General features: G+C 37.3%; 1 long non-coding RNA gene and 2 pseudogenes across 4 annotated transcripts in view; all 3 read left to right on the top strand.

The window, feature by feature from the left end:
- The window catches only part of LOC140966981 (uncharacterized), a 55,506-nt gene extending 46,610 nt beyond the window's left edge, over nucleotides 1-8,896 (top strand). The window contains exons 2-4 of one of the 4 annotated variants that reach the window (XR_012173481.1): nucleotides 6,567-6,823; nucleotides 6,958-7,283; nucleotides 8,018-8,896. This is a non-coding gene — a long non-coding RNA (uncharacterized lncRNA). Of the gene's footprint in view, nucleotides 1-6,405; nucleotides 6,824-6,957; nucleotides 7,284-8,017 lie in introns of those variants that run through there. The other 3 variants (XR_012173478.1, XR_012173480.1, XR_012173479.1) reach the window with 3 other exon arrangements.
- A 51,035-nt stretch (nucleotides 8,897-59,931) lies between these two features.
- Nucleotides 59,932-64,953, top strand: LOC140956619 (uncharacterized; annotated as a pseudogene).
- Nucleotides 64,954-77,920: 12,967 nt separating this feature from the next.
- Nucleotides 77,921-128,690, top strand: LOC140956609 (uncharacterized; annotated as a pseudogene).
- The last annotated feature ends 15,489 nt before the right edge of the window (nucleotides 128,691-144,179 follow it).

The raw sequence follows: 144,179 nt of genomic DNA, 5'->3' as shown, positions 1-144,179 counted from the left end.
CGTTCATTTCAGAGGTTTTTGCGAACTTCCTCAAGGTCAAGACCATTGGGCTAGATATAGCCTATTCGGTAGTATTGCCTTCTGGAGAGGAGATAACAGCTACTAATGTGATCCGAGGCATAGACCTCAAACTTCATGGCAATCTTGTTTATGCGGATCTGATTGTACTGCCGATGCCAGAGTTTGACATCATTCTGGGTATGGACTGGAATTAAGGAACAGAGTTTTGATCGACTTTCAGCGGAGATCTGTTCTAGTCCGACCGCCTGGGATGGAGCAGTTCTTATTCGAACCACACAGGTACTTTCCTTTACCGCGTATTATACCTTGTGTCCAGGCTAGGAAGCTCATGCGTAGAGGGTGTCGGGCATTCTTAGCGACTTTTGTATCCGTTCCCGAGGCACCTAGTCAGTCGGTCTCCGATGTCCCAATTGTTAGTGATTTTCTAGACGTTTTTCCTGATGACGTCTCTAGTATGCCACCCGAGCGAGAGGTGCAGTTTTCTATTGAGCTTATGCCAGGTACGGTACTGATATCAAAAGCACCGTACCGATTAGCACCGAAAAAGATGGTAGAACTGAAGAAGCAGATCCAAGAACTTCTTGACAAGGAGTTCATTCGCCCGAGTTTTTCGCCATGGGGCGCGCCAGTCTTGTTTGTGAAGAAGAAGGATGGTTCGATGAGGCTCTGTATTGATTACCGGGAGTTGAACAGGGTTACAGTGAAGAACAAGTACCCACTTCTGCGGATGGAAGATTTATTTGATCAGTTACATGGAGCTTCAGTATTCTCAAAGATCGATCAGCGTTCCGGTTATCACCAGTTGAGGGTGAAAGAAGCCGATGTTCTCAAGACTGCTTTCAGGACTCGTTACGACCACTTCGAGTTCCTTGTGATGCCGTTCGGTTTGACGAATGCGCCAGCGATCTTCATGGATCTCATGAATCGTGTATTTCAGCCGTATCTTGACTACTTCGTGATAGTATTCAAAGACGACATTCTCGTCTACTCAAAGAATCACGAGGAGCACAGCAGACATCTGACTGCAGTTCTGCAGACCCTATAAAAGCATAAGTTATTCGCGAAGTTCAGTAAATGCGAATTCTGGTTAGAGAAGGTGGCGTTCTTAGGTTACATCGTTTCTAGCAGCGGTATTGAGGTAGACCCAGCGAAAGTTGCAGCAGTCAGAGATTAGGTAGTGCCGCTGAATGCATCTGAGATCCGTAGTTTTCTTGGGCTAGAAGGATATTATCGGAAGTTTATTCATGGATTATCCTCTATCGCAGTTCCACTCACGTCGTTGACAAAGAAGAATGTTAAATTTGTGTGGAGCGATGAGTGTCAGAAGAGCTTCGATACTTTGAAGAAAGCTCTTATTTCAGCGCCAATGTTGGCCATGCCGTCAGGGCCCGGCGAGTTTGTTTTGTATACCGATGCTTCGAAGCTCGGTTTAGGCGCAGTGTTGATGCAGCATGGGAAGGTGATAGCGTATGTTTCTCGACAGTTGAAAATCCATGAGAAGAACTACCCTACCCACGATCTAGAGTTGGCAGCCGTGGTATTTGCCTTGATGATTTGGAGGCATTATTTGTACGGGGAGAAGTGCCAGATCTTTACCGACCATAAGAGCCTCAAGTACTTCTTTACGCAGAAAGAGCTGAATATGCGTCAATGGCGTTGGTTGGAGCTAGTGAAGGACTATAACTGTGACATTAACTACCACTCGGGCAAAGCTAATGTAGTTGCGGATGCATTGAGCAGGAAAGTCTCAGTGTTGGCTCATTTGACGATTTCGAGACCTCTTCAGTTTGAGATGCAGGGGTTTGATCTCGAGACATATCCTCAAGATAGAGTTCTCCGTCTATCTACTTTGATGATTCGGTCTTCTCTTCTAGACTGTATTCACATTGGTCAGTCAACAGATGAGCAGTTGGCAAAGTGGAAGTAGAGAGATGAGGCCAAGGGCAGTATCTTGTATACAGTTAGCGACGGTATTGTGAGATATCGAGACAGAATGCGGGTTCCTAGAATTGATTTTATTCGAGCAGATATTTTAGTAGAGGCCCACATGTCGCCGTACTCTATTCACCCTGGGAGTGCGAAGATGTACAGAGATCTGCAGTTATTGTATTGGTGGCCCGTAATGAAGAAGGATATCAGACGTTTTGGCCTCTTCCTATTCCCGAGTTGAAGTGGGAGAATGTTACCATGGACTTCATAGTCGGTTTGCCGTAGTCAGCCAGAGGATCAAATGCTATCTTGGTGATTGTTGATCGTCTTATCAAATCAGCGCACTTCTTGCCTATTAAGACGACTTTCACCATGATTCAGTATGCAGAGTTGTATATCCGGGAGATAGTCCGACTTCATGTTATTCCTGTTTCTATCGTGTCTGACCGAGATCCTAGATTCACTTCCTGATTTTGGAAGAGTTTGCATTCGACTATGGGTACGAAGTTGTTTAGCACAGCTTTCCACCCTCAGACAGAAGGGCAGTCAGAGAGAGTTATCCAGATTTTGGAGGATCTTCTCCGCGCTTGTGTTATTGATTTCTCAGGTAGTTGGGAGTCTAAGTTGCCGTTGGTATAGTTCACCTATAACAACAGTTTCCAGTCGTCTATAGGTATGGCTCCATATGAAGCACTGTACGATCGTAAGTGAAGATCGCCTATTCATTGGGATGAAGTAGGGGAGATATCAAAATTGGGTCTGGAGATCATTCAGCAAACCGCCGATGTAGTAGTCAAGATCCGTGATAGGATGATGATCGCTCAGAGTCGACAGAAGAGTTATGCGGATCAGAGGAGGAGAGATCTAGAGTTTGCCGTCGGCGACCATGTTTTCGTGAAAGTAGCACCTATGAAAGGTGTCATGCAGTTCGGGAAGAAAGGAAACTTAGTCCGAGATTTATCGGTCCATTTGAGATTCTCGACAGGGTTGGGATGCTAGCTTATCGTGTTGCTCTTCCGCCGAATCTGGCTGGAGTACACAATGTGTTCCCCGTCTCTATGCTGAGGAAGTATATGGCGAATCCTTCGCATGTCTTGAACTTTGAGTCGTTGCAGATCACTCCGAACCAGTCTTATGATGAAGGACCAGTGCAGATCTTAGGCAGACAGGAGAAGAAGCTTCGGAACAAACTGGTGAAGCTAGTGAAGGTCAAATGGCTTAATCATTCGGAGGAGGAAGCTACGTGGGAATCTGAACCAGAAATGAGGAGTCGGTACCATGAGTTATTCGGTGAGTTTTAATTTCGACGACGAAATTTCTTTTTGGGGAGAGAGTTGTAGAACCCGTTAAATCAGACTACGTATAAGCCATGCATAATTACTATTATTTAAATTAAAATGATTTTTATGCATGAGGATTTAAATTAATTCTTTTAAAATTTGTTGAGTTATTATTATTTATCATACGCAGTATTTTTGTTTTTATCTTTTCAGTTAAGTAAGTGAGGCCGGACTGGAGTTGGAGTATTAGATAAAATTTAATGATAAGAAAACATTCCTATAATTTATTCAAGATAGAGGATAATTTATTTTAATGTAAAAAAATGTTTAGGAATTAAATTAATTAATTAGAGATAAGTAGTAAATAAATTTTTTTATGCCTAATAATTTAATTAAAAGCCTAAATTAAAATAGGTGACCAATTGAGATAAGTTAATCTAGGCTTATTTTATTTAAGAAATTGTAACTTAACATGTTAGTAAATTTAATTTAAAAATTAGCCATGCATGCAAGATAATTACTATCCTAAATTAATTATTTAATTCACTAAAATACTTAATGGATAGATAAAACTTTAAAGATTAAAATACAAAATTAAGCAATATTTTACCCCATTTTAATCATAGAAATCGGCCACCCCTTGAAAGATTTGATATAAGTTTGTCAACTCTCCATTTTTTTGATATCTTTCCCTATCCCTTCATGGTAGAATAATTCCTTCATTTTAAATCCTCACTAATTAATAATTAAGCAATATCCTTACCATTATTTGACAAGAAGAAATTGGCCACCCTATCCCATTAAATCATCCCTCAATCCCACCATATCATATCATTTCCTATCTAACAAACAACTCAAGGATAGAAAGATTTGTGTGCCATTCAAATCTCCCTTTTATTTTGCAACTTCCTCATTCATTTCCTACCCTTCCCTCTCCACCATTCCACCGAAATTTCAGAGTTCATCAGCAAGAAAAATCATGACTTGCAAGAGGAAAAATAAGAGAGAAAAACAAGTATGAAAAGAAGACTTCGTCTCCGCCGCGCCGTGTTCGTCGTAGTGAATTGTTTTATTCAAAACAAATTTCCAGGCATGTTTGAGTTCTCGGTTGGCTTTTAGCCTATGGCCTTGGACTGGACAGTACCTTATTGGGTTAGGAAGGTTATGTTTTTGGTCGTTCATGACTTGGTTAAGTTTAGAGGTCGTACGAGAATTTACGGAGCAATGTGCCAAAGTGACTCTCGAAAGTGCTTTTTACTATTTTTGGCCTCCATTCACAATTTTCGTGTATTGCATCCCTATGGTTATGTTTTCCAGTATTTTAGGAGTATTTTAATCATGGTTAAATGATGTTTTGATATTGATTCGGGTTGGTAAGAAGCCATGGTTGAATACTAAGTTTGTTGGGCGTAGTAGTTTCTTTTTTGGCTCGATTTTGAAGGGTTGGTCAAGTTAAGTTATTTGCATGTCCCTCATGTTAGAATTGGGTTGAATACTAAGTTTGTTGGGCGTAGTAGTTTCTTTAATTATATTACTTGCATAAAATATAAAACGTTTATTTTTGAGATATATGTGACATGTCTTGTGGCCACCTCACGCCTATGGGATTCAGCTTATGGGATTATTACTTCACCCGGTGACTTACGACCAGTTCATGTTCATGTATGGGTACGGATATCCAGTCCAAGGGCTGTGATGATCTCTACCGCCCGGTATACTGTGGTTTAGTCTGATCAGGCGCTCATGTTATGTTATGGGAGTTATGGGCCACTTGCGTAGAACATTATCTCTACAGAAAAAATTATGATATGCTATGTTATGACAGAGCTCTATCGAGCAAATATTTTACGTACAATTTTCAGTTATGCATGTATTTATAATTACTCATGACACGATTTTTACGTTACGCTTTACTATATGATATTTTTACGTTGCATGCGATTTTTTGATATATGTACTTGTTATTCACGATATATGTATGCTGAGTCTTTAGACTTACTAGACTTGATTGTTGTAGGTACTGATGAGGTCGGGACCGAGGGCGGGGACCAGTGAGTCATCTTGGGTCGGCAGTAGTAGGAACCCGAGGACCTCATGCTTCAGTTTATTTACCTTTTTATGCTCAAACTCATTTTTATCATTTCGAATTATTTTTAAGTTGTTGTTTTGAAACACAAGAATTACTTCCGCTGTTATTTTGAACATTAAATCTTTTTATCAGTTTATTTTAAGAATGAGGCATGTTATTTATTTTTAATAAGAAAAATTTAAAAAAAAAAATCCGCAAATTTACAAATACGAAATACGGGCCTCGACACAGCAACAACACCCGTATGATCAAAAAAATTGAACTCTGAAAAATAAATCTAAATCTTAAGCAATACTTTTTATTCACCTATCTCTTTTGGAACTTCAGTAGGATGTTTTGAAGCCAACCTCTTCAATGCTAATGCAATCAATGAAAACCAGTATAATTCTCTATAAAACCTTTGAGTATTTTACGTTTTCTAATATAGCCAGACCAATATTTAAGCATATAATCTGTGTCATTTTATGTCCATTTATTTTTATTTTTTTGTTTACTTGAAGGCTTTAAATGTTGTTGAGGGGTTTTGCAAACAAGTTTAATAACATTATTATTATTATTATTATTATTATTATTATTATTATTATTATTATTATTATTATTATTATTATTATATCATGGTTTTATAAATTTAAATTAAATAGATGTTTTTAGTAATTTTGATGACATATACTTGGTAACTGCGGCTGCTTCTGCTTGAATGTCCTAATTTCAAGGACAATCTTGGTTGTATTGTTCATTGTTTTTTTTGAAACTAAAGAGCAATTGAACTTAGGAAACTTCAATTTAATTGTCGACTGTCTTACATATTGATGCTTTTCTTGATGATTATTTTTACTTCCTTCAGCATTTTGATGCAATTGATGGCAGCAATATTGTGCAATTTATGTATCTTGATCATATTTATTATTGTTTTAGCTTCGCGAAATTTGCTTCACTATTTCAAATCTTATATCTTGAAAATGTTTCACATAAGACTTTCTTTCCTTTGAATTTGTTGTTGAAGATCTTTCACACAAGACTTTCTTTCCTCTGAATTTTTTTCTTTGGCTCCACGAATTTCGATTCACTTTTTCAAATAATGTAAGTTTCCTTCCTCTTATTCTCACCGGTTTTTTTTTGTTTTCATTTACTATGTAACGATGGTTTATACATGTTTTTGGTGTTTCTGTTATTTTATTTCTTCACTCATTAAAACTTGAACATGTCTACACCAATATCTAAGAGTTGCCTTCTAAATATTGTCAAAGGTTTAAATACTATTTAGCTCCAATGTCTTCTCCTTCTACACGGTCTATTGCTCATACCAATCGCAATGACAATGAAAGGCGTCAATTAAACACAGCGCAACGACGAGCACAAAGACAATTAATGACACAAGATCAACGACAAACAAATCTTGCCCGACGTCGGTCAAACTACCAAAGACGTATAAATATAAGTGCACATGCTACATATTATGATGAATCCAACTTCCAAAATTCAGATGTTACTACACATTTGATTGGTACATTATATAAGATATGAATTGTTTCCTTTTTATCGATCATTATATTCATTTTTTGTACATTTATATTATTATTTATGAAATTTAATTAATTATTCTACTACACGCATATAATGCTCTTTCCCATTTTTCAGTTCCCAACAACAACAATTTGGCTACGACTACCACAACACATACAATAATGGGAACTTCTTCAAATCAAGATGTTATATTTCATTTGCATTGTTTAAAGTTTAACGATTTTGAACATTCCTTTTATATGATATGCAAGCCGATGTTTGAAACTAAATCCACATATAATAATTAAATAATTGATATTCAAATTCAAATTCAGGTATCACCACAACTGCAGTTGAACAAACATGTCGTATACAGACATTACCTTATCAAACAATGACATCAAATTTTGAGCAAGGGAGTACTAGCACATGCCCACGTCAAAATTTTTTAAATCATCAAGGTAATCTACAATATTCAAATACACCACTGATATAACATGTATCATTTTTGTTCTTCACTTTGCATTATCTCATCTATAAATAATATAAGACACCCAAAATCAACATATATATAACTATATGAACTATCATTTTTAAAAACAACATAATTGCTAACTCTAACATATATATATTTTTAAATATATTGTTAACATAATCGTCAAGTGACATTTATAAACATGGAAAATATAATTTGAACACATGGTACATTTTTTTAATTTTTTATTTTAAGAATTTCATACAAAATTTTTATATTTAAATTAATTATTGTCATTTTTCAAAAATTCTAATAAATATGAAAAATATAATTTTATAATATAATATATATTTTTACTGTATAATATGAAATATATTAATTTCTCATTAGCGTTTATATGCATTTCATAATTTCAATTAAGACTATCCACTGAGGCACACGCGTTGTGTGTGTCATAAATATATGAGGCTAACATAATAAATAAAAATTATATTAAAACATCATGACACCAAAACATTTTTCGTAAATATATTTTAAACTTTTTTCAATAAACAGTATATCGCAAAATATTTACAAAATATAAATATTTTTTAAAAACAAGGTTTACAAATAGGTTAGAATAATCAATTTCAACTATATACTCTATTGGTTCAATCTTCCAGCAACAAAATTTATTTTTTATATTTGTTAGTTTCTATAATAAATTGAAAATTATTGCAGGAAATAATTTCAATGCAAACAATGTCATTAGTAACATATGACGATATCCACGTCCACGTCGATATCGTAACCTAGCAAGAAATTTCGATGAAAGTGAGATAAATTATCAGGGAAATTTTCTGACCCAAGAATTTGTCTCCATTGCCACGCTCTATTGTTTCATGGTGAAACGTCACAATTCTGTTGTAGAAATATAATGGAAGTACAAATTTGGATCATATCCCTTCTCCTATTGAATTGCAAGAGTTGTATGTTGCGGATAATGAGGAAGGTAAGCATTTTCGGCAGTTCATAAGGGCATACAATCATTTTTTCTCTTTTACATCGATGGGAGTCAACTTAGATGAGTCTTTAGCAACCGGTACGCATGGAATTTACACATTTCGAGCCCATGGATCAATATACCACTCTATTGGAATTCTTCTACCAAATGAGAATTGTAGGCCAAGGTACATTCAGATGTGGATTGTAGAAACTGAACATGATATAGACAATAGAATTCATGAAAATCCAGAACTAAGGCGAGAATTGCTGCTTAAGATACAAAACATTCTTGATCAACACAATCCATTTTTGCACGTGTTTCGATAGATTGGCAAATGTCAAGACATACCTAACTGTAGGCTCATCATCAGGCAACTAAAACCTAATGAACATCAATATAGTTTACCAACAACATCTCAAGTTGCATCCGTCATTGTTGACAACGAATGTCAAGAAACTTTTATCAGTCGAGATATTACTATACAAGGAATCGGTGGAAATCTTATCAGCATTCAAGATATAGTTGGCTATTATGATCCTTTGCAATATCAACTCCTTCTAACATATGGAACATATGGTTGGGACATAAATAACCGAAATATCAATGGTACCCGGTTAACACGGATGATGAAGGCAAGAATCCAACCAATAGTGTCCATACATAGCCAACACCGCTAGCTTTTAAGATTGTTTGAATTACAATAATTAAATTAACCTAAGCATGGATTTACAAATTTATTATTTCCTTTGTTCTATCTATTTAATTTGTTTATTTCTATTTCAACTAAAACAAAACATATTTTGTGTATTCCGTAAATAATTTAATTCTACTACTATTGCTAGAATTATTATTCTTCATTTTTGTGAAGTCATTTATCTACAATATATTTGTTTTTTTGACAAATAAAAAGAGTTTGCCAATTTCTACTTTAATTGCAATTCATTTAGCAAAAGTTTTGCATTATTTTACATTTTGTTATTTCATATCAATTTGTTTATAGAACGCTTTAATAGATTGTCTTATTTATTTTGTATGTTTATGTTGTACTTGGGTATGAATCTATAAAAATTAATATTTTCTTATTACGCTAGAATAGAGAGGGTTTAACTTATGAATAAAATGCCTAAATAAAAATACATCTTTAATTGTTTTTTTATCAATTTATTAGCTGAGATGATATTATGGCTTCTAAAAAATATTATTTTTTATAAACAAAACCTATATCATTTAGGGTAACAAATTAAATTTGACAGATTTATTTAAGATTTGGAATTCACTGTGTAACGACCCGAAAATCAGACTACGTATAAGCCATGCATAATTATTACTATTTATATTTAAAAATGATTTATATATATATATATATATATGAAGGGTCTAATTCATTTTGATATTTGACAAGTCATAACTATTTATTTTAAATGCAAAAGTTTAGTTTTATCTTTTCAGGATAAATACGCGAGGCCGAACCGGAGTTTGGAGATTTAATATAAGATTAATAATAAGAAAATGTTCCTAAATTTAATTTAAGTCAAGGAATAATTTAATTTAAAGGAAAAAAATGTTTTAGGATTTATTAAAATTAGTTGGAACCAAGTTATTAAATAAATTCTTTTAGGTTCAATATTTAATTAAAGCTAAAATTAAAATGTGTAAACAATTGAGGAGGAATAAATTTAGGCTTAATATATTTAAGAAATTAAACATAACATTTAAATACTTAGATTTGAGGTCATACATGCCATGCAAAATTCTAAGGAGGATTCTAAACTAAATTAATTTGTTAATGCATTAAAATATATATAATGGAAGTTTAAAAAAAAAAAACTTAAACAATTAAAATGCAAAGTTAAACCATAAAATACCATTCAAAATTAGTTGGAAATTCGGTCAAAGCCTTAAACCATTTCAAATGTGATTGGTAAACCCCATTCAAGTCACTCCTAAATGGCTTCTATAGTGTATTCATTTTCCACCTTTAAGTCACCAATTATGATTAATTCAAATATCATATTACACCCCATTTCTTCTCAACTCATTTCCCTATTAGATCAACGTGTAAAGCATGAAAAATAAGAAACAAAATTAACGGCAGCAAGGGAATCAAAAAGCAATTCAAATCATTCAACTCCTTCACTTGTAACTCCCATTTTAATGTATGTTATGACACCTTTAACACCACTTATGACATTCATCTTCCTTACCTACATATCCTACCTTCATATGCTCGAAATTATCAGAAGAAAACAGCTGATAAAAACCGTGAAAAACAGCAACAGAAACAAAGAAGAGACCCAACTCCGTTCCGCCGCTCGTATTCGTCGTATTGATTTGTTTTTGGCAAAACAAATTCCAGGCATGTATATCTTGTTTCTTTTCTCTTCAATCAAGTCCTATAGATATTTTTAAGCCATTTTATATGCATAATTCAAACAATATCACGAAAATGACAGCAAATGTCCAAGCAAAAATCTGTACAAAAAGTTCTCGGCTTCTTTGTTTTCAATGTCACGGTTTGGGTGTGTTTTGTTGCTTTCAGGGAGTTTCTCGGTTCCAGGCACACATGGCTGCTTCTAGGCATAGTTTATAATGTGTTAGGGTGTTTTTGGGTCAGTTGTTTCAGTCCATACACTCAAGAACGAAGCAATGACAGCAAACTTTACATAAGCTGCAGAAATGAGTCACAATTTTCTGTCCTTGAGTTGTCTGAGGGTTGTTCGAATCTTGGCTGTCCTAGGGACTATAGCCATGGTTAGAAACCTTCTCTATCATGTCTGAGACGTGACCAAATCATCTTTTCGAAGCCTGGTTCATGGATCCATCAGATTTTTAAAACAGCAACACAAGCATCACTTGATCTCTTTTAGTTTCTGATTTGTGTGAGTATGGTTTCGGTTTTTGGGTGTTGTATGGATTGTGGTTGGCTAGTAGCTCATAACCATGGTTCATACCACACTTCATCATGTCAAGATGGAGCCAAGGTTAATTATATAGCCACTGGAACGAAGATTGACAGCAAAGCAATTCAATATACACACCACTGCACAGAATATGCATTCTAGGCTAGCATGTTGCATTGTCCTATGTGTTGGCTCGGTTTGTGTCTGGCTTTTAGCCCTTAGCCATGGTCCAAGCCATACCTTAGGATGTTAGTAAGAGTCCTTGGGCGGTGGTTCAAGCCCATGGTCATTTATTTCAGGATTTTCACTACAAACACACAAGCTGCTATTTCTGGTTTTTTGACAACTACTTGAGCTTCGGTTTTGGAGGTGGTTTGAGTTATTGGTTGGCTTTTAGCCTATGGCCTTGGACCGGACACTACCTTAATGAGTTATAAAAGTCGTGTTTTTGGCCGTTTGTGATTTGGTCGAGTTTAGAGGTCGTACGATAATTTACGGTGAAAGGTGCCAGAATAACTCTCGAAAGAGTGTTTTATGGTTTTGAGTTCCATTCACCTATTTTCATGTTTTACAGTCCTTGTGCATATTTTTCAGTATGTTTGGGGTATTTTTAATCATGGTTAAACGTCGGTTTAATGTTGGTTCGAGTTGGTACATGCCATGATTAAAAATCAAATTGTTGGTCCGAATCGTCTCGTTTTTGGTTTAATTGTCAAGTTTTGGGCAAGTTAAGATTTATTGCATGTGTCACATATTAGTAGTAAGTCGCAGCAAGCCTGGGAACGTTCCAACTCATCTGGTAAAAATAAGTTTATAACTATATTACGTGCATAAAAATATAAAATGTTTATTTTTGAGATATATGCGATATGTCTTGTGGCCACCTTACGCTTATGGGTTTGGAAGTCGGTAGGCGCAACCGAGGACCTCTCCACCCGGTGACTTACGACCGGTTTATGATTATGTATGGGTACGGACATCCAGTCCAAGGGCTGTGATTGATCTCTACCGCCCAGTATACTGTGGTTTAGTCTGATCAGGCGCTTACGTTATGTTATGGGTCACTTGCTTAGAAACATTATCTCTACTAGAAAATTATGATATGACATGACAGAGCTCTATTGAGCAAAGCTTTTACGTATGATTTTCAGATATGCACGTAGTTATAATTATTCATGATACGATTTCCACCATGCGCTTTACGATACTATATTTTTACGTTGCATGCGATTTTATGATATATTTACTTGTTATTCACGATATATACATGTTGAGTCTTTAGACTCACTAGACTTGATTGTTGTAGGTACTGATGAGGTCGAGACGGAGGGCGTAGACCAGTGAGCGATCTTGTGGTAGCAGTAGTAAACCCGAGGACTTTTAATTTATGCACCTTTTATTATTCAAACTCAGTTTTAATACATTGGATTATTTTTAAATTGTTGTTTGAAAATAATATTTGCTTCCGCTGTTATTTTAAAGTTAAAATTATTTACATGTTTATTTTATAAATTGGGCAAGTTATTTATTTATTTAGAAAATTTTTAATAATTCCGCAAAATTATGAATACGAAATACGGGCTTTTACAGTTGGTATCAGAGCCTATGATCTTGTAAAGGGTTGTACTACTACTGCTCTCGAGAAGCTCATGAAGTCACGTCTTCGGTCTGTAAGTTTTACACTTACGCATTTTATTTAAAGCATGAATTATTTTAACAGCATGTTTTCATGAAATGTTTTTACGTTCAGATTTTAATTGTTCAGTGTTTATTTTTTAAAAAATAAATAAATTGTGGAATTATGCATGTTGGGTACGTTTGGAATTGGACATGTCTAAGAATTCGAATATTGGGCTTTAGGAGAGGTTGAAAATGATTTGACTATATTAATTTTTAGGTCAGTAGTGTTGATGTCCTCCTTATGGATTATAAGTTAATCTTGAAAATTATGAATGCTTTTGAGACTTGTAGAATTTCTAAGAAATTATTAATGGTTCTTGGTTGCTAGTCGAGTAAATTTTTGAGGATTTCATATAAGTAATAGCGATTCGAAGACTACGACAATCTTTAGGATTATAAATGTACAATTTGAGGATTTTAAGTATCTATGGAAATGTAAGATTAATTATGAGAATTTATTTAGGATACATGCTCTACCTAGTTAGATTTAAGGATGGAATTGCATGAATTGAGAATTTTAGGGACCTAATTGTAATAACTAATAATTTGAGCACCTAAGTGCAAAAAAAAAAAATTCTAAGGGACTATTTTCGAATTTACCAAATTTTGGGATTAAATTTCGAGTTCGAGAATCTAAAAGTTTAATGTGGTAAAGATGGAAAATTTTATGGGGACAATGATGCAAATTTCGAAGAGTTGTCGGGCCAAAATGTAAATTGGGAGGTCTATAAGGGTCAGGTTGCAATTTTCAAAATTTTAAGGATTAAATGCGAACTTTTGAGGAACACTTGGGATTTTAAGTATTTATAGAAATGTAAGACGTGTTATGGGAATTAATTTTTGGTATAATAAACTTAAGGCTATTGAACCTTATGATACGGGAAATCTATAAAATGAAATTGGGAATACTGAGGACTCATGGGTAATTGTGGAATTTTCGAGATTTAGGGAAAAATTGGATGATATTCGAGGAAAGTAAGAATTAATTTTAAAATCTTAGGAAATTTGAGAACTTATCTAGTAGTAAGTGAGAATTGAACGGTTTAAATGGTAGGAATTTTCGGTTATTTAGGCTCGAAGGAAATATAGAATATTTAGATATTGGGATTATAATGTTATAATGAATGGTAACCAAGGACATTGTAGGATGAATCAATCTTAGGCATGAAAATTTAAGCGTTAGTGAAATCATGTTGTGGCAAATTAAGGATTTAAAGTGATGCCGATTTAAGGTAAATTTGATCGGTTAGTTAAGTTATAAGGATAAACATTGAGTTAGTAAATTTTGGGAACATAAGTTTGATGTGTCACAAGTTTTAGTCATGATCTTAACATTTAAGATTATACTTTGTGAGAATTTAAAATTTTTAGGAGAGTTGGGTATGATGATGGTTAGTATAATTGGTAGACGCACGTAAGAGGTAAGGTAGACACTTTGTCTTGAGAGATTTTGGAAGTCATTAACAAACTTGGGACTAAACGGATATGCGTATTGGAATTATTTTATTCAAAGCTATTTGGATTAGGTTAGTTTGAATTTAAAATTTATGGGATATTTGTTCATACGGAAATTTTGAGTGAAATAAAAACAAAAGGGAATTAGTGGTGTTCAATATAAGTTATCAATTGATGAATATTAAGATTTTTATCAAGTAAGGAATCTAAAAGCGTGATATGGGGATTCTAGAACTCTATGGGTTATAAGTGAAATTGATTTATTAGAGTTAGTCTAATGCTACCATGGGTTAACTTATTAAGTTTTATACGCTAGTATTAATTAAGCATTAAGGATACGTAAGGGTGCGACGTTCGCTTCAATAAGAAAAGTCCCAGGGTCTTAGGTCTCAACTTTATTCTAATTGAAAAGGAAATAGTCTAAGCATGTAATTTGTGCTTGAATAATTTTATTATTTAGGTGGAAGATCGGTATCGTATATTTTGGGTTTTATGGATTAACGTTATTTGAGGTTTAAGATTTGCAACAATTTTATATTTGGGGTATACTCGTAAATAGTTAAGTTATATAAGTTTGGGCTGTAAGATAAAGATTCGATTCAAGGATCTTAGACTAATTTTGTTATGGAGCTGAGATAAGATTTAACTTTTAAGTGTATCACCGAGGATAGAAGTTGATCAGTAACCTTTGGTGCTAAGAGTCTTTAAGTTGAACTGCGTAAATGCTAATGTAATAGGTCGTTGAACATTATGGGTATAGTATAAGGAAGGTAAGACATGATAAGTTTGAACCACCAATTCTAATATTGGGAACGACGAGAAAAGTCAGAATTCGAGGTCATAGTAAAGTAAAGCTAAGTTACCATAAGCCGTTTTAAGTTGCGATTCGCAAATGAGATTTTTGGTAGGCAATCTAATTAGGATTGAAAAAACGTAAGGACAGCCTATGACATAATTTTTATCAGAGTAGCGCAGCGGTAGCGTGGATTGTTGGGATAATAGAATTAAGAATCTAAACTTTTGGTTTATCGAGGATTAGCGAATTTCGGGGACGAAATTCAATTTAAGGGGGGAAGATTGTAACGACCCGAAAATCAGACTACGTATAAGCCATGCATAATTATTACTATTTAAATTTAAAAATGATTTATATATATATATATATATATAAAGGGTCTAATTCATTTTGATATTTGACAAGTCATAACTATTTATTTTAAATGCAAAAGTTTAGTTTTATCTTTTCAGTTAAATACGCGAGGACGGACCGGAGTTTGGAAATTAGAAATAAGATTAATAATAAGAAAAATATTCCTAAATTTAATCTAAGTCAAGGAATAATTTAATTTAAAGAAAAAGAATGTTTTAGGATTTATTAAATTAATTGGAGTCAAGTTAGTAAATAAATCCTATTAGGTTCAATATTTAATTAAAGCTTAAATTAAAATATGTAAACAAGTGTGGATAAATTAATCTAGGTATAATATAGTCAAGAAATTAAACATAGCATTTAAATACTTAAATTTTAAACCATGCAATGCCATGCAAGATTTCATTCTAATTTAATTTGTTAATTCACTAAAACATAAAATGGTATTTAAAACACTAAGAATTTAAAATACAAGACTTAATCAACATTATACCATGCAATATTAGTAGAAATTTAATCAACTCCTTAAGCAAATTCAAATGCTTAGTAAATCTCATTCAAGCCACCCTTAAATAGCTTTTAAGGTGAATGCAATTCCTCACCTTTAACCCATTAGTTATTAGTGAATTCAAATACAATAATACACCTTGATTCTTCCTTAACCAATCATGCTAGCAAATAAACGAAATCATGCAGAAAAAGGGAGGAAAAGAATCGGCCAGCAAGGAGGAATGAAAAACCATTCAAAGTCCCTTCCACTCCTTCACTTGTAACTCTCATTTTAAGGCATATAATGTCACCTTTAACACCTATTAAATCATTCACCTTCCTCACCTACATTCCCCACAACCTCACCTTCGAAATTACAGAAGAGAACATCAGCAAAATAATCGTGAACAGCAGCTGAAACAAGAAGAGGAACCCAACTCCGTGCCGTCACGTAGTATTCGTTGTATTGGTTTGTTTTCTTCAAAACAAATTCCAGGCATGTATATATTGTTTCTTTGCTCTTCAATCAAGTCCTATAAATATTTTTAAACATTATATGTTCAGGATTCATGAGGTAAAATCGAAATTTGACAGCAACAATTTCAAAAAAATCTGCACAGGTCTCGGCCATGTGTTCATGTTTCACGTTTGTAATGTTTTGTTGATTTCAGGGGTTGCTTCGATTCCAGGCTCTCAAGGCTGCTTCTAGGAATGTTTTAGAGTGTGTTAGGGTGTTATTGGTTCATTGGTTTACATCCATACACGCACAAACAAAGAAATGACAGCAACTTTATAATTAAGTGCAGAAATGAGGCATGATTTCTTTCATGGGATGGTTAAGGATGGTGTTCGAATCTTGGCTGTCCTAGAGACTGTAGCCATGGTTAGAACTCTTCCTTATCATGTCTAAGACGTGACCAAATTGTTCTTTCACGGTTTAATTCACAGATCCATTAAAAACATCACAGCAACTACACAAGTGCACTTCGGTTCCTTCATTTTCTGTGTGTGTACACTTTCGGTTTTTGGGTGGGGTTTGGATTGTGGTTGGCTTTTAGCCCTTAGCCATGGTCCAAGCCATGCCTTAGGATGTTGGTAAGAGTCCTTGGGTGGTGGTTCAAACCCATAGTCATAAAATTCATGAATTTCACTACAAAAGACACAAACTGTTACTACTGAAATTCGACAGCAGCTATGGTTTCGGTTTTTGGGGTGGTTTGAGTTATTGGTTGGCTTTTAGCCTATGGCCTTGGACTGGACACTACCTTAATGAGTTAGGAAAGTCATGTTTTTGGCCGTTCGTGATTTGGTCGAGTTTAGAGGTCGTACGAGAATTTACGGTGAAAGGTGCCAAAATGACTCTCGAAAGAGTGTTTTATGTTTTTGGATTCCTTTCACCCATTTTCGTGTTTTACAGTTATAATGCATATTTTTCTATATGTTTGGAGTATTTTTAATCATGGTTAAACGTCGGCTTAATGTTGATTCGGTTTGGTACGAAACCATGTTTAAAAATCAAGTTGTTGGTCCGAATTGTCTTGTTTTGGCTCTAGTGTTAAGTTTTGGTCAAGATAATATTATTTGCATGTGTCACATATTAGAACTAAGTCGCAGCGAGCCTGGAAGCGATCCAACTCATCCGGTAAAAATAAGGTTATAATTATATTACGTGCATAAAAATATAAAATGTTTATTTTTGAGATATATGCTATATGTCTTGTGGCCACCTTATGCTTATGGGTTTGGAAGTCGGTAGGCGCAACCGAGGACCTCTCCACCCGGTGACTTACGACCGGTTTATGATTATGTATGGGTACGGACATCCAGTCCAAGGGCTGTGATTGATCTCTACCGCCCAGTATACTGTGGTTTAGTCTGATCAGGCACTTACGTTATGTTATGGGCCACTTGCTTAGAAACATTATCTCTACCAGAAAATTATGATATGACATGACAGAGCTCTATTGAGCAAAGCTTTTACGTATGATTTTCAGATATGCACGTAGTTATAATTATTCATGATACGATTTTCACCATGCGCTTTACGATACTATATTTTTACGTTGCATGCGATTTTATGATATATTTACTTGTTATTCACGATATATACATGTTGAGTCTTTAGACTCACTAGACTTGATTGTTGTAGGTACTGATGAGGTCGAGACGGAGGGCGTAGACCAGTGAGCGATCTTGTGGTAGCAGTAGTAAACCCGAGGACTTTTAATTTATGCACCTTTTATTATTCAAACTCAGTTTTAATACATTGGATTATTTTTAAATTGTTGTTTGAAAATAATATTTGCTTCCGCTGTTATTTTAAAGTTAAAATTATTTACATGTTTATTTTATAAATTGGGCAAGTTATTTATTTATTTAGAAAATTTTTAATAATTCCGCAAAATTATAAATACAAAATACGGGTCTTTTCACACTGCCTTTCACGATTCAAGTACAAAATATTTTGGTGTGATGATGACTAAGTGTCATGAATGTTTAATATATCAGCTCCATATATTCATGACACACGCAGCAGGTGTGCCTCGGTGGCTAGTAAGATAGTGTGGGGGTGTGATGAAACTTAAAATTAATAATTTATTATATGTTTAAACATGTATTTTAAAATTTTAAGTTTCATTAAAATTATAAAATTATGTTATTTTAGTATTGTTTATTTATATTTAAATGTCTTACAATGTTTTATTTTCAGATTTTCTATGTGTTGGTAAAATAATGATAACGCAAGCTAGAAAATTCAAATGGAGGTGATTCAAACATGTTTTGAATCCTTGAGAAATTATCTACAACTTTTCAGAAGACATGATTGCCTAAAACGTTCATTAAGATGATTAAATTGTGCAAATATCAAAAGGAGTACAAATTTACTTTTACCATGACGGCATATAGTAAAAAAAATCATAACTATTTTAATATTTAACCAAATGAGGTGAACCAAGTGGCCAAATTCATCTACAGACAATTCCCCACATGTTTACTGTTTTGAGCAGAGTTAAATTCGGTGATTAAAGTCATGGAATACAGCATTGAAAGAAGGGACATGAAATTAAAGTTGAAGGAGACAAAAACTACTATTACAACTACATGGCATTAATAAAATTTTTGACCCTTTCTCTCATTTGACCTATAAATAGAGGTCTTGTTCTAGCTTGAGAATCATTCTATCCCATTGTAAAATATAGTGTGAGTGTGTATAAAAGTTCTAAGTTCCAATATATTTTTCATTTTCCCAACTATAAGTGATAATTTTAGTGTTGATCAAAAGTAAGCTCATGGAAAGCTAAATCTATTATGTCAAGGTGAAGAGAATGCATTCTTGGTTAAGTAAGATTGTTTATATTTTGTATATTCTTTCTTTATTTCTTTTCATTTAGCTAACTTCTTTTTATTGTAGGTATAAAAATGAATTATTTGTTGTTATCAATTTACATCAAATGCTTGATACCATTGAAGTGGTTATCTTTATTTGTTGTTTAATTTTGATACAATTAATATTTCATCAATTATTATTATTGTTATATTATATATATATATATATATATTTATATAATTATATCATAATATTTCATTTAGACGATAGCGTGGCTCTGCCGGTTGTTCTAAATGAAATATTATGATTTAATACTAACATCTTACAATCTAACATTTACTTTACCGTAACTAACTTATTAAATCCTATATTTTATTTAGGCAATAGCGTGGCTCTGTCGATTGTTCTAAATGAAATATAAGGATTTAATTTAACATTTACTTTATGCAATTATATATTTATATAGTTATAAATATAATCAAAGGTACCATATATAAAATATCGGTTAATTCGTTATTTTTTATAGTGGGAACTATATTATATTATGTGTGTGTTTAAATATTTAATTTTCTTGGAACCATGATTTATGGTGGTTTCCTTTGTTTTACTTTTAGTTAAACAATATTACATAAACCAAGAATAAATCATCGAGCCTTGACAAAATTTATAATTTGTAAACTTCATTATTGCATTTGGTAATCTATAAATTAATAAATTTAAACTTAAAATAACCTCTCTGTGGATCGATCTCGTACTTACAAAATATATTACTTGTAGACAACCTACACTTGGGTGAAATATAATTCAAGTAGTAGCACTTTGCTGGACTGAAGTTGCACATAACCCGAGGACCGACGCTAGTTTTCCGCACTAGTTTATGATTTATGATTTTAAGTTATGTTAAAGATATTTTTACTACTATTTATTTATGAGAGGTTTTTGAGAGGATATAGTATGGGCTATACTTTTCAAATAATGTTTTGAGGTTGATAAAACGTTTGACGATTTTATGCTTTAAACTATTGTCCATTGGATTTTTAAATGGTTGTTGGTGGTTTTATTTTTAAATGGTACAAAGTAGTTTAAAGTATTTATATATATGTATATTTTGAGTTATGGAGATTAAGGAGAAAAAAAAATTTAGCACGTTTTAAGCAAAACGAATAAGCAGACGTTTCTAAACCAGTCCAAGTCAGTGTTTGCAAGTTCACTGACACATATGCGCTCTCCCACCACAATCTGGCGTCTCCTGTCAACAGAAAAGTGGCACACTTGACCCTGTCTGCCTCCTGCAGCTCCATGAAAGCAAAAATTACCTCGATGGACTTAATCCATCCCTCAGCTATCATCGGGTTAGTAGTCCTCGAGAACTCCTTTGGGTCCATCCTCCTGAACCTCTCATATACCGCTTCTGCTCTGGGCCTCGCTCCTGTATCTATGGCAACATGGTTCTCCGCAAACTGTGTGAAGAACTGATTCATCCCAACAAGAAACTGAGCCTGCATATCTAAGGGTGGACGAGGAGGAGTGGCCCTCTCCCCATCCCGAGTTTCTCTATTCTCATCCCTTGCTCCACGGGCAACCATATTTCTAAGAGGCATACTGTTCCAATATTTACCCAACACGTAAACCCAACATACATGAACATAATATCTATATCATAAGATACACATAATTCGAGCTTAAAACATGTACATGCTGAAATCATGACTTGATGCTTATTACATGAAAGAATTTAAAACTTTAAAACTTACAGACTTGAGGTGCGACTTCGTGAGCTTCTCGCAACCGGCAGTAGGCATAACCCTTTACAAGAACACTGCTTTGATACCAACTGTCACGTACCGTACTTTTTAAACATGCTTAAAATTTGCGGAAAAATAAAAATTCTATTAAATAAATAATAATATTTCAAATTGCGATAAAAATAAACTGCTCGTCTAAAATATTTGAAATAAAAACGATTACAAACAAAGTTTGCCAAAAAGGTACTCGTTTAAACATCGTGAAATAGTTTCATAAAATCATAGTAACTAAATTAACATGCTTGAAAATTCTTGAAAACATAGGCGGTCCTCGGGTTTAGCCTTCGCGCAGTCAGAGCCGACTCACTGGTCCCCACCTCTCGCATCCTAAAACTCGTCCTCACCTGCATCAATCAAGTTTAGTGAGTCTAAAGACTCAACATGTATAAACTGAGAATAACAAATAATACGTAATAAAACCACAAACATTTTAAAGTAGAACGTACATACTTAAACTTGAACAAAATTACATAAACATAGATGTGCCATCATATCGTAAAACTTTTCATAACATTTTCATAAACGTACTTGCATCATACATACGTGAACATACATAATCATCATCATTTTGCGTAGAGATATGTTTCAAAGCAAGTGACCCGCAACATAATACGCCTGATCAAACTAAACCACGGTACTGGGCTGGCAGGGATGTCCACTACCACATACATGAGATCCCCGATCATGCTTTACCAGGTGGATTGATCCCTGGTCATGCTTTACCTCTTTCCAATCCTGATCTAAACCCGGTAATACTTTACCGGGGTGGAGAGGTCCTCGGCCATGGGGTGGAGAGGTCATCGGCCACGTTCACCGGCTTCCAAACCCGTTCATATTTTGTCACAAGACAATTAGCATACCTCAAAAACATAAAATATTTTCTTTTGCACGTCGAACACACTTATATAATGTTGAGGGCTTGTTTGGATACCGCTAGGACGACTACTGCACAAGATAATTTTTTTTTTAAAATTCCAGAATGCCCGGCGCTCAGGTGGTAAGATCTTACCGATCGAGCGCGCCCGTCCAGAAGGCCTTGCGCTCGAGCGGTTAAATCTTATCTGTAACGTACCGTACTTTTTCTACTTAAAATTTGCGGAAAAATTTTTTTTTTTTAAATAAGAAGTAAACCTTCAGTCAAAAGCTATTCATCCAAAATATTTGTTATACAAAGATCACAAATAAAGTTTGCTAAAAGCGTTTGTTTAAAATCTCATAACCAGAACATAAATCAGAGTATTTTGATAATTGCATAAAACTTCAAAACATGACGGGCCTCGGGTTTAGCCTTCAACTCAGTCCAAGCCAGCTCCTTGGTCCCCACCTCCAGCCTCCTCAACATACTCATCACCTGCATCGATCAAGTCTAGTGAGTCTAAAGACTCAACACGTATAAACTGGAAAGTAACGAATAATACGTAATAAAACCACATGCAACTTTAAAATAGGGAGTACATACATGAAACTGGAACTTGCATAACTAAAACCTGAACATACGTACATATATACATAGACGTGCCATCAACATAAAACTTTTCTTAAAACATGCTTGTATACTTGAACATACTTGAACGTACATAACTTCGTCATTTTGCGTTGAGGCATGTTTCAAAGCAAGTGACCCATACATAATACATGCCTGATCAGACAAACCACAGTACTGGGCTGACAGGGACGTATCCACTGCCACAAACATGAGATCCTCGTTCATGCTTTAACGGGTGGATTGGTCCACGTTCATGCTTTAACGCTTTCCAATCCTGATCTAAACCCGTTCATGCTTTAATGGGGTGGAGAGGTCCTCGGCCACGTTCACCGACTTCCAAACCCATTCATAATTTGGTCACAAGACATTTAGCATACCTCAAAAACTTGAAATGTTTTCTTTTTGCACGTCAACATACTTACTTGGGGTTGAGGGATTCGTTGGATCTCGTTTGGGGCCGCTGCTGCAACATACTAACGTTAGTTCAAACACTTAACTTCATAACTTAGACGTAAGAATTCGTGCTCACCACCGAAATGCATAAATAGCTTATGTCTTTCTAGTTCGCTTGGGAATTGACCTCTTTTAATCGACGTACTAACCCATGACATAGAATCCCAAAATAAAACGATATAGTGTTCTAAAAAATGAGAGTACACGGACCCGTGCACCCCTCCGAGTCAGGGTCCGTGTAGGTACTGTAAAAGACTGCTCGAAAAGAAGTGAGGGCACGGACCCCGTGCCTGAGTCTGTGTAGACTCTGGAAAATGACACTACGGAAGGAACAAAGGCACGGACCCCGTGCCCTGGCCCGTGTGTGGGTCCGTGTAGGCTCTCAAAAATGGCACCAGGAAGAAAACGAAGGGACGGACCCCGTGCCAGGGTCCATGTCCGGGTCCGTGTACCTGCGTAATTTGTAACCCACGAAAAATCCACTACTTGCGATGCTTATCATTCTAGACTCGATTGTACGGACCATGAACCGACACCTCGAGACCCATCCTAGGATGCTACTACTTTGGTACCACTCGTACAACCACCCCGAATCAACGACATCCAACCTACGACACGATACAACTCACAAACACGGAAATTGACACCAAATCATTTTCTACGACTTCCAATGAATTTAAGTGCCTATTGACACAAACCGGTAATCCAAATACCAACCAACATCATACTAAGCATACCTATACGCAGCCACGATCACCTGTCGATCCCCAACGAAGCCTGCAACAATAAAACTTCAAGAACGCATCAATATCATAATTTTCGGAAAAATGCAGTTTGAGCAGTCCCACAAAAAACGCCATAACTCACTCAATTTTTATCCAAAATTTTTGAATTTTATATCAAATCGAAGGTATCAAAAAGTTCTAAGATTTTTGTGTTGAAAGTGTTCTCAAAATCACGACAAAAAATTCTCAGTATTTAAAAAGACAGCAAAAACGTGATTTTAGATCCAAAAACGGTTTCAAAAGTGATCTAAACTTAATTGCTCAAACTTCTACACAACATTCCCGTGATCTTCATACAAAATACATTGCAACGCATACTATGACATGATCGACGCAGAACAAAACAGAATATACGTGCCTTTTGTTATTTAAAAATATCGTAGCGACGATACCGAAGCGGAGATGGCGCGAGAATTGATCCGGGACGACGTGGCGCTAAAATCTTTGAAGAAAACACACGAAAATTGCTGGGAATTTAATGGGGAAGTGGGGCGGCTGCTTCTAGGAGTAGGAACCCTAGTTTTTGCTCTTCAAAATAATAAAACTGAATTGAAAATATGTGTGTGTGTGTTTGTGTCGTGTGAGTGTGTGTGTGTGAGTTGTGTAGGTAATTAGGGGTAAATTAGTGCTTAATTGACTAATTAAGTGTTAATTAAAATACTAATTGAAATATTAACCCCTATAATTTACTACACATCCCAAATTAAAATTTAAAACACAACATGGATAAATTTTAAAGGTTTTAAATTCCTAAATCACCAAATAAATAATTAGGCTTTAAAATGCTGAAATTAAATAATCGCCTGAAACATGAAACTCGAAAAACATTTTAAGGTGCATCACATAACATAATGCAATTTAAATAAATAATGCATCATTAAAAATAACTTTTAAATTTAAATAATGATTTAACCATTAAATAGATGCATGGAATTTACGTGTACTGATTTTGGGCACTACATTATCGCTCGAGCACCGCCCATTAAGTGGTTCCCAACCAAGCCTGCACATTAAAATCTTAACAAAAACACATTTTTACACAGTTTGAGCAGTCACACAAAAATGATCATAACTCACTCGTTTCTTTTCCAAAAATTACGAATTTATTGTCAAATCGAAGGAATCAAAATTAATACGTTTTATGTGTTGAAAGTTTTTCCAGGAAGACGACCGAAAATTCACAGTAATCAAATGACATCAAACTCGATTTTTAAGAATTAAAAATCGTTTCAAAATCGATCCAACCATTTTGCTTAAACTTTGCATAACATACATGGATTTTTCATACAATAACATCAAAACATATATTGCGACGAGATCGATGCAAAAACGAAAGAATATACATGCCTTTAATATTTAAAACTCATGATACGGCGAATACCGAAACGAGGCGGTGCGAGAAGCGATCCGGGCGACTTGAGGCACGATTTTTTTTCCTCGAAAAACCAACGAAAATCTCCAGCAATTGCAAGGGGAAGGGTGGCTGGTGAAAGAACTCTCAAGAACCCTAGCTACTCTCCAAAAAAACTGAACGTGTGCTGTGTGTGCGTGGGTGTAGTGTAATTAGGTGAAAATAATTTTCCTAATTAATTAATTAACGGCTAAAGAATTTTTTAGTTAAATAATTAGGGATAAAATAATACTAATCTAATTATTTAACCCCAAACAAATGTTTAATAAAAATCATTTTCAAGACTTAAAATTCTCCACTACTAAACTTAGAAATTTTGAAAAGCTTAAAACCTTCAAATCACCTAATAAATTAAATTAGGCTTTAAAATGCTTAAAATTTAAAAAATAATTTAAAATAAAAATTTTCTTGAATTGAAATAAAATACCGCATTTTCATAAAATCGCCTAACTCGTCGTCGGTCTCTTTTCCTGATCCTGCATCGAATATTCGCCTGAAACGTACAACTCACGTAACATTTTAACGTGCATCAATTAAACATATAATAATCTAAAATAATGCTAATCTAAATCATGCATGGTAAAAAAATCATTTTAAAATTAAATAAATAATTTAAAATTTTAAATAAATGCATGAGTTTTACGTGTACTGGTTTTGAGCTCTACACAAACGTAGCAGCACGCCTTCGGATCGGTCTAGCGAAGCCTGCGATCAAGAAACTAAAGAAAACGTGGAAGTTCATACGTATTTTGAATCGAAACGATATCGGGAACGTTCTAAAATTCATATAATCAAACCAAAGGATTTTCATGCATAATTTATATAAAAATATAGTATATAACATTATCGATGCGTCAAAGAAGGGTATAGACGTGTTTTAAACACACGAATTATCGAATACCGTCACGGGGAAGATGGAGGCCAATTGAAGAACATTTTGCTGCGCTTTCTTGCTTCAAAGGTGACGAAAATCTTCAGGGAAAATAGGGTGAAGGTCACTGATGGTGGCTGCAAGGAGAGGATGTCAAGAAATCCCAAATCCTAAGCTAGAACTTACGTTTTTGTGTGTGTGCGGCTAGTGTGTGTTTGATTGTGTGTGAGGCGTGAGTTGCAGGTAGTAATTAGAGTTAACTCCTCTTATATAATACTTAAAAACATTAACTGGGTATTTTAGATTAATTCACAACGTTTAGTAAAATTTTAAATGCCATGATAAATAATTAAATCCCACAATTTTGAAAAATGACAATTAAAAATGCTTAAAATCCTAAATTCAACTAATAAATTAAATACTACCCAAACTAATTAATTAACACATAAAATGATTATAAAAATATTATATCTCAAGTGAAATGATTTAAATAAATCTCATAAAAATTTGCTAATTAAAACACTTAACATTCTTTTATTTAACTTGATAAATTAAATTTCGCTTTTAAGCGCTAAAATTCATAAATCCTTTAAAATAAATAAATATTGGCTTAAAATAAAAATATAACATTAAATTTTAGCACCTCAATGTCTCTGGTCTCCTTTCTCTGTCCGACATCGAATATTCGCCTGAAAAACTAAAACTCGAGAAAAGATTTTAAATTATATAAAAATAAACATATAGCCATTTAAAATAATTTAAACACATAGCATGCATCACCTATATCATTATTTAAATAAATTAACAATTATGCATGAGGTTTACGTGTACTTGTTTGTGGGCATTATACCATGTTTCATTGGCAAGGCATGGAGATGTCCATTCATATAGATGGGTGACCGTATTATGATGTACTGAACAACCCTCCTTCATACTGTCCAAGTGGTTCTCAATTATCGAGTGGAATGGTCCGCGGTTATGGTTGTACACCATTAGACATTTGACCCGAGACAATATAGGGGCTCTGCGTACTAGCATAAACTTTGAACCTTTTACTGACTCCATTGACGGTCATCAGGTAGCGACATTGGGTACAATTTTGAAATACGTAGGAGTAGATGCGATGTAGTCGGGGATTCACCGTTCGCCTACGGGTGAAGATATCTTATGTGGCTCATGAGTTTTGATGGATAGTGCGCTTGAAAATTTAGGGGTGCTTTCAACACAATAAATCAATGAGCTGCAATATCTTGTGTTCTAAGAATGTATACATCGATGAATTAGATCAAGTTTGGTATTAAACAAAGAGGAAAACACTTGAAATAATTCTTGGTTAAGAAAAATTGATATGTTTTATATACTGTGCAACTGAAGAACTGAAATTACGGGAAAATCAGTTAGAGATTATATCAGTTCAGTTATGGACAGAACTGAACTGATATCAGCTGAACTGATCAAATCAGTTAAGAACAAAACAAGCAGCTAAACAGTTAAAAGACACAGGATATGTTTATGGATATTCGGAGACTTCAACTGCTCCTACGTCACCTCTTCTACCTCCACGAGTAGGATAAACTAGAAGACTTAGATTTATACAACTGATTGTACAAATCCTACACAGCTTAGGACGTACCCACTGCCTAACTGAACTCCTAGTCTAGACTGTAGGGAGCACCTTCCAGCCAACACTTGTTTAACGTCTGTGTGTCAAAGACTATATACAAAAGTTTATTGTCTTTGTGCAAGACTGTATTTGAGTGGTGGTGTGTGTGCATGTGTGTGAGAACTGAACAATGAATACACCAGAAAGGTGTTCTCACACACTGAGGGAAAATAAGCTTCTAGTCTAATCTGATATAACTTGAAGTGTTCCCTCTGGGCAAATTGCTTGTAGTAAGCAGATATACAATATGCGTGCCCTTCTTCTTATTGTGTTCTCTCTTTCAGTCACACTTGTAGTAAGCAGATATACAATTATTATATCCGTTGCATTTTGAATTTGTTCCTTGGAATCCATTTCGAAACTTTTGGCTTTAAGCTTCTGATGCAACGTTAATGATTGTACTGTGATAGTACAATTGCTTTTGTACCTTTGTGCACAGCTGTAATCCATTAAGTAAGCTTGTACTAATCTGCAACTGATTGCTCCTAACTGATGTTTTGAATTGGTTCTTCAAACTGATAAGCAACTGGTCTTTGAACAGAGCTAGTGAAATCAGTTAACTCGTCAGCTGAACTGATTTTATTGATTCAGTTTACCTGGTCAGCTGGGCTTTTCATCAGTTGAACTCTTCATCAGCTAGCCCGGCTTCTGAAGATCTTCTGCTGAATTACCTATCAGCTGGAAATTCAGTTGAGCTGGTTGCGATGCATCAATTGAACTGGTTCAGTTCGTTTGATCAGTTGGTTCTTTCAGTTAGCATCTCCGATAGCTTCAGTTTTGGCTCGTAAACTGATCATTTCAGATTGAGCTATCTGCGCACCAAGGTAGGTTATTAGAAACAAAATAACAAGTTTTGTTAACATCAAAATTAAGCAAAGATTGCGAACTTGAAAAGTTCCAACAATCTCCCCCATTTTGATGCTCAAAAAACTTGAACAGTTAAAACGACTAAAAAAACTTAAAATAAATAAAAGAAATTTCAGTTTGAGTGATAACATATTTAAAATCAGTTTTAAAAAGAAAAGCTCCTTATCAAAAACTTAATTTAAAAAGGAGTTAAAAAACATTTTTTAAAACAAGGGAAAAGAAAACTCCCCCTCAAGAACTGAATTAAAAACTCCCTTTTAATAATATAAATAGTCACGCGATTTAAAAAAATTTTCAGCAGCAATTATCATTCAAGCAGTTAAGGTTACAAAAAAAAATTGGTGATAGGATCGATTAACGTAACAAGAGTGTTTAGAAGGGGGGTTGAATAAACACCCACAATTAAAACTGATCTTTTCGAGTTTTGAGTTCAGTTTGGTGAGAAACTGAATCTCGGAATCTTGTTGGTCAATGACAATCAGTTAAACTGAAGTAGTTGCGGAAATTAACTGACTGAAAGATAGAATACAAAACTGAAATAAAATACACAAGGATTGTTTCTGGATGTTCGGAGATTTCAATTACTCCTACGTCACCCCTTCAGCTATTCTTCTGTCATATTTATAAGCTTCCTTTCCAATGGTAACTTGAGATATGTTTGAATTTTTGTTTCCGTTGATTGCCACTTCATCATTCCTTGGGCATTGTTTGCTCCATTTATTGTAATGCGGCGTCTTAATTGCTTTAGCCGAAATGCGTTGTTCTAAGCTGTATTGATTGAAGTGCAGTGTTTCATATTCAGTTGCAATCTGCTATGTCTCTTTGTTTGTTGAATGTTCTTTCCCGAGACGTGTTTAATTGAAGGAAGCATACGGCTGAATATATCAACTGATCGGTTTCCAACTGATCAGTTTAGATCTGTTGATTTCAGTTGTTAAGTCCAGTTTGCTGAATATAGTTGCGCGTATCAGTTGGTTGATCAGTTTGTCAAACTCTAGAATTTATAATTTGGTTCATATTATTCCAAACGCCGGAATTTCGTTTCCAACAACAACTGATCAGTTTTCATTATTAGATCTGCTGATTCCATTTGTTAAGTCCAGTTTGCTGAATATTGTTGGGCGTATCAGTTGGTTGATCAGTTTGTCAAAATCCAGAATTTCATATTTTGTCAAACGCCGGAATTTCGTCTCCAACAATTTCCCCCTTTATGGTGTTTGACAAAACTAAGTGAATAATAACTGATCATCTGAAAACATTGTAGATAAAATAAGAGGTTGATCTTGATCAGCTGAATAATAATCTACACAAATACAAGATAGATAGACTTGTAGAGATTTTTCTTCAACGAGAAGATTTCTTCTGTTGTTCTAGAATTTCTTTGATCTCTTCCCCTTTTTTGTCAAACAGCTCCATCTTCAAGGATAATCTTCGAACATCTGTTGATAGAAAATTGACAGAGTTGGATATGTTTTCAACAGCAGAGGTTAGAGCGATTTGAAGTACATCTATCTTTCTTGATACAAGTGTCTCGACAGCATCAACTCTCTTGCTTATAGAGTCTTGAGTCACTGAGAGACTCTTAACCAATCCTCTGTTCTTCTGTATATCATCCACTGTTCGAGAGAGAGATGTTAAAGCATCTTGAATTGTCTTCAGTTTCTGATAGTTGAATTTTTCAGAGAGTTCCAGTTTCAGAGAATGCTCTAATTGAGTATGCTGGATCTTGTATACATGATTGATCATTTCATTCATTTTCTGCTGAATTTCCTTAATATCTTCCAGAACTTTATCAAAATCTGTAGAAAAATGAGGTGGATACTGACAAGATGTTCCTGGTTTCGTTGAGACTTGATCAAAGACCACCATGGTCTTATCAGATATCATCGTTTCAGAAACAGTCTGTGCTGGAACATTTGTTTCAGTTACTGCCACTTGGACTGTAGGAGGTGAAGATTGATGATGATCAGCAGAGATACTTTCCTGCTGAATAGGAGAGACTGCAGGATTTTCAGTTGATTGATCAGGAGCTGATGCATCTTCTTGAAAATCAGTTGTGACTTGAGCTGGCTCACCAGTTGGAAGTTTTTCAGCAATCTGTTGATTTGGTGATGGGCTAGCCACCACTGCTTGATCTTCTATTTCAGCAACAACAGACTGAACTGGTACTTCTGTTGAGATAGGAACCTCTTGAGCGATTTGATCAGTTGAGTGATCAACTTCTTCAGAGATGGGTTCACTCATAAGAGATTCTTTCGCCACTGCTTGAATAATTTCATCAATGTTGGCAAAAGTCAGCTCAGCTTCAGAGTACATCTGATGTTCTACAGCAGATGATGGTGGCACATCCTGAACAGGTTTTTCAGCAACTGGTTGTGGAGATAGCTCTTTATGCTGGGAGGAGAGTGTATCTTCGTTTGCTTTTGAACGGGAGGATTTTTCAGGGAGAACCAATTCCTGATCCTGTTCCCAAAATCTGATTTCCATTTGTAGCCCACTAAGATCTGTGTCCAGTTGGGTGAACACAGCTCTATCATAATAGGAAGTTGGACCTACGGGATTGTAGTTGGATTTCAGCTCTTCAACCATTTTAGTCAGCTTTTTGACTCGAATCTGATCAAAGAAATATTTTTGCCTCTTCAATGCTTGAGCAATCATAGCAGCTTTGACTATTTTCAGCACAATCTCTTCAAGTTTAATAAACTTTTTCAGTTGGGATTTGCGCTTCAGCTCTTTGGCAAAAATCTCAGTTCTGAACTTCTTCCAACTATCAAAAGATTTCAGTTTCACTGTGCCAAATGCATTGACCTGTTCCCAAACCAGGTCAATGTGAGTTTGGATGGCATTAGATGGCCTTGGCTCTTCAACCAGCTTGCCTTTTCCTTTTTCAGTTGTGAGAATGTGAGGAATATTCAAACCAGAATGAGTGGTGTCCACTGGTTCTCTCAATATAACGCCTTTAGATCTGGCTCGAGGCAAAATGGTAGGGCGATTTACATGAATCAAGGGAGCTCTTATTTTAGCGGGTGCCTCTTCTTCAGCAACTGAATCATCAGGTGGAACAACCTGCAAAGATATAGCCTGAATAGGCTGTTGAGCAGCTGATTGAGTCAAGCTCTCAGTTGGAATGAATTTCACCGCTGTTATTGGTTTAGTTCTTTGCGTCCTCGATCTCTTGACAAGCTTAGGAGAAGGAGTTTTCTCCGAATCTGATTCTCTGATAATCAGTTTTCGTTTTGCAGTCTTCAGTTGGGCCAAAGTTTTGGCCTTCTTGAATGGTGTTGGAGCAGGTGGTTGCGTCCCAACCTCCTCTTTGGTTTTTGGTGGCAAGATATTCTTGGCAGTGAAGACCTTGAACTTTGAGAATTTTCCAGCATTGTCAGCTACCATTCCCTTTAGTTTCAGAAGATAACTGATTAGAATGGCAAAGCCTCTTGATTGTTTGGTAGATTGAAGCATATTCCTTAGAATATTGAAGATAATGTGCCTCCAGTTAGCTTTCTTTTCTCCCATGATGATGGTCATCACTTGGAATTTCTTAAGAGTAAGGGCAGCATAAGAGCCTGCTTTAGCCATTATGCCCTTCGCCACAATGTCGGCTAATAACTGAACCTCATGCTTCAGTTCCTTCTTAGGATCGGAAACTTTAATTTTTCGCCCATCAGCAGACAGCAAGCATTGCATTTCTTCAATGTCAGTTGTTTTCCCTTCAGAGACTCTGACGTACCCATCAGTTGGCAACGAGAAAATTTCTCCGAAGGTCTTTTCAGATAGGATCAACAGCTGACTATTGACAGTTACAGAGATACTTCCATCAGTAGTGACAAACCCCTTCATATAGAATTCATTTACTTCGTTGGGGTAGATCTCTTGCGAAGATTGTCCCAAAAACATCCTGAGACTAGCAGATTCAATCTTTAGAAAAACGTTCTTAACATCAGCTTCTTGAACTGATAAAACTGAGTCAAAATCAATGGCCATAGCGTTCAACATGTGAGCTGGGATTTGATTCGCCATTTCGAAAAGTAAACTGATCTGAAATTTGTAAAAGATAATCTTTTGAATTAGTATGCTCTTAGGAACTGATTGTATGCGTAAGAAAGAAAACTGAATTGAGGCGGGCATAGTACATTTGTTCGTGATTGTTCAAATTCGGGACACATGTCAGCCCAAAAAAAATTTGAATAAAAATATGTGTACGTGTGCTGTAAGCGTGTGTGCAAAAAGTAAGCGGTTTAAAATAGGCCACGTTATGAAACTGCAGTCACGTTAGTTGATTTGGAATATAATAAGTTTTTTTTTTAAAATTTGTTAACTTATACGAGAAGATTTGTAAAATATCCAGCTGAACAATCAGTTGGGAGACTGAATCATTTCAATTGAGAATGCACAAACAATTGTCCTCTCAGTTAACATTTTCAAAAACTGATATTCCCCCTTAATCTGTGCTCATGCTCTAATCTATCGATCGGGCTCCTCACCCGAGCAGCCCTCCATTGCCTTTTTAGCTCTTTAGTTGGGAGTCTAGCTCTAGTCCTCCAGTTATGCCCTTTTCCCCTCACGCTTTTGGGCTTACGGGTCAAGGGCTAAGATTATGGACTAAAGCCAGCCCCCCTAGGGAAAGCTGCAACATTGTTCTAATTAGCTCAGCAGCTCCTTGTCTTACGGATTACTTGTTAACTAGCTCCATTATAGCAAACAAGCCAGATATGCTCAGTAGGGCTCCTCACCCGAGGATCCCTACCTCGTTTGCTACGACCTAGTTACCGTAGGAAGAGTTAGCTTCTGTTTGTTATGTTAGAATGTGGTTGCCGAATTAAGGCTCCATTTCAGGTACCCAGGAGGTGAATCAGAAGCGAAGGAGGCAGCCCTCGTCCCATAGGGGGGGCTTCAATCCCGTACATACTCATAAGTAGCTAACATGCTATCTTATAGCTCTATAAGTGTCCTTACAAGTAGAATGATAGATCCTTAAGAGGGCCCTATTGAGATACCATTAATAAAGGATTAACTCATAGCTACTATTAAATGATAGAGCTCTTAACTCAATAGGAAGACACTGTACTCTTCACTTCGTTCATCGTCAGTGTCGTAGCTCCCTTCAGAGTCTATATTCATTGATATTATCGTATATGACAGTCGAGATCACCTTGAGTTAATAGATTAGTGACTATTGACTTAAGGCTACGAGACGGCGGCTGTTGACATAGCCATATATCATGAGGGTTATTACCGTTAGGACTGGCCTGGGGAGCTAAGAGCTACCTGTTTATGGTTCCCTGTCGTCTTCCTTAGTACCAAATGAAGGGAAGATATGCTATACTCTGAAGCGACGATGGCTCCATACTGGGTACAACCAATACCTGAATGGGCCTTAACCCTAGCTTTGAGCTAAAGAGAAAAGGGAAGCTACTGTTATATTGGCCATCTTAATAGGAACGGCCCGATTATGGTGTGCTTTTGCGTATTTAACGCACGACCTTGGCTTGATTTTCCTTGCAATATTTGAAAACTTTCTTCCTTGCTATCCTTGTGTGTGTGTCGTGTATTGTGTTGAGAGAATTTGTGAGATTGTAGGGTGTGGGGCGTGTGAATCCATAGGTTATGAGGTGGGTTTTTAGTTTTAAATAGTTAATTAAACACTAACAAAGGTTTAGGCCCATTAGGAAATTAATTAGGTCCAAAAGTGTTTAATTAAAATACTAAAAATTATTTTGTTTAGAAAAGTTTGTGAATTTATTAGCCGGGTTGCCAAAACATTCGTATTTTTGTTGAAAAACCAACACATATAAAAATTACGTCACGACGCATAAAATAACCTCAAAACCCTTTATTTTAAAAAATAAGAAAAAGCATTACCCTTAATTTAAATAATTAAAAACAATTGCTTAATAAAAACATTTTCTACTTTTCAGCCCTCGGTCTCCGTTCCTCGATCGCAACTCGAATAACCTTTAAAAATACATTTTAATGAAACCATGTTGAAAAATATATTTTAAACATGTCAATATGCACAACATAATTAATTAATGCAATTAAACCAATTAATTAAAATACAAAGAAATTTAATAACTCAAATGCATGTGGTTCGCGTAGACCTTAAAATTTTCGGGGCGTTACATCAGTCACATTGACTGAAATGCAGAGTTTGCAAAAATCATTTACTGACAGAACTTGCTTAGGCTTCAATAGCATTGAAGAAACCTCTGTAAGTGATACAATGCCCAAGTTGAATGAGCACAAAGGAAAGTACATTACCTTTGTGAAATCAATGGTGGCACATGAAATCTTTGAACCAAGTAAACCTATTGTTCAACAAATTGAAAATATGAAAAAAGCTAAACTGTTTGGAATTGGTTATAGCCCGAAAAGTTCAACGGATTCAAAAAGCTGGTCACCTAAAAGGTTCAGATACAAGAATCAAAACTTTAAGGATGGCTATTACAATTATTAAAACTATAAGCCAGTTCAACAGAGATATCGGGTAAACAAGAAGTTGAAGAAGGTTAACAATCATATTGTTTCATCAAAGCATCACACACCTAACACACACAAGCCAGGAAAAATAATTTGGAACACAACGACTGGTAAGTCAGTTAGACTGATCTAAGTCTGGGTTCTTAAAGGAATAATCAGTTTATGACCAAATAAATTTGGGGTCCAAGATTATATATTGTGTGTGATTGCAAGTGACAGAAGAAATGAGTTAATTATGATCGTTTTTTTGAGACTTCTCAAACTGCATTTTTCTGAAAGTGTGTTCTTGACTTGTTCTTGAGTTTCTTGTGTTGCAGGCTTCGTTGGAGATCGCCGAGTGTTACTTGCTGTGTTTAAGAATGTCCAATGGGGAGATCATGTAAATTTTGGGGTGTTGTCTCAAGTTGGTGAGGTTGTGCATGCATTAGAAGTCATAGGGATCTCTTGTGCAGAATTTTGGGTGGATTCGCGCAGAACCAGCGCCGTAGCGTTGCCAGTACGTGCCATACTGCAGCGCCGCAGCACTGCTGGCACGCACCAGGCAGCGCTGCAGGGCAGAGCCTAGGCGCCAGCCTGGCGCTGCAGCGCCTAGGCGGTGCTTTAGACAGATTTTAGGCTTCGAATTTAAGTGTTCTTGCTTCCTTTGGGTAGTATTAATTTGTTACGTCCTAGTATACTAAAAGTTAATTTAGATGTTATGAAGTTTGATGGGGGAACGTTGAACTATGTTTTACGCAAGGTCCGTGCCTTCCATTTTTTAGGGAAATTCACACTTCTTGACAAGTTTTGTTTCGAGTCGGGGGTTAACATGTTGTTTAGCACGGTCAAGTCCCGAGCATTTCCAGCAGGTAATAAGTTAGTAAGTCAGTGGGTGATGCATTCGATAAGCATGATTAAGTTGTGGAAGTTATGGTTCATGGTAGTGCGTTAGCATGTGTAGCAAGGACTCGAGCGAGATCCAACGAATCCCTCAATGCCAAGTAAGTATGTTCGACGTGCAAAAGAAAATATTTTTAAGTTTTGAGGTATGCTAAATGTCATGTGACCAAATTATGAATGGGTTTGGAAGTCGGTGAACGTGACCGAGGACCTCTCCACCCCGGTAAAGCATGACCGGGTTTAGATCGGGATTGGAAAGCAGTAAAACATGACCAGGGAACAATGCACCCGTTAAAGCATGAACGGGGATCTCATGTATGTGGTAGTGGACTTTCCCTGCCAGCCAGTACTGTGGTTTAATCTGATCAGGAACTTTTACGTATGGGTCACTTGCTTTGAAACGTATCTCTACACAAAATTATGTTATGTATGCTCAAGTATGTATGATGCAAACATGTTTATGAAAGGTTTTACGATGATAGCACGTCTATGTTATGTATGTATGTCCAAGCTTATGTATGCAATGTTCAAGTTTCAAGTATGTACGCTCTATTTTAAAGATGCATGTGGTTTTATTACGTAGTACTTGTTATTTTCAGTTTATACATGTTGATTTTTTAGACTCACTAGACTTGATCGAGGCAGGTGAGGAAGATGTTTAGGAGACGAGGGGTGGGGACCAGTTAGCCGACTTGGACTGCGCAGGAGGCTTAACCCGAGGGCTGCCCTTGTTTTAAGATTTTTATGCATGTTTCAAATACTCTGGATTTTTAAGCGGATTGTTTACGATGGTTATCGATTACTTTAGCAAACTTTATTTATCATCTTTTGTCGTAAATATTTTGGAGGAACAATATATTTTTATCGAAATTTGAAGGATGATTACTAATTTAAGAAAATTTTTATTTTTCCGCAAATTTTAAAATAATTAAAAGTACGGTACATTACAGGGGGAGTGCGGCTAGCCTGGGGACGAGCCAGGGTGGTCCATCAGGGTCCTAGGGTCAGGTGGCCTCGGATGTGACTCGGTTGGAAGAGTCCTTTTGCCACTAGGAGTCCTTGGGCGAGAAATCTTCTTGTGCGCAGGTTTGGGGCTCGGTTCCAGGAGAGTCTAAGCGAGCCAGTGCTAGGTCCTATAGGCTGGGCTTGGTCAATAGAGTTTTTAGATGGGTTGGCTCGGGTTTAGCTCTAGGTGGCTCGGGCGTGGCTCGAGTAAATCGTGAGATGGCTCGTGTTGTCATGTAAGGGTGAAAAACGAGATTTAGAAGAATAAAATTGGGACCATGGGTTCACGTGTGTGGTTCATGGCTCACAAGGGTAGAATAGGTAATAAAAATGTTATTTTTAAAATTAGGGATCAAAATAATGAGTTTTGAATTTATCCGGGATTTAATTACGTCTCGAACCGTTAATTAATTAATTAATCGAAAAGCCTCGAATTATGCCGAATAAATTATTGGAAAATTATATTAAAGTCTAAATAATTATTGGGAATAAACTCATGTCATTAAAAGTGAGAAAAAGATAACATCGAGAATTTTTACGTCTAGGGGCAAAACGATAATTTTATACTTAAGAAAATACGTAAAAGCTTGGCAGTGTCCGAAGGATCATAACGCATGTTAATGATATTTTATGATTTAAAATAATGATTTTGATGAAAATGTGATATTTTATGAATTATGGTAAAAGCTGTGCAATTTATACTGTTTAAAATGCTATTTTTGGAAAGTTATGATATTGTATGCTTTTAAAAGAAATGAAAAATGTTTTGAGGGATGTGAATTAACTGTGACAAATGATATATGATTTTGTGGGGATGTCGTGAGGGAAAAATTCCCAAGAGGGAGCTCATTTACGGGAGAAGGCCCTAGAGGGAGACCATTTATGAGAAAAGGCCCCAGAGGGAGCCCGTCTATGGGAGAAGGCCCCCGCGGGAGCCTCGACGATCGTATTTCCATGGTGGAGCCTAGTGCCCACCCAATGGACCATGTGGAGCTAAGACTGTAGTCGACCGAAAGATAAAAGCTAGTCACTTTCAAGGATCAAACTTCACCCAAATGATAAAAGACTAAAAACTTTACGATTAAAATGATTTATGCTGAAAATGATTTTAAATTGTTTATTTATTCTCAAAAGCTATTTTAAAATAAAAGTAAGATTTTTAAATGCTTGTGATTATATATATATATTATTTGTTATTCAAGTTTAGAACGTGCTAAGTCATTAGACTCACTAGATTTGTGTGATGCAAGATTTTGATGATATATGGGAGGCGCTGGCGATTGATTGGATCGAGTGCATCAGTATACTCCCGAGAGACCTTTATGTTTCCGCACTAGCTTGACAGATAAAAGATTTATGTTAATAATTTTATTAGAGATATTTTATGCTTTATTTTATTGTTACTCGATCTTTTAAAGGTCGATCTAGGAATTTTGATTAGTTGATGATTTAAAGATATTTTTATATGCTCGAGATTTCAAAATGTTAAATTATTATTATTTATGAAAATGTTAAGTTTAATTTAGTATTTTCGAGTTTATTAGGTTAAAAAAAAGTCGAGGTCGTTTTAGGAGTCCTATTAAAACCAAGGAATATGATCCTTCCTGCCATCCACACCCAAATAAATATAGTTTTTCGAAAAAAACTACTAGTGGAAGAAGACTTCTTAGGGATAAGAGACATGGGAGCCATGTGAGATGTTTATCATAAACAGACTGGTCGTTCCGTCTTAATAGTTATTTGAACAAGTCAAAGTTCTGTCTTGGTCCGAGTGGGGATAGCATTTCTCTTTCGCATGTACATGAAGTTTTGAAAAATTCAAACATCTCAGAGTTGGATAGAGAGATAAGAATTTCTCAAATTGTGGGGACCCGGACGCTAATTCATTTCCTTAATCGTTATTAATATCCAATACAAAATTAAGTAATGTGGGACATAAATTTATTTTTTATTTTTTAAATGCAATGCAGAAACGTAATGTAATTGATCTAATATACAAATAAATATACAAGTACAAATCTAATACAACAACGTGAATTCAAACTAACTAAGGTTCAACTACTACATGTCAAGAGCTGAAACCTATTCACATCCAAGTCCGGAATCACCACGCTAATCTCAATCTCTCATCTTTTTCTCGACCCTGATCCTGTCCCACCTGTTGTCATGCACACATACAAACAAGACAACAGCCGGATAACTCCGGTGAGAATTAAATTCCCAGTATAAACCAAGTATACATGCAGTCATATAAACAATATAAAAGCATGCATCATATATACATCCATGTATCTCAATCAAAACATGAATCAATACTCTAAACAAGTACCAAAATCAGGAACATAATTCAATATCAAATAAGGAATCACACTCTGTGACTCTCAGACTCAAACTCGACTCATTTCTAATCTAGGGATCCCGATCTGAACAAGAACGCAACAATCTCCCACCTACTTTCCCGATCGTGGTGGCGGTACGTTCTTATTTACTGACTTTGGTCCTCTCTATATCGATTATCTACAATAGAAGTCGCTCTTCTTCTAAGCACATCGATATGACCAAACGTCCGGTGTCTTGGCTGTTCTGTCAAAGACTAGGTATATCTACCTAAACTCTAACTCTGACAATGTGCAATGGGCCATTAACAACTCTGTCCTAATCTGGCCCTTCTGTCAGTGACTCTCACTCAATAGCTATCTACTACTCTATGCTTTTCTATAAATCAATACACAAAGCATATTCATTCAAACGATATAAATGTATGAAAAGCGATAACATACAAGTATGTGATTTAGGGAAACTCAAGTCCAATCTGACTTAAGTCGATCTCCCGATTCACATTGATTTATACCTTTATCTTCTCGATCTGACGAAGACGAAGTCTCGAATTCAACTTTGTCCATACCCAAATCTGGAAATGACAATATCGAATAGATACAATATCAGTATATAACTCAGTTCAAAACATGTTCTGATCAATACTCAAATCAAGATATAATCTGATCAATATCGACGATACAACGATACAGTCTCAATCAATACTGAATCTGATCAATATCGATCTACTGATGTTTCGACGGCATAATAATACAATCTCAATGACCCTGTCAATCTCAACATCACAGATATAATACCAGAACTCATAATCGATATCGGTATAACTCATAATCTCAACGATAACAGACAATAGTCTCAAATCTGTACAATCTCGATCATATCAGTTCTGAAAATCATAATAATTACATACACCGTCCGTTCTTCGATCTGACTTCAATTATACGATGTCTACTATATCAGAAACACCATATATGACTCATATTCGATTCTGAAAATATCATAATTTCAAATCGTATCTAAACGTAACAAAACTTACGTCCAGTTGTAGCCTGCGTTGATAGGAACACGGTACTGAAGTCGGATTCAAAATCTAACGGGCGTATCTTTCACAAACTTCAAATTTCTAAACTAAAAGGCGTATGGATTTTGCGGAGCTTTTCTCGTCATTTCTTTTCCTTTCTGAAGCACTTGGAGACATGTGTATATATATATCTCGTTGCATGGTTAATGATACGTGTCTTATTCTTCACAATTTCCAAGCGGCGCTCGGGCGGTTAACAATTACCGCTCGGGGGCCGAACACTCTGTCCGGTTACTCGGCTTGGGATGCACTGGCGCTCGGGCGGTCACAAACTACCGCTCGGGCGCCGCACCTTCTGCCCGAAACACAATCCTATTGAACACTGGCGCTCGGGTGGTTATTTTCTACCGCTCGGGCGCCACTCTTTCTGTCCAAAATTTACACACTTCATATGTTTTGCCCAAATCTGATCTCGGAGTAATCCGTTTATAATCTTATCAAATCATAATCAATAATCTCCGCTTAATCATGATATAAAATCTCGGGCATTACATTTCTCCCCCCCTTAAGATACGATTTCGTCCCCGAAATCATAAGTAATCAACTTAGATATCAAAATGAAATGTATAGTATAGGTTAATCAGAAAACTCATCTCAATGAACAATTCTGAAATCTCAGTCCCATATCAGATTCTGTCTTTCAGATAGATTCTTTAATGTCTTGTCAACTTTACTGTCTTTTCAACAGCAAAATACCTTTCATTCTGAATTATCTTTCTTTGACGGATCTCTGATTCCAAACTGGAATAATAAGTCAAGAAGATAATACCACTCAAAATCACTCTGACAGAATCAATCTCACAATACTGGTTATACAACATCCGTATATACCAATCAACAGCTCTTTACAAATCTGTTAATTTCTGTCAAGGTTATATTCAATCCCCGGCTTCACATACCAACAGTCATCCTTCGACGTTGGCATATTTAGTCTATCTATTCTGAGCTGTCTTCATTTCCTTCTGAATCAGCTGCATTTTCTTTGTCATATCTCTGATCTTATTAGATCTAATCTCAGGTATCTCCGAGATATTATCCCTAAATAAAGGAAATCTGTAATTCTCACTGTACAGTACCTCGACTGAAGCTATTTCAATACTCCTTTGATAGCTATCGTAGTACAATCATTCACAAAGTGACAATACATCATATCAACTAGTGCTAACATCCATCACTACAGCTCTACAGATATCGTCCAGTACCTGGATAGTTCGCTCCGACTATCCATCGATATATAGACGATAGGTAAAAGAGGTTATTGAATATTCTGCCAAAAGTACAAAATCCACCGAAAATCATGGTATAATATAATCAACTTTGGCATTCAGTGTATTCTCTTCTCTTTTCTGACATAATTCCCAGTCGTCTAGTCATGTCTGTACGTATTCCTGTACAACAGAACGTATGCAAATTCGAGCAATCTGTCAATCACAATCACATTATAGCACAATTTGGGAAACAATTTCAGTAGTTTTGTCACAAAGTTCATGGACATGTACTCCCATTTCTATTTCAGAAATCAATAATCTATATAACCAATCTCCTGGTTTCTATCTTTCTGTCTTCATCTGTCGGCAAGCTAGATATTTCAGTCCCAACTCTGCCATATCTAATCTCATCTGTTTCTATCAAAACATTTTCTGCTATAAGGATGTACACTGAATCAATTATTGCGCATTTCTGACAATGTCTGTCATTTCAAAGTCGACATATTTGGCACAAATAATCAGTTATTAACATACAATACAGTATTACTTACCTGAATTCTGATCGACACTCTATTCTGACTATCGATATCGACTTCTGCTGTATAAATCTGAAATATTCGGCACAAGGAGACTATTCTATCACATACCTGTTACTCTGATCGATGCTCTGATTCGGTTTGAACTGTATATAATTTCAACAATATACAACAATCCGTATCAACACGGATTTAGAATAACAGCAATATCGGATCATACTCAAAATATAAAACGCAATTTCTGACAATACTGTCACTGTCAATTCTGACTAACCGATCACATTTTCAACGTTGTTTAAATCAACTGCTATATCATCTTCGAATGTAATGTCCCCCAAACAATATATCTGTCTCTCATACTGTTTTAGAACAATAAAAATTCTCAAGCAATTTCAAAACAACAATCATATACAATAATCTGCTAAACTCGGGCAAATATGAATTTCTGATATCGGTGTTGTTCTCAGCCACTGATCATGGTCTTAACAGTGCCAATATCAATCAGTATACCAGATTCGGATATCACATACTCGGAATACAATCTGTCTCAATCCAGATTCATATCTGAACAGCTTCTGTATATCATATCTCAGTTCATACAAAAAATTCAATTCAGTCATATGCTGCGAATCTATCAAAAAATCATAGATAAACGGCATAAAATCATCAAAATACCTCGGAACACAGAATTCATCAACCCATAAACAGAACTGAAGTATCTAAAAAGATAAGAACTCAATCAGATATAACTCTCAACCAGTACTCTTCTACTAATATTTCAATTCTTTCAATCCCATCAGTGTCATTCTGTATAGAGTTCTAAAATAAGAATAGTCCTGATATCGAATCAAGGCTGAAATCATTCTTCTTGATAGAAGGCAAATCTCTAATCTCATCTGGGAAGACTATAGCAGCTCTCCTGCTACTGGCAAATCAGTCCATGATACGCTCAGTTTCAGTAATCAACTGAATACATAAGGAATCTCTCCATTCCTTTCGATAATAATCGAATCATAGATAATACGGATGTCAAAGGAATTCAAAATCGAGAATCCTTACCGTATATTATTCATTCTTCGGCCATTTCAAGTCCGAATCTTACCAATTTATGGTAAGAATCTACAATAGTTCTGTACTTGGTTAACATATCAATAACAATAATGCGGTCAGAATCAGACAACACAAGTACAACACAGTCTAACTCAATTTCACTCTCATCTTAATGAAGTATACAAGAGGTCACAGAATCTCACTGATCTCAAATCCTCTCCCCAAAAGGAAAGAGATCAATACTACAGTAAATACAGACCCAACAGATAAAGCATGTCTCAATGCAGTTCATACAGAATCATGTATAAGATGTATTAATATCTAAATACATACGCAAAATAATCACAGAAGAACAGTTACCTGTCACTATATCATCAAGTGCCTCCTGGGTCTGTTCCTCGGTCACTACAACCAGACGATTTTGCTCCCTGAAATCTTCAGGAACCTCTCTGTGGACAAACTCTAGCAAAGTGTCCAGACTCTCTGCAAATATGGCAACTACCAAGTACTCCTTGGCATTGCTCTGTGAGATGTCTCCCTCCACAGGTTCTGCAATAAACTTCAGTATAACTCGGGCTAGAACCACTGGAGCTAGATGAACCACCCGGTCCGTCCGCTCCCTAACTTCTTAAACTGTTTCTTTCGAGTTTTCAGCAGCTCATGCTTCCCACTCGTACTGCCACTATCAAATCCAAGAGGGGATTGCTGTATCTGAGGTCGGCTCACATCCAACCTTCCTAGTCGTCCAATCAAACTTGCCTCGGCTCTTTTTGCTTTCTGCAAAACATCAGCGAAATGATGGGGTCGTTCTACCTTCATCAAGGCAACTATCTCAGAATTCAATCCATGGATGAATTGATCCGCAACAGCTTCCTCATTCACAGCTATAAGAGGAGCAAAACGCAATAAGGTAGAGAATTGAGCAACATATTCTTCAATATTCAGTTGGCCCTGCTTCAAATTCTCAAACTCTGCTCTCTTATCCTCTTGGTACGAAACTCAGAAAAATATTAGATAAAATTCAGCTCTAAAGACTTTCCACGTAATTACTGTACCACGCTGTTCTAATACTCTTTTGGTTGCGATCCACCAACTTCTTGCAATTTCTTGTAATTGATTGGGCACTAGTTTAATTCTCCGTTCATCTGGGTAGTCAAGTGAATCAAACAATATTTCTATATCATCTAGCCAATTCTCACAATCCTCAGATGTCTCAGTACCCTTTAAAATCGGCGGTTGAACTGACTGAAACTGTTTCAACTGTAGTTCCATCGGAGTTTCTGACTCATCTATCTGATCAACCGAAGTACTATCCCTGACTGGGATTCTTCGAGGAGGTATATCTGATTCCCACAAAAGTTAGTAACCAAATATAACAAACCTGTTTCAGTCCTTCTCTGATCATCTTACTGCTGATCGAGAATCGGTTCTGATTCATACTCAATAATACACGTTATAAAATCAATTCAGATAAATCAAGTAACATGTATTAAAAGGCAGTAAATCATAGTATCATGCTAGCATATCCAATGTAATTCAACATTATAAGAAATCACATTCTAGCAATCAAAAGCAGAAAAGAAAACTCAATCTACCCCGCTCATTCTCTTCTATCTCGGTCTAAGGAACCTACAGTTCTAGAACCTACTGCTCTAGAACCTAATGCTCTGATACCACCTGTTGTGGGGAACCAGACGCTAATTCATTTCCTTAATCGTTATTAATATCCAATACACAATTAAGTAATGTGGGACATAAATTTTATTTTTTTTTAAATTCAATGCGGAAACGTAATGTAATTGATCTAATATACAAATCAATATAAAAATACAAATCTAATATAACAACGTGAATTCAAACTAACTAAGGTTCAACTACTACATGTCAAGAGCTGAAACCTATTCACATCCAAGTCCGGAATCACCACGCTAATCTCAATCTCTCATCTTTTTCTCGACCCCGATCCTGTCCTACCTGTTGTCATGCACACATACAAACAAGACAACAGCCGGATAACTCCGGTGAGAATTAAATTCCCAGTATAAACCAAGTATACATGCAGTCATATAAACAATATAAAAGCATGCATCAGATATACATCCATGTATCTCAATCAAAACATGAATCAATACTCTAAACAAGTACCAAAATCAGGAACATAATTCAATATCAAATAAGGAATCACACTCTGTGACTCTCAGACTCAAACTCGACTCATTTCTAATCTAGGGATCCCGATCTGAACAAGAACGCAACAATCTCCCACCTACTTTCCCGATCGTGGTGGCGGTACGTTCTTATTTACTGACTTTGGTCCTCTCTATATCGATTATCTACAATAGAAGTCGCTCTTCTTCTAAGCACATCGATATGACCAAACGTCCGGTGTCTTGGCTGTTCTGCCAAAGACTAGGTATATCTACCTAAACTCTAACTCTGACAATGTGCAATGGGCCATTAACAACTCTGTCCTAATCTGGCCCTTCTGTCAGTGACTCTCACTCAATAGCTATCTACTACTCTATGCTTTTCTATAAATCAATACACAAAGCATATTCATTCAAACGATATAAATGTATGAAAAGCGATAACATACAAGTATGTGATTTAGGGAAACTCAAGTCCAATCTGACTTAAGTCGATCTCCCGATTCACATTGATTTATACCTTTATCTTCTCGATCTGACGAAGACGAAGTCTCGCACTCCAATCTGTCCATACCCAATCTGGCAATGACAATATCAATATGCACAATATCAATGTATAACTCAACTTACGACCTGTTCTGATCAATACTCAAATCACAATATAATCTGTCAATGTCAACAATATAACGATACAATCTCAATCAATACCGAATCTGATCAATATCAATTTACGGATGTTTCGACGGCATAACAATACAGTCTCGATAACCCCGTCAATCTCAACATCACAGATATACTACCAGAACTCATAATCAATATCGGTATAATTCATACTCTCAACAATAATAGATCATACTCTCAATTCTGTACAATCTCTATCATAACAGTTCTGAAAATCATAACAATTACAGACACAGTCCGTTCTTTGATCTGACTTCAATTATACGATGTCTACTGTATCAGAAACACCATATATGATTCTTATTCAATTCTGACAATATCATAATTTCAAATCATATCCAAACGTAACAAAACTTACGTCCAGTTGTAGCCTACGTCGATAGGAACATGATATTGAAGTCGGATTCAAAATCTAACGGACGGATCGAAATCTAAAGGCGTAAGGATTTCACAACTTTCTCCCGGAGCTTTCTCGTTCTTTCTCCGTCTGAGTTCTGAGGAATCAATGAAAGTTTTTATATATATACATCCAATTGCATGAATACGATACGTGTCCCATTCTTCTTTCTTTCTAGTCGGCGCTCGGGAGGTTAAAAACTACCGCTCGAGCGTGGAACTTTCTGTCCGAGCCTTCCGTTGTCATCCACTGGCGCTCGGGCGGTAATATTCTACCGCTCGGGCGCCAGACATTCTGCCCAAGCACAATCTTTGCAACCACTGGCACTCGGGCGATCAAACACTACCGCTCGGGCACCAGACTTTCTGTCCAATTCTCAAACTTGTGTTGCACTGGCGCTCGGGCGGTCACAACCTACCGCTCGGGCGCCGCACCTTCTGCCCGAAACATAATCCTATTGAACACTGGCGCTCGGGCGGTTATTTTCTACCGCTCGGGCGCCACTCTTTCTGTCCAAAATTTACACACTTCATATGTTTTGCCCAAATATGATCTCGGAGTAATCCGTTTATAATCTTATCAAATCATAATCAATAATCTCCGCTTAATCATGATCTAAAATCTCGGGCATTACATTTCTCCCCCCCTAAGATACGATTTCGTCCCCGAAATCACAGGTAATCAACTTAGATATCAAAATGAAATGTATAGTATAGGTTAATCAGAAAACTCATCTCAATGAACAATTCTGAAATCTCAATCTCATATCAGATTCTGTCTTTCAGATAGATTCTTTAATGTCTTGTCAACTTTACTGTCTTTTCAACAGCAGAATACCTTTCATTCTGAATTATCTTTCTTTGACAGATCTCTGATTCCAAACTGGAATAATAAGTCAAGAAGATAATACCACTCAAAATCACTCTGACAGAATCAATCTCACAATACTGGTTATACAACATCCGTATATACCAATCAACAGCTCCTAACAAATCTGTTAATTCCTGTCAAGGTTATATTCAATCCCCGGCTTCACATACCAACAGTCATCCTTCGACGTTGGCATATTTAGTCTATCTATTCTGAGCTGTCTTCATTTCCTTCTGAATCAGCTGCATTTTCTTTGTCATATCTCTGATCTTATTAGATCTAATCTCAGGTATCTCCGAGATATTATCCCTAAATAAAAGAAATCTGTAATTCTCACTGTACAATACCTCGACTGAAGCTATTTCAATACTCCTTTGATAGCTATCGTAGTACAATCATTCACAAAGTGACAATACATCGTATCAACTAGTGCTAACATCCAGCACTACAGCTCTACAGATATCGTCCAGTATCTGGATAGTTCGCTCCGACTATCCATCGATATATAGACGATAGGTAAAAGAGGTTATTGAATATTCTGCCAAAAGTACAAAATCCACCGAAAATCATGGTATAATATAATCAACTTTGGCATTCAGTGTATTCTCTTCTCTTTTCTGACATAATTCCCAGTCGTCTAGTCATGTCTGTACGTATTCCTGTACAACAGAACGTATGCAAATTCGAGCAATCTGTCAATCACAATCACATTATAGCACAATTTGGGAAACGATTTCAGTAGTTTTGTCACAAAGTTCATGGACATGTACTCCCATTTCTATTTCAGAAATCAATAATCTATATAACCAATCTCCTGGTTTCTATCTTTCTGTCTTCATCTGTCGGCAAGCTAGATATTTCAGTCCCAACTCTGCCATATCTAATCTCATCTGTTTCTATCAAAACATTTTCTGCTATAAGGATGTACACTGAATCAATTATTGCGCATTTCTGACAATGTCTGTCATTTCAAAGTCGACATATTTGGCACAAATAATCAGTTATTAACATACAATACAGTATTACTTACCTGAATTCTGATCGACACTCTATTCTGACTATCGATATCGACTTCTGCTGTATAAATCTGAAATATTCGGCACAAGGAGACTATTCTATCACATACCTGTTACTCTGATCGATGCTCTGATTCGGTTTGAACTGTATATAATTTCAACAATATACAACAATCCGTATCAACACGGATTTAGAATAACAGCAATATCGGATCATACTCAAAATATCAAACGCAATTTCTGACAATACTGTCACTGTCAATTCTGACTAACCGATCACATTTTCAACGTTGTTTAAATCAACTGCTATATCATCTTCGAATGTAATGTCCCCCAAACAATATATCTGTCTCTCATACTGTTTTAGAACAATAAAAATTCTCAAGCAATTTCAAAACAACAATCATATACAATAATCTGCTAAACTCGGGCAAATATGAATTTCTGATATCGGTGTTGTTCTCAGCCACTGATCATGGTCTTAACAGTGCCAATATCAATCAGTATACCAGATTCGGATATCACATACTCGGAATACAATCTGTCTCAATCCAGATTCATATCTGAACAGCTTCTGTATATCATATCTCAGTTCATACAAAACATTCAATTCAGTCATATGCTGCGAATCTATCAAAAAATCATAGATAAACGGCATAAAATCATCAAAATACCTCGGAACACAGAATTCATCAACCCATAAACAGAACTGAAGTATCTCCAAGATAAGAACTCAATCAGATATAACTCTCAACCAGTACTCTTCTACTAATATTTCAATTCTTTCAATCCCATCAGTGTCATTCTGTATAGAGTTCTAAAATAAGAGTAGTACCTGATATCGAATCAAGGCTGAAATCATTCTTCATGATAGAAGGCAAATCTCTAATCTCATCTGGGAAGACTATAGCAGCTCTTCTGCTACTGGCAAATCAGTCCATGATACGCTGAGTTTCAGTAATCAACTGAATACATAAGGAATCTCTCCATTCCTTTCGATAATAATCGAATCATAGATAATACGGATGTCAAAGGAATTCAAAATCGAGAATCCTTACCGTATATTATTCATTCTTCGGCCATTTCAGGTCCGAATCTTACCAATTTATGGTAAGAATCTACAATAGTTCTGTACTTGGTTAACATATCAATAGCAATAATGCGGTCAGAATCAGACAACACAAGTACAACACAGTCTAACTCAATTTCACTCTCATCTTACTGCAGTATACAAGAGGTCACAGAATCTCACTGATCTCAAATCCTCTCCCCAAAAGGAAAGAGATCAATACTACAGTAAATACAGACCCAACAGATAAAGCATGTCTCAATGCAGTTCATACAGAATCATGTATAAGATGTATTAATATCTAAATACATACGCAAAATAATCACAGAAGAACAGTTACCTGTCACTATATCATCAAGTGCCTCCTGGGTCTGTTCCTCGGTCACTACAACCAGACGATTTATCTCCCTGAAATCTTCAGGAACCTCTCTGTAGACAAACTCTAGCAAAGTGTCCAGACTGTCTGCAAATATGGCAACTACCAAGTACTCCTTGGCATTGCTCTGTGGGATGTCTCCCTCCACAGGTTCTGCAATAAACTTCAGTATAACTCGGGCTAGAACCACTGGAGCTAGATTAACCACCCGGTCCGCTCCCTAACTTCTTAAACTGTTTCTTTCGAGTTTTCAGCGACTCATGCTTCCCACTCGTACTGCCACTATCAAATCCAAGAGGGGATTGCTGTATCTGAGGTCGGCTCACATCCAACCTTCCTAGTCGTCGAATCAAACTTGCCTCGGCTCTTTTTGCTTTCTGTAAAACATCAGCGAAATGATGGGGTCGTTCTACCTTCATCAAGGCAACTATCTCAGAATTCAATCCATGGATGAACTGATCCGCAACAGCTTCCTCATTCACAGCTGTAAGAGGAGCAAAACGCAATAAGGTAGAGAATTGAGCAACATATTCTTCAATATTCAGTTGGCCCTGCTTCAAATTCTCAAACTTTGCTCTCTTATCCTCTTGGTACGAAACTGAGAAAAATCTTAGATAAAATTCAGCTCTAAAGACTTTCCACGTAATTACTGTACCACGCTGTTCTAATACTCTTTTGGTTGCGATCCACCAACTTCTTGCAATTTCTTGTAATTGATTGGGCACTAGTTTAATTCTCCGTTCATCTGGGTAGTCAAGTGAATCAAACAGTATTTCTATATCATCTAGCCAATTCTCACAATCCTCAGATGTCTCAGTACCCTTTAAAATCGGCGGTTGAACTGACTGAAACTGTTTCAACTGTAGTTCCATCGGAGTTTCTGACTCATCTATCTGATCAACCGAAGTACTATCCCTGACTGGGATTCTTCGAGGAGGTATATCTGATTCCCACAAAAGTTAGTAACCAAATATAACAAACCTGTTTCAGTCCTTCTCTGATCATCTTACTGCTGATCGAGAATCGGTTTTGATTCATACTCAATAATACACGTTATAAAATCAATTCAGATAAATCAAGTAACATGTATTAAAAGGCAGTAAATCATAGTATCATGCTAGCATATCCAATGTAATTCAACATTATAAGAAATCACATTCTAGCAATCAAAAGCAGAAAAGAAAACTCAATCTACCCCGCTCATTCTCTTCTATCTCGGTCTAAGGAACCTACAGTTCTAGAACCTACTGCTCTAGAACCTAATGCTCTGATACCACCTGTTGTGGGGATCCGGACGCTAATTCATTTCCTTAATCTTTATTAATATCCAATACACAATTAAGTAATGTGGGACATAATTTTTTTTTTTTAAATGCAATGCGGAAACGTAATGTAATTGATCTAATATACAAATCAATATAAAAATACAAATCTAATACAACAACGTGAATTCAAACTAACTAAGGTTCAACTACTACATGTCAAGAGTTGAAACCTATTCACATCCAAGTCCGGAATCACCACGCTAATCTCAATCTCTCATCTTTTTCTCGACCCCGATCCTGTCCCACCTGTTGTCATGCACACATACAAACAAGACAACAGCCGGATAACTCCGGTGAGAATTAAATTCCCAGTATAAACCAAGTATACATGCAGTCATATAAACAATATAAAAGCATGCATCAGATATACATCCATGTATCTCAATCAAAACATGAATCAATACTCTAAACAAGTACCAAAATCAGGAACATAATTCAATATCAAATAAGGAATCACACTCTGTGACTCTCAGACTCAAACTCGACTCATTTCTAATCTAGGTATCCCGATCTGAACAAGAACGCAACAATCTCCCACCTACTTTCCCGATCGTGGTGGCGGTACGTTCTTATTTACTGACTTTGGTCCTCTCTATATCGATTATCTACAATAGAAGTCGCTCTTCTTCTAAGCACATCGATATGACCAAACGTCCGGTGTCTTGGCTGTTCTGCCAAAGACTAGGTATATCTACCTAAACTCTAACTCTGACAATGTGCAATGGGCCATTAACAACTCTGTCCTAATCTGGCCCTTCTGTCAGTGACTCTCACTCAATAGCTATCTACTACTCTATGCTTTTCTATAAATCAATACACAAAGCATATTCATTCAAACGATATAAATGTATGAAAAGCGATAACATACAAGTATGTGATTTAGGGAAACTCAAGTCCAATCTTACTTAAGTCGATCTCCCGATTCACATTGATATATACCTTTATCTTCTCGATCTGACGAAGACGAAGTCTCGAATTAAACTTTGTCCATACCCAAATCTGGAAATGACAATATCGAATAGATACAATATCAGTATATAACTCCGTTCAAAACCTGTTCTGATCAATACTCAAATCAAGATATAATCTGATAAATATCGACGATACAACGATACAGTCTCAATCAATACTGAATCTGATCAATATCGATCTACTGATGTTTCGACGGCATAATAATACAATCTCAATGACTCTGTCAATCTCAACATCACAGATATAATACCAGAACTCATAATCGATATCGGTATAACTCATAATCTCAACGATAACAGACAATAGTCTCAAATCTGTACAATCTCGATCATATCAGTTCTGAAAATCATAATAATTACATACACCGTCCGTTCTTCGATCTGACTTCAATTATACGATGTCTACTATATCAGAAACACCATATATGACTCATATTCGATTCTGAAAATATCATAATTTCAAATCGTATCTAAACGTTACAAAACTTACGTCCAGTTGTATCCTGCGTTGATAGGAACACGGTACTGAAGTCGGATTCAAAATCTAACGGGCGTATCTTTCACAAACTTCAAATTTCTAAACTAAAAGGCGTATGGATTTTGTGGAGCTTTTCTCGTTCTTTCTTTTCCTTTCTGAAGCACTTGGAGACATGTGTAGATATATATCTTGTTGCATGGTTAATGATACGTGTCTTATTCTTCACAATTTCCAAGCGGCGCTCGGGCGGTTAACAATTACCGCTCGGGCGCCGAACACTCTGTCCGGTTACTCGGCTTGGGATGCACTGGCGCTCGGGCGGTCACAAACTATCGCTCGGGCGCCGCACCTTCTGCCCGAAACATAATCCTATTGAACACTGGCGCTCGGGCGGTTATTTTCTACCACTCGGGCGCCACTCTTTCTGTCCAAAATTTACACACTTCATATGTTTTGCCCAAATCTGATCTCGGAGTAATCCGTTTATAATCTTATCAAATCATAATCAATAATCTCCGCTTAATCATGATATAAAATCTCGGGCATTACACAAATGACCCACACTACTTTGTATACGTCAAGAGTCTATAGATATAAAGGGACTGGGAAAGTTTGAACCCAATTCCTATAGTGATGAATATGAGTGGGACTTAAATTACTGGGGAGTTATATATTTGTTTATTGATAAGAACATTTTCTACTTCTTGAAGCTTGATATCTCTCATGGATAAACCATATAGCTAAGAGAAACCACGAACCAGAATAGAAGAGCTTGCCTCACCCATGAGTAAATATTTCATAGTAGCCACATTAGATTGTAGATCTTTATTGGTATATCTAGATAATAGGAAGGAGCATAAAATGAAGCATTCTGGAGCTACAAAGATAGTTATTAAATCATTAGCACCGCATAAAAACATTCTTCCTAGAGTAGCTATTAATATGAATAAGACAAACTTTGTTATAGGCATTTCTTTACATCCAATGTATATTACGGATAGAGGAAAACATAGAGTTGAATATAGTAAAATAAGAAATTGAAAGATTTCGTTGAAATTATTCATTTGGAAATTTCCCGAAAAGCTAATCATAGGTTCTTCTCTCCATCGAAACAATAGGAGTGTTATATTCATTACAAAACTTGTTGAAGAAATAAAATATAACCAAGGTATATATTTTTTTCAGAGGTTGAATCGATCATCAGAAGAAGAATTAGGCAAAAAATTAGGATACATTCTGGGAAAATCAAACTTCCATCGAAGAGAATCAAATGAAATGCTTTCATAAAAATTCTCATAGAATCGAGAATGAAGTTTTCATTCTGAATATTTCAAATCATGAATTTCCAATTTCAAAAAAAAATCCCAATTGTATCAAACTTTCCATTTTTGGAATTGAATAGGATCAATGTCAAACCTTATTTCATGGTATTTACATGAGATTTCTCTAAAAGAAAGACCCCGAGAGGGCTTAGTTGATCCATGATTTATGTTTCATCTTTGGTTTCCTTTTCGTTTGTTTCGAGAAATCTTTCAATCAATTTTGATTCTTTTTTTCTCTTGAATTTTTTCCGATCAAGATGTATAGATCATGTTCATGGATTAACAAAAATGTGCAAAAGTTCTATTTGTGTCTGCCTTTTTATGAGTCTCTTCTTTTTTGCGTATGACATCGCCACTCCCTTTGCAGCATCCACTACTTCGAAACTTAATTTGTGATGAACAATATATCGAACGATAAAGTAGAGTAAACATTCATAAAAAAACCAGTGAACTAAATGGTGAAGAAAACACCATAGAGCAAAGATTAAAGTAAACCAAACCAAGGCCTGTACGAAGTACGGTGTCCATAAAACAGATTCGTCACCTCCTATATGTGCTTCGAGGATCATCTTGGACGGCTGTTTCCTAGGATACAACGGAACAACCAGCAGTGACTTAGCACGAGGCACTACTACGGTGAAATAAACGTACCTTTACTTTATCACCGAAATTTAACGGAGGCCAAATGGAAAGCTAACAATATGAAATGCAAGAGAACGCTTGAAAGAGATAAGATTTTTTTGTATTTGAAATGAGGAAATGAACACACTATTTATAAGCCCCAAAATGCACACCAAGGGTCATGCAAGATTAATTAACTCAATTAATCTTTTCATTAACTCAAGAATATGAAGAGTCAAAAGTCTTCAATTAACTCAAGAATGTGGAAAGTCAAAAGAGACTTCCACAATAATGAGTCACAACTAACTCAAGAATGCGGAGAGCAAAAATACAATCCCACATTCATGAGACATACGTTTTATTCAAACTCAAAATTTGATTCAAATTTCCAACAATCCCCCACATTAATGAAAATTGATACAAATCTTGGTGAGAAAGTTCTACAGTTGAATTCTGCATAGGATAGGTAGGCGTTACCCTTTGAACCTTCTTTTATGAAATATATTTGCTATACTAGCTGACCAGTAGATATGATGTCCTTGAACTGTTTTACCGTTTATGTAAATTAAGATATACTTCACACAAGAGTCTTCTTGATACTATTCAGTTCTCATGATCGTGTTCGTTTTGGCCATGAACACACGCCTGGTTCTGCGAGAGGGTCTAGAATTAAGCCTAATAATTCCTTCAAAACGGCCCCACTTCTCTCTCACATAGGTAATTCTATATTCTTCTCATCAGAATCATTAAAAACCATAAGCTTATCCTCAATATGAACTGTTTCATAATAAGAATGGACTAGGGATAACCCCCACAGTGATATACCAAATCAGTGCGATTAGGTTGTCCCATTGAACCTAGTTTTTGGGATCTCCAGTCAGTGTAGGTTGGATTTTCCTTCGCACCAATTTATTCTATAGGCTTGAGCCTCATTCTCCTTGACAATTTCGCAACTAACTCTCTACATTATCCTTTGACTTTACATGGTCAACGGAGATAACTCCAATTGAGAGTAGTTGTCTAATGGTATTGTGTCTACGACGTATATGCCTAGTGTAGCGCCCAAAATCAGTATACGTAAATTTCATGCATTTATTTAATGGTTAAATCATTATTTAAATTTAAAAATTATTTTTAATGATGCATTATTTATTTAAATTGCATTATGTTATGTGATGCACCTTAAAATGTTTTTCGAGTTTCATGTTTCAGGCTATTATACGGGGCGGAACCGAGGAAAAGATCGATGACGATTTTTGGCAATTTAAAATGCGGTACTTTATTTTAAGTTGAGAATGGGGCGTTTTAAATAATTTATTTAATTTCAGCATTTTAAAGCCTAATTATTTATTTGATGATTTAGGAATTTAAAACCTTTAAAATTTATCCATGTTGTGTTTTAAATTTTAATTTGGGATGTGTAGTAAATTATAGGTGTTAATATTTCAATTAGTATTTTAATTAACACTTAATTAGTCAATTAAGCACTAATTTACCCCTAATTACCTACACAACTCACACACACACACACACACACTCTCACACGACACAAACACACACACACATATTTTCAATTCAGTTTTATTATTTTGAAGAGCAAAAACTAGGGTTCCTACTCCTAGAAGCAGCCGCCCCACTTCCCCATTAAATTCCCAGCAATTTTGGTGTGTTTTCTTCAAAGATTTTAGCGCCACATCGTCCCGGATCAATCCTCGCGCCATCTCCGCTTCGGTATCGTCACTACGGTATTTTTAAATATAAAGAGGCACGTATATTATGTTTCTTTCTGCGTCGATCAAGTCATAGTATGTGTTGCAATGTAATTTGTATGAAGATCATGGGAATGTTGTGTAGAAGTTTGACCAATTAAGTCTAGATCACTTTTGAAACCGTTTTTGGATCTAAAATCACGTTTTTGATGTCTTTTTAAATACTACGAATTTTAGGTCGTGATTTTGAGAAAACTTTCAACACAAAAATCGTAGAACTTTTTGATACCTTTGATTTGATATACAATTCAAAAATTTTGTATAAAAATTGAGTGAGTTATTGCGTTTTTTGTGGGAATGCTCAAACTGCGTTTTTCCGAAAATTATGATATTGATGCGTTCTTCAAGTTTTATTGTTGCAGGCTTCTTTGGGGTTCGACTTGTTATCGTGGCTGCGTATAGGTATGCTTCGTATGATGTTGGGTTGGTATTTGGATTACCGGTTTGTGTCAATAGGCACTTAAATTCATTGGAAGTCGTAGAAAACGATTTGGTGTCAATTTCCGTGTTTGTGAGTTGTATCGTGTCGTAGGTTGGATGTCGTTGATTCGGGGTGGTTGTAAGAGTGGTACCAAAGTAGTAGCATCCTATGATGGGTCTCGAGGTGTCGGTTCATGGTCCGTACAATCGAGTCTAGAATGATAAGCATCGCAAGTATTGGATTTTTCGTGGGTTACAAATTATGCAGGCACACGGACCCGGACACGGACCATGGCACGAGGTCCGTGCCTTCGTTTTCTTCTTGGCACCATTTTTGCGAGCCTACATGGACCCCACACGGGCCAGGTCACGGGTTCCGTGCCTTTGTTCCTTCCGTAGTGTCATTTTCCTGAGTCTGCACAGACCCTTACACGGACCCAGGCATGGGGTCCGTGTCCTCAGTTCTTTTCGAGCAATCTTTTACAGTACCTACACGGACCCTGACCCGGAGGGGTGCACGGGGTCCGTGTACTCTCATTTTGAGAACACTATATCGTTTGTTTTGGGATTCTATTTCATGGGTTAGTACGTCGATTAAAAGAGGTCAATTCCCGAGCGAACTAGAACGACATAAGCTATTTATGCATTTCACTGGTGAGCACGAATTCTTACGTCTAAGTTATGAAGTTAAGTGTTCGAACTCACGTTAGTATGTTGCAGCAGCGGCTCCAAACGAGATCCAACGAATCCCTCAATGCCAAGTAAGTATGTTGACGTGCAAAAAGAAAACATTTCAAGTTTTTGAGGTATGCTAAATGTCTTGTGACCAAACTATGAATGGGTTTGGAAGTCGGTGAACGTGGCCGAGGATCTCTCCACCCCGTTAAAGCATGAACGTGTTTAGATCAGGATTGGAAAGCGTTAAAGCATGAACGGGGACCAATCCACCCGTTAAAGCATGAACGGGGATCTCATGTACGTGGCAGTGGATACGTCCCTGTCAGCCCAGTACTGTGGTTTGTCTGATCAGACATTTATTATGTATGGGTCACTTGCTTTGAAACATGCCTCTACGCAAAATGACGAAGTTATGTACGTTCAAGTATGTTCAAGTATGCAAGCATGTTTTAAGAAAAGCTTTATGGTGATGGCACGTCTATGTATGTATGTACGTATGTTCAGGTTTTAGTTATGCAAGTTCCAGTTTCATGTATGTATTCCCTATTTTAAAGTTGCATGTGGTTTTATTACGTATTATTCGTTACTTTCTAGTTTATACGCGTTGAGTCTTTAGACTAACTAGACTTGATCGATGCAGGTGATGAGTATGTTGAGGAGGCTGGAGGTGGGGACCAAGGAGCTGGCTTGTACTGAGTTGAAGGCTAAACCCGAGGACCGCCATGTTTTGAAGTTTTATGCAATGATCAAAATAATTTGATTTATGTTCTGGTTATGAGATTTTAAACAAACAATTTTAGCTAATTTTATTTGTGATCTTTGTATTACAAATATTTTGGATGAATAGCTTTTGACTGAAGGTTTACTTCTTATTTAAGAAATTTTTTTTAAATTTTTTTCCGCAAATTTTAAGTAGAAAAAGTACGGGACGTGATAGTAGTAGTTTTTACGTGTTTTGTGGCATTAGTTTGTGTGTGTTTGCATTGTGCATGCGTACTTTTTGTTTACATTTTGTGCATTGTAGAGTAAACATTTTCATTTGATCATGTCTCACCTGGGCGTATCGAATTGGCAGGTAAACTGGCTGGAAATCGGAAATCGGAGCAAAGTGTGCCAACAAGAAGTTTCGGGACAGAAGAGACGGCGCTCGGGCGGTGAAATTCTACCGCCCGAGGGCGAGAAGCGACTCAAAGGAGAAAAACTACAGAATATGTGGCGCTCGAGCGGTAATTCTCTACCGCCCGGGCGCCGAAAGATGAACTCCGCACTTGTTTTACAGAATGTGTGGCGCTCGAGCGGTGATTCTCTACCGCCCGAGCGCCACTTAATTTTGGCAAGATTTGGCAGCCGATTTTTTTCCTTATTTTGGGATGGTGGCTGATATGGCAAGGAGGGGGTCGAGATTTGAGGATTATTCAGACATTGTTGAAGATTCAAGACAAGCTTTGGAGAGGATTGAGCGCTTGGATTGAAGATTCGACACTTTCCGGGCACCGTTCTTTGCGTTTTTCGTCGATTCTAGTATTTCTAACTTAGTTTTTATTTTCTAAACTTTGTTTTGTTGATTTCAATCATGATTTCTAGTAGCTAACTTTCATATTTGTTGGGATTTGAGGGGATCCTACCCCAAAACGTTGAATTAATTGAATTCAGTTTCGATTTCTGGTTTATTCTTGATTATACTATTGTTTTCTTCGTGTTGTTAGAACATAGCTAATTTTAACAACGTTTTCATATTGCGAGTGAGTTCGAGAGAATAACTTGTGATAGGAACGAGTAGTATAATCCGTGGATCTACAATTTACATAGATATATGAAATTGGATACGCGTCGATAGTCATAGTCCGAAGGGTCGAAAACTAGGGGATTTCATAGATCGAAATGCAATTCACTCTTGATAAATAATTAAAGATATTTAATTACTTCATTGAGTCGAATTAGTTTGGCATAGCTCGAGAGAGTGTGTTCAATTGAATAGGAAATCCTGTCGGAAGCGTAAACCAATATCGAACGAATTAACTAATTAATGAGGGGTAGGTGAACCGATATTCCCAACAAATCCGTCTTGTCATTGAATCTTAATCAACCATTTTAGATATTATCTTCGTTTAGCATTTATTGAATCTTTTTATTTGCATTTCTTGTTTAAGAACAGTAGTGTAAAACAATCAAATCAATTTCCGTTGCTAAATGTTCAATAACTGAAAATAATAATTGTTAAATACAGTCTTCAGTGGAACGATACTCGTACTCACGTACATTATACTATTACTTGACATCGTGCACTTGCGATTAAATTTGAGCACACAAAACCATATTTTTATTAAGGATTTCACATGCAAGTTTTGCTCGATCAAGTTTTTGGCGCCGTTGCCGGGGACTGTTAATCTACAATTTTATTTTTAGCTATTTTCTTGAGCAGTTTTTTTTTTTATTATTTTTATTTTTTCTTTTTGAACTAACGCTCCGTATTCTGTTCCAGATCTCTTGTCCAGTGCATGCCAAGGTCTCTCGAATCTGAACTAGAGATATTCGATCCCGAGATTGAAAGAACATTACACAGACGAAACAACAGCAGAGACTTAGAGACATAATGAACAGGAACGAATGTGAGGAGGAGCATCACGAAGATCTAAGAATCGAAGAGCCAAGGCGCATACCCATGCTTGAGTATGCGCAACCGTTGCTTGACGGGGCACGTCCAAGCATAGTGCACCCAACTGTCAGGGCAAACCAATTTGAGATCAAGCCAGCAATAATTCAAATGATCCAGAACACTGTCCAATTTGGGGAGAATACGCTGGATGACCCGAACACTCACATCACCGATTTCTTAGAAATTTGCGATACTTTTAAATTTAATGGAATTTCAGATGATGCTGTTAGACTACGCTTATTTCCATTTTCTTTGCATGATAAAGCTAAATCTTGGTTGAATTGTTTACCTGCAGGTTCAATCACAACTTGGGATGATATGGCCAAGGCATTCCTCTTAAAGTACTTTCCTCCATCAAAAACCATGAAGCTGCGAGCGGACATAACCACCTTCTCTCAATTTGAGCAGGAGTCACTCTACGAGGCGTGGGAGCGCTACAAAGACTTATTGCGAAGATGCCCAAATCATGAGTTGCCTCTTGGGTTAGTGGTCCAAACTTTTTACTATGGTTTAATTTCATCTAACCGGACCATGATAGATGATGCGGCCTGCGGAAATCTGTTGAGGAAAACGGCCGAAGAGGGGTATGAGTTATTGGAGGAGATGGCTGCTAGCAACTATCACCCTCAATCCGAAAGGAACACTCAGCGAAGGACTGCAGGAATACACCAGGTAACTGACTTTTCAGCTGTCACTGCACAATTAGAAGCACTCAACAGGAAAATAGACAGCATGAACACAAATGGGACAGCGATGCGCCTGCAAGAGATATTTTGTGAAAAATGCGGAGGGGAACACTATGTTAAAGACTGTCAAGACAGTGGTCCTTTCTATGTAAATGAGGAGGCACCAGTGAATCAAGTGGGGATTCAAAACCGTCCGAGGAATGATCCTTATTCAAACACATATAATCCTGGATGGAGACAACACCCCAACTTCTCATGGGGTGGCCAAGGCAGTCAAACGCGACCACAAGGAGGACAGCAGTATAGTAAGCAACCGATGTATCGAAATGAAACTCGAGATGAAAAATCAAACTTGGAGCAAATGATGTCGAAGTTCATTTCATCCACTGAAACTAGACTCCAAAACCAAGATGCATCGATAAAAGGACTCGAGAATCAAATTGGGCAGTTAGCCAAAATGATAGCAAGCAGAGAGCCGGGCACCTTGCCTAGTAACACGGAGACTAATCCAAAAGAGCAAGTGAAGGCCATTGAGTTGAAGAGTGGAAAGATTCTAGAGTCAAGGGAAAAAGAAAAAAGTCAAACGAAGGATGAGCAGACTGCAACATCTAAAGGTAAGTCTTCTAACTCTACACCAGCACCCACTGCACAGTCTAAGATTGTTATCCCTCCACCCTTCCCTGCAGCATTGAAAAAAGCAAAACTAGATGCACAATTCGGTAAGTTTCTAGAGGTATTTAAAAAGTTGCATATCAATATTCCTTTTGCCGATGCTTTAATGCAAATGCCTAGTTATGCTAAATTTTTGAAAGACATCTTAGCGAACAAGAGAAAATTGGAGGATCACATGACGGTAAGTCTAACTGAAAACTGCTCTGCTTTGGTGCAAAACAAGATCCCACCGAAACTCAAAGATCCAGGGAGTTTTTCTATTCCTTGCATGATTGGTGATGTCGTTTTTCATAAAGCGTTATGTGATCTTGGTGCAAGTATCAACCTCATGCCTTTTTCTGTGTTCAGGAAACTTGGATTGGGAGAACCTAAGTCGACAAGGATGTCGTTACAACTGGCTGACAGATCCGTCAAGTATCCAAGAGGAGTGATTGAGGATGTGTTAGTTAAGGTGGACAAATTTATCTTTCCTGCAGATTTTGTGGTGCTCGACATGGAGGAGGATATGGAGATGCCTCTAATTTTGGGGAGACCGTTCCTTGGAACTGGAAAGGCTCTAATTGATGTACAGGAAGGGAAGTTAAGATTGAGAGTGGGGGAAGAGGAGATTACTTTTGACGTTTTTAATACACTTAAGCACACATTGCATGCTGATAGTTGTTATAGAATTGATGCTATTGATTCTCTTATGTCTAACTATGTGCAGGACGCTATTAGGGACCCCTTGGAGGCCATTCTCACTACTGAAATGGGCGAAGATGAATTAGATGAAGGAAAAGCTGAAATAGTGGCATACTTTAATGCAAACCATCCATGGAGAAAACCAATGAACATGCGACTAGAGGATTTAGGAGAGCGAAGGGATTTGACACCGCCAAAGTCAAGCATCGAGGACCCACCAACACTTGAGCTAAAACCACTACCTCCACACCTCAAGTATGTATACCTAGGTGCAAATTACACTTTACCTGTCATTATTTCGCTGCTTTGACAGATGTTATGGAGGACAAACTGGTGGAAGTTTTGCAAGCGCACAAGAGTGCATTTGCGTGGAAGGTGACAGATATCAAAGGTATCAATCCATCAGTTTGCATGCACAAGATTTTGATGGAAGACAAATACTCACCTCTTGTGCAACCTCAGAGAAGATTGAATCCAAATATGCAAGAGGTAGTAAAGGCTGAAACGATTAAGCTTCTCGATGCAGGTATTATCTATCCTATATCTGATAGTGCATGGGTAAGCCCTGTTCAGTGTGTGCCGAAAAAAGGTGGGATTACTATAATCACAAATGAAAATAATGAATTAATACCCACTAGGACTGTTACGGGATGGCGTGTGTGCATTGATTATAGGAAATTAAATGATGCCACCCGTAAAGACCACTTTCCCCTTCCCTTTATTGATCAAATGCTTGAGAGGTTAGCGGGACACGAGTTTTATTGTGTCTTGGATGGGTATTCTGGCTATAATCAAATCACTATTGCACCTGAGGACCAAGAGAAAACCACGTTCACTTTGTCCTTATGGGACTTTTGCTTTTCGCCGTATGCCTTTTGGTCTTTGTAATGCACCGGCTACATTTCAGCGGTGTATGACTGCTATATTCCATGATATGATTGAAACTTTTCTTGAAATATTTATGGATGACTTTTCTATCTTTGGTGCAACGTTTGATGAGTGTTTGTAGAATTTGAGATCTGTGTTGAAGAGATGCGAGGAGACGAACCTGGTACTTAATTGAGAGAAGTGTCATTTCATGGTACAAGAGGGAATTTTCCTAGGGCACAAGATTTCGGAGAACGGAATAGCGGTGTACAAGGCAAAAGTCGAAGTTATCAAGAACCTACCGCCTCCGACATCCATAAAGGGAGTTAGAAGTTTTCTGGGCCACGCCGGTTTTTAGCGGCGTTTTATCAAAGATTTTTCAAAAATTGCCAAACCTCTATCTTCCTTACTTATGAAAGATGTGCCATTTGATTTTAATTCCGACTGTTTACAGGCATACGAGGATTTGAAGGAGCGCTTGGTGACGGCTCCTGTCTTGGTGGCTCCAGATTGGAATCTATCATTCGAGGTAATGTGCGATGCCAGTGATACTAAAGTGGGAGCTGTGCTTGGCCAGCGGCAAAACAAGGTATTTCATACAATCTACTACGCAAGTAAGACCTTAGATGAGGCTCAATTGAATTATGCAACAACTGAAAAGGAATTACTTGCAGTAGTATTTGCTCTCGACAAATTTCACTCATATCTTATTCTGTCCAAAGTCATTGTTTACACCGATCACTCTGCACTTAAATATTTACTTGCTAAAAAATATGCAAAGCCACGCCTTCTTCGATGGATTTTGTTGCTACAAGAATTTGATTTAAAAATAAAAGATAAGAAGGGTGTTGAGAACGTTGTGGCGGATCATCTGTCTAGGATGGAGTTGGTTAGTAATGACAGTGTAGATCATGCTATAAATGATTGGTTTCCAGATGAGCAACTATTTGAGGTGAGACACTGTCCTTGGTATGCGAATTTTGCTAACTTTCTTGTCACAGGCACTCCACCACCTAATTTATCATTTCACCAACGAAAGAAATTCTTCTCTGACGTGAAATATTACTTTTGGGAGGAACCGTTTTTGTTTAAAATTTGTGCAGATTCTATGATAAGAAGATGTGTTGCAGAGGAGGAGTTTGGGCAAATCCTCCATCATTGTCATGACCGTGAGGTAGGTGGTCACTTCGGACCAACCAGGACGGCATCTAAGGTACTCGAATGTGGCTTTTATTGGCCAACTCTATTTAAGGATGCTCGTTCTTATGTGCTAGCTTGTGATAGATGCCAACGGACAGGTAACATCTCTAACCGTCATGAAATGCCATTGAATAATATCATTGAGTGTGAGGTATTCGATGTGTGGGGGATAGACTTCATGGGACCGTTTCCCAGTTCATTCACGAAAAAATATATTTTGGTGGCGGTTGACTATGTGTCTAAATGGGTAGAGGCAGAAGCATATGCCACTAATGATGCTCAGGTGGTTTTGAAATTTTTGAAGAAAAATATTTTTAACAGATTTGGAACACCGAGAGCAATCATTAGTGATGGTGGCACTCATTTTTGCAACAAACTATTTGAAAAACTCTTGAACAAATACGGTGTCACACACAAGATCTCTACCCCTTATCATCCCCAGACAAGTGGTCAAGTTGAGGTGTCTAATCGAGAAATCAAGCGAATTTTGGAAAAAGTGGTGGGAGTCAGTAGGAAAGATTGGTCGGTCAGGTTAGATGATGCTCTTTGGGCATATAGGACTGCTTTTAAAACACCTATATGCACTACACCATATAGGTTGTTGTTTGGTAAAGCATGCCATTTACCTGTAGAATTGGAGCATCGAGCGTATTGGGCCACAAAAGCATTGAACTTTAATTTTACTGATGCAGGTGAACGACGTCTACTGCAACTGGATCAGTTAGAGGAATTTCGGAACCTGGCATATGATCTTGCATTGTCATACAAGGAGAAGACGAAGAGGGCCCATGATAAGCGAATCATCGAGAGGGAATTCAAGGAAGGGGACAATGTTCTACTCTACAACTCCTGATTGCGACTATTTCCTGGAAAATTGAAGTCAAGATGGTCTGGACCATTCGTGATCTCTAAAGTATACCCGTCGGGAGCCGTGGAACTGCACGATGGGAAGGATGGGACATTCATGGTCAATGCCCAGCGACTGAAGCACTACATGGGTGGCATAATGGAGCCACACCTTGGAATCACCCGGTTCCAAGACAATTCAAACTGAGACCGGCCGACAGTCTAGCTCTCGACTGTAAATTGAGAATTACTTTTCTTTCCCCTCTCTTGCATTTAATTTGAGTTTATCTTTCTTGATTTTGTTTTATATTTTTAATGTTGTTTGTTCTTATATTTATATAAATAAAAAAAAATATAGAAAAACGAAATTTTCCCGAGAGCTCCGCGCTCGGGCGGTATTTTTCTACCGCTCGAGCGCGGCCATTTATTTCACAAAATAATTCCCGAGAACCTGGCGCTCGAGCGGTAATTTTTTACCGCTCGAGCGCGCATGCTCATTAAAACACGCGACCACTTCTCCCCCTTCTCTCATTCTGCACTTTTCTTCCCCAAATCAAATCCCTAACTCTAACTCTTCTCCTCCTTTTCAATTTTTTGCGCAGGGCTCAATCCTTACCCAAATCCGCGGCACGGTGGACCAATCTTGGTTGGGAAACAAGCTCATTCATCACTCCGGTCTTTTTATCCGCTTCAAGGCAAAATCTCAATCAACTCCACTATGGCACCAAAGAAATCGAAAGGTACTCCCGGTTCTTCCCCTTCCTCCTCGTTTGATAGAACTCGCTTTGTGAATGCGGCGGCTAGGGACAGATATGATCATGCTAGAATACATAGAAACCCCATTGCCGAAAGAGGATTCCGTCGTACATTTGAGGATAGATACTTGCCAACTCTTGTGGAATTGGAAAGAAAAGGTTGGGAAAAATTTAGTGAGCCACCTAAGGCGGCTGTGGTCTCCGTGGTTGGGGAATTTTACGCTAATGCCTGCGAACGAACTGATTATAGGGCATTTGTTAGAGCAAAGCTTGTGCCGTTTGATTCTACCACGATAAACTCCCTTTTAGAAACGGCCGAGGTCGATGACTCTAACTTCCAGGAGTTGGTAGTTGCTCCCGACTACAATTTGATTATCGAGACTCTATGCCACCCGGGTGCGATGTGGAAACCATTGGGCGGACCGCCAAGCTGCTTTGATGAGAAATACTTGAAAGCCAACATCGCCCCTTGGTATTTGTTTGTGGCCCGGAGGATGATGCCCGTCTCGCATAAAAGCGAGGTACAAAAGGAACGAGTGGTGCTACTTTTTGCTTTGGCCCAAGGATATGACATAAATGTGGGCAACCTTATAGCTTCTCAGATCATGTAGAGTGCTCGAAACAGCCATGTTGGTCTTTTCTTTCCGACCATCATATCCGAATTGTGTGCACGAGCAGGGGTACACTTCCGGGACGACGAGGAGTGGCTTCAACCGATGAAGCCAATTTGTCATGACGATGAATAACCGAAAAGGGCGAAACGACAGGTGGACTTCCCCACTCAGGCGGAGGAAGCCGGTGGATCTAGCACCGCCGCCCCTCGTCGCCCCCAACCCCGTCGGCGCACTCAGAACGAGAAGATGGACGAGAGTCTTGCTTTCATGGCCCACCAGGAGCAAGTGAACATCAACTTTCAGGCACAGTTTACCCACCTCGATTCCATGATGCGCACCATGCTCATCCACGGGGGCATGGACCCAGGGGCAATACCACCGCAGCCGTCGTTCGTTCCTCCTTTTCAGTTCCAGTATGACTATCTCCCGCAAGGGGATGCCGCGGGAGACCACCACCGGAGTACGACGACGAGGAGCCTTGATCAAGGGAGTTTACTGTTTCCCTTGCATTTCTTTTCTTTCTTTTGTCTGCTCCTTTATTTGTGGTCCGCATTATTGTTCGTTCGGTCATTTATTTTTTCCTTTTGTTGCTGTGTTTGCATTCATGTTTGCATGTGTGTTTCCCATCTTTTGTGCAATGGGGACATTGCACACCTTTAGTATAAGGGGGTCGTCGTTCGTCTTGGTTTGCTTCCATATTTATCTTGCATAAGTGTCAGTTGATGGTGAATTTAGACGATTGGTAGCCAGTGATGATTTTGGGCTAAATGAACAGCATGTTACTTAGACCTATCACTCGTTTTTTTATGCGCACATAGTGGATTTTAATAGTGGTGTCAATGATAGTTAAGTTCAAAATAATCTGTGAGGGGAACTGGAGAAACAGAAGATGCGAGTAGAACTTGAATGAGTACCTGTTGAAATGAGTGACTACCCAGTAACATGAATTCAAGTAGAAAATCAAAAGTATTCCTCAAACATCCTTCATTCAATCGTGCATAGGACCTATAAATTCGCTCCGAGGCCAGACTAATAAACATATACTATATACAAAGCCTAGGGAGTACGCATGAGAAAACTATGCACCAGAAAAAAAAAAAAAAAAAAAAAAAAAAAAAAAGAGAAAAAAAAAATTTGGTATAAAAAAGGGGATGTAAGGTGTGGGAGAGCCAAAAAGGGGTGAAATCCTACCCCAAGGCTAAAAAGATGGAGATGTAAGGCGTTGAGGAATGTCAGAGAAAATTTCTGACAAAGTGCATAGTGAAAATGCTCTACGTACTCCCCATCTTTCTTGACCATTTGAGCCGTTGGTTATTGATCCCTACATTTTGTTGTTGTTCAACTATGGAACTCTACCACTGTTTGTGTTTACTGGTTGGTCCCAAATAGAACCAGGACTCAGAAAAGAGAAACTTGCGTTGACTGGTTAATTCGGCAACCCACATGATTTGCGAATAAAACTGTCAGAAACACAAGCTAGAAAGATCCACAGCACACACGACCACATCTTTTGGAAAAATATTATTGTATTGCGAGGTTCTGAAAAAGGGGGGTGATTTATGTTGTGATTTGACTAAATGGATGTGGTTCACAACCCCGCTGAGGCAATAGATGCCAGTTTACTACTTCACCATCAGTTTAGTTTGTTTTATTCTCCTCATTCTGTGCTGGTTGCATGTTGAGTGTAGTTTGTAACCTGTTTGGCTTGAGGACAAGCCAAAGGTTAGTATGAGGGGGTTGATAGTAGTAGTTTTTACGTGTTTTGTGGCATTAGTTTGTGTGTGTTTGCATTGTGCATGCGTACTTTTTGTTTACATTTTGTGCATTGTAGAGTAAACATTTTCATTTTATCATGTCTCACCTGGGCGTATTGAATTGGCAGGTAAACTGGCTGGAAATCGGAAATCGGAGCAAAGTGTGCCAACAAGAAGTTTCGGGACAGAAGAGACGGCGCTCGGGCGGTGAAATTCTACCGCCCGAGCGCGAGAAGCGACTCAAAGGAGAAAAAATACAGAATATGTGGCGCTCGAGCGGTAATTCTCTACCGCCCGGGCGCCGAAAGATGAACTCCGCACTTGTTTTACAGAATGTGTGGCGCTCGAGCGGTGATTCTCTACCGCCCGAGCGCAACTTAATTTTGGCAAGATTTGGCAGCCGATTTTTTTCCTTATTTTGGGATGGTGGCTGATATGGCAAGGAGAGGGTCGAGATTTGAGGATTATTCAGACATTGTTGAAGATTCAAGACAAGCTTTGGAGAGGATTGAGCGCTTGGATTGAAGATTCGACACTTTCCGGGCACCGTTCTTTGCGTTTTTCGTCGATTCTAATATTTCTAACTTAGTTTTTATTTTCTAAACTTTGTTTTGTTGATTTCAATCATGATTTCTAGTAGCTAACTTTCATATTTGTTGGGATTTGAGGGGATCCTACCCCAAAACGTTGAATTAATTGAATTCAGTTTCGATTTTTGGTTTATTCTTGATTATACTATTGTTTTCTTCGTGTTGTTAGAACATAGCTAATTTTAACAACGTTTTCATTTTGCGAGTGAGTTCGAGAGAATAACTTGTGATAGAAACGAGTAGTATAATCCATGGATCTACAATTTACATAGATATATGAAATTGGATACGCGTCGATAGTCATAGTCGGAAGGGTCGAAAACTAGGGGATTTCATAGATCGAAATGCAATACACTCTTGATAAATAATTAAAGATATTTAATTACTTCATTGAGTCGAATTAGTTTGGCATAGCTCGAGAGAGTGTGTTCAATTGAATAGGAAATCCTGTCGGAAGCGTAAACCAATATCGAACGAATTAACTAATTAATGAGAGGTAGGTGAACCGATATTCCCAACAAATCCGTCTTGTCATTGAATCTTAATCAACCATTTTAGATATTATCTTCGTTTAGCATTTATTGAATCTTTTGATTTGCATTTCTTGTTTAAGAACAGTAGTGTAAAACAAACAAATCAATTTCCGTTGCTAAATGTTCAATAACTGAAAATAATAATTGTTAAATACAGTCTTCAGTGGAACGATACTCGTACTCACGTACATTATACTATTACTTGACATCATGCACTTGCGATTAAATTTGAGCACACAAAACCATATTTTTATTAAGGATTTCACAGTGCAAGTTTTGCTCGATCAGTACGTTACACTTGGCCTTCAAGTCATGGTCACACCAATCCTTGTAGGTCTGCAATTCCTCAGGAGTGCAGCCAGTCGGAGCCTCATCAGGGGGCGACTCAGTCAGTGTATATGCAATCCTTTCCGAATTTAAGACGATTTTCAAGTTTCTTAGCCAAGTGAGGTAATTAAGTCCCGTTAATACGTGCTTTTCGAGTATTGTAGATAGCGGATTGCGAATCGAAGACATTGTCAAATTGTAATGAAAAGTAAGAACAGATAAATGTTGATGACTATTTTAAAATATTTGGTAAGATATAAAGTATGGACTTTTACTTTATAAATTTTCGCTCCCACTGTTTTGACATCTTTCACTACCCTCTAGTGAAAACGGGAAACTCTTTTCCTCAGTAGGTACGTGAGGTCCAATTAGCGAATTATGATCCCGAATAATATCAGCCAATCACAATTCCTAAAAGGTAGTTTCCAATTGCATCTCCATGCAACCCTCTACGTAAACTTTTGTCTCACGTTTGATTAGGACCCAATAATATGATGTCGTTCATCTTTACGTGTCAAGCCTTACCCATCGATGTCGAACCTTAATGGACGGTCGCAATGAGTTCCCTCAATAATATGAGCCGAAATCATGGGAGTTCCACGTAGTTCACATCACCATGTCAATGGATGTCACAGCTTTCCGGCACCCAAGGCCCCCCCAATAATATGAGCCGAGCCCCGAGCACGGGTAGCGTTCATAATGCACCCATTGTCGATGGAAGACATGGAAATTATAAACAAATTTATAATTCCCATTTTCGGGCTTGATATTAATTTTGAATCTTATTCAAAATGAGGGTTTTTTAATTTTGAAAGGTCTCATCATTAATTTTATTTAAAAGCTCGCCATGTTGGATCGTATGTTTGCCGGATTCAAGCAACTTTGTTATTATCATAATAATAACGCACATACTCATTATTTATAACATATCATGCATATATTATAAACAATAAACAAAACAAGGATGATCAATCGCCCCAAAACTAACGGCCCATGTGAGCTAAACACGGGCCTAGGTCCAATCCTAGGGAAATGCATGGGATGCAAATGCAACTATTACATATGCTTCCAATATTTACATTTCTTCGATCTTCATAATCATCAAGGCCACCATCTTCCAATCTTGATCTTCAACTATACTAATATTTACAAATAAATATCCATGGCAAATAGGGATACATCTCATGGGGTGGGATCGGGCCATAAACCAAGCTCACTTTATAAATTGATAATTATTACAATCATTCAACACAAAATATCATAACATACACCTAACGAATTGGGCTTGGGATTTTGATCATCCTTCATGCATAATATCACATATCATACACCATCAATTAATTATATCAATAATCAATTGATCCAATATATATATCTTGATCCAATCACTAACCGCCACGATTATAAACTAAATTAACAAAGTATACAAATTCCTTTGTCTACTTTCAAATTAATTTATTAAATAAGCGAATTTCTTGTAAATCACAATTTACTATAAATAATTAAAGTCCAACTTTAATTATTTATTTCATGAGAAAATATTTGCAACTTTTGTAAATTTAAACTTAAGGGCCCAAAAAATCATTTTTCACCAAATACATTTTGGCCCATTTAAATTTAACAAATATGTTAGCCATCCAATGGCCCAACAACTCAAGGCCCATGACACTTTGATATTTCAAAACACCTTTTGAAAACCCTAGTCGTCATTGCCGTTGCCGGAGCTCTGTCGCCGAATTCCGGCCAACTTACCAAAAAAAACTTTTTTTTATTAAAATCATAGGGGGGTTCGGGCAGCCTAAGCTGCCCGAAATGGGCAGCAACATGCTGGCCCAAAAAACTCCTCACATTGTCTTGATTTTTGTTGCAAAACTTCAACTCATGCGGTTAAAATCGACCCCAATATAATATCATGTAAATGCTACACAAAATAGTATCCTTAGCTCTGATACCACTTGAAAGAGGATCGGTTACGGGTGTTCAAATGCGCAACGAAAGTTTTAAAATTGTTTTTCAAGAAGAAAAATCGAACACCTCATATACAAGGATGTGTAGCAAATACAAAAACACAAAAATGACATTCATAGTGTGTTTAGAAATATACCTATCAATCTCAAAGATTGATGTAGTGGCTCCAACCAAGTTGTAAACAACTTGGTTCTTCAAAGGCAAGACAAATCTACAAGCTCTCCTTGTTTTTGAGTCCTTCCTTCAAAATCAAGCCCACCACCAAACTTAAAAGATCCACCTTACACTTGCACTAGAAAATGTAGGGCATTTTTCTTTTGAGAAGGGAATTGTTTCTCCAACTATTGAAGAACAAGATGAGAGAAAAATTTTTGAAAGAAAAAACATCAAAAATTTCGGCCATGGCATGTGTAAATGGGAGGAGGATGACTTGCCTTGGTTGTGGGAAAAGCTAAAACACCTTTTTAGCATCCCAAGCCTTGGAGTTTGTAAAAGTAGTCTCCAACCCTTCACCTCCCATGTATGCAATGTTATTTTATTTTTAACAATTAAAAATCCATGGACTTAATTTAATTATCTCAAACATATTTGAGACTAATTAAACATTACTTGAATTTACTCAAGCACACTAGTTTAATAATTATTTCTAATTGGACTCTACAAGACCCAATGTTATTTAATTAATTCAACACTTGAATTTATTTAATTATTAGGACTCTACTAGGTCCACTAGTGTTTAATTAATTTAACACTTGAATTACTTTAATTTAGTCCATAATAATGTTTATGAAAATCACAATTTTCAAATATATTATTTATTTGGCCAACTTTTAATTTTAGGAACACATTCATAAATTAAAAGTTACATTCTCTCATAGAAGTCATACTTCTATTTTGCCTTACACTTATAAACTCATTTAGAAGCCGTTCAACACATTGAACTATTTTACTTCTCAACGGGATCTAAAAAGCTAGTACTTGTGTGGCCCTCAATGGTTCATTGATACAACTAGCCGTGGGTTCACATCTCCATGTGATTCGGACTAAACATGTCCTTATACGAGCATACCCCAAGTGCTCCATTCCTAATTATCAACTCCTTGATAATAAGAACGTCAGAACTCGAGTCTGATAGTACCCAACCAATCATGTTAAATGCCTAGCATCATAGCTTACATGATTCCTTAGGTATCAAATGATAGTGCCTGCAAGAACCATTCAATTATGGTTAGCGTACAGTACGGCCCCTTCATCTCATATATCCCGACCTATTCGACAAACGTTGGTATATCGAGAGTTGTCAATGAATCGATACTATGTGTCATGTCGTAGTTGCATCGATGGTGTAAACTATGAAACCCCTTTCATAATTACCACCATACTCTGATCAGAGATTTCATACTACATACACATAGGATATCCATACCCGAAGGTAAGCGGTGAATCCTATATGTTTCGCCAAAACACCCAACCTTGCCACCTGATGACCCCATGAGAGTCGATAAACAAGTCAAAGTGTAATGCTAGCACATAGAGTCTCAATGCTGTCCCGGTTCATAAGGACTAATGGTGTACAACCATAAAATAGGACGTTTTCACTCGATAAGTGAGAACCACTTGGAAAGTCCTTTATGGAGGGTTGTTCAGTGCACTCTACCAGGAGCACCTATCTGCATGTTCGGACATCACAATGTCCCCTACCAATAAAACATGGTACTCACATCGCAGATACTAGTCTCGAACTCGAGCGGCCTATATCCTTCTTAGCGACGACTGAATCGACTAGGAACTGTTTAGAATATACAATATTCCAAATATGAGTTTCATGATACTCATCATATGAGCATCTCATGTTATTTCTACTATTTGTATATTCAAGGGCTTTATCTATGCAACTAGCATGGGTATACAGATAAAGATGTGACAAAATAATAATTTCAAATATTATTAAAATAAAGATTGCTTATACAAAGAGTTTCATTGTGAACCCTCGGCCAACACTTGGCTCGACGGGCACCTACTCTAACATTGCCAAGGTAGCTGTACCCACTCTAAAGAAAGTAAAGACAGGACCAAAAACTGTTGATTGCATTTTCATTAGATATGATCAAAACAGTAGCGCGTATTGTTTTCTTGTTCACGAATCTCAGATACCTGATATTCATCAGAATACGATAATGGAATCAAGAAATGCTTCGTTCTTTACACACATGTTTCCTTGCAAATCTAAAGAAAAACCATGTTCATCCAAAAGATTATATGAGAATATTGAAAAAGAACAGGAGCTTAACCAAAATATTGAACCTAGACGTAGCAAAAGAGCTAAGACTGAGAAATCATTTGGTCCGTATTTCATCACATTCATGATGGAAAATGAACCTTAAAGCTTCAATGAAGCTGTGAGTTCATCTTAGGGACATCTATGGAAAAAGGCTATCAATTCCAAAATGGAATCAATTTTACAAAACCATACATGAGAATTAGTTAATCTTCCTCCGGAAAGCAAACCACTAGTTTGTAAATGTATTTTCAAACGAAAAATGAAATCAGATGGAACCATAGATAATTAAAAGGCCAGATTTGTAATTAATGGTTATCATATACGTGAAGGACTTGATTACTTTGACACATATTCTCCTGTATCGAGAATAACCTCTATTCGTGTGATACTTGCGATTGCCGCCTTCCGAAATCTTGAAGTACGCCAAATGGACGTAAAGACAGTTTTTCTAAATAGAGATTTAGAAGAAGAAATTGACATGGAACAACCTGAGGGATTTTCTGCGACTGGGCAAGAAAATAAGGTTTGTAAACTGATGAAGTCTCTGTATGGCTTAAAACAAGCACCAAAGCAATGGCACGAAAAATTTAATAAAGTCATGATAGAAAGTGGATTTAAATTCAGTGAATATGACAAATGTGTATACATAAAGAATACTGAAAATGGATATGTCATTTTATGTCTTTACGTAGATGACATACTTATCATTGGCAGTAATGATAAGATGATTAAACCCACCAAGAAGTTATTAAACTCAAGATTTGACATGAAATATTTGGGATTAGCCGATGTGATTCTTGGAATTAAAATTCATAGAACATCCGAAGGCCTAGTTCTAAGTCAGTCACATTATGTGGACAAAATGCTTGAGAAATTCAATAAAGATGACTCTGCATTGCCTAGAACCCCGATAGAAACCAGTAAGCATCTATCAAAGAATCGAGATGAGAGTTCATCTCAATTAGAATACTCTCGAGTAATTGGAAGTATGATTTACTTAATGAGTTGTACAAGACCAGACTTAGCTTATGCAGTAAGCAAATTGAGTAGATTCACGAGTAATGATAAACATAAAAATTGTACATTAATTAAATGTTTTATAATATAATTATATAGTTTTTGTTTTATTAAATGTTTAAATATTATATGTTTTATAATAAATTGTATAAAATATAAATTGTTGTGTAATTACAAGTTTTTACTATTTTTTACAGGTTCGATAAAACAAGAATAAACTTGGTGTTGAAAATGGGATTAAGATGATTTTGGACCTGTAGAAAGTTGATTATAATATCTACAATATTTTTGACAAGCATGAGATAAAAATCCTATCACAATTGGGATCAAATTAAGCAACAAATAAATTTACCAAAAGAGTAGCAGTTTTACCATGCTCTAGTATTTTGACCATATCTCTCAAATTACTTGGTCAAATGGTTTGAAAAAAATACCACAACTAGACAACTCAATTATCCACATGTTTCTTTTTATGTGAAGAAGCAAGTTCAGAGAAGAAGATTTTCAAAAGTGATGTGTAACATAATATAATATCTTGGAACACCAATGAAGACTTATGTGTAAAAAAATAATATTTTATTTCTGGTAGTCTTCCCAAATTTGGCTATAAATAGGAGTGCATTGTAATGTATTGAGATATCCCTCATTCTATGAACAAACCTTTGAGTTCATAATATTTCTCTTTATATTTTTCCTTTATTTTTTCATTTAAATACAATTAGCATGTTAATTTCATATTCAAAGTTTTACACTTTGAATAATGAATAGCTAACTTCCTAAAGTTAGATGATAAGGTGAAACTCTTGGCATGATAATAAGGTTATTAAAAGGTAAGAATCTATGTTTTATATTATTTAATTATTATTTATTGTTTATGTTATATTTATTTCTTTAAGCATTTTTATACCCTACTTATAAGTGGGAGTTTTTATTTATTGTTGCTATATGTTACACTAAATTCTTGGAACCATTTAAACGTTAGTTTTGTATTATCAACCATTTAAAGTGGATGCCTTGATTTATTATATATAAATATATTATAATATTAAATTCTTGGAACCATTTAAATGTTAGTTTGGTTTTACCAACCATTTAACTTGGATTCCTTGATTTATTATATATGAATATATCATAGTATTAATTTATTGGTACCATTTAAATGTTTGTTTGGTTTTACCAACCATTTAAAGTGGGAACCTTGATTTAGTGTTTACAAATATATATAGCACAATAAATACTTGACCACATTTATAAGTTTTGGTATATATTATATACTTATAAGATAATAATTTATAACATAATATAAATATGATTATTTAATATATTGGAACCATTTTATTAAGTGGATTTCAATATTGTTCGTTAATGTTAACTTTATTAAAATACCAAGAGTAGATCCTTTAATCTCAACTACTTAAATTAAAATTTGAACAATTAAAATTTACCCATTACAGATTCAAGCAATTAAAATTAAAAAGAAACAAAAACAAAAACAAAACAAAAAGACATTGTAGTGGACTTGTAATTACCTTAGCTTCCTTGTGGATACGATATCGGACTCACCTAATTATACTATTTGTGGACAACCTGCTCTTGGGAGTGCAACAATCAAAGTGACAACAAGTTTTTGGCGCCGTTGCCGGGGAAGTATAATTTAATTTCAAGTCTATTTAGTTTTGTTTATAGTTTATTTTTCTTTATTTGAATTTTTATTGCTTTTGTGTGTTTTTTTTATTTTGCATGAGCATTTGGTCACGTACACTTAGTGGTCGACTCATTCGAAATACCCCTTTATTTTCACAAAACATGGCGGAAGAACCCATCCAAGAAAATGAAGATGAAATTCAATCTCAACATGATCATGATAAACGAAGAACACTTAGAGATCACATGAATCCTACACGTACTAGTGCACCTTCATGTCTAGTTTTTCCCCCTGATGCATCTCATTTCAATTTTAAGCCTGGTATTATCCAATTTTTACCCAATTTTAATGGCTTAGATTCTGAAAATCCATACATGCATTTACGAGAGTTTGAAGAAGTGTGCAACACATATAATGATCTAAATTGTAGCATGAACACCATTCGACTTAAGCTTTTTCCTTTTTCTTTAAAAGATAAAGCTAAAACTTGGCTACAAAATCTTAGATCGGGATCCATTCGAACTTGGGATGAATTGCAACAACAATTTTTGAAAAAGTTTTTTCCATCTCATAGAACAAATTCTTTCAAAAGGCAAATCATCACTTTCACTCAAAAACAAGGAGAAACTTTTTATCAGTGTTGGGATAGATATAAAGAATTGCTTAATCTTTGTCCACATCATGGTTTTGAAATTTGGAGAGTTGTTTCTCAATTTTATGAAGGCTTAACACCTAAAGATAGGCAAATGGTTGAATTTATGTGTAATGGAACATTTGAAGATAAAGATCCAAATGAGGCAATTGAGTATCTCGATTCATTAGCTGAAAATGCTCAAAATTGGGACACTATAGGTACAATCGAACCATCAAACAAGATTCAATCTCCTACATCTGGTGGAGGTATGTACACTCTCAAAGATGAACATGATCTTCAAGCTAGATTTACCTCTTTGGCAAGAAAAGTTGAGGCACTTGAATTGAAAAAGAATGGTCAATTAAAATCTGTTCAAGAAATTGCATGTCAAATCTGTGATACAAGTGATCATTCTACAAAAGATTGTCCCACTTTGCCTTCTTTTAAAGAATGTCTCCATGAACAAGCCAATGTTTTAAACAATCTCAAAAGGCCAAATTTTTAACCATTTTCTCAAAGTTACAATCCAGGTTGGCGAAATCATCCAAATTTTAGTTGGAGGAATGATAATGCTGCACAATTTTCACAACCACATTTCCAAAATCAACAAAATTTTCAAAATTATGCACCTTATGTTCCTCCACCTAAAAGGAATTTTGAAGATATATTGAATTCTTTCATTGCAAAGCAAGAGTCTGTCAATACTCAAACTGCTCAAACCATGATAGATTTAAAAGATACTCTTGCTAAATTTGCATCTTCACTTAATGTTAATGAAAAAGGTAAATTTCCTTCACAACCACAGCCTAGTCCCAAGGATCATCATTCACAAATTGGAACTTCTTGAACTCGACCGATGGATCAGGTAAAATCTGTTATTACCCTTCAAAGTGGTAAGGATGTGGAAAAATCCATTCTTGAACCTTGTGAAGATGATTATAAATCAACTCCAAAGGGTAAGGAAGTGGAACCCATGACTTGCGAAGAGGAGGTTCAACAGACAGTGTCACCACCATTCCCTCATGCATTGAAAAATACAAAAAAATCAAATTTGAATTCTGATATATATGATATTTTTAAACAAGTAAAAGTTAATATTCCTTTATTAGATGCAATAAAACAGGTACTATCATATGCCAAATTTTTGAAAGACTTGTGCACTGTGAAAAGAAAATTGAATGTGAAAAAGAAAGAATTTTTAGCTAAACAAGTAAGTGCAATCATTCAAAATAATAATGCTTTGAAATACAAAGACCCTGGTTGTCCTACTATTTCTTGTATTATTGGAGAAGGAAAGATTAAAAAAGCCTTGCTTGACCTTGGAGCTAGAGTAAATTTATTTCCATATTCAGTTTATCAAGAACTCAATCTAGGCGAGTTAAAACCTACTTCGGTAACACTTTTACTTGCTGATAGATCTGTTAAAGTGCCAAGAGGTATGGTAGAAGACGTGTTGGTCCAAGTTGATAACTTTGTATATCCTATCGATTTCATAGTTTTAGATACACAACCTATCGAAGCTTGTAATGCAATTCCTGTAATTTTAGGTCGTCCATTTTTAGCAACTTCTAATTGTAACCTACCGTACTTTCATACTTAAAATTTGCGGAAAAATTAAAAATTTTCTTAAACATAAAATAACCTTCAAAGTTTTCCATAAAATATCTCAACCAAGTCCCCCATAAGACATGATTGTTCAAAATAACTACAATAAAATTTGCTAACAAAAGGTTTGCTCAAAGTGTTTCCATCAGAATGTGAAATCAGAGTAATTTAACTTTTGCATAAAACTTAAACATGGCGGTCCTCGGGTTTGGCCACCCACTCAGTCCAAGCCTGCTCCTCGGTCGCCACCTCCTGTCTCCTCATCAACATACTCACCTGCATCGATCAAGTCTAGTGAGTCTAAAGACTCAACACCTATAAACTGGAAGTAGCGAATACTACATAATAAAACAACATGCAACTTCAAAATAGAACATACATACTGAAAACTTGAACGTGCGTATTAAAACGTGAACATACGTACATACATACTTAGACGTGCCATAACTTAAACTTTTCATACACGTGCTGCATACTTGAACATACATAGCTTCATCATTTTTGCGTTGAGAATGTTTCAAAGCAAGTGACCCATAACATAATTCGCCTCATCAGACTAAACCACAGTACTGGGCTGACAGGGACGTATCCACTGCCACATACATGAGATCCCAGTTCATAATTTAACGGGCTGGTTGGTCCCCGTTCATAATTTAACGCTTTCCAACCTCGATCTAACCCGTTCATAATTTAACGGGCGGATTGGTCCCCGTTCATAATATAACGCTTTCCAATCCTAAACATAATTTGGTCACAAGACATTTAGCATATCTCAAAAACTAAAAATATTTTCTTGCACGTCATACATACTTACTTGGCGTTGAGGGATTCGTTGGATTTCACTTGGGGCCGCTGCTGCACATACTAAATGAATTTCAACACTAATTTGCATAAATTAGACGTAGGTACTCGAGCTCACCACCGAAGTGCATAAATAGCTTATGTCATTCTAGATCACTCGGGACTTGACCTCGTTTAATCATACTAACCATGACATTAAACCCCGAAACAAACTCTAAGGTGTCGTGTGAACATTTCCCAACCATAAAAGACCTGAACTCACTATTAGAACTTGAAAAGGAGAAAGAACGAAAATATTTTTACAGATGGGGCCGCGCTCGGGCGGTAAAACTTTACCGCTCGAGCGCCAGGTCTACTGGAAAGAACACTCGGACAGAAAGGGTGGCGCTCGGGCGGTAAAAAGTTACCGCTCGGGCGCCGAGCAAACTGGACTCCGCGACTCAGAAACTGTACTCTCCAATTCCGATTACACATACAGTGAACAACGCCTCGAGACTCATCCTAGGACACTATGATCCAAACTCAACTCCATAAAAATGTCCCAATCGTTCCCAAAGAAGCGACGCACCACACGCAACTCAATAACTCTCATAACTCGAATTTTGACACCAAAATAGTTTTCACGACTACTCGTTCTCCCAAATGCCTAACGACGCAAACCAAAACCTCAATGACCATCCCAACATCATTAACAACATACCTAACGCAGCAGCGATCACCCGTCAATCCCCAACGAAGCCTGCAACCACAAAACTTCAAGAACGCATCAATAACATAATTTTCAGAAAAACGCAGTTTGAGCAGTCTCACGAAAAACACCATAACTCACTCAATATTTATCCTAATATTTCGAATTTTATATCAAATCGAAGGTATCGAAATCATTTTCCGCTCAAACGACGAACGTAACACATATATTTTACGCAAAAAACAACGCAACACATAATATGACATGATCGATGCAGCAAAAAAAAGATTATGCGTGCCTTTGATATTTAAAAATATCGAAATGACGATACCGAAGCGGAGATAGAAGCGAGGTTGATCCGGGACGAACGTGGTGCGATTTTCTTTGAAGAAAATTCGACAAAACTTCGCTGGAATTGAAGGGGATGGGGCGGCTGCAAGAACTTGTAGAACCCTAGGTTTTCTTTTCCAAAATATGAATGGATGGATGAGTATGTGTTTGTGTGTGTTGTGTGATACGTGTATGTGTGTGTGTAGAGTGTGTGTGCGTGTGTTAGAATTATGTAGGGAGTGATTTTTGCTTAATTAAACCATTAACCATGCTAATCAATATACTAATTAAAATGTTACTCAATTAACCAATTAATTAAAATACTATCCCTACTAACCTTTAAATAAAATCCCCTAATTAAAAATAACACAAACCAAATGCTAACTTTAAAAGTTTTAAACTCTTAAATCACTAAATAAATAAATTAGACTTTAAAATACTAATAACTTAATAAATTGGTTAAAATGCCCCATTCATAACTTAAAATAAAATACCACGTTTAAAATCGTCAAAATCGTCACATGTCTCTTTTCCTCACTTCCGCCTCGAATAATCCCCTGAAATATGAAACTCGAAAGACATTTTAACGTGCATCACAATAAATATGACTAATTTATAATAATACATTTAAATAAATTATGCATGGCTAAGAAAATCATTTTAAATTAAATAACTGATTTAACAAATAAATAATGCATGAGTTTTACGTTTACGAATTTGGGCTCTACACTAATGCTCTTATAAATTGCAGGAATGGAGTAATGAAGTTGTCATTTGGTAACATGACCTTGGAGCTTAATGTGTTTAATCTTTGTAAGCAACCACATGACAAAGGAGATGAAAGTGAAGATGAAAATCTTATTGAAACTCTTGTGGAAGAAAACATTCAAGAAGGGATTACTCGTGATCAATTAGATATTTGTTCAATTGAAACTGTTAAAGAAAATATTGAAATTGATCTTGATGATTTTATCAGGTATCACTCGTTACCAGGATCAGAGAAAGAATTTGATGCAAAATATGAGAATAAAGACGAACCACCCATATTGGAGTTAAAACCCTTGCCAGAAGAATTGAAGTATGCATTTCTTGGAGAAGATGAAACATATCCGGTGGTAATTTCTTCCAAACTAGCAAGTGATGAAGAAGGTAAATTAGTTGATATGCTTAAAAGACATAAAAATGCAATTGGTTGTACACTAAAAGATCTCAACGGCATTAATCCACTAATTTGCACTCACAAAATTCACTTAGAAGAAAATGCAAAAACATCTCAACAACCACAAAGGAGATTAAATCCACACATGAAAGATGTTGTGAAAACTGAAGTTCTCAAACTACTTGATGTTGGGATTATCTACCCTATTTCTGATAGTAAGTGGGTAAGCCCAACACAAGTAGTTCCGAAAAAATCTGGCATCACAGTGATAAAAAATGAAAAAGGTGAATTGTTAACAAGTCGAGTCCCATCTAGTTGGCGGATGTGTATTGATTATAGAAAATTAAATGACGCCACTAGAAAAGATCATTTTCCATTACCATTTTTGGATCAAATTTTAGAAAGAGTAGCAGGTCATCCATACTACTGTTTTCTTGATGGATATTCAGGTTATTATCAAATTCCCATTGCACTCGAAGATCAAGATAAAACTACATTCACATGTCCTTTTGGAACATTTGCATTTAGAAGGATGCCATTTGGATTATGCAATGCCCCAGCAACATTTCAAAGATGTATGCTAAGCATTTTTTGCGACATGGTTGAAAATTGTTTGGAAATTTTCATGGATGATTTAACTGTCTTTGGGAATACATTTGATAATTGTCTTGAAAATTTGGAAAAAGTTTTAAAAAGATGCGAGGAAAAAGGTCTTATTTTAAATTGAGAAAAATGTCATTACATGATTACTTCTGGAATTGTTTTGGGACATGTCGTGTCATCTCATGGAATTGAAGTTGATAAAGCAAAAGTTGATGTCATTGCCAATTTACCCCCTCCAAAAACCATTAAAGAAATTCGCTCATTTTTGGGACATGCTGGATTTTATAGGAGGTTTATAAAGGACTTTAGTTTAATCTCTAAACCCATTTGTAACCTCTTAACAAAAGACAGTGCATTTGAGTGGACTCAAGAATGTCAAAATGCTTTTGATAAAATCATTCGACATTTAACATCAGCTCCTATCATGCAACCTCCTGATTGGTCTTTACCATTTGAAATCATGTGCGATGCGAGTGATTATGCAGTCGGTGCAGTATTGGGTCAAAGAAGAAACGGTAAGCCTTATGTGATATATTATGCAAGTAGAACTTTAAACAATGCTCAAATGAATTACTCCACAACTGAAAAAGAACTACTTGCTGTAATATTTGCATTAGATAAATTTCGTTCTTATTTGATTGGATCAACAACTATCGTGTTTACTGATCATTCTGCTATTAGATATTTGTTGACCAAACAGGATGCAAAGCCACGACTGATACGATGGATTTTGTTGCTCCAAGAATTTGACATTGTGATCAAAGATAAAAAAGGAACCGAGAATGTCGTAGCCGATCATTTATCGAGACTAGTAACAGGATCATCTTGTGAAATGACACCAATTAACGATAATTTTCCTGATGAACATCTATTTTCAGTTACTACTACACCTTGGTTTGCTAACATAGTAAATTTTCTTGTGACAGGAAAAATGCCACCGCAATGGAGTTCTCAAGATAAAAGAAAATTTTTGAATGAGGTAAAAAACTTTTATTGGGATGATCCGTATCTGTTCAAGTATTGTCCGGATCAAATTTTTCGACGTTGCATACCCGACAATGAGGTAAGTAGTGTCATTAAATTTTGTCATTCAGAAGCATGCGGAGGACATTTTTCTTCAAAGAAAACAGCTGCAAAAATCTTGCAGTGTGGATTTTATTGGCCCACTTTGTTTAAAGACACCCACGAAATCTGCAAGATCTGTGAAAATTGTCAAAAATTGGGTGCGATTTCAAAAAGAAACATGATGCCTTTGAATCCTATTATTGAAATTGAAATCTTTGATTGTTGGGGAATAGATTTTATGGGACCTTTTCCACCGTCGTTTGGATACTTGTATATTTTAGTTGCAGTTGATTATGTTTCCAAATGGATAGAGGCAATTCCATGTCGAACAAATGATCATAAAATCGTCATCAAATTTTTAAAAGAAAATATTTTTAGTAGATTTGGAATTCCTCGAGCCATGATAAGTGATGGGGGAACTCACTTTGTTAATAAACCATTTGCTTCATTAATGAAAAAATATGGTATTACTCACAAAGTAACTACTCCTTATCATCCTCAAACAAATGGACAAGTTGAATTAGCTAATAGGGAGATAAAGCAAATTTTGGAAAAAACTGTTAACTCAAATAGAAAAGATTGGTCTCTGCGACTTAATGATGCACTTTGGGCATATCGAACAGCTTTTAAAACATCATTGAATATGTCTCCCTATAGGTTGGTTTACGGAAAACATTGTCATTTGCCTGTGGAATTGGAACATAAAGCTTATTGGGCGATCAAAACTTTAAATTCAAGCATGGATGATGCCAACAAATTGCGTAAATTGCAACTTAATGAACTTGATGAACTCAGAAATGACGCGTATGAGAATTCAAGGATTTATAAAGCAAAAATCAAATCATTTCATGATAAAACAATTCTTAGAAAATCTTTTGAGATTGGTAAAAAAGTTTTGCTTTATAATTCTCGACTTCACATATTCCCAGGAAAATTACGATCAAGATGGACAGGCCCATATGTTGTAAAGCATGTGTATACTTATGGAGCTGTGGATATTGAAAATCCTAAAAATGGTGATGTTTTTAAAGTAAATGGACAAAGGCTTAAACCATTTTTAGAAAATGAAATTTTTCAAGAAGAGTTTATTTCCCTTTCCGATCCTTGATTTTTTTTGTGTTGCATTTAATTTTGTTTGTTTTTATTTCAGGTTTCCTTAATCTTTTTATTTTCCCGGTTAAATGGCGGATAACGGTACTCCGTGACTCTCATAGTCGGTTTAATCAGTTTCCCATAATTGCTGATACAAAAATAAAAAAAAATCATTTCTTTTCTTTTCAAAATGGATGAAATTCTCTCAAAAATTTGTAAATATTTTCCCTCTGTTTCTGAAAATGTTCTAAGAAAAATTTATGCAGGAAGGTGTGAAAGATTGAGATTGCTAATGCAAAAAGGAATTCTAGAAGATATCCGTCTTGTAATAGAAGCTAAGGTCCGATTAAGAGGAGAAGTTCCACAATCATTGCTCATTCGGTATTTGCCTGGATTAGGAAAAAGCACTTATGCGAAAAAACGAAGGGCCAAAAGTTTAGGGGTTTGTCATAAGTGTGCAAGATGGACTTGTGACAAACGATGCAGATCTTTGGGATGTGTTTCCAATAATAGAGAAGATAAAATTGGTTTCATTAAGAATGGATTGAGTAAGGAGTCTTTAGATAACATCTTATTGACTCTTGAGACGCATTCTAGTAGACATGTGCATATTGAACTTCTCCGTTTATGGAAACAATTCCATGATGAGTGTCATAGTCTTGGGAATCCAACTAAAAAAGACTTTGTTTGCCAATTTATAAGAAAATTGGATGGGAAGCATATCCTCGACTCATAGAAGGCGTTGAAGTCGTTTCTGGACGTAAAACCAGAGGAAAATTGTGAGCCACAATCACAGTACTGTTTACATGCATGTGGGTCATTATTGTTTTTACTGTTTATTCTGTTTACAACTGTGACCCATAGTTTTGTCCTGATAACATATTAACCCTATAAAATCTCTCATCTTTTTCTCTATTTTCGCAGAAAAAAAAGAAGAAAGTAAAAAAAACATGGCTGGAACCTCTGCAAAATCATTGAAAAATATTTGTGTATTTTGTGGGTCGAGTCCCGGAAAAAATGAAGTGTTTGTAGAAGCAGCGAATAATCTTGGAAAGATATTGGCCGAGAGAAAAATTCACTTGGTATATGGGAGAGGTAATATTGGGTTAATGGGATCTGTTTCAATATCCGCTCATCTTGGAGGTAGTCAAGTTTTGGGTATTATTCCTACAGCTTTAGCTGAAGGAAATATAACAGGTGTTACGATTGGTGAGGAATTAAAAGTTTCTTCTATGTATGAAAGAATCACAAAAATGATTGAAAATTCTGATGCTTTTATCGCACTACCAGGTGGTTTTTGTACATTAGAAGAAATTTTTCAAACTGTTTCTTGGGCACAACTTAATATCCACAATAAACCTGTGGGCTTGTTGAATATCAATAATTATTATGACAGTTTGTTGACATTTCTTGATAAAACTGTGGAACAGAATTTCATTTCAGAAAATTCACGACGGATGCTCATCTGTGCTTCGACTGCCGACCAATTAATTGATGATTTGGAAGCTTTTGTTCATAAGCCTGATCCGATGATAACAAAGATCAATTGGTCGCAATCAAGCAATAAGAAAAGGAAGTTGGATCATTGATTCAAAAGTCGTGGATTGGTTTGCGTTTGTTTCAGTTTGTTATCTTCAATAAAATTCCAGGTGATATCTCTTTCATTATGTACTCTTTATTAATAGTTATTTTGACATTAGGGACAATGTCATATTCTGATTGGGGGGAGAACAAACTTAAAAAAAAATATTAATAAAAATTAAAAATAAAAAAATATATATATTATTTTAAAATAAAATCATGTTTATTGTTTGTATCTTAGTAATTTTTGCAAAAATGTCATACATTACATGTTTGAAAGATTTAAATTAGAACATGCATTAATCTATTTAAGAATGTTTAAATTTTTATTTGAAAAAAAAAGTCAATTTTAATATTCTGATCAATATAAAAATATGATTTATGAAATCTTTTTGAGTGATTAACCATTGTGATAAAATCAGGTATTAAAGTATATGGCCCAAGATATACCTTATAAGAGTGCCTAAAATTTTAAACTCACACATATTTTGTGAGTGAGTGGAGAGGACTGAGAAAACAGCTTTCGAGCCTTTATTGATCATGAGAGAGACTATCTATTGTTTAGATCTTGAGTTCTTATTTTGAAAAAAAAATGATATTTCCGGAAAAAAAAAGGAGAAAAATACAAAAAGAAAGATATTGAAGATCTATGTAATTTTGAAGTTATATGCTACGACCCATATATCTCTCATAATAATAAAAAAAAAAAAAAGAAAGAGAGAAATTTATTGTACAAATTAAATAAATATGTGGTCAAGAAGCATAAAATTAGTCTGATTCCATGATGTAATTAAAAAAAAAAATCAGGAAAAAATATATAATAAGAACAACTAGATTTTGAATCAATGGATTTTCTATCTTTTGATTAGTTTGGCTCGTTTGTCTGTCTGCATTCTGTAAACCATTTTTCTGAGCATTTATCTGTATTCCAACTCCATGAGAGAAATCGTTGCCATAAATTGAAACATTTATTAACCTGTGAGGATATGGAGTTGAGACTCTTACTAGGAATTTCTGAAGGCCGTGTACATTTAACTACCTGAAATAAGCTTTGAATTGATCATCTCAAATTATTTCATAAATTATAATTATGATGATCTTGATATAACTTTGACAGTTTTCAAATTTAATTTAAACACTTAGATAGTTTTGATTACATTTCTATTTAAATTAATCAATATGTTTTGTATTGCTATTAACGCCTAAATTGCTAGGTACTAGCAATAAGCTGGTTGGAAAGTGTGATAAACATAAAAATTGTACATTAATTAAATGTTTTATAATATAATTATATAGTTTTTGTTTTATTAAATGTTTAAATATTATATGTTTTATAATAAATTGTATAAAATATAAGTTGTTGTGTAATTACAAGTTTTTACTATTTTTTACAGGTTCGATAAAACAAGAATAAACTTGGCGTTGCAAATGGGATTAAGATGATTCTTAGACCTGTAGAAAGTTGATTAAAATATCTACAATATTGTTGACAAGCATGAGATAAAAATCCTGTCACAATTGGGATTAAATTAAGCAAGAAATAAAGTTACCAAAGAAGTGGCAGTTTTACCATGCTCTAGTAATTTGACCATATCTCTCAAATTACTTGGTCAAATGGTTTGAAAAAAATACCACAACTAGACAACTCAATTATCCACATGTTTCTTTTTATGTGAAGAAGCAAATTTGGAGAAGAAGATTTTCAAAAGTGATGTGTAATATAATATAATATCTTGGAACACCAATGAAGACTTATGTGTAAAAAAATAATATTTTATTTGTGGCTGTCTCTCCAAATTTGGCTATAAATAGGGGTGCATTGTAATGTATTGTGATATCCCTCATTCTATGAACAAGCCTTTGAGTTCATAATATTTCTCTTTATATTTTTCCTTTATTTCTACATTTAAATACAATTAGCATGTTAATTTCATATTCAAAGTTTTACACTTTTAATAATGAATAGCTAACTTCCTAAAGTTGAGATGATAAGGTGAAACTCTTGGCATGATAATAAAGTTATTAAAAGGTAAGAATCTATGTTTTATATTATTTAATCATTATTTATTGTTTATGTTATATTTATTTTTTTAAGCATTTTTATACCCTACTTATAAGTAAGAGTTTTGATTTATTGTAACTATATGTTACACTAAATTTTTGGAACCATTTAAATGTTAGTTTGGTATTACCAACCATTTAAAGTGGATGCCTTGATTTATTATATATAAATATATTATAATATTAAATTCTTGGAACCATTTAAATGTTAGTTTGGTTTTACCAACCATTTAACTTGGATTCCTTGATTTATTATATATGAATATATCATAGTATTAATTTATTGGTACCATTTAAATGTTTGTTTGGTTTTACCAACCATTTAAAGTGGGAACCTTGATTTAGTGTTTACAAATATATATAGCACAATAAATACTTGACCACATTTATAAGTTTTGGTATATATTATATACTTATAAGATAATAATTTATAACATAATATAAATATGATTATTTAATATATTGGAACCATTTTATTAAGTGGATTTCAATATTGTTCGTTAATGTTAACTTTATTAAAATACCAAGAGTGGATCCTTTAATCTCAACTACTTAAATTAAAATTTGAACAATTAAAATTTATCCATTAAAGATTCAAACAATTAAAATTAAAAAGAAACAAAAAGACATTGTAGTGGACTTGTAATTACCTTAGCTTCTCTGTGGATACGATATCGGACTCACCGAATTATACTACTTGTGGACAACCTGCTCTTCGGAGTGCAACAATCAAAGTGACAACAAGTAACCTAGGAGTTGAACACTGGAAATCAATTATCAGATTGCTAAGGTACTTAAGGTACACTCGTGACTCTGGACTGCACTATACAAGGTATCCCGCTGTTATTGAAGGATACAGTGATGCTAACTGGATATCTGATATGAAAAACTCAAAATATACAAGTGAATCATCTTCACTTTAGGAGGTGTAGCAATTGCATGAAAATCTTCTAAACAGGCTATAATAGCTAGATCCTTGATGGAATTTGAGTTTATATCTCTTGACAAATGTGCTGAAGAGGCTGAATGGCTTCGTCAATTCTTAAAAGATGTTCCAGGATGGGAAAAACATGTGCCAGCTATATGCATACATTCTGATAGCCAATCTGCGATTGGAAGGACACAAAATAATATGTATAATGGTAAGTCTAGGTGTAACGTACCGTACTTTTTCTACTTAAAATTTGCGGAAAAAAAATAAAAAATAAATTTCTTAAATAAGAAGTAAACCTTCAGTCAAAAACTATTCATCCAAAATATTTGTCATACAAAGATCACAAATAAAGTTTGCTAAAAGCGTTTGTTTAAAATCTCTTAACCAGAACATAAATCAGAGTATTTTGATCATTGCATAAAACTTCAAAACATGGCGGTCCTCGGGTTTAGCCTTCAACTCAGTCCAAGCCAGCTCCTTGGTCCCCACCTCCAGCCTTCTCAACATACTCATCACCTGCATCGATCAAGTCTAGTGAGTCTAAAGACTCAACACGTATAAACTGGAAAGTAACGAATAATACGTAATAAAACCACATGCAACTTTAAAATAGGGAATACATAAATGAAACTGGAACTTGCATAACTAAAACCTGAACATACGTACATACATACATAGACGTGCCATCAACATAAAACTTTTCTTAAAACATGCTTGCATACTTGAACATACTTGAACGTACATAACTTTGTCATTTTGCGTAGAGGCATGTTACAAAGCAAGTGACCCATACATAATAAATGCCTGATCAGACAAACCACAGTACTGGGCTGACAGGGACGTATCCACTGCCACATACATGAGATCCCCGTTCATTCTTTAACGGGTGGATTGGTCCCCGTTCATGCTTCAATGCTTTCCAATCCCGATCTAAACCCGTTCATGCTTTAAAGGGGGGGAGAGGTCCTCGGCCACGTTCACCGACTTCCAAACCCATTCATAATTTGGTCGCAAGACATTTAGCATACCTCAAAAACTTGAAATGTATTCTTTTTGCACGTCAACATACTTACTTGGCGTTGAGGGATTCGTTGGATCTCGTTTTGGGCCGCTGCTGCAACATACTAACGTGAGTTCGAACACTTAACTTCATAACTTAGACGTAAGAATTTGTGCTCACCAACGAAATGCATAAATAGCTTATGTCGTTCTAGTTTGCTCGGGAATTGAACTCTTTTAATTGACGTACTAACCCATGACATAGAATCCCAAAACCAAACGATATAGTGTTCTAAAAAATGAGAGTACACGGACCCCGTGCACCCCTCCGGGTCAGAGTCCCTGTAGGTACTGTAAAAGACTGCTCGAAAAAAAGTGAGGACACGGACCCCGTGCCTGGGTCCGTGTAAGGGTCCGTGTAGACTCTGGAAAATGACACTATGAAAGGAACAAAGGCACGGACCCCGTACCCTGGCCCGTGTAGGCTCGCAAAAATGGCACCAAGAAGAAAACGAAGGCACGGACCCTGTGCCATGGTCCGTGTCCGGGTCCATGTACTTGCGTAATTTGTAACCCACGAAAAATCCAATACTTGCGATGCTTATCATTCTAGACTCAATTGTACGGACCATGAACCGACACCTCGAGACCCATCCTAGGATGCTACTACTTTGGTACCACTCGTACAACCACCCCGAATCAATGACATCCAACCTACGACACGATACAACTCACAAACACGGAAATTGACACCAAATCGTTTTCTACGAATTCCAATGAATTTAAGTGCCTATTAACACAAACCGGTAATCCAAATACCAACCCAACATCATACTAAGCATACCTATACGCAGCCAAGATAACAAGTCGATCCCCAACGAAGCCTGCAACAATAAAACTTGAAGAACGCATCAATATCATAATTTTTGGAAAAACGCAGTTTGAGCAGTCCCACACAAAACGCCATAACTCAGTCAATTTTTATCGAAAATTTTTGAATTTTATATCAAATCGAAGGTATCAAAAAGTTCTAAGATTTTTTTGTTGAAAGATTTCTCAAAATCACGAACAAAAATTTGCAGTATTTAAAAAGACAGCAAAAACGTGATTTTAGATCCAAAAATGGTTTCAAAAGTGATCTAAACTTAATTGCTTAAACTTCTACACAACATTCCCATGATCTTCATACAAAATACATTGCAACGCATACTATGACATGATCGACGCAGAAAGAAACAGAATATACGTGCCTTTTGATATTTAAAAATAACGTAGCGACGATACCGAAGCGAAGATGGCGCGAGGATTGATCCGGGACAACGTGGCGCTAAAATCTTTGATGAAAACACACGAAAATTGCTGTGAATTTAATGGGGAAGTGGGGCGGCTGCTTCTAGGAGTAGGAACCCTAGTTTTTGCTCTTTAAAATAATAAAACTGAATTGAAAATATGTGTGTGTGTTTGTGTCGTGTGAGTGTGTGTGTGTGTGTGAGTTGTGTAGGTAATTAGGGGTAAATTAGTGCTTAATTGACTAATTAAGTGTTAATTAAAATACTAGATGAAATATTAACCCCCTATAATTTACTACACATCCCAAATTAAAATTTAAAACACAACATGGATAAATTTTAAAGGTTTTAAATTCCTAAATCACCAAATAAATAATTAGGCTTTAAAATGATGAAATTAAATAAATTATTTAAAACGCCCCATTCTCAAATTAAAATAAAGTACCGCATTTTAAATTGCCAAAAATCGTCACCGGTCTTTTCCTCGGTTTCGCCTCGAATAATCGCCTGAAACATGAAACTCGAAAAACATTTTAAGGTGCATCACATAACATAATGCAATTTAAATAAATAATGCATCATTAAAAATATCTTTTAAATTTAAATAATGATTTAACCATTAAATAAATGCATGGAATTTACGTGTACTGATTTTGGGCACTACAGTTCCTCATCCACTTATAAAAATTTCGTCCTCGAAATAAGTCTTACCAAACAACTTTGGATAGCGACTCCTCATATCTGCTTCGGACTCCCAAGTGGCCTCTTCCACTGATTGATTAAGCCACCGGACTTCGACCAGCTTATTCGTCTTGTTCCGAAGTTTACGCTCCTGTCTGTCTAGGATTTGGATAGGTCTCTCCTCGTAATATAGGTCTGGAGCCAACTGCAACGGCTCATAACTCAGAACATGCGAAGGATTCTCTAGGTACTTTCTCAGCATCGAAACGTGGAACACATTGTGTATCCCGGCCAGATTCGGCGGAAGGGCAACACGATACGCTAGTGTCCCAACTTTGTCCAGAATCTTGAAAGGTCCAATAAATCTCGGACTCAGCTTGCCTCTCTTCCCAAATCTCATAACACCCTTCAAAGGTGCTATCTTTATAAAAACGTGGTCACCTACGGCAAACTCGAGATCTCTTTTCCTTTTGTCAGCATAGCTCTTTTGGCGACTCTGGGCGGTCTTCATCCTATCTCGGATCTTGAACACCACATCTGCAGTCTGCTGAACTATCTCTGGCCCAAGTTCTGCTCTCTCTCCGACTTCATCCCAATGAATCGGCGATCTACACTTCCGTCCATACAATGGCTCATAGGGAGCCATACCTATAGATGCTTGGTAACTGTTGTTGTATGTAAACTCCACTAGAGGTAGCTTAGCTTCCCAAGTCCCTTGAAAATCGATCATATATGCTCGCAATAGATCCTCCAAAATCTGAATCACTCGCTCCTACTGGCCATCTGTCTGCGGGTGGAAAGTTGTACTGAATTGCAGCTTCGTCCCCATGGCTGCATGTAGGCTCTTCCTGAATGAAGATGTGAACCTCGGATCTCTGTCAGGCACTATGGTAACTGGGATTCCGTGCAACCGAACGATCTCCCTGATATAAAGCTACGCGTACTACGTCATGGAGAAAGTCGTTTTCACTGGCAAGAAGTGCGCTGATTTAGTGAGTCGGTCCATGATAACCCAAATGGCATTGGATCCTCTGACTGACCTTGGCAACCCAATAAAAAAATCCATAGTAATATTCTCCCATTTCCACTCTGGGATAGGGAGTGACTTAAGCATTCCTGCTGGCCTCTGGTGTTCCGCCTTCACCTGTTGACAAGTGAGGCATTCAGACACAAATCTGCGGATGTCTCTCTTCATCCCTGGCCACCAATACAAGATCTGCAGGTCTTTGTACATCTTGGTACCTCCTGGGTGGATTGAATACGGAGATGCATGTGCCTCTGATAAGATATCTTCTGTGATCGAATCTACGTTAGGCACCCACATTCTTCCCCTGTATCTCACAATACCGTCTGACATTGAGTAGAGCACACTGCCTTGGCTTCATCCTTCAGTCTCCATTTCTGCAACTGCTTGTCTGAAGACTGTCCTTGACGGATACGGTCTAGTAAATCAGACTTGACTGTCATATTAGACAGCCTCGGAGCTCTGCCCTTAGGATAGACCTCTAGACCAAATTTCTGAATCTCAGACTGAAGAGGTCTCTGCACTGACATCTGTGCTATGGCTGCGATTTTTCTGCTCAGGGCGTCTGCGACGACATTAGCCTTTACCGGATGGTAGCTAATTTCGCAGTTGTAATCTTTTACAAATTCCAACCATCTCCTCTGTCTCATATTTAGCTCCTTCTGTATGAAGAAATACTCGAGACTCTTGTGATCAGTGAATATCTAGCATTTCTCGCCATACAAGTAGTGTCTCTAAATCTTCAACGCAAAGACTACTGCGGCTAATTCAAGATCGTGAGTCGGGTAGTTCTTCTCGTGCACTTTCAACTGCCTGGAAGCATAAGCTATAACCCGAACATGCTGCATCAATACTGCGCCTATACCGAGCTTAGATGCATCGGTGTATAACACAAAGTCTCCTTGCCCTGATGGCATGACCAACACCGGCGCTGAATATCAAAGCTCTTCTGACACTCGTCACTCCACACGAATTTAGCATTCTTCTTTGTCAGTGAAGCGAGCGGCACTGCTATTGACGAAAATCCCTGAATAAATTTTCTGTAGTAACCGGCTAAACCCAGAAAGCCGCGGATCTCTGATGCATTCTTCGGCTCTACCCATTCCTTAACGGCCGTCACCTTTGCTGGGTACACCTCAATCCCATTGCTAGATACTACATGCTCCAAAAATGCTACTTTCAGCTCTCGGTAATCGATACACAGCCTCATGCTCCCATCTTTCTTATGGGTATTTGTTCTTGATTGTTACCTTGTTCAGCTCTCGGTTATCGATACACAGCCTCATGCACCCATCTTTCTTTTTTACAAAAAGCACTGGCGCGCCCCATGGTGAGAAACTAGGGCGAATAAACTCCTTGTCAAGAAGCTCCTGTATCTGCTGTTTAAGTTCTAGCATCTCAGCTGGAGCTAATCGGTACGGTGCCTTGGAGATTGGCACTATGCCTAGCATAAGATCAATGAAAAACTCCACCTCCCTATCTGGTGGAAGACCTGTGACGTCGTCAGGAAAGAAGTCTGGGAAGTCTCTGACTACCGGCACATCTGATATGGATGGAGTGGGCGCATCAGGTGCTGAAACAATGCTGGCCAAGAAAGCCTGACACCCCTTAGAAATAAGTCTCCATGCCTGCATGCAGGAGATCATACGAGGAAAGCTTCTCCATCGGTCTAGCTCAAAAAGAAACCGCTCCATTCCCATCGGTCTGACCAACACTGATCTCTTTTGAAAGTCAATCAGGACTCGATTCTTCGTCAGCCAGTCCATTCCCAAGATAATGTCGAATTTCTTGCGTCGGCAATACTATCAAGTCAACATACACCAGGTGGCCCTGCAGTTCTAGATCAATATCTCTGACCATGCTGGTAGCTAACAGTTCTTCCCCTGATGGGACTGTCACTGAAGAGTTCACGTCAAGGCCGATAGACTTGACGTCTAAATGATTGGCGAATGTCTCCGAGATGAAGGAATGAGTGGCTCCCGAATCTATCAGGGCCTTCATGGATAATCTCTTAATGAAGATATTTCCTGACAGACGTTAGCATGACACGAAACTTACATCCCAAAAGTTCTAATATAAACCTTATGCAACAAAAGATACCAAAAATGCCAACTAGCAACTTAATAATCCCAAAACAAAACGATCATGCAAGATAAAACTCTAATACTGTACTGAATTAAATAAATTACCCGTCAACAGTGTAGTGTCTAGGTTCGCCTCCTGAGCATGCATGGCGAACACCCTGCCCTGGGTTAGCTGCTTCCATTGTGGGAACTCCTTCAACATATGGTCACTGGCTCCACATTTAAAGCATTTCCCTGATCCCCATAGACACTGCCCCGGATGTTGGCGATTGCACTTCTGACACACTGGGAAATTACCGGGCCTCTGCGGAGCCTTCTGCTGTGGAACAGGCCCCTTGCATTGCGGTGGCCCCTGATAGGGCTTCTTCCCTGGTTGCCCTTGGTAAGGTTTCTTGAACGGAGGTCTCTGCTGCTGCGGTGCCTGATAGGGCCTCTTGCCCTGCCTATCATTCTCAATATCCCGCTGATCCTGTTCTGCCGCCAAAGCTCTAGACACGGCAACTGCATATGTAGTAGGACCAGCTACTCGGACATCTCGGCTCAAGATCGGCCGCAACCCANGTGATGGGAAGTAGTAGGAGGCTCAGGGAAGGTGAGACCTTCTTGAGGATGGGCAATGGGGCAAGAGTTGCTGCCAAGGCTTGGGAGATGTTTACTTATTGTTAAACAATAATTTTAAGTTAAATTTTTAAAAGATGTTTTGTTTGTACCTGATTTGGTAGGAAAACATTGTTTCCATTTCTATGTTGATAAACATGGATATTCTTGTTTATTTGGCAAAGGTGTTTGCAATATTTACAAGAATGAATGTTTGATTGGTACTGGAGAACTTGAAAACGATCTCTATAATTTAAAATTGAAAGATATTCCACTAAATGTCCATTTAGAGGCAGACTCCATGTAGAACTCGTAAATTAGACTACCTATAAGCCATGCATAATTCTAGTATTTTAAATTAAATTGATTTTTTTTATTGCATGAGTATTTAAATTTAATTATTTTACGTAGTAGTTTAATCTTTATCTTTTCAGTTATTTCAGTGAGGCCGGACTGGAGTTGGAGTTTTGAGATAAAATTTAAGATTAAGAAATCATTTCCATTGTTTAATTTAGCTAGCTAATAAGTTGATTTAAGTTAAAAGGAGGTTTAAGGAATTATTTAAGCAACTTGAGGTAAGTAGGAAATAAGTCCATTTAGGTTTCTTAATTTTTGGGGTTAATTTACTAAATTATTTAAAGGATATGTAAGGCTCTTAAGGTTCTAAATTAACTAACTAAACAATATTTTCCCTCCATTTAATTGTTAAAATTTCGGCCTCTTAGGTGATTAATAAATTCTATGCCAACTCACTTTTGACCTTTTCCTTGCCATCCCTTAGCAAGTTAATCTTTTCATTTATTATTCATCCTTAATTAATTAATATTAGATCGTAATCAACCTACATCTAGCATGTAAAAATCGGTCACCTCATTTTTTCCAAGAAGATTTGATAGCAAACCAAATTCAAAATTCAAAAGAGAGGAGACTTGGTCTTGCTACCCCCACCTATATTGCTACCTTTTCTCCTCACTCTCTTAACCACCATTTCCCCCTCCCCCATCACCGAATTGAGAGCATTTTAGAGGCAAAAATTGTGAGCCACTTAGCCAATAACAAGAGAGAAAAATCGAGTAGCTAGCAAGAAAAGAAAACGCTCCGTCTCCTCCGCGCCGCGTCGTCGTCTCGTTTGTTTTTCTTTCAAAACGAAACCAGGCATGTTTATATTTTGTTGACTCTTCAATCAAGCCATATTAGTATTTTAAAACATCCTACTCATGATTTATTTAAGCTAAAAACCGAAATCCTTCCATATTATTTTCGAAAAAGGAGGTGCAGATTTTCGGTTTCGTTCCATTTCATGCTTCACGGTTTGCATGTTTCTGATGGTTTCAGGTATTGGTTCGATTCCAGGCTCCCAAGGCGACTCCTAGACATGTACTAGAATGGTTTAGGACCATGTTGGTCTATTAGTTTGGCCGCATGCTTGCTGGAAATCGAAATAACAGCAACCTCCCCATAAGTGCAGAAATTGGGTTCGAAAATTCTGTTTTTTGCTTGTCTATGGATCGATCGAACCTTGGTTGGCTCTTGGGCCTGTAACCCTGGTTTGAACACCTCCATAGCATGTCTAAGTCGTGACAAAGTTGCCCTTTTGAGGCTTGGTCCATGGTTGCATCGGTTTTAAAATCAAAACACTAGAACAACCCCTCCCCTTTCTCGACCCCTTTTATTTTCCAGCAAGTGTAGTTGAGTTGTATGGTGTTAGTGTGGATCTTGGCTTGCTCTTTAGCCATTAGCCATGGTTCACACCATGCCCCATGAAGTCTAGATTGTGCCATGGTCAATCAAATAGCCACTGGGACGATCCATGACAGCAAACGTAGCGAAACACCACACGCATGCAAGGGTGCTCTCGGGTGTGACTTTCGGTTTGTTGCTGGTGTGACGCAAATTTTGGCAGGCCTAGGGCCCTTAGCCATGGTTCAAATCATTCCTTGGGATGTTGGTAAGAGCATCTGGTTGGTGGTTCAAGCCCCAATGGCCGGTAGTCTCGAAAACGACGCAAGAAAAGCGAAGCACAGATGCTGCAATTTTTACAGCAAGCGTGCTGTTGTTCACAGGCGTGTTTCGAGTTCTCGGTTGGCTTTTAGCCTATGGCCTTTGACTGGACAGTGCCTCATTGAGTTAGGAAGGTCATGTTTTTGGCTATTTGTGATTCGGATCATTTTAGAGGTCGTACGAGAATTTACGGCGGGATGTGCCAAATTGACTCTCGAAAGAGCGTTTCATGTTTTGGCCTCCATTCACCAACATTTCGGCCCTCACTATTTTAGGAGCATTAATTCATCATTTCAAGTGTATTTTAATCATGACTAAATGATGGTTCGGTGTTGGTTCGGGTTGGCACGGAGTCATGAGTAAATACGAAGTCGTTGGGCGTAATTGTCTCGTTTTCGGATTCAATTACAAAGTTTGGTCAATAAAATCATGAAATTTAGGTCGCAGCGAGCCTGGGAACGATCCAATCGATGTGGTAAAATAATACATGATATTTCATTATGCCAGTTAATTATATTACGTGCATAAAAATAGAATATATTCATTTTTGAGATTTATGCGATATCGCTTGTGGCCATTTCACTATCATGGGATTATTATTTCATCCGGTCATTAGTTACCGGTCAGTTCAGTTTGTACCACCCAATATACTGTGGCATTAGTCTGATCAGACAAACATTACTTCACCCGGTCGCCAGTTACCGGTCAGTTTAGTGCAGGGGCTACTTGCGTAGACCATAATCTCACCAGAAAATTTATGACATGCCATTTTCTTACAGGGCTCCAAGGAGCAAACATTTTCACTGTGATTTTCAGTTCAGTTATGCACGTATTATAATTGCTCATGACAAGTTATTTTCACATTATGCCTCATGCCATGATATTTTTATTCCCATGCAACTTTATTATATTATTTACTCGTTATTTACGATATATGCATGCTGAGTCTTTAGGCTCACTAGACTTGATTGTTGTAGGTACGAATGATGTCAGGGCTGAGGGCGGGGACCAGTGAGCTAGTTTGGGTCAGCAGTAGTGGAACCAAAGGACCTCATTTACAGCACTTGCCATTTTCATGTTCAAACAATTTTATGAGTTGTTGGATACTTTAACTTGTTATTTTGGAGAGTAATGATTTCTTCCGCTGCTATTTTTAAACATTAAACTTGATTTATCGGATTATTTGGTGAATGATGCATTTTAATTATTTAAAAAGAAAATTTTAAATTTTTCCGCAAATTTTCAAACACGAATTTTCGGGCCATTATAGGTGGTATCAGAGCAATGGTTCTGTAAAGGGTTGCACTACTACTGACATCGAGAAGCTCACGAAGTCACGTCTTCGGTCTGTAAGTTTTACATTTACGCATTTTATTTAAAGCACGAATTATTGTAACTGCATGATCCCGTGGAATGTTTTTTTTCGTTCAGATTTTAATTGATCAGTATTTATTTAAATTTAAATAAATTATGGAATTATGCATGTTGGTTACGTATGGGTTATGTATGGAACAGTATGCCTCCTAGACGTATTCTTGAGCGTTCGAGAGATGATGAGCCTTGCCAGGAGGACAGAGAGGAGCCGAGGCAGGAGAGGAACGGACCTCCACCCCCTCCACCTGACATGAATGCCCAGATACTAGTTGGATGACTCAGTTCTTCGCGCAGTTTGCGGGGAACAATGCTGTGGCAGCCAGGCCGACAGGGCCCGAGGCTGTATACGAGAGATTCATGAAGATGCGTCCGAAGGAGTTTTCAGGGACATCGGACCCCATGATTGCCGAGGGCTGGATCAAGTCCCTCAAGGTTATCTTCGAGTTCATGGAGCTTGGAGATGCAGACAGAGTACGCTGTGCTACATAATTGTTCGGAGGAGATGCCCGCTTATGGTGGGAAGGAGCATCAGTAGCCCTGGACTTGGCTACACTGAGTTGGACGCGCTTCACGGAGGTATTCTACTCCAAATATTTTACTGCGGAAGTGCGCACCAGGCTGACCACTGAGTTCATGAGCCTGAAGTAGGGAGATCAGACCGTTACGGAGTTCATCCGTAAGTTTGAAAGGGGTTGTCATTTTGTGCCCCTGATCGTGAATGATGCTAAAGCTAAGTTGATGCATTTCTTGGTGGGTCTACGGCCGATCTTGCGCCGTGATGTTAGGGTGTCTGACCCTACTACTTATGAGGTCGCTGTCTCCAGAGCTCTAGCCGCAGAGCAGGATCAGCGTGACATTGAGAGAGATCGCTTGTGGAAGCGACCAGTTCAGGTACCACACCGCCCTCCTCCTCAGCAGCATCAGCAGCAGAACAAGAGGCCTTTTCACGGGCCTCCTAGAAATAGAGGTCAGCAGCAGCAACAGAGGGGACGCCCAGCCCCGTGAACCTTTGAGCACCCAGTCTGTCCCAAGTGCTCACGCCGCCATCCTGGAGCATGTATGTATGGTTCACGGAAGTGTTATAAGTGTGGTAGTCCAGACCACTTATTTCTGCAGTGCCCTCAGAGGAAACTGCCTACCCAAGGCAGAGTTTTCGCTCTCCATGCCACGGAGACGAACCCGGAGACCATGCTTATGACAGGTATCTCAACGCTTTGAGTTTATATTTGAATTTCAATGTTTTGGGAATTGGGATTAAGATTTTGAACTTAGAATTGCGATAGGATTGCATGCTCTACTTAGTATTACTTGGGGAACTTTAGATAGAAGAACTTTGACCTTCGCATGTCTATAAGATAGTTTTCGTAATTTTTGGGTTCAACTTGACGTTCCAACTTTCAAGGAGAATTTTTATAGCGGGGTCGGCTACGAAAGCCCTGATAGATTCAAGGGCTACTCATTCCTTCATTTCGGAGACCTTCGCTAATTTTCTCAAGGTCAAGACCATTGGGCTAGATGTAGCCTATTCAGTAGTATTGCCTTCGGGCGAGGAGATGGCAGCTACCAATGTGATCCGAGACATAGACCTTGAGCTGCATGGAAATCTTGTTTATGCGGACCTTATAGTGTTGCCGATGCCAGAGTTTGACATCATCCTGGGGATGGACTGGCTATTGAGGAACAGAGTATTGATAGACTTCCAGCGGAGATCTGTTCTAGTCTGACCGCCTGGGATGGAGGGGTTCTTATTTGAGCCAGACAGGTACTTTCCCTTACCGCGCATTATTCCTTATGTCAAGGCTAGGAAGGTCATGCATAGAGGGTGTCGGGAATTTTTAGCAACTTTTATAACTGTCCCCGAGGCACCTAGTCAGTCAGCCGCAGATGTTCCTATTGCTAAAGATTTCCTAGATGTTTTTCCGGAAGACGTCTCTGGTATACCACCCGAGAGAGAGGTGGAGTTTTCTATTGAGCTTATGCCAGGTACGGTTCTGATCTCCAAAGCACCGTACCGACTAGCGCCGACAGAGATGGCAGAACTAAAGAAGCAGATTCAGGAACTTCTCGACAAGGATTTCATTCGCCCTAGTTTTTCTCCATGGGGCGCGCAAGTCTTATTTGTGAAGAAGAAGGATGGCACGATGAGGCTTTGTATTGACTACCGGGAGTTTAACATGGTTACAGTGAAGAACAAATACCCACTCCCAAGGATTGAGTATTTGTTTGACCAGTTGCAGGGAGCTTCGAGATTCTCCAAGATAGATCTGCGTTCCAGTTATCACCAGTTGAGGGTGAAAGATGCTGATGTTTCCAAGACTGCTTTTCGGACTCGTTATGGCCACTACGAGTTCCTTGTGATTCCGTTCGGTTTGACGAATGCGCCAGCGATCTTCATGGATCTCATGAATCGCGTATTTCAGCCGTATCTTGACCAGTTTGTGATAGTATTCATAGACGACATTCTCGTCTACTCCAAGAATCAAGAGGATCACAGCAGACATCTGACCATAATGTTGCAGACCTTGCAGAAGCACCAGTTATTCGCAAAGTTCAGTAAGTGCGTATTTTGGTTAGAGAAGGTGGCGTTCTTAGGCCACATTGTTTCTAGCAGTGGTATTGAGGTAGACCCAGCGAAAGTTGCCGCAGTCAGAGATTGGGTTGTGCCGCAGAATGCATTAGAGATCCGCGGTTTTCTTGGGATAGCGGGATATTATCGGAAGTTCATTAAGTGATTCTCCTCTATTGCCGTTCCACTCACATCATTGACCACGAAGCATGTTAAATTTGTGTGGAGCGAGGAGTGTCAGAAGAGCTTCGATACTTTGAAGCAAGCTCTTATCTCAGCACCAGTATTGGCCATGCCATCAGGGCCCGGTGAGTTTGTTCTGTATACCGATGCTTCGAAGCTCGGTCTTGGCGTATTATTGATGCAGCATGGGAAGGTGATAGCGTATGCTTCTCGATAGTTGAAGACTCATGAGAAGAATTACCCTACCCATGATCTACAGTTGGCAGACATTGTTTTTGCTTTGAAGATCTTGAGGCATTATTTGTACGGGGAGAAGCGCCGGATCTTTACCGACCACAAGAGCCTCAAGTATTTCTTTACGTAGAAGGAGCTGAATATGCGGCAGAGGCGTTGGTTGGAACTTGTGAAGGATTATGACTGTGACATTAGCTACCACCCGGGTAAAGCTAATGTAGTTGCGGATGCATTGAGCAGAAAAGTCACAGTGATGGCTCATTTGACAGTTTTGAGACCTCTTCAGACTGAGATGCAGAGGTTTGGTCTAGAGACTTATCGTCGAGATAGAGTTCCCCGTCTATCTACCTTGACTATTCAGTCCTCTCTTCTAGACCGTATTCGTAGTTGTCAGTCAGCAGATGAGCAGTTAGCAAAATGGAAGCAGAGAGATGAGGCCAAGGGCAGTGTCTTGTATACAGTGAGCAACGGTATTGTGAGATACCGAGACAGGATATGGGTTCATAGCAGTGATTCTATCCGAGCAGATATTCTATCAGAGGCCCATATGTCGCCATACTCTATTCATTCCGGGAGTACGAAGATGTACAAAGATCTGCAGCTATTGTATTGGTGGCCTGATATGAAAAAAGACATCAGACGGTTTGTATCCGAGTGTCTGACTTGCCAGTTAGTGAAGGCGGAGCATCAGAGACCAGCAGGTTTGCTCAAGCCTCTCCCCGTTCCCGAGTGGAAGTGGGAGAATGTTACCATGGACTTCATGACCGGATTGCCGAAGTCAGTCAGAGGATCAAATGCTATCTGGGTGATTGTAGATCGTCTTACCAAATCAGCGCACTTCTTGCCTATTAAGACGACTTTCACCATGATTCAGTATGCAGAGTTGTATATCCTGTAGATTGTCCGACTTCATGGTATTCCAGTTTCTATCGTATCTGACAGAGATCCCAGATTTACTTCCTCATTTTGGAAGAGTTTGCATTCGACTATGGGTATGAAATTGCTGTTTAGCACAGCTTTCTATCCGCAGACAGATGGGCAGTCAGAGCGAGTTATTCAGATCTTGGAGGATCTTCTCTGTGCTTGTGTGATGGATTTCTCTGGGAGTTGGGAGTCGAACTTTCCATTAGTGGAGTTCACCTACAACAACAGCTTCCAGTCATCTATTGGTATGGCACCGTATGAAGCACTATATGACCGTAAGTGCAGATCTCCTGTTCATTGGGACAAAGTAGGGGAGAGAGCAGAGTTGGGTCCGGAGATTATTAAGCAGGCTGCCGATGTAGTAGTCAAGATCCATGATAGGATGAGGACTGCTCAGAGTCGACATAAAAGTTATGCAGATCAGAGGAGGAGAGACCTAGAAATTGCCGTTGGCGACCATGTTTTCGTGAAGGTAGCACCTATGAAGGGTGTCATGCGATTCGGAAAGAAAGGAAAGCTCAGTCCGAGATTCATCGGACCATTTGAGATCCTCGACAGAGTTGGCACGCTAGCTTATCGTGTGGCTCTTCCGCCGAATCTGGCCGGAGTACACAGTATGTTCCACGTCTCTATGCTGAGGAAGTATATGGCGAATCCTTCGCATGTCTTGAACTTTGAGCCATTGCAGCTTACTCCGAACCTATCTTATGAGGAGAGACCAGTGCAGATCTTAGACAGACAGGAAAAGAAGCTTCGGAACAAGCTGGTTAAGCGAGTGAAAGCCAAATGGCTCAACCATTAAGAGGAGGAAGCTACGTGGGAATCTGAGCCAGAGATGAGGAGTCGGTACCCCGAGTTATTCGGTGAGTTTTAATTTCCAGGACGAAATTTCTTTTAAGGGGGGGAGAGTTGTAGATCCCGTAAATTAGACTACGTATAAACCATGCATAATTCTAGTATTTTAAATTAAAATGATTTTTTTTATTGCATGAGTATTTAAATTTAATTATTTTACGTAGTAGTTTAATCTTTATCTTTTCAGTTATTTCAGTGAGGCCGGACTGTAGTTGAAGTTTTGAGATAAAATTTAAGATTAAGAAATCATTTCCAGAGTTTAATTTAGCTAGCTAATAAGTTGATTTAAGTTAAAAGGAGGTTTAAGGAATTATTTAAGCAACTTGAGGTAAGTAGGAAATAAGTCCATTTAGGTTCCTTAATTTTTGGGGTTAATTCACTAAATTATTTAAAGGATAGGTAAGGCTCTTAAGGTTCTAAATTAACTAACTAAACAATATTTCCCCTCCATTTAATTGTTAAAATTTCGGCCTCTTAGGTGATTAATAAATTCTATGCCAACTCACTTTTGACATTTTCCTTGCCATCCCTTAGCAAGTTAACCTTTTCATTTATTATTCATCCTTAATTAATTAATATTAGATCATAATCAACCTACATCTAGCATGTAAAAATCGGTCACCTCATTTCCCCCAAGAAGATTTGATAGCAAACCAAATTCAAAATTCAAAAGAGAGGAGACTTGGTCTTGCTACCCCCACCTATATTGCTACCTTTTCTCCTCACTCTCTTAACCACCATTTCCCCCTCCCCCATCACCGAATTGAGAGCATTTTAGAGGCAAAAATTGTGAGCCACTTAGCCAATAACAAGAGAGAAAAATCGAGTAGCTAGCAAGAAAAGAAAACGCTCTGTCTCCTCCGCGCCGCGTCGTCGTCTCGTTTGTTTTTCTTTCTAAACGAAACCAGGCATGTTTATATTTTGTTGACTCTTCAATCAAGCCATATTAGCATTTTAAAACATCATACTCATGATTTATTTAAGCTAAAAACCGAAATCCTTCCATATTATTTTTGAAAAAGGAGGTGCAGATTTTCGGTTTCGTTCCATTTCATGCTTCACGGTTTGCACGTTTCTGATGGTTTCAGGTATTGGTTCGATTCCAGGCTTCCAAGGCGACTCCTAGACATGTACTAGAATGGTTTAGGACCATGTTGGTCTATTCGTGTGGCCACATGCTTGCTGGAAATCGAAATAACAGCAACCTCCCCATAAGTGCAGAAATTGGGTTCGAAAATTCCGTTTTTTGCTTGTCTATGGATGGATCGAACCTTGGTTGGCTCTTGGGCCTGTAACCCTGGTTTGAACACCTCCATAGCATGTCTAAGTCGTGACCAAGTTGCCCTTTTGAGGCTTGGTCCATGGTTGCATCGGTTTTAAAAGCAAAACACTAGAACAACCCCTCCCCTTTCTCGGCCCCTTTTATTTTCCAGCAAGTGTAGTTGAGTTGTATGGTGTTAGTGTGGATCTTGGTTTGCTCTTTAGCCATTAGCCACGGTTCACACCATGCCCCATGAAGTCTAGATTGTGCCATGGTCAATCAAATAGCCACTGGGATGATCCATGACAGCAAACGTAGCGAAACACCACACGCATGCAAGGGTGCTCTCGGGTGTGACTTTCGGTTTGTTGCTGGTGTGATGCAAATTTTTGCTGGCCTAGGGCCCTTAGCCATGGTTCAAATCATTCCTTGGGATGTTGGTAAGAGCCTCTTGTCGGTGGTTCAAGCCCCAATGGCCGGTAGTCTCGAAAACGACACAAGAAAAGCGAAGGCACAGATGCTGCAATTTTTACAGCAAGCGTGCTGTTGTTCACAGGAGTGTTTCGAGTTCTCGGTTGGCTTTTAGCCTATGGCCTTTGACTGAACAGTGCCTCATTGAGTTAGGAAGGTCATGTTTTTGGCTGTTTGTGATTCGGATCATTTTAGAGGTCGTACGAGAATTTACGGTGGGATGTGCCAAATTTACTCTCGAAAGAGCGTTTCATGTTTTGGCCTCCATTCACCAACATTTAGGCCCTCACTATTTTAAGAGCATTATTTTATCATTTTAAGTGTATTTTAATCATGAATAAATGATGATTCGGTGTTGGTTCGGGTTGGCACGGAGTAATGATTAAATACGAAGTCGTTGGGTGTAATTGTCTCGTTTTCGGATTCAATTACAAAGTTTGGTCAAGAAAATCATGAAATTTAGGTCGCAGCGAGCCTGGGAACGATCCAATCGATGTGGTAAAATAATACATGATATTTCATTATGCCAGTTAATTATATTACGTGCATAAAAATAGAAAATATTCATTTTTGAGATTTATGCGATATTGCTTGTGGCCATTTCACTATCATGGGATTATTATTTCATCCGGTCGCAAGTTACCGATCAGTTCAGTTTGTACCACCCAGTATACTGTGGCATTAGTCTGATCAGATAAACATTACTTCACCCGGTCGCCAGTTACCGGTCAGTTCAGTTCCGTTCAGTGCAGGGGCCAATTGCGTAGACCATAATCTCACCAGAAAATTTATGACATGCCATTTTATTACAGGGCTCCAAGGAGCAAACATTTTCACTGTCATTTTCAGTTCAGTTATGCACGTATTATAATTGCTCATGACAAGTTAGTTTCACATTATGTCTCATGACATGATATTTTTATCCCCATGCAACTTTATTATATTATTTACTCGTTATTTACGATATATGCATGCTGAGTCTTTAGGCTCACTAGACTTGATTGTTGTAGGTATGAATGATGTCAGGGCCGAGGGTGGGGACCAGTGAGCTAGCTTGGGTCGGCAGTAGTGGAACCCGAGGACCTCATTTACAGCACTTGCCATTTTTATTTTCAAACAATTTTATCAGTTGTTGGATACTTTAACTTGTTATTTTGGTGAGTAATGATTTCTTTTGCTGCTATTTTTAAACATTAAAATTGCTTTATCGGGTTATTTGGTGAATGAGGCATTTTAATTATTTAAAAAGAAAATTTTAAATTTTTCCGCAAATTTTCAAACACGAATTTTCGGGCCATTATACTCCATATCAGATATGAATGGGTAAGCCTCCCAGATATTCTTATCTTAGAATATGGAGGTGCCCTGCTTATGTGAAGCAGGTAGTGGGAGATAAATTGGATAGTCGATCCATTTTATGTTACTTTATGAGATATCTAAGGAATTCAGTTGGATACTATTTCTATCATCCCCAAGAAACAAAGGTGTTTGTTTCTAGGAATGCAACCTTTTGGGAAAAGGAATTTCTGTTGGATAGAAAAGGTGAGATGATTGAACTCGAAGAGGTTCGAGAGACACCCACAATTGTAGAACCCACACTCGAAGAGCCAAGAGAGGAGATACAAGCTCCTAGAAGATCCGAGAGAGTCTCGAGACCACCTATGAGGTGTGGTCTGCTTCTTGAAGAGGGCCATGATGAGCCTATCCATGGATGTGATCCAAGGACCTTCAAGGAAGCGTTATCTGATGCCGATTCATCCAAGTGGCTTGAAGCAATGGAATCTGAGATGAATTCCATGCATTCGAACCAAGTGTGGAATCTCGTGGATCCACCTGAGGGAATTGTTCCCATAGGGTGTAAATGGATTTACAAGAGGAAACTTAGGGCGGATGGGAAGGTATTGACCTTCAAAGCGCGATTGGTGGCAAAATGATATACTCAAAGACAAGGAGTTGACTTTGAGGAAACCTTTTATCCAGTTGCAATGTTCAAGTCGATAAGGATATTGCTATCCATAACTGCATGGTATGACTATGAGATATGGCAGATGGATGTTAAGACAGCTTTTCTTAATAAGGATATTAAGGAAGAGATTTACACGTCTCAACCTGAAGGGTTTACATCTGTCGGAAGTGAGCATATGGTATGCAAACTTCAGAGATCTATTTATGGTCTAAAGCAGGCATCTAGGAGTTGGAACCTCAGATTCGATAGTACAATCAAAGAGTTTGGTTTTACTAAGAATTCTGAGGAACCCTGTGTGTATAAGAAGGTCAGTGGGAGTGCTGTGACATTCCCGGTGCTTTATGTTGATGACATTCTACTCATTGGGAATGATGTAGGAATGTTAAAATCAACTAAAATATGGTTAGCAAGTAAGTTCTCGATGCAGGACTTGGGTGAAGCATCTTTTGTACTGGGAATACAGATCTATAGAGATAGATCAAAAAGATTGCTTGGTCTCACCCAGTCCACATACATTGATACCACCGTGAAGCGGTTCTCAATGGATGAGTCCAAGAGAGGACTTCTACCAATGTGTCATGGTGTGTCCTTATCCAAGTCTATGTCTCCCAAGACTGATGCAGAGATAGCAGCGATGACAAGCATTCCTTATGCATCTTCGATTGGTAGCATCATTTATGGGATGATATCTACACGTCCTGACGTGGCTTTCGCACTAAGTGTAGTGAGTAGATATCAATCGAACCCTGGTCTTCCACACTGGAAAGCTGTGAAAGACATCCTCCAGTATTTGAGCAGGACCAATAAGTTGTTCTTGGTCTATGGGGTGGAGAACTGAAATTGGAAGGCTATACCGACTCTAGCTTCCAAAGCGATATCGATGACTCGAAGTCAACCTCTGGGTTTGTATTCATGTTCAAGGTTGCTGCTGTCTTTTGGAAGAGTTCCAAGAAAGACAATACTGCGGTTCCAGCACAGAGGCCGAATACATTGCTGCATCAGATGCAGCAAAGGAGGCTGTTTGGATAAGGAATTTCGTCCAAGAGTTGGGGGTCATTCCTAATGGAATTGCTCCTGTCCTGGTGTTTTGTGACAACACGGGAGCTGTAGCTCAAGCGAAGGAGCCAAGGTCTCATCAAAAATCCAAACACGTATTGAGAAAGTATCACATCCTCCAAGAGATTGTGGAAAGAGGAGAAGTGTCGATTGACACAGTCGGCTCCGCAGATATTGTTGCTGATCCACTAACTAAGCCTTTACCTGGACCATTATCCGAGAAGAATCGCGAATCGATGGGTTTGAAGCATATGGGTAGTTGGCTCTAGTGAAAGTGGGAGATTGTTAAAGTAGGTGCCCGTCGAGCCAAGTGTTGGCCGAGTGTTCACAATGAAACTCTATGTATAAGCAATCTTTATTTTAATAATATTTGAAATTATTATTTTGGCACATCTTTATCTGTATACCCATGCTAGTTGCATAGATAAATCCCTTGAATATACAAATAGTAGAAAGAATATGAGATGCTCATATGATGAGTATCATGAAACTCATATTTGGAATACTGTATATTTTAAACAGTTCCTAGTCGATTCAGCCGCCACTAAGAAGGATATAGGCCGCACGAGTTCGAAACTAGTATTTGCGATGTGAGTACCATGTTTCATTGGTAGGGGACATTGTGATTTCCGAACATGCAGATAGGTGCTCCTGGTAGAGTGCACTGAACAAGCTTCCATAAAGGACTTTCCAAGTGGTTCTCACTTATCGAGTGGAAACGTCCTAGTTTATGGTTGTACACCATTAGTCCTTATGACCCGGGACAACATTGAGACTCTATGTGCTAGCATTACACTTTGACTTGTTTACCTACTCTCATGGGGTCATCAGGTGGTAAGGTTGGGTGTTTTGGCGAAACATATAGGAGTCGATGCATTGTAGTCTGGGATTCACCGCTTACCTTCGGGTATGGACATCCTATGTGTATGTAGTATGAAATCTCTGATCAGAGTGTTGGTGGTAATTATGAAAGGGGTTTCATAGATTACACCATCGATGCAACTACTACATGACACATAGTATCGATTCATTGACAACTCTCGATATACCAATGGTTGTCGAATCGGTCGAGATATATGAGATGAAGGGACCGTACTGTACGCTAGCCATAATTGAATGGTTCTTGCAGGCACTATCGTTTGATACCTAGGGAATCATGCAAGCGATGCTGCTAGGCGTTTAACATGATTGGTTGGGTACTATCAGACTTGAGTTCTGACGTTCTTATTATCAAGGAGTTGATAATTAGGAATTGTGCAATTGTGGTATGCTCGTATAAGGACATGTTTAGTCCGAATCACATGGACATGTGAACCTACGGCTAGTTGTATCAATGAACCATTGAGGGCCACACAAGTACTAGCTTTCTAGATCCCGTTGAGAAGTAAAATAGTTCAATGTTTTGAACGGCTTATAAATGAGTTTATAAGCATAAGGAAAAATAGAAGTATGACTTCTATGAGAGAATGTAACTTTTAATTTATGAATGTGTTCCTAAAATTAAAAGTTTGCCAAAAAAATAATATATTTGAAAATTGTGATTTTTCATAAACATTATTATGGACTAAATTAAATTAATTCAAGTGTTGAATTAATTAAATAACATTGGGTCTTGTAGAGTCCAATTAGAAATAATTATTAAACTAGTGGGCTTGAGTAAATTCAAGTAAGGTTTAATTAGTCTCAAATATATTTGAGATAATTAAATTAAGTCCATGGATTTTTAATTGTTAAAAATCAAATAACATTGCATACATGGGAGGTGAAGGGTTGGAGACTACTTTTTTAATCTTTAAGGCTTGGGATGCTAAAAAGGTGGTTTAGCTTTTCCCACAACCAAGACAAGTCATCCTCCTCCCATTTACACATGCCATAGCCGAAATTTTTGATGTTTTTTCTCTCAAAAATTTTTATCTCATCTTGTTCTTCAATAGTTGGAGAAACAATTCTCTTCACAAAAGAAAAATGCCCTACATTTTCTAGTGCAAGTGTAAGGTGGATCTTTTAAGTTTGGTGGTGGGCGTGATTTTGAAGGAAGGACTCAAGAACAAGGAGAGCTTGTAGATGTGTCTTGCCGTTGAAGAGCCAAGTTGGTTACAACTTGGTTGGAGCCATTACATCAATCTTTGAGATTGATAGGTACATTTCTAAACACACTATGAATGTCATTTTTGTGTTTTTGTATTTGCTACACATCCTAGTATATGAGGTGTTCGATTTTTCTTCTTGAAAAACAATTTTAAAACTTCCGTTGCGCATTTGAACACCCGTAACCGATCCCCTTTCAGGCAAGACACCCCCACACTTGCAAGTATTGGTAGGAAGGACTTCTACCTTTCCATAACTCGTATTGACTTTTATCTTGCTTCTTTCGGAGCACCTTATTTAAAAGATAATTTGCTGTTAGAATAGCTTCCCCCCACATGTTTTGAGGTAAACCAGTACTTAATAACAATGCATTCATCATTTCTTTCAATGTGCGATTCTTTCTCTCTGCAATGCCATTTTGCTTAGGTGAGTAAGGTGCGGTTCTTTTGTGTTTGTTGCCATGTTGAGCACAAAACTCAGCAAATAGCGATTCATATTCGCCTCCATGATCCTTTTTTAGCACCTTAATTTTCTTGTTAAGTTGATTTTGAACTTCACTTTTGTAGTGGACAAATTTTCAATTGCTTCATCCTTACTTTTAAGAAGATACACATAAAAAAATTTCTTGATATCGTCGACAAAAGTAATAAAGTATTTATTTCCACCACGCGTTTGCATACCATTTAAATCACATACATCACTGTGAATTAGATCAAGTGATTCGCTATTTCTTTCAATTGTTCGAAAAGATGATCTTGTTAGTTTTTCCTCAACACAAGTTTCGCATTTGTTTTGTTTATCAATTTGGAATTCTTGAATGCTTTTCATGTTAATTAGTCTACGAATTGTATCATAATTAACGTGTCCAAGTCTACCATGCCACAAACAGGAAGACTCAAGCAAGTAAGCAAAAGTATTAACTTTATTAATCAAAGGCTTAATGGTCATTACATTGAGTTTGAACAAACCATTGCTAACATAGCCTTTGCCTACAACATTCCACTTTTTGACAAAACAACCTTATCTGACTCAAAAACAATGCAGAAACCATGTTTTTTAAGAAGAGACCCATACACCAAGTTCTTACAGATGTCTAGCACATACAACACATTGTTAAGAGTCAACTCTTTTCCAGAAGTCGTCTTTAGAACAACCTTTCCTTGACCCTTGATCTTAGAAGTAGCGGAATTTCCCATGAACAGTTTTTCCTCATTCTCGGATTCCTCAAGGTTTGCAAACATTTCCTTGTCAGGGAAAACATGGCGAGTGGCACCAGTGTCGATCCACAACTCTCTTGGGTTTGAACCCACTAGATAAATTTCAGAGGTTATAGCACATAGATTCATGTTTGAAACCTCTTGAGATGTTCTCCGCCATATTCAACTCTCGGCTTCTCTTTGGCTTCTTACATTCAGATGCCTTGTAACCCATGCCACCACGGTTATAGCATTTACCAGATAACTTTTTTGAAACTCCTTCTTTGGGTCCCAGGTTCAACTTTTTGTTGGAGGGAGAGACATTTTCCTTTTTTGAGCTATGGCCATGCTCGAAAACGTTTGCTTTTGTAGCAACTGGAGAAAACAATTGTCTTTCAGAACTCTTGTTGTCTTACTCGATGCGAAGCCGTACAATGAGCTCTTCAACATTCATCTCCTTGCGTTTGTGCTTCAAATAATTTTTGAAATCCTTCCAAGCTGGAGGTAGCTTCTCAACAATAGCAGCCACATGGAAAGATTCGCTCAGAGTCATCCCCTCTCTGTGAATCTCGTGAAGAATCACTTGGAGTTCTTGAACTTGGCTGATAACCGGCTTTGAATCCACCATTTTAAAATCCAGAAAATGGCCTACAAGAAACTTCTTGGCTCCAGCATCCTCGGTTTTGTACTTATTGTCAAGGGATTCACATAGATCTTAGCTGTTTTCTTTTCACAAAACACATTGTAGAGCGAATCCGCCAATATGTTCATTACATAGTTTCGGCATAAGAAAATAGAATTATTCCACGCCTCCACTTCCCTGGCAGACTCAACATCTCCCTCACCATCTTTGAGTTTAGGAGCATCCTCAGAGAGAATCTTGCCAGGTTCAGCATCGTCAAGTAGAACAACATCTTTTTCTGCCATCTTTTGAAGTACACACCAGTGAAATTCTCAGGTTTTTGGTCATGAGTAGCCGGCACAGCAACAAGAGCATCACGTAGGACAAATTGAGGGCATGAGGGACAACAGAACTAGTTTCCTTCAACATGTTTGTTTCCGAAGCCATATCTGAAAGTATGCACGTAATGAGATTATGTTCTAAGTTTGTTGCACAATATATATATCGAATGATAAAGTACAGTAAACTTTCGTAAAAAAACAAGTGAACTAAATGGTGAAGAAAACACCATAGAGCAAAGATTAAAGTAAACAAAACCAAGGCCTGTACGAAGTACAATATCCTTAAAACAGATTCGTTCCTTCCTATATGTGCTTCGAGGATCATCTTGGACGTCTGTTTCCCATGATACAATGGAACAACCAGCAGTGACTTAGCACGAGGCACTACTACAGCGAAATAAACGTACCTTTACTTTATCACCGAAATTTAACGAAGACCAATTGAAAAGCTAACAATATGAAATGCAAGAGAACGCTTGAAAGAGATAATATTTTCTTGTATTTGAAATGAGGAAATTAACACACTATTTATAAGCCCCAAAATGCACATTAAGAGTCATGCAAGATTAATTAACTCAATTAATCTTCCCATTAACTAAAGAATATGAAAAGCCAAAAGTTTTCAATTAACTCAAGAATGTGCAAAGTCAAAAAGACACTTCCACAATAATGAGACACAACTAACTCAAGAATGTGGAGAGTCAAAAGACACTCCCACATTCATGTGACATAATTTTTACTCAAAATCTAAATTTGATTCAAATTTCCAACAATTTGAAAGTCATATTTCGACCCAGACTGTTTCGGGATGCCGCTAATAACCAAGGAATGAAAAATGTTTTTCCTTTTGTGGGGTCTTATTTCAATGAGAAATTGATGAGTTGATCCACCTACACGTCTTGCTTTTACTGCTATATCGGGAGTTACTCCACGCATTTCTTGAAATAAAACAGATAGTGGATTTGTTTCTGTATTTTGTTGAATTTTTTTCAAGGCTATATAGATAATTGTTAAGCCAATGATTTTTTTCTTTGTTCCAGAATATGGTTAACCAACATGTTAACTAATCGATTACAATAAATTATATCCTAAAAGGGGTTTAAGAATCAGTTTTCTTTCTTTTTATATGGGCTAAAATCACTTATTTTGGCTTTTTACCCCATATTCTTTGGTGGATCTCGAAAAATATGAAAGTCTCCCTCAAGCCATACATTCGACTTTCACCAATTACGACTTTCCGCAGAATTATATATGTATCTATGAGATCGAGTATGGAATTCTATCTACTCACTTTAAATTGAGTATATTTTTCCCTCCTTTTCCTGTTAGGATTGGAAATCGTGTATTTTATATTTCCATACGATTGAGACCTTGGAATTCTGAAATAGTGTAAAAAAATGTGAATCAAATCATTTCTATTTGACTCGGACCTATTCAAAAAAAAATCGAGGTATTTTGAATTCTTTGTTGACACGGGCAAAGTCGGGGAAAACCTCTGAAATTATTTCAATACTGAACCATAGACATATAAGAGTTCCGAATCGAATCTCTTTAGAAAAAAGATCTTTTGTCTCATGGTAGCCTGCTCTAGTCCCTTTAAGAAACTTTCGTTATTGTGTTACCCATACACTTCACATGTTTCTAGTTATTCACATGAAATCATCAAATGATACAAGTCTTGGATAAGAATTTACAAAGCACTAGAATGCCCTTGTTGACAATCCTTTACTCTGACAACATTTAGGGTTCCTTGAACAATGTGATATCTCACACCGGGTAAATTATTCACCCTTCCTCCTCGAACAATGTGATATCTCACACCGGGTAACTTATTAACCCTTCTACTTCATTTTTGTATAATATAAATTTATTTTTCTCTCTATCTTTTAATATCATTCCTTAAGTCCCGTAGGTTTTATCATGTAGAATTTGATCATTGAATTTTACATATTCACTTATTGCTTACTCAAACACTACTATTCTCGCATACTTAATTTTTCTCTCAGGACTGAGTTAAGCATTGGAAAGGTAATCCCTATAACACTTCCGGTTCCCAATGACATTTGTTCGTCCGAATAAATTCAGCTCGGCTCACACCCGATTAGCAAAGCTCTGACCGACCCAATTCGTACCAACTAAAGGATCTTGATTATTTTGGCTCATCAGACTAAACCCCAGGTACATTAAATTTTTGGTATCATCAATTGACGTCGTCTGTGGAAAATTTTAAAAAAAGAGACAAGATGAAAAGAGGAAGAGGAAGACGTTGAGACCATGGAATAGGTTGAGAGCCAAACCAAGAAAATGATAACGAGCTTGAGAAGAAATAATCATCATGAATGGAAAAGGAGAATGCCCAAACTCTAGAGAAAATGAACTCCGAGCCCCACCCAAAACAATCCAAGGGTTCCGCCTTGAGCTCAATCTCCACCTCGAGGAGTTGTAAATATGATCTCATAGGGACTTACTGATGGAGACTCCCATAGAGCAAACAAGTCTAAATTTCAGAAGATGGAAACTTAGAAATCAAAGACAAAAAAGTCCGAACCGAGCCGATTGGACCTGAAGATTTGCGAGGGTTATATGAACGACAAAATGATACTTTGGTTATTCGAGCGATGATAGAAAATTATTAAGTAGCACAGATATTTGTGGACTCAGGCAGCTCAGTGAATGTATTGTTTAAAAAGGCCATGGATCATATGGATTTGGGAGAATATAAAGCGGAACCAGTGGTCACAGCCCGGTTCAAATTTACAAGACTCGTTGTCAATCCTATGGATATGATAAACTTGCCCTTATCTTTGGCTGAGGGTAATACTAGAAAATAGTAAGCTTTATTGTAGTAGAAGCCTCTTATATTTTGGATCGGCCTAATATGACCAACTTCATGCCAATAGCATGTGCCCTTCATCAAAAAATTAAGTTTCCTATGGGAAAATCAGTACAAGAATTCAAAGATGATCACAAAGTTGCCCAGAAGTGTTATGTTGAGAAAGTTCGAGTAGAGAAAAAATCAGCTCAAATCGAGAACCTGAGCCAGACCTGGGAGCAAGGACATGAACACTTGAAGTTGATAGGGGAGACATCCCAAGTTACCACAGAAGAATGTTGTAAAATGATTATCAAAAACTCTAGGTGAACCAATAAAAGGTCGGTTACTTGATTGTCTAAAGAAGAACAAAGATATATTTGCTTGGTTGGCCTCCGATCTCATGGGCAACCGACCAGATGTTATGAAAAATCGGCTAAATGTAATGCATGATGCTCGACCCGTGGTGCAGAATAAAAGATGTTTCGGCCAGAGAAGGATGCAATTATACAAAAGCAAGTGGAAGAGTTGTTGAAGGCAGGCCCACATTAAATATGTACAATTTTCGAGTTGGTTATCTAATGTTGTTTTTGTGCCTAGATCATGCGAAAAGTGGAGAATGTGTGTGGACTTTCGAGACCTTAATCAATCTTGTCAAAAAGATTGTTACCTTCTGCCTCGAATGGATCATCTGTTCGACTCTACGGTAGGAAACAAGCTATTATGATTCTTATATGCCTACCAATGGTACCTCCAGATCCCTCTAGCCGGGTAGGATATGAATAAGGCCAGTTTTATTAAATCTGATGTAATTTTCTGTTATGTCGTTATGCCTTTTAGGCACAAAAATGCTGGAGCAACTTATCAAAGACTCATGGATAAAGTTATAAAAGATCATATCGGTCGTATAAAAAAGTTTATATGGATAATATTCTGATCAAGGTTGAAGATGTTAGAGTAGGTGCGCGTCGAGCCAAGTGTTGGCGGAGTGTTCATAATAAAACTCTATGTATAAACAATCTTTATTTTAATAATATTTGAAATTATTGTCTTGGCACATCTTTATTGGTATACCCATGCTAGTTGCAAAGATAAAGTCCTTTAATATACAAATAGTAGAGATGCTCATATGATAAGTATTATGAAACTCGTATTTGGAATACTGTATATTATAAACAGTTCCTAGTCTATTAAGCCGCCGCTAAGAAAGATATAGGCCGCTCGAGTTTGAGACTAGTATCTGCGATGTGAATACCATGTTTAATTGGTAGGGGACATTGTGATGTCCGAGCATGCAGATAGGTGCTCCTGTTAGAGAGCACTGAACAACCCTCCATTCAGGACTTTTCAAGTGGTTCTCACTTATCGAGTGGAAATGTCTTAGTTTATGGTTGTACACCATTAGTCCTTATGAATCGGGACAACATTGATACTCTATATGCTAGCGTTGCACTTTGAATTGTTTACCGACTCATATGCGGTCATTAGGTGGCAAGGTTGGGTGTTTTAGCGAAACATAAAGGAATCGATGCACTGTAGTCGGGGATTCACCGCTTATCTTCGGGTATGGATATCCTATGTGTATGTTGTAGGAAATCTCTGATCAGAGTGTTGGTGGTAATTATGAAAGCGGTTTCATAGATTACACCATCGATGCAACTACGACATGACACATAGGATCGATTCATTGACAACTCTCAAGATACCAATAGTTGTGAAATCGGTCGGGATATATGAGATGAAGGGACCGTACTATACGCTAACCATAATAGAATGATTCTTGCAGGCACTATCATTTGATACCTAGGGAATCATGTAAGCGATGTTCCTAGGCATTTAACATGAATGGTTGGGTACTATCAGACTTGATTTCTGACGTTCTTAGTATCAAGGAGTTGATAAGTAAGAATGGAGCAATTGGGGTATGCTCATATAAGGACATGTTTAGTCCCGAATCACATGGAGATGTGAACCCACGGCTAGTTGTTTCATTGAACCATTGAGGGCCACACAAGTGCTAACTTTCTAGATCCCGTTGAGAAGTAAAAATAGTTCAATATGTTAAACGGCTTATAAAGGAGTTTATAAGCGTAAAGAAAAATAGAAGTACAATTTATATAAGAGTAATGTAACTTTTAATTTGTGGAAGTATTCCTAAATTAAAAATTGGCTAAATAAACAACGTATTTGAAAATTGTGATTTTCATAAACATAATTGTTGACTAAATTAAATTAATTCAAGTGTTGAATTAATTAAACACTAGTGGGCCTAGTAGAGTCCAAATAATTAAATTAATTCAAGTGTTGAATTGATTAAATAATATTGAGTCTTGTAGAGCTCAATATGAAATAATTATTTAACTAGTGGGTTTGAGTAAATTCAAGTAAAGTTTAAATGGTTTCAAATGTGTTTGAAATATTTAAATAAAATTCCATGGGCTTTGTAATTGTTACAAACCCAAATAGAATGCATGCATGGAAGGTGAAAGGTTGGAGCTACTTTTTTTCAATATCCAAGGCATGGCATGCACATGCTTAGTTTTTCTATTTCATACACCAAGAAAAACACTCCTCTTTCTCTCCTTACCTTAGGTGGCCGAAATTTTCATCTAAATATTCTCCCAATTTTTGTTCTTCAATTGTTGAAGATAATATACTTTTCTCAAAGAAAAATGCCTTACATTTTCTAGTGCAATTGTAAGGTGGATCTTCCTTGTTTGTGGTGTTCGAGTAGGTGCCCTTCGAGTCAAGTGTTGGCCGAGTGTTCACAATGAAACTCTATGTATAAACAATCTTTATTTTAATTATATTTGAAATTATTGTTTTGGCACATCTTTATCTGTATACCCATGCTAGTTGCATAGATAAAGTCCTTGAATATACAAATATTAGAAATAATATGAGATGCTCATATGATGAGTATCATGAAACTCAAATTTGGAATACTGTATATTCTAAACAGTTCCTAGTCGATTCAGCCACCACTAAGAAGGATATAGGCCGCTCGAGTTTGAGACTAGTATCTGCGATTTGAGTACCATGTTTCATTGGTAGGGGACATTGTGATGTCCGAGCATGCAGATAGGTGCTCCTGGTAGAGTGCACTAAACAACCCTCCATTCAGGACTTCCAAGTGGTTCTCACTTATCGAGTGGAAATGTCCTAGTTTATGGTTGTACACCATTAGTGTAATGCCCGAGGTTTTATTTTGTAATCTGAAATGATTAATTGATAATTGATGTGATTATAGACGGAAAGGAATAGACCAGGGAAAACAAGAGAAAACATGAGATATGTGCGAGGACAGAGAGGCGCGCATATGCGCGAGCATGGCAGAGAACCTCGCGTATATGCGCGAGAAAAGGGTGCGCATATGCGCGAGCTAGTGAACTTGACAATGCCGAGACAGTAGGTCTCGCGCATATGCGTGGGGTCAGGGCGCGCATATGCATGAGCAGAAGATTTTGATGCGCAGAGACCAGTAGATCTCGCGCATATGCGCCGATGATGGTCGAGCATATGCGCGAGACGTGCTGCACCAAGAGGGAGCCACCTATCCTTGCCATGCATGATATATATATATAACAACATTCATTCCTTCAGATTTGAAGATGAGAAGATCGAAATTCCATAGAAAAATCCTCCAGCTTTTCTTTTTAAGAATTTGAGTGTTATACAAGATCCGTCCGTCTGATCTTCGATCCGAGTTCAGAACTGTGTTCCCCTCGACAAAGGCTTCACAAGGACGAAATTTTTCTTATGTTTAACTATGATTCGAAATTATGATATTGAAGAAATCCTGATATTATCTGTTAGTGAGACTGTTGTAATCGTATAATCGAAATCAAATTAAAGAACAGACACAGTATGAGATTGTTATCATTTTCAAATTGAATTTGATTGAGAATATACAGATTTGGTTTCAGATTATGTTTGTTAATCGATTATGAGTTGAGATTTGTATCTGCTGATATTGTATTGCTGAGTATATTGAGATTGTGATTGTAATATCCCGACCTTTTTGTCATGTTTTAGTTATGGCGTTATTTATGATTTATGGTGATAAGATATGGTTTTAAATATTTTTATGGTTATGGTGGGAATGATTATTGGTTATGGTTATGGATGTTGTGATGGTTATAGATATGTTTATTGGAATGGTTAAAATATGGTCATTGTTTATGGTTATTGTTTTAATATTATGTTCATAGTTGGTGATGATTATGGGAATGAATGGGTAGAATAGAAAGTCCATCTTGAGCCAAACAGGAAATGGAAGTGCAGAACAGTAAGAATAATGTGGCAGTAGTTGCGGTTTTTAGTATAATGTTTTGTATATTGATCCAATTGATGTGAGGCCACTTTCATTGGAAAGATAAGATATAAGGCTATAACTTTCATGTTTTGAGTTTGGTTTAAATCATTAGGAAAGACGAGCCAAAAGTGGCCCGAAGTGTGTCATGTGCATCATTTGTCCTGTATTGACACATGTTAGGATATTGAGCATAACGTTTTACTCATACCTTTAAATGATCTGAAATTTGGAAAGGTTCAATACAAGACATAGAGCTACAACTTTCTAGTTTACCACTTTTTCTAATTATGAAGGGAAGAGGCGTTTCGGAAGCATTCTTGGACGGAGCCGTGCGCAGAACGCTGGCCATGGCGTTGGCGCCTACGCGCTGCCAGGCAGTGCCGCGGCACTCCCAGCGACGTAGAAAAGGCACCGCAGTGCCAATTAAGTGGCACCGCGGCGCTAAGCATGCGAGATTGTTTTTTTTAAAACACGTTTTTAAGGGATTGAAGGCTTATAACATGATTCTAGAGGCTTCTACTTCATTCTAACATTCTCTCTTTTCCTTATAATCGATTCGTGCCATTTTCTCTCTAGTTTTCTCTCCTTCAATCTCTACTCCAAGTACAAGGATTTTAGTTGTATTCTTAGTGGTTTCTACCTATTCCTCCAAGTTGTAAGGTAAGGGTTATATTATTTTGGAGTTTAGAAGGGTTTGGATGGTTGAAGGGTTAAGTTGAATGGATGAATTTCTTAGGATAATGTTGATGATTGTTGGTTACTCTTGTGTTGATGTTTGTAGGAATCATTCAAGTTTATCTTAGCCACCATATTGTTGGATTGGTTGTAAGTAGAAACTTTCTTTTCAAATGCTCACATGATTTTTATATGTATCAAGCCATGTTATTGTTAATCAGCTCCTTCCATTGGTATATAATTGATATGTATATTGTTATATGTTCATTGTTCAAGCATTTCCATTGAATTCATTGATCAAGGAGCTAATACAACATTGTGCCTACCAAGTGTTTGTATAATTGCCTCAATGAAATTTCCTATGATCAAAGCCAAGGAATGATAGTTATTACATGCATGTCATTGGCCAATCACATGATTATGAGTATCTCTCACAGTTTTGATATATTTATATATCAAAGAGATACTATCCACAGGTCACAGGTCACAGAACTATCATTTCCTTTCCTTTAATTCATGCCATGAAATACCATCCATATTGCTTTGTTACCTATCTTTCATTGAAGATGGTATTATTCATTGTTCATTGCTATTGATTTATTGTCCATTGCCATTGCTTCATTGTCTATTGCCATTGCTATATCCATATTTCAAACCAATCTCATGTATATGTACTTGTTATGTATAGCTTTCTGCTTACTGAGTTTTATCTCATTCCAGTTAATGTCATGTGATGCAGGTGACAAAAAGGATTGAAGCGGATCGTCCAAGGGGAAGAAGTCATATAAAAGCCAATGGGAAAGACTTTTGATCATGTCACTTTTATTTTATTTTGGGTGAACATGAGAAGTTTAAATATTGTCATATTTTGTAAAATGAATTATGGGGTAAAGCTTATGTTAGTTTGTGGATTTCTTTTGGTAAAATGTTTTGTTTACATATTATTTTGTTCTTTCCCTTTTTATTTCAAATGCTTCCGCGCATATTTTCTTTTAAATTTAAAAGCATGAGAAGGGGGTTGTTTTAATTGGTATCAGAGCGAAAGTTCTTCGGACCATATATGACTTCTTCTACCTAGGACAGTCCGGTATGTTTTCGATCTTGCATCTATTGATTTTAACATTGAGAATTGTTTATATTTCATTGTCATTGTTGTATTCTTTCTTCCTATCTATGTTAAAGTGAGCATATGTGTAGGATATGCCTCCCACTGATAAGACTGCAAAGGTGGTAGATGAATTCAGTAAGTTATTGAAAGAATTAGCTAAAGTCCATGGCGAACAAATTCAACAATTATTGAGCATGCAAACTACGACTCAGGGGCGTGGCCAAGGAAGAGGTCAAGGCAGAACGGAAAGTTCTGAAGATGGTGCATATGATCGTTTCAGACGTATGAACCCTCCGGAGTTTATTGGTGGTCCTGATCCACTAATTGCTCTAGAATGGATCAAGTCATTGGAGGCCATCTTCGATTATCTGAAGTTCAATGATCAAGACAAGGTTAGTTGTGCAGTTTTTATGTTGGTCAAAGCAGCACGTATTTGGTGGGAAGCCACCAAGGTTACAGTGAATGTTCGTGAATTGAAGTGGGATGCATTAAAAGATCTTTTCTACACCAAATATTTTTCTCAAGAGATTAAAGCGAAGAAGGTGAAAGAATTTCTCGAGTTGCGACAAGCTGCCATGACTTTCAATGAGTATACTCTCAAATTTAAAGAAGGTTGTGTCTTTGTGCCTTTTATTGCCGAGAACGATAAAGATAAAGGAGAGCACTTTCTTCGCGGCTTGAGACCTGAGATTCGGCGAGATGTTCACATGGCTAAAGTGGTTGCTTATCAAGATATTGTTGAGAGGGCACTGCTAGCTGAACTTGATGAGCAAGAGATTGAAAAGGAAAGATAGTTGAGAAGACAAACCTTTCAGGCTAGGATTCAAGGTGTAAGTCCTTCTGGTCGAGGCGAGTTCAAAGGGAAAGGCAAGTTGGAGCAACGTAATAAGCCTTCTTTGCCTTCATCAGATACGGAACGACCGTTGTGTCCCAAGTGTGGAAAGCCACCCAAGGGTGAGTGTTTGGTTGGTAGTGGACGATGTTTTAGATGCAAGGAGTTGGGGCACACGGCACTGAAATGTCCTATCTTATCAGGCAAAGGAAAAGTCCAAGGAAAAATTTTTGCTATGACGAAGAAAAGTGTTAATCCCGATTCTACTGTGATATCAGGTAATATTTTAATCTGCGGCAAAGAAGCAATTACCTTGATTGACACTGGTGCAACCCATTCTTTTATGTCTGAAGTATTTATGCATTCCATATCTGTTGAATCTACTGTTATGCCATTCCACTTCAATATTGTGCTGCCCTCGGGGGATGAAATTTGTCCCACTAATATTATCAAGGCATGTTCTGTACAAGTGGGTAATAGATTACTGTTTGCTGATTTTATTGTTATTCCGATGGTTGCATTTTATGTTATTTTGGGGATGGATTGGTTATCTGCTTATCGTGCGGTAATGGGTTGTGTGGGCAAGACAGCGAAGTTTTTAGTAGATGACCATGATAGAGATGTGTTCGTTGGTCTAGGCTTTTCGATTGGTATTCCTATTATTTCTTGCCTTCAAGCTAATAAGTTGTTGCACAAAGGTTGTATGGGTTTTCTAGCTTCAGTGGTTGATGTGCGAAAGGAAAGTAATTTGCAATTACAGGATATTGATGTGGTTCAAGATTATCCTGACTTATTTGCTGATATGTGTCTGGATTACCACCTGATCGAAAGGTGGAGTTTGTTATTGATTTAATTCCAGGTACAACTCCAATTTCCAAGGCTCCATACAGAATGGCTCCTACTGAAATGAAAGAATTGAAGACTCAATTGCAGGAGCTATTAGATAAAGGTTTTATCCGACCTAGTTCCTCACCGTGGGGAGCTCCAGTGTTGTTTTTAAAGAAGAAGGATGGATCACTGCGATTATGTATTGACTACCGAGAACTCAATAAGGTAACTGTGAAGAACAAATATCCTTTGCCACGTATTGATGATCTATTTGATCAATTGCAAGGAGCGGCAATATTCTCAAAGATCGACCTTCGGTCCGGTTACCATCAATTAAAGGTGAAAAAGGAGGACATACCAAAGACTGCATTTAGAACGAGGTATGGTCATTATGAATTTCTGGTGATGTCGTTTGGATTAACCAATGCTCCTTCAGTTTTTATGGATTTGATGAATCGTGTCTTTAAGCCGTATTTGGATACTTTTGTCATTGTTTTTATTGATGACATCTTGATCTACTCAAAGACACGAGAACTTCATCGTGAGCATTTGAGGATTGTGTTGCAGCAGTTGAGGGATAAGCAATTGTATGCCAAGTTAAAAAAATGTGAGTTCTGGTTGGAGCAGGTGGCATTTTTGGGCCATATTGTTTCAAAAGAAGGAATTTCGGTGGATCCTTCAAAGATTGAATCGATCAAGCAATGGTCTATTCCAAAGACAGTTTCAGAGGTACGGAGTTTTCTTGGTTTGGCAGGGTATTACCGACGGTTCATAGCTGACTTTTCAAAGATAGCTTTGCCATTGACAAGTTTGACACGGAAAGCTACCAAGTTCGAATGGACCATTGAGTGCCAACAAGCGTTTCAAACATTGAAAGATAAGTTAACATCTGCCCCTGTTTTAGTACTTCCTTGTGGTACTTAAGATTTTGTTGTATATATAGATGCTTCTAAGCAGGGGTTAGGTGCCGTATTGATGCAGCGGGGGAAAGTAATAGCATATGCTTCTCGTCAGTTGAAGGACTACGAGAATAATTATCCCACTCACGATTTGGAGTTAGCTGCTGTGGTTTTTGCTATGAAGATTTGGCGGCACTATCTTTATGGTGAGAAATGTGAAATATTTACGGATCACAAAAGTTTGAGTTATTTGTTTTCGCAGAAGGAATTGAATATGCGGCAACGGAGATGGTTGGAACTGGTAAAATATTATGATTGCACCATAAGCTATCATCCTGGTAAAGCTAATGTGGTTGCAGATGCTTTGAGCCGCAAATCGAGTTCATTATTGGGTTCCATGATTTCTAAACCTTTGTTGCTTGAATTGCAAAGAAATGAGATCAATTTGATATCTTCAGGTACAAGTGCTAGATTGTCTGCTCTAGTTCTTCACTCAACTTTATTTGATCGAATTTTGAAGGAACAACAGCGGGATGCTCAGTTATTAGAATTGAAAAGGAAGAGTGATTTGACAGGAGTTTCTGAGTTTGGGTTGAACCGTGATGGTTTATTGATCTTTCGAGGTAGGATATGTGTTCCTTTGGGTGATGGCATTCGACGAGACGTACTCACTGAAGCTCATACAGCGCCCTATTCTGTACATCCTGGTAGTACCAAGATGTACCAAGATCTTCGACGTCTCTATTGGTGGCCAGTTATGAAAAAAGATATAATGTTATTTGTTTCTGAATGTCTAACTTGTCAGCAGGTTAAGATTGAGCACCAAAGACCGGCGGGGTTGTTGAAATCTTTGCCAATACCGCAATGGAAATGGGAGCACATAACCATGGATTTCATTGTTGGGTTGCCAAGGACTCAGAAAGGCTTCAATTCGATTTGGGTGATCGTGGATCGTTTAACCAAATCATCGCATTTTCTTCCTGTCAAGACGACTTATTCTATGAACCAATATGTTGAGGCGTATATTCACGAGATTGTGAGACTTCATGGAATAACGGTGTCAATAGTTTCTGATTGTGATCCAAGGTTTACATCAGAGTTTTGGAAAAGTTTTCATCGAGCCTTGGGAACGAAATTGAATTTTAGTACCGCATACCATCCTCAAAACGACGGTCAATCAGAAAGGGTAATCCAAATTTTGGAGGATATGCTTAGGGCTTGTACGATTGATTTCCCGGGAAGTTGGGATTCTAAGCTGCCTTTGGTAGAGTTCACGTATAATAACAATTTCCAGTCTTCTATCGGCATGGCACCTTATGAAGCTTTATATGGAAGGAAGTGCCGATCTCCTCTTTATTCGGAAGAGGTAGGTGAAAGAAAGATGTTGGGCCCGGAGTTGGTTCAACAAACAACAGATGTTGTGGCATTGATCCAAGAGCGAATGAAGACCGCTCAGTCCAGACAGAAGAGTTATGCCGATGTTCGACGACGGCCTTTGACTTTCAAGATTGGTGATCATGTGTTTATTAAAATAGCTCCTCTCAAGGGAGTTATGTGATTTGGTAAGAAAGGTAAACTAAGTCCTCGATTCATTGGACTTTTTGAAATTATTGATAAGATTGGAGACCGAGGCTATCGTCTTGCATTGCCACCGGACTTGGATCGAGTTCACAACGTATTTCATGTTTCAATGTTACGTAAGTACCTTTCTAATCCCTCTCATGTTCTTCGGTACGAATCATTGGATCTTATGCCTAACCTTAGCTACGAGGAAATGCCGGTGCAAATTTTGGATCGTAAAGTTAAAGTGTTGAGAAACAAAGAAATTGGCCTTGTCAAAGTCCTTTGGAGAAATCAAGCGATTGAAGAGGCCACGTGGGAACCGGAAGAGGAGATGAAACATCGTTATCCAACTTTATTCGATGGTAAGCAAATTTCGGAGACGAAATTTTTATAAGGAGGGGAGATTGTAATATCCCGAACTTTTTGTCATGTTTTAGTTATGACGTTATTTATGATTTATGGTGATAAGATATGGTTTTAAATATTTTTATGGTTATGGTGGGAATGATTATTGGTTATGGTTTTGGATGTTGTGATAATTATAGATATGTTTATTGGAATGGTTAAAATATGGTCATTGTTTATAGTTATTGTTTTAATATTATGTTCATAGTTGGTGATGATTATGGGAATGAATGGGTAGAATAGAAAGTCCATCTTGAGCCAAACAGGAAATGGAAGTGCAGAACAGTAAGAATAATGTGGCAGTAGTTGCGGTTTTTAGTATAATATTTTGTATATTGATCCAATTGATGTGAGGCCACTTTCATTGGAAAGATAAGATATAAGGCTATAACTTTCATGTTTTGAGTTTTGTTTAAATCATTAGGGAAGACGAGCCAAAAGTGGCCCGATGTGTGTCATGTGCATCATTGCTCCTGTATTGACACATGTTGGGATATTAAGCATAACGTTTTACTCTTACCTCTAAATGATCTGAAATTTAGAGAGGTTAAAGAAAAGACATTGAGCTACAACTTTTTAGTTTACCACTTTTTCTAATTATGAAGGGAAGAGGCGTTTCAGAAGCAATCTGTGACGGAGCCGTGCGCAGAACGCTGCTGTGGAGTGCAGAGGGCAGCGCCAAGTAGCGCCGCAGCGCTGCCAGGGCCGTAGCGTTGGCGCCAGTGCCGCGGCGCTCCCAAAGACGTAGAGAAGGCGCCGCAGCGCAAATTAAGTGGCGCCGCGGCACTAAGCATGCGAGATTGTTTTTTTTAAAACACGTTTTTAAGGGATTGATGGCTTATAACATGATTCTAGAGGCTTCTACTTCATTCTAACCTTCTCTTTTTTCCTTATAATCGATTCATGCCATTTTCTCTCTAGTTTTCTCTCCTTCAATCTCTACTCCAAGTGCAAGGATTTTAGTTGTATTCTTAGTGGTTTCTACTTATTCCTCCAAGTTGTAAGGTAAGGGTTCTATTATTTTGGAGTTTAGAAGGGTTTGGATGGTTAAAGGGTTAAGTTGAATGGATGAATTTCTTAGGGTAATGTTGATGATTGTTGGTTACTATTGTGTTGATGTTTGTAGGAATCAGTCAAGTTTATCTTAGCCACCATATTGTTGGATTGGTTGTAAGTAGAAGCTTTCTTTTCAAATGCTCACATGATTTTTATATGTATCAAGCCATGTTATTGTTAATCAGCTCCTTCCATTGGTATATAATTGATATGTATATTGTTATATGTTCATTGTTCAAGCATTTCCATTGAATTCATTGATCAAGGAGCTAATACACCATTGTGCCTACCAAGTGTTTGTATAATGATGTTATGCCGTGGAAACATAATTATATTGAGTTCTGATTATATCCAGTATTGGTGGGGTTGTATATTGATATTGTACTTCTCAATAATGTCATTGCCAGATTGGGTATTGACGACTTTGAAGAACGATCAGAGCAAGACTGGTATTGATTTCATTGATCAGATTGACCTACGAAAAGAAAGGTATAAATCAATGTTAAACCGGGAAGATACGACTCGAGTTAGATTCGACTTGAGTTTTCCTAAAACCACATACTTTATTTTATTGCATTGATGTTTGCAATTCATGAGATTGATATGCTTAGTCTATTTATTTATAGCAGAGCATGTATTGAGTCATAGGCAGATGTGCCTAGTCTTTGGCAGAGCCGCCAAGACACTGGACTTTTGGGGTATCGATGTGCTTAGGAGTAGATCGACTCTTATTGCAGATATTCGATACAGAATGCCAAAGTCTGGGAATAAGAACGTACCACCATCTAGCTGGGAGAGTAGGTGGGAGAAGGTTGCGTTCTTATTCGACCGGGATCCCTAGATTAGAGAAGTGTCGAGTCAGAGATTATGAGTCTAGAGTCTGATTTACAGTTTTATATCTATTCATGTCTTTCAGATGATGATACATGTTATTGATCAGCAGTAAGATGATCAGAGGGAGGACTGAAACAGATTTGTTCTATTTGGTTGCTAACCTTTTTGATAATCAGATATTCCTCCTTGAAGAATCCCAGAACAGGGTAGTACCTCTACTAATCCGATGGATGTCACAACAACACCCATGGAAACACTGCTGAAGTGATTCCAGTCATTTAAACCGCCGACTCTGAAGGGCACTGAGAATTCTGTTGACTTTGAGAGTTGGCTTGATGACATTGAGATGCTGTTCGATTCACTTGATTACACAGATGAGCGAAGAGTTAGACTGATTGGGCACCAGTTTCATGTCGTTGCAAAGAATTGGTGGCTTACGACAAAGAGGGCTTTGGAGCATCGAGGTACAGTTATTACCTGGAGAATCTTTAAGACTGAATTTTATCAAAGATTTTTCCCAGTATCGTACAGAAAAGACAATGGGACAGAGTTTGCCAATCTGAGATAGGGTAATATGAACATTGAAGAATATGTGGTCAAATTCTCTACCTCGTTACGATTTGCTCCGCATGTTGCCGAGAATGATGAAGCTGTTGCTGATCAGTTCATTAATGGGCTGAATCCTGAGATCTTTACACTGGTAAATGCCGGGCGACCTAATAACTTTGTTGATGCCCTGAACAGAGCAAAAGGTGCAGAAGCCGGCCTGATTAGGCAGAAAGGAGCAGAAGCCGGCCTGATTAGGCAGAAAAGAGCTTCGTATGTTGCCCCAGCACCGAAACAGCAACAACCTTCAATTCCATTTCACCAACCCCCTTCCAGATTTGAGAGTGGCAGTGGGAGTAGCAGCAGTGGAAAGAAAGATCATTTGAAAGCCCGAAGAAGACAGTTCAAGAAGTCTGGTAGTAGTTCATCCAGCTCCAGTGATTCACGACAGAGCCAGAGTAATATAGGGGTCTATTGCAAAACTTGTGGAGGGAGACATCCCACAGAGCAATGCCAAGGAGTGTCTGGTAGTTGCAACATCTGCAGCCAGCAGGGACATTTTGCTAGAGTTTGTCCACAGCGAGGTTCCCGAAGATCCCAGGGAGCATAATCATCTGGATCAGTGGCTCAGACTGATAAAAGATCATATATTGTTCACTCTTTTCAGCCAGCACCTACCCAATCACAGCCAAGGCCAGGAGGAAGCCAGACTGTTAGCGAGCCTCCGAGACAGAAGGCCAGAGTGTTTGCATTGACTGAGGAAAAGGCCGAAAAAGCACCTGATGATGTAGTGGCAGGTAACTGTTCTCTTTGTGGTTATCTTGCTTATGTGTTGATAGATACGGGTGCATCTCATACTTTGATTTTTGAACGCTTTGCATTGATACATGCCTTGCCTATTGAGTCTTTATCTGCTGTTGTATTTGTCTCTTCACCTTTGGGGAGAGGTATTATATCAGTGAATGCTGTTAAATGTTGTATACTACAGTATGATGGTCATGAGATTGACTTAGATTGTATTGTACTTGGGTTGTCTGATTTTGACTGCATTATCGGTATTGATATGCTGACCAAGTATAGAGCTACCGTAGATTGTTTCCAGAAGATTGTGAGATTCAGACCTGAAATGGCTGATGAATGGAAATTTTACGATAATGGTTCTAGATCTAGAATTCCTTTGATATCTGCATTATCTTTGACTCGATTATTACAGAAAGGAGCAGAGAGATTCCTTGTGTATTCAGTAGATGTAATGAAATCGAGCCCGTCATTGGCAGACCTGCCAGTGGTATGTGAGTTTGCCGATGTCTTCCCAGATGAGATTCCGGGTTTGCCTCCAGTTCGAGAGATAGATTTCAGCATTGAGTTGTTACCAGATACAGTTCCTATCTCAAAAACTCCATACAGAATGACACCGATTGAACTGAAAGAATTGAAGGATCAGTTAGAAGACTTACTGGCCAAGGGTTACATTAGATCGAGTGTTTCTCTTTGGGGTGCTCCAGTATTGTTTGTCAGAAAGAAAGATGGTTCAATGAGACTCTGCATTGACTATCGGCAACTGAACAAGGCTACGATAAAGAACAAATATCTTTTGCCTCGTATTCATGATTTATTTGATCTGTTACAAGGTTCTTCTGCTTATTCCAAGATTGATTTGAGATCTGGATATCATCAGCGGAGAGTCAGAGATTCTGATATATCGAAAACAGCTTTCAGAACCAGGTATGGCCATTATGAGTTTATAGTCATGCCGTTTGGTTTAACGAATTCTCCAGCTGTATTTATGGGTTTGATGAACCGTTTGTTTCAGAAGTATATTGATGATTTTGTGATTATCTTTATTGATGATATTCTGATATATTCGAAGAGTTTGACTGATCATGCTGAACATTTGATAATTATATTGAGAACTCTGAGAACTGAGAAATTATATGCCAAACTGTCAAAATGTGAGTTCTGGCTGAAACAAGTTGTATATCTGGGTCATATTATATCTGGGGATGGTATTTCTGTTGATCCTAGCAAAGTCGAGGCTGTGATCAGTTGGCCTAGGCCGACATCAGTGCCTGAGATACGCAGTTTTATGGGTTTAGCAGGCTATTATCGACGATTCATTAAAGATTTTTCAAGTATTGCTAAGACGATTACTCAATTGACTCAGAAAAATACACCTTTTGTTTGGTCGGAGGAATGTGAATCCAGTTTTTTAGATTTAAAGAAGAGATTAACCAGTGCTCCGGTGTTGACTATCCCATCAGGTACTGATGATTTTGTTGTTTATTGCGATGCTTGTCACAAGGGATTGGGTTGTGTTTTGATGCAGCGAGTACATGTTATTGCCTATGCCTCAAGACAATTGAAACCACGTGAGACTCGCTACCCAATTCATGATCTTGAATTGGCGGCCATCGTATTTGCATTGAAGATTTTGCGACACTATCTATACGGTGAGAAATTTGGGATTTATTCTGATCATAAGAGTCTGAAATATCTATTTTCACAGTCAGAACTGAATATGAGACAACGACGACGGCTTGATCTGCTGAAAGATTTTGATTGTGAAATCAAATATTATCCAGGGAAGTCAAATGCAGCAGCTGATGCACTAAGTCGAAAGGTATGTTCTTTATCCTTATCGACGATTGGTGTTTCGAATTTGATAGAAGATTGTTGTTTGTCTGGATTAGTATTTGAAACAGATTGTAAACTGTTGAGAGTCTATGCTATTCAAGTCGAACTAGAGCTGCTTTTGAGAATTAAAGAAGCTCAGAAAGTTGATCAGAATATTCAGAAATCAATTGCGATGGTCAGAGCAGGGCATCGATCAGAATATCAGGTTTGTAATGATGTGTTATATGTGAATAATCGTCTTGTTGTGCCAGATATTTCAGAATTGAAAAGACAGATATTGTCAGAAGCGCACAATAGTCGATTCAGTATTCATCTTGGTGGCAGAAAAATGTATAATGATTTAAAGAAACAGTTGTGGTGGAAAAAAATGAAAGCAGATATTGCAGAATTTGTATCCAGATGTCTGAATTGCCAACAGGTAAAAGAAACCAGGAGGTCTGTTGCATAGTTTATCTATTTCTGAATGGAAATGAGATCACATTTCCATGGATTTTGTGACGAAGCTACCACGTTCCTCCCAAGGTTGTGATGCAATTTGGGTCGTAATTGACAGATTAACCAAATCAGCATGCTTTATTCCGTATAGAATGACGTACATAAATGACCAGATGGCCGAGATTTACGTCAGAGAAGTGGTCAGATTGCATGGAGTGCCGAAGCCGATCGTATCAGATTGTGATCCTCAATTTACTTCGCACTTCTGGCACAGTTTGTAGCAAGCTCTAGGTACGAACTTACATTTGAGTACCGCAAATTATCCTCAGACGGACAGTCAGATCGGACTATCCAGACATTGGAGGATATGCTTAGACCTGTAGTGCTAGATTTTGGCACTAGTTGGCAAGATTTTTTGCCACTTTGTGAGTTTTCTTACAACAACAGCTATCAGACGAGTATAGAGATGGCTCTGTTTGAAGCGTTGTATGGCAAGAAATGCAGATCCCCTCTTTATTGGGATGAGATATCTGAGGTACCTGAGATTGGGCCTGATATGATTTGAGAGATGACTGAGAAAGTAAAGCTAATTCGTCAGAAAATGAGAACAGCTCAAGAAAGACAGGCCAAATATGCCAATATTCGACGTCGACCGTTAGTATTCAAGATAGGAGACAGAGTATTTCTGTAGATTTCTCCTTTCAGAGGCATTGTCAGATTTGGCAAGAAAGGAAAGTTGTCTCACCGTTACATCGGTCCTTATGAGATTCGGGAAAAGATAGGTGATCGTGCTTATCGACTTGCTTTACCTCCGTCTCTATCTGGAATACATGATATCTTTCATGTATCCTTATTACGGAAATATCTTCCTGATGCTTCTCGTATTATTCAGCCAGACGAGACAGAACTTGATGAGACACTGAGTGGTTTTGAAAAGCCGATCCAGATTCTTGATCGTAAAGAAAAACAGCTCAGAACGAAGACTATTCCGCTTGTGAAAGTTCAGTGGAGTCGTCATGGCATTGAAGAAGCTACCTGAGAGACTGAATCAGACATGAGACTTAAATTCCAAGAATTATTTCACTGATGTGAGTTTATTGTTTAGCTTCATGTTTTGCATTTCTTATTGTATCTGATTTGCTATCTGATGTGATTGATTACGATTTCGAGGACGAAATCAGATCTTAGAGGGAGAGAATTGTAATGCCCGATATTTTATTATTGTAATCTAAAATGATTAATTGATAATTGATGTGATTATAGACGGAAAGGAACAGACCGGGGAAAACAAGAGAAGACATGAGATATGTGCGAGGACAGAACCCCTCGCACATATGCGAGACACGAGGCGCGCATATGCACGAGCATGGCAGAGAACCTCGCGCATATGCGCGAGAAGAGTCGAGTCAGAGATTATGAGTCCAGAGTCTGATTTACAGTTTTATATCGATTCATGTCTTTCAGATTATGATACATGTTATTGATAACTTTTATACGCTTTTATATCTGTTTATACGTTTGCATGTATACGTTGTTTATACTGGGAATATATTTCTCACCGTAGTTATCCGGCTGTTGTTGTGTTTGTATGTGTGAATGAAAACAGGTGGGACAGGATCAGGGTCGAGAAGAGGATGAGAGATTGAGATTAGCGTGGAGATTCGGACCCAGAAGTAGAGTCGTTTTCATTACCTGATATGTAGTGAATGAACAAAAGTTGTTATGTACAAGAATTGTAATTTTGATCTAGACGTTGATCTCGTAAATGAAATAAGATTTATTTCATATGTTGCGCATCATGTATTTTAAAAAAAAAATTTATGACCAGTTTACTTAATTGTTACATTTGATCCTAATAATGATTAAGAAAATGAATTAACGTCCGGGTCCCCACAATTAGTCCTTATGACCCAGGACAATATTGAGGCTCTATATGCTTGCGTTGCACATTGACTTGTTTACGAATCTCATGGGGTCATCAGGTGGCAAGGTTGGGTGTTTTGTCAATGCATTGTAGTCGGGGATTCACCGCTTACTTTCGGGTATGGATATCCTATGTGTATGTAGTATGAAATCTATGATCAGAGTGTTGGTGGTAATTATGAAAGGGGTTCCATAGATTACACCATCGATGCAACTACGACATGACACATAGCATCGATTCATCGACAACTCTCGATATACCAATAGTTGTCGAATCGGTCGGGATATATGAGATGAAAGGATCGTACTGTACGCTAACCATAATCGAATGGTTCTTACAGGCACTATCAATTGATACTTAGGGAATCATGTAAGCGATGCTGCTAGGCGTTTAACATTATTGGTTGGGTACTATCAGACTTGAGTTCGACGTTCTTATTATCAAGGAGTTGATAAGTTAGAATGGAGCAATTGGGGTATGCTCATATATGGACATGTTTAGTCCTGAATCACATGGAGATGTGAACCCACTACTAGTTGTATCAATGAACCATTGAGGGCCACACAAGTACTAGCTTTCTAGATCCCGTTGAGAAGTAAAATAGTTCAATATGTTGAACGGCTTATAAAGGAGTTTATAAGCGTAAACAAAATAGAAGTGTGACTTCGATAAGGAGAATGTAACTTTTAATTTATGGAAGTGTTCCTAAATTAAAAGTTGGCCAATTAAATAATGTATTTGAAAAATTGTGATATTCATAAACATTATTATGAACTAAATTAAATTAATTCAAGTGTTGAATTAATTAAACACTAGTGGACCTAGTAGAGTCCAAATAATTAAATTAATTCAAGTGTTGAATTAATTAAACAACATTGGGCCTCGTAGAGCCCAATTAGAAATAATTATTAAACTAGTGGGCTCGAGTAAAATCAAGTTTAAATGGTCTCAAATGTGTTTGAGACATTTAAATAAAAATCCATGGGCCTTGTAATTGTTACAAGTACAAATAGAATTGCATGCTTGGGAGATAAAATGTTGGAGGCAACTTTTGAGTTAATGGCATGGCATGCACATGCAACTTTTTCACTTTAACTTTTTGCCAAACCAAGAAATTTTTCTCCCCTTCTCTCCACTTCAACTTGGCCAAAATTTTTTAACAAAAATACTCTCCATTTTCTTCTTCAATTGTTGAGGAAAGAAAACACTTCTCAAAGAAAATCCTCTTTTTCTAGTGCAAAATTAGAGGGGAACTAGCTTGTTGCTGGTGGACTTTATTTTGAGCAAGGAGTGCTCAAAGGAGGCTTGTAGATTGTCATCACTTGAAGAGCTTAGTTGTTTGACAACTAATTTGGAGCCACAATCAATCTTTTAAGATTGATAGGTATATTTCTTTAAACACACTATGTATAACATATTTTGTGTTATGTTATTTGCTACACACAACTAGTAGAGGTGCTCAGTTTTCTTGTCGTAAAACAATTTTTGAAACTTCCGTTGCGCATCCGGGCACCGTAACCGATCCTCTTTCAGGTGGTGTGCTTAATTTTTGAGCAAGGAGTGCTCATTGGAAGCTTGTAGATTTGTCTACCTTTGAAGAGCTAAGTTGTTCATCATCTTAGTTGGAGCCATCATCAATCCATTTTGATCGATAGGTATATTTTCTTAAACACACTATGAATGTCATTTTGTGTTTTATTGTATTTGTTACACACTACAGTGTTTAGGGTGCTAGGTTTTAGCATTAAAAATAATTTTGAAACTTTCGTTGCGCATTCGGGCACCTTAATCGACCTCCTTTCAGAAGAATCAGAGAAACTCATTAATGATTTAGAAAAGACCTTGTCTACTATTAAAAATTATATATCAAGACTGAATCCGAGCAAGTGTACTTTTGGCAGACAAACAAGCAAGTTATTGGGGTAAATGATACTTAGAGGGTTCTTGAAAACAATTCGAAAAAGGTTCATGCCCTTACCAATATGGGGTCGCTTCAAAATATTCATGAATTACAAAAATTAATGGGACAGATTGCGGCCCTGTTAAGATTCATTGCCCGATCAACAGACCGGGCCCTTTATTTCTTCAAGATTCTCCCAAAGCTTCACATTTTAATTTGAATGAATAAAGTGAACAACCTTTCCAAGACCTAAAGATTATTTAGCCAGACTTCATGTTCTTAATAAACCTGCTCAGGCTGAGATGTTATTTTTCTACTTGGTGGTCACTCCTAAAGATACCAGCTCGGTATTGGGCCCTGAAGAGAGCTCAAGTCATTAACCTGTTTGCTATATCAATCATGATTTGAAGAGAACCGAGCTCAATTACACCACACAAGAAAAGTTAGCTCTTTCCTTGGTGATCACATATCAAAAATTTAGGCCATAATTCTGATCACATCTTATTACCAAACTCACCAACAGTGTTTTGGGAAAAAATGTCTCTCACTCGAATTCCTCGAGGAGACTTGTCAAATGGGTAACCGAGCTCAGTGATTATGATATCAAGTTTGAGCCTCATATTTCTATTAAAGCCCAGACATTGGTGGATTTCCTTGCAGAAAAATTCAAGTGAATGAAGAGAAACAATGGAAATTAGGTGTACTGTTCTTGTAAAACTGGAAGTGGAGTCCAAATTTTTGTGATCTCACTGTCATGGGGGATAAAGTTTGTTCGTAAAGCTGAACTTTCAGCATATAATAATGAGGCAAAATATGAAGCGGTTTTGTTAGGAACTTAAGTCGTGCACGGCATGGGAGTGACTAGAGTTATTCTCTATTCAAACTCTCAAATCGTGATCCAAGAAAGTAACATGAAGTTTGAGGTAAAGAATTATAAAATGATCAAGTATATCAAAGCCCTCAATCAGGTTCATGAAGCATTCACTAAACTCGTCATCCAACACTTCTTGCGAATAAAAAATAGAAAAGAAGATAAATTAGAAATAATGGATAGTTCCCTTGTTCGACATGTAATTCCCGAGATTTTTATCCTGTTAATCTGAGATGATTTATTGATAAATTGATATGATTATAGAAGGATCAATCCGAGACTTTAATTGAGGTTGTATGTGATAACACATGGGGGGACGGGCAGAGATTCACGCGCACATGCGCGAGAAGATGCGCACATATGCGTGAGAAGTCAATCGCGAGGACAGAGGACCTCGCGCATTTGCGCGACGCGCATATGCGCGAGGAGGTGTATTGGTGATTGCCAAATCCACAGATGTTGGCGCACATGCGCGACGAGGTGCGCGCATATGCGTGAGGTGGCCAGTAGCTAAGATTTCATTCCAGAGAATGTCGCGAACATGCGCGGAATTAGGGCGCGCATATGCGCGAGTAGTAGAATTAGTCAACGCCGAGACCAGTAGGTCTCGCGCATATGCGCCGGTAGAGGTCGCGCATATGCGCGAGACGTGCTGCGCCAAGAGCGAGCCACCTATCTTCCCCATGCATGAGATATATATACGTTGTGATTTCTCATCATTTCAGAAGAAGGAAAGAATCGAGACACATTTGGTAAAAATCCTTACACCTTTTCTTGTAGAAATTTGAAGTTTACGGAAGATCCGTCCGTCCGATTTTGAATCCGACTTCGGTACTGTATTCCTATTGATGCAGGCTTCAATAGGACGTAAGTTTTATTACGTTTTGACATGATTTGAAATTATGATATTGTCAGAATCAGATATGATTGATATATGATGTTCTTGAGATATTAGACATCGTAGAATCGAGAACAGATTGAAGAACAGATTGATTATGGAAGTGTTATAATTTTTCAGAGTATATTGATTGATATTGGACAGATTTGGATTATTGATTGATTTCATATTGTATTGGATATGGGTTATGATTGGTAATTGATATCTATTGATATTGTATTGACGGGGATATTGAGATTGTGCCATTATGCCGTTGATTTTGAATTAAATTCATATTGATCAGATTCGGTATTGAATTGAGAATAGAATGGTGATATTGTTATTCTCGATATGTCCTTTCAGATTTACAGAGACAATCTTGAGTTCAGAACTTCCGTTTCTTCAGACCGAGACTACAAACGAAAGGTATAAGTCAATGTGGTATTGGGAGATCGACTCAAGTAGGAAATACTTGAGTTTCCCTAAATCACGTACTATTTGTTATTATTTGCATTGATTTGATTTGATATGCTTGTTCTATTGATGTATTGAGAGCATGTGTTAGACGAATATTAGACGAGTGATGAAGTACCTGATAGAGGCGGGATCGCCACGGGCACATTGCACGATGTCACAAGATAGTGTATTGGCGATAGTGCCACAGTATGTGACGGATAGGTCAAGACACTGGATGTTTGGTTATATCGACGTGGATAGAATCGGAGTTTCTTCTATTACTGTTGGTTGATATAGGAATACCAATGTTTGGAAACTGGGATCCCTAGACTAGGATTGAGTCTAGTTTGAGTCGTGGAGTCACGAGTATGATTGATAGTTTGATATTAATTATGTTTCAGATTTTGACATATAACGGATATCTGCTTCATGCTTTATATTAATTATATGATTGTATGTTTCGTTGTTTTATACTAGGATTTATTCTCACCGGAGTTATCCGGCTGTTGTCGTGTTTGTATGTGTGCATGACAACAGGTGGGACAGGTTCAGGGTCGAGGAGATGAAGAGAGAGATCGTGATTAGCGTGGAGACTACGGACTTGATCTGAGATAGGGTTGAACACTTGATATTTAGTAGTTGAACCTTAGTTTGTAAATGATTGTATATAGTACAAGACTTGTACTTTACTTTTATACTGATATGTATAGTAGAGTGATTCCATTACGTTCCGCATTTGATATTATATTTTTAAAAAAATTTAGACCCTGTTTATTATAATTGATTAATTAATCCCAATGACGATTAGGAACATGATTAGCGTCCGGGTCCCCACATGACATCTCAACTCGTAGATTACCAAAAAAGAACTTGTCTATCACATAGAACATATCAAGGAAGTCATGAAAGAAATAAAATAAGGAGATTGGAGCCACGGAACTCTGCTAACCGAGTAAAAAAGAAAATGGGATACTGAAAGAAGAGCTCTTTGTATTGTCCTTTTAGACAACACATTGTAAAAGAGGTATTTCCCCCCGACCTCTCCTAAATTCTTGGGAAATGAAGAAGTAGACAATGTTCTAAGAGAAATCCATGAAAGGTGTTGCGGGAACCATTTTGACAACATGGCTCTATCTTGGAAGCGATTTTGGATAGATTCTTCAAGACTACTATGAAGAAAGATTAAACTGCTATGGTAAAGAAGTGCCAAAGCTGCCATAAGCAAGCTAATTTCCAGTGGAAACTGGCATAACTCAAGAAAGGCATCATATCACCTTGCCCTTCAACCACTAGGATATCGTTGGCCCTTTTCCTTTGGCAATAGGACAAAAGAAATTTATATTTGTGACCATTGGTTACTTCTCGAAATGGGTCGAAGCCAAGCTGTTAGCTCAGAACACGGTAAATGAAGTATTAAAATTTATGTGGAAGAATGTCTTTCGTCGTTTTGAATACCAATAATACTTATCTCGGACAATGGAACGAAGTTTTGTGGGTCGAAGATGCAAGCTTGTGTAGAGAAATGAAAATCGAGCAGATATTCACATCAGTAACTAACCCACAGAGTAATGGACAAATGGAAATCATCAAAACATCAATCATACAAAAGCTTAAAACTTCGGCTCAGATAAGCCAAAAGAAAATGGGTTGACTAGCTACCAAGTGTTTTATGGTCCTGTCGCACTACTAAAGAAGTCGGCACGAGAGAAACTCCTGATAGTATGGTATACGGCTCGGAGGCCATTTGACCAGCAGAATTGGTCAAGACAGTTTCCGGATAATAAATTATGGCTCGAACAATGACAATCTAAGGGCTATGGATTTAAACCATTAGAAGAAATGAAAGGTCGATCAGCTTTCGGACTCACGGATTATCCCAAAAGAATATATCGAGCTTAAAATAAAAGGGTCTGACCTCGATAATTTGAGTTGGGAGATTAATGATGAAGAAAATTCAGTATCAAAGGTAGAGAGGAAAGTTGGATTCTAAGTATGAAGGCCCATTCAAGATCGTAAAAAGAGCTGGCATAGCAGCATATTACTAGAAGACCCTGAAGGACAAAAGACTAAGTGAACCATAAATGAATTTTTGTTGGGATCAGTTTAGACACCAACAAAGGGTGTTTCAAACACAATTGTCTCAATAAGCTACAATAGCTATTGTTCTAAGAAGGTTAACACTGATGAATTGAATCGAGTTTGGTTTACAAACCAAGTGGAAAATACTCAAAATTATCCTTCATGAAGAAAATTGAAATAAAGCGGTTAAAGTTTTAGAACAACTCAAAATAAGCAAGGATTAGTTCAAGCTTGGATCAGTTCAGTTATGGTGAGAACTGAACTGATCAAAATAGTTTTAAGTCAGTTGTAATCCAATAAAACAAGTAAAGAGACAAAATTTTTTTATAGATGTTCGGAGACTTTAAATGCTCCTATGTCACCCCTTCTACCTCGCGGGTAGGGTTCACTAGAAGACTTTGAATTATACAACACTTTGTATAAACCTACTCTGCTTAGGATTTATCCTACTGCCTAAATGAACTCCTAGCACTCAACTAGACTGAAGGCAACACCACTCAGCCAGCACTTGTTTAATGTCTTTGTACGAAGACTACATACAAAAGTTTATCGTATTTGAGCAAACTCACCCGACTGATATGTAAGCTCAACTCTATTTTATGTGAGTGATTGTGTGTGCGTGTGTGAGAACTGATCTATGAATACAACACGAAAGTGTTATCATACACCGAGGGATTTGTGCTTCTAAACTAAGTTGATAACACTTTGAGGTGTACCCACAAATCTTGACTGGTTGCTTCTTGTATGCTGATATGAATTTTGGGTGCCCTATCTTCTTTTTCTTCTGTGTATATTCTTTTATTCCTCTTACACACCCTTTCTTTGATGGTCTTTGCTACTACTTAAATTATAATTCACCCAAGTGTAGGTTGTCTACCAGCAATATATTTCGTAAGTACGAGATCGATCCACAAAGAGATTATTTTAAGATTAAATTTATTAATTTATAGATTACCAAATGCAAGAATGAAGTTTACAAATTATAAATTTTGTCAAGGTTCGAGGATTTATTCTTGTTTATATAATATTGTTTAACTAAAAGTAAAACAAAGGAAACCACCATAAATAATGGTTCCAAAAAAATTACATATTTAAACACACACAAAATATAATATAGTTCCCACTATAGAAAATACCGAATTCACCGATATTTTATATATGGTACCTATGATTATATATATAACTATATAAATATAAAATTGCATAAAGTAAATGTTAAATTAAATCATTATATTTCATTTAGAACAACCGACAGAGCCACGCTTTCGCCTAAATGAAATATATGATATAATTATATAAATATATATATATATATATGTATAAAATAACAATAATAATTGATGAAATATTTATTGTATCAAAATTAAACAACAAATCAAGATAACCACTTCAATGGTATCAAGCATTTGATGTACATTGATAACAACAAATAATTCATTTTTTTACCTACAATAAAAAGAAATTAGCAAAATGAAAAAAAAATAAAGAAAGAATATACAAAATATAAATAATCTTACTTCACCAAGAATTCATCATCTTCACCTTGACATAATAGATTTAGCTTTCCATGAGCTTACTTTTGATCAACACTAAAAACATCACTCATAATTGGGAAAATGAAAAATATATTGGAACTTAGAACTTTTATACACACTCACACTATATTTTACAATGAGATAGAATGATTATCAAGCTAGCACAAGGCCTCTATTTATAGGCCAAATGAGGGAAATGGTCAAAAATTTTATTAATGATATATAGTTGTAATAGTAGTCTTTGTCTCCTCCAATTTCAATTTCATGTCCCTTCTTTCAATGCTTTGTTCCACGACTTTAATCACCGAATTTGACTCTGCTCAAAACAGCAAACATGTGGGGAATTGTCTGTAGATGAATTTGGCCACTTGGTTCACCTCATTTGATTAAATATTGAAATAGTTATGATTTTTTTACTATATACTGGTCATGGTGAAAGTAAATTTGTCCTCCTTTTGATATTTTCACAATTTGATCATCTTAATGAAATTTTTAGGCAATTATGTCTTCTGCAAAGTTGTAGACAATTTCTCAAGGATTTCAAACGTGTTTGAATCACCTCTATTTGAATTTTCTAGCTCGAGTTATCATTATTTTACCAACACGTAGAAAACTTGAAAATAAAACATACTTAGTAAGACCTTTAAATATAAACAATCAATACTAAAATAACATTATTTTATAATTTTAATGAAACTTAATTTTTAAAATATAGGTTTTAACATATAATAAATTACTAATTTTAAGTTTCATAAGTCTTCATCTTGTATTTATAGAGACGAAGTTTCTTGTGCATCAACTCATCAATTATGTTCGTTGCAATTTGAATTTGTTCCCCGAAATGGTGTCTTCACTTTCTGAAAGTCATTCTAGAAACTTTATACTTTAATATCTGCTGCAACGTTCATTTTTGTACCTTTGATTGGAAAATTGCTTGTACATTTGTTCAAAGTTGGATTCCTCTTGAAAAGCTTTCTGTGATCTACAAACCGGTGTGCTCCAAATTATTGCTCTGAACTAGTCAGCAACTGGTCTTCGACTGGAGTGGTGAAATTAGTTGGCTCGTCAGCTTGAACTGATTTTACGGATACAGTTGAACAGGTCATGTGACGAACCGTGTCTTAAAATACTATTACTTTAATATTTGTGGAAAAATTTAAAATTTTTTATTAAATAATTTATCATGTATATAACTCATTAAATAATTAACGGTCACTAATCATACTAAAATAAAATTAATATTAAAACTTCATTATTTTAAATACCACAACCACAAAATCTCAATTTAAAAGCATCCACCATAATTTGAAAAAGTCTAATAAAATCTCAACTTGCTAATCACCAAAACCAGTGCATTAAAATTTAGAGAAAATAGTTTTAAACTTGCATAATATAAAATTCTCGTGAACTACAAGGTCCTCGAATTTTCACTGCCTCTAGTCTGAGCCTGCTCAATGGTCACCGCCTCCCGTACCATCAACTACATCATCTGCATCGATCAAGCCTAGTGAGTCTAATGACTCAGCATGCATAAACCATGAATAACGAGTAATACGTTAAAAAAATCCATGAAATTTAAACATAACTCGTATATAGAATAATATAAGCATAAAAATATGTATAACGCGACTTTCCTGCATAAAAATTTTCATAAAATCATATTTTCGTGCTCGTCATAATCATCGTAATCGTAAATCATTTTACGTAGAGTTCTGTTCAAAGCAAGTGGCGCATACACATAATCGTTTGATCAAACTAAACCACAGTACTGGGTTGACAGGGATCATCACAGCCCTTGGCCTGGATGTCTGCTCCCTATCATAACATAATTTCTCCGAAGAGGAGAGGTCCCCGGACACGTTCTCCAGCTTCCAAACCGTAACATAAATTGGCCACATGACAATCGCATACCTCAAAAAAAGTTATTTTGCACGTCATATATACTTACGAACATCATGAACCTCGTTGGATCGTCCTCCGACATACTGTCATAACAAACTAAATTTATACCCAAAACAGCCCCTAAGGTGCATTCGGACACGTACGACTCACGAATTAAATAGAACCACTTAGGACGTACCAATCTACTAGGGACTCGACCCATACATAAAATACATCCTAATCTACTGCCCAAGGACCTAAGCTAGCCCGAACCATGCCCGAACCCTCTTCCATGCACAACGAACAATCTATATACAAGCCGCCCAAAGAGTGATGCTGTAACACTTACGCATTCCGTACGAATTCCTATCGATTCTAACTCCAACCAAACCCAGAACAATCCCTAGACTCGACCTTTAGACACACTTAAGCCTCTGGTCCATCCCGTTCCAGCCCATAACGCACCACAACCCCTTAAACAACACAACCCGCAAGCATCTCAGTCGCACTTTTCCTTCCTATGCGCATGGCACGATCCCAAGTCTAGCATTCATTCCATCCAACCGGGCCTTAACCGACATACCAGACCTACTGGGACCATAAGACCCTGCCTAGACCCTAGCCATGTATCCTGGTCCAGCCTAACCACTAACCCAACACCAAACCCGATGCTACCACCCTATGCATGGTCATGTGCTAGTTTTCCTTTATATTGCACCAGCAGCCTCTTGCCCCATCATGGGCCACCTAATGACACTTAAACACATCCTAAAACATAACCATACATAGCAACAAGCCATAAGATCGGTCCAGCAAAGTTGGCGATTAAAAACTCGAGAAAACGAAGAAGTTCATGCGTAATATGTATCGAAACGATTTTTAATCAATTTTTAGCATATATATAATTAAATCAATGAAT

Source organism: Primulina huaijiensis, chromosome 2, assembly GCF_012295235.1.
Source record: "Primulina huaijiensis isolate GDHJ02 chromosome 2, ASM1229523v2, whole genome shotgun sequence".
Classification (NCBI taxonomy): Eukaryota; Viridiplantae; Streptophyta; class Magnoliopsida; order Lamiales; family Gesneriaceae; genus Primulina; species Primulina huaijiensis.
The sequence above is the reverse complement of the archived record's forward strand: the minus strand, read 5'-3'. Positions and strand labels throughout refer to the sequence as shown.